The following is a 144,179-nucleotide window of genomic DNA, read 5'->3' as shown; positions in this document are numbered from 1 at the left end:
ATACGACCGGAATCTCGTTGGATTTTCTGCCAAGTCTGGAGACAAAAGTTTCTTTGTGGAAACTATTATAAGAATCTCGCATCGGAGTCTGCGCTAAATTTCGAGCTTCTCTAAAAGATCGCCAATCTTGGAGATTTTGCGTCCGGTTAAATTTGGCTTGTTTTCGGTTTTTTTTTTTTTTTTTTTTTTTTTGCAACAGTGTTCTGTGTACGAAGGAGGATCAGCTCCGTCGTTTGTTAATTAATTTGGTATAAATCTCTCAGTTGCTGCCGATCCTATTTCTTTGAATTGAAGCCACATCTGGTGTACGCTTACATTGTTAATTTAGAAGGAGTGGAGATTGTCTGCCAGGAAGGCGTCAAGTGAATTTTTATTTGCTTTTTTGAATAGGTAAATTTCTGTTTATTTTTGGAGGGTTTGGGGGTTACAGTATTCAATCTCGCTACGACAACTGGGTGATTCTCCCTTGTGATGGTCGAACAGAACGTTGACCACAAGAGAAGGTGCCCTTACGTGTCCATACATTTCAACACTGGGCAATCGGAATGTCCCACAAATCTCGCCATTGCGCCACTCGAGCGGTTGGCTCAACATCCGATCCTGATGACGTTCCTTATATACTCTGCCAGGCCCGGTAATAACACTAAACACAAACAACTCTAACGCAGTCTCGTGGCTGTTCTCACTGTCACAGAGAATTGTACCTCTATAATCATTTACACAGCCGCCGATGGTGTGTACCTGTACGAAGTTTCATTCATATTCGACCTTGTCTTCTGCTTGCTTAATTTTTTGTGGATCACTGTTTATCACGATAAGAAGAAATGTTACAACAGGAAAGGAAATCGGCTGCGTTCTTTTTTAGTGAATTGTTTTGTGATTCATCTCTAGGCGCTTCAGTCTGGAACCGCGCGACTGCTACGGTCGCAGGTTCGAATCCTGCCTCGGGCATGGATGTGTGTGATGTCCTTAGGTTAGTTAGGTTTAAGTAGTTCTAAGTTATAGGGGACTGATGACCTCAGATGTTAAGCACCATAGTGCTCAGAGCCATTTGACCCTTTTTCTTTGTGATTTATGTTATCGATTTAGGAGAACGAGAGACGAAGACCTGAATCTGGATGGCCGGTCAGAGGTATAAAAAGTCATCCTCCCAAACACGATTCGTCGATCACTTCAACCGCTGCTCACCACCACTCCACGACACAACACACCAGAGTCCATCGGGAATCCCATTTCCGCGCTCTACGAAATCGAGTATTCGCCTGAAGGAAATTCATACAGCTGTACCTTTAGTAACAATAAAACCGTAAAATCTCATGTCTAATCTCTAAATTTTCTAGGGAAATTTTCATGGCGTCCTCACAGATAACTAGAGCATAGTTCGGGACAACATATACACCTTATTTCATTAAAATCGAACATACGAAAAATGATATCGCAATTTAAAGTTTTATCTAAACCCATCTGCTCAGCATACTAGTTCGGATGTTTAATTATCATGGCATAATAAAGCAAAGAACTAATAGATGTGCTGTTAGTTTTTTTTCACTTGGTGTCAGATGCATTTTTGGATGTTTATATCAGTGACAGAATTAACCGCCACACTCTTATCTTTACGAGTACAAACTAACAGTGAATTTACTTGGCTATGATATACGGACTACCTTCTTTCGATAGGTTTTACGTATATATATTCCTCGCAAAAACTAATTTACTATGTTTTCTTTGTCATTTGTGTGCCTACTTAGTACATTTTGATTTCCTTTTGTGTGCGAATAAAAATGCCGAGGTAACGGTGGAGTCTTTTTCAATACACGAGAAAGGCAAAAGACTATAGAGTATGCAATCTTAAGAATCCAATGAAGATCGTGAGGGGAGACTCAAGGTGGCTCGAGAAAACCAGGCTTCAACCCGCTCTTTGGAAACTCATTCCGAAAATGAGGTGCGACGTAACTCTGACGGAGAGCTCACGCATTATCTTGCTCCTCAGAACCCTTCAATCACAGAGGCTTAAAGTTACAACTGTCCAGCATCGCATAATAGAAGCAGAAATTTTGCTGGATGTAGTGAAGGCGACACTTTTTACACCACGAATCATGGTTATTCCTAACAATTTACCATTACGCTTTAAATGTGTACAATTCCCGGTGAGCTTATGTCACGCCAGGACCATAAACAAACAACAAAGCCAGACGCTGTTGGTGTAGATCTCAGTGTCACTTCTTTTCACACGTCCAGCTCTAAGTGGCCGTCTTCCGTGTCAGTGAACCAAACAAGCTCTTCGCTCACGTCCCCAATCATAATACTTCCAACGTTGTGTACGACCAAGCTTAATACACTACTGGCCATTAAAATTTCTATACCACGAAGATGACGTTCTACAGACGCGAAATTTAACCGACAGGAAGAAGATGCTGTGATGTGCAAATGATTTGCTATTCAGAGCATTCACACAAGGTTGGCGCCGGTGGCGACACCTACAACGTGCTGACATGAGGAAAGTTTCCAACCGATTTCTCATACACTAACAGCAGTTGACCGGCGTTGCCTGGTGAAGCGTTGTTGTGATGCCTCGTGAAAGGAGGAGAAATGCGTACCATCACGTTTCCGACTTTGATAAAGGTCGGATTGCAGCCTATCGCGATTGCGGTTTACCGTATCGCGACATTGCTGCTCACGTTGGTCGAGATCCAATGACTGTTAGCAGAATATGGAATCGGTGGGTTCAGGAGGGTAATACGGAACGCCGTGCTGGATCCAAACGGCCTCGTATCACTGGCAGTCGAGATGACAGGCATCTTATCCGCATGGCTGTAACGGATCGTGCAGCCACGTCTCGATCATTGAATCAACAGATGGGGACATTTGCAAGACAACAACGATTGGCGCGAACAGTTCGACGACGTTTACAGCAGCACGGACTATCAGCTCGGAGACCATGGCTGCGGTTACCCTTGACGCTGCATCACAGACAGGAGCGCCTGCGATGGTGTACTCAACGACGAAACGGGCAAAACGTCATTTTTTCGGATGAATCCAGGTTCTGTTTACAGCATCAAGATGGTCGCATCCGTGTTTGGCGACATAGCGTTAAACGCACATGGAAAGCGTGTATTCGTCATCGCCATACTGGCGTATCGCCCGGCGTGGTGGTATGGGGTGCCATTGGTTACGCGCCTCGGTCATCTCTTGTTCGTATTGGCGGCACTTTGAACAGTGGACGTTACATTTCAGATGTGTTACGACCCGTGTCTCTACCCTCCATTCGATCCCTGTGAAACCCTACATTTCAGCAAGATAATGCACGACCGCGTGTTGCAGGTCCTGTACGGGCCTTTCTGGATACAGAAAATGTTCGACTGCTGCCATGGCCAGCACATTCTCCAGATCTCTCGCCAATTGAAAACGTTTGGTCAATGGTGGCCGAGCAACTGGCTCGTCACTACACGCCAAGCACTACTCTTGATGAACTGTGGTATCGTGTTGAGGCAGCATGGGCAGTTCTACCTGTACACGCCATCCAAGCTCTGTTTGACTCAATGCCCAGGCGTATCAAGGCCGTTATTACGGCCATAGGTGGTTGTTCTGGGTACTGATTTCTCAGGATCTATGCACCCAAATTGCGTGAAAATGTAATCACATGTCAGTTCTAGTATAATATATCTGTCCAATGAATACCCGTTTATCACCTGCATTTCTTCTTGGTATAGCAATTTTAATGGACAGTAGTGTAACTAAGAAATAAATTCCATCCGTGCGAAGTCTCTGGCACTGCTGTAAATAAATACCGCGGCAATGCTGAATAATGTACTGCTCGCTATCAACATCTTCCTCAAAATATTCGAGGACTCAAATTCCTTTCTAACTTCAAAAGAAAGCTAATGGTGTATCTCCTATCACAACAGCTATCTCTTCAGCAGCTCTCTCTCGCCAACCTGTCCTTTCCTATAGCACTTCCCTCCCCTTGTCTATAAAGTCTCTTTTGAAATTTTCTTCTTCTTAGCAGCCACTGTCACGGTCAATCTTCTCGTCTCCCACTTTTCGCAAAGCCAAACAAGGCTTCAAAAGTGCTAAACTAATGAGTGTCATTCTTAATGCCTCCATTATTTTATTATTATCATAACTGTTACTATTATTATTATTATTATTATTACCAGTTGTTATTTTTCGTTAATAATACAAATTATTATTATTGAGTTTGTTAGGTAATAACTAATCAATGTCATTCTTAATCCTTCCACTGTTTCATCATCATTATTAGTGTTACTGTTATTATCATTATTACTATCGAACCTGGTAATGCTTAGTGGAGCTAAATACGAGTATGTACGGCAGCTGGACGTACATCCTAATCTCTTCCTCCTCCCTCCCTTTGTGCATCTGTTCCTCCTTCTTCCTTTGTCTGTCTGTCACCTCCTTCACCCTCTCTCTAGCGTTCTCCTCCTTCCATTCTCCATGTTCATCTCCTCCTTTCTGTCCAATTTCTCTTCCACCATCTCTCTGACTTTGAAATTTTTTTGTGTTGCAAAGATACCTACGTTGGGAACTGATGTCGCTTAAACTGAATGGATAAATCAGTTGGTCTCATTGGTATACGTCTACATCTACATTTATACTCCGCAAGCCACTCAACGGTGTGTGGCGGAGGGCACTTTACGTGCCACTGTCATTACCTCCCTTTCCCGTTCCAGTCGCGTATGGTTCGCGGGAAGAACGACTGCCGGAAAGCCTCCCTGCGCGCTCGAATCTCTCTAATTTTACATTCGTGATCTCCTCGGGAGGTATAAGTAGGGGGAAGCAATATATTCGATACCTCGTCCAGAAACGCACCCTCTCGAAACCTGGACAGCAAGCTACACCGCGATGCAGAGCGCCTCTCTTGCAGAGTCTGCCACTCGAGTTTGCTAAACATCTCCGTAACGCTATCACGCTTACCAAATAACCCTGTGACGAAACGCGCCGCTCTTCTTTGGATCTTCTCTATCTCCTCTGTCAACCCGACCTGGTACGGAGCCCACACTGATGAGCAATACTCAAGTATAGGTCGAACGAGTGTTTTGTAAGCCACCTCTTCTGTCGTTGGACTACATTTTCTAACGACTCTCTCAATGAATCTCAACCTGGCACCCGCCTTACCAACAATTAATTTTATATGATCATTCCACTTCAATATATTTTACAGAAGTAACTGCTACCAGTGTTTCTTCCGCTATCATATAATCATACAATAAAGGATCCTTCTTTCTATGTATTCGCAATACATTACATTTGTCTATGTTAAGGGTCAGTTGCCACTCCCTGCACCAAGTGCCTATCCGCTATAGATCTTCCTGCATTTCGCTACTATTTTCTAATGCTGTAACTTCTCTGTACACTACAGCATCATCCGCGAAAAGCCGCATGGACCTTCCGACACTATCTACTGGGTCATTTATATATATTGTGAAAAGCAATGGTCCCATAACACTCCCCTGCGGCACGCCAGAGCTACTTAACGTCTGTAGACTTTTCTCCATTGAGAACAAGCTGTGTTCTGTTTGCTAAAAACTCTTCAATCCATCCACACAGCTGGTCTGATATTCCGTAGGCTCTTACTTTGTTAATCAGGCGACAGTCCGGAACTGTATCGAACGCCTTCCGGAAGTCGAGGAAAATGGCATCTACCTGAGAGCCTGTATTTAATATTTTCTGTGTCTCATGAACAAATAAAGCAAGTTGGGTCTCACACGATCGCTGTTTCCGGAATCCGTGTTGATTCCTACAGAGTAGATTCTGGGTTTCCAGAAATGACATGATTCGCGAGCAAGAAACATGTTCTAAAATCCTACAACAGATCGATGTCAGAGATATAGGCATATAGTTTTGCGCATCTGCTCGACGACCCTTCTTGAAAACTGGGACTACCTGTGCTCTTTTCCAATCATTTGGAACCTTCCGTTCCTCTAGAGACTTGCGGTACACGGCTGTTAGAAGGGAAGCAGTTCTTTGGCGTACTCTCTGTAAAATCGAATTGGTATCCCGTCAGGTCCAGTGGTCTTTCCTCTGTTGAGTGATTTCAGTTGCTTTTCTATTCCTTGGACCCTTATTTCGATGTCAGCCATTTTTTCGTTCGTGTGGTGATTTAGAGAAGGAACTGCAGTGCGGTCTTCCTCTGTGAAACAGCTTTGGAAAAAGGTGTTTAGTATTTCAGTATATCATAAGTCGATAATCCATAAGTACAACTTTGGTGTTTTCTGTTAAAACAGACCGCGAGGAATAAAGCTAACAGCACATTGTTGTGTAGACAGATTTTGTTTAAAATTATATATAAGGAGGAACAATATATATAGGAGAGACAATTTGTCTAATGCTTTAAATGCTGTCGTGTCGTAGTTAAATCTGACTTCGAGAAAGAAAAGTAAGCCGCACATTTTCACAACACAGCACAGCATTTTTTTCTCGCAGGCGGTTTTAACAGCAACCCTGTACGTTGTTGTTTAAAAAGATACATACATTATCGTTCGTGGAAATTGCAACACCAAGAAGGAAAAGCATAAATTCAATTAATTTAATACCACAGGTTAAGTACATGACAAGTAACAAATGATTACCGTTTCAAATCTGTACATGTCCTGTGAGCCCTGCTATCCAGTATGTTGTGTGACTAGGGTGACCAGACGTTCGGATTAATCCGGACATGTCCTTCTTTTTAGCTCTTTGTCCGGGGTCCGGGAGGATTTTTACAGTGTCCGGCTTTTTCGCTAATTTGAGCGGAATACAGTTAAATTTACAATTCCTCCCGTTCTATTGCTCTTTCCTTAAATACTTTAATTATTGGCACAGCCTTCGTGATAAACATGCACGAAGGCGGTGTTAGTAGGTGGCACCAGGATCGTCGATGTTATCGTCGATCGACCTATAAGCATATGCAAATATCGATTATTTAAAATTTTCGTTTCGTATCTTCTCTTTGTATTGGCTAGGCCGCGGTGGTCTAGCGGTTCTAGGCGCGCAGTCCGGAACCGCGCGACTGCTACGGTCGCAGGTTCGAATCCTGCCTCGGGCATGGATGTGTGTGATGTCCTTAGGTTAGTTAGGTTTAAGTAGTTCTAAGTTCTAGGGGACTGATGACCACAGATGTTAAGTCCCATAGTGCTCACAACAGAACCATATTGGCTAGGCTCCCTGTAGTGCACGTGTGATTTGTGAGTGTAATTTTTAACCGAGTGAGTTACGTAAAATATTTGGCTATACCTAAGCGAAAGTGTACATTTTCTGATGTCCTTTCCTGCAAATATCCGGGTTTCAAGAAAGGGAGAAATGAATTTGAAGCGGAATGTAAGATATGTGGAGCTGGAACGTACGTCTCAGTGGTCAATAAAGGTAAGAAATAACTCGACTATGATGGTTTTATTTCATTGTTTCATAGTGATTCAATTTATTTGTATTCGGAAGGTTAAAGTGCAGTTTACATGTCGTCAGCTGCTGCTTGAATGGTAGATGTTGGTAGCGGTGAGTCGAATTTGTAGACAATTCCGTGTTGTTGACATAACAAAACAATTGACGCCACACTGTCACCACAATCAATGTTTTTAATTTAAAATAAAAAAATTGCTCTGAGAATCACCACCTGCCTACCAGTAACAATAATTGTAATTATTAACTACTAGGTTAATCGGTAATTCCCAGCAGTCACGTGACTTGTCCAAAGCTGACGGGTGGTATCCTCGTATGCAGTTGACCCGTTTGATTTGTCCTCTTTTTCCTTCCTTTGTCCTCCTTTTTGAAGCTGTTTGTACTCCTTTTTAAACAATTGCATCTGGTCACCCTACGTGTGGCTACCATGCGCTGCAATTAGAGCTGCTATACGACGTGGCATTGAATCAATAAAGGTTCTGAATACGTTCCTGAGGGATTTCCCTCAACTCAGTTTATATCCGAGCCCACAAATCCGTGACACCAGTTACTGGACTGTGACGCACCAGGTGCCTACCAACCACATCCCAGACGCGTTCGATGGGCGACATGTCTGGCGAACATGCAGGCCAGGGAAGCACTGGTACCCGTCGCTCTTCGAAGAAGGCCTGCACATTCCTCGCGATATGTGGTCGGGCATTGTCCTGTTGAAATGTAGCCTGTGGAGATGCCTGAAGCAAGGGGAGTACCTCAGGCTCCACAACCTCCGTTAGGTACCGGTTGCTGTTCAAAGTGCTCGCAATGCGTACGAGGCGAGATCGGTTGTTGTAACGAATGGCGCCCCAAACCATCACATCTGGTGTGCCGCTCCACAATGCAGCCTTCCAGGTTGCGCTCACTACGGTACCGCCGGACATGTATGCAGCCAGCACTGTAGGACACGTTGAAGCGGGACTCATCCGAAAAGATTACATGTTGACACTCAGCAGCCCAGTGACGGTGTTCACGTTCCCATTGCAGTCGGAAGGGCTTGTGGTTTCTGGACAATGGAAGCCGACGTAGTGGCATGCGTGCAACCAGTCCAACCTGCAGCAGACGGTGACGAACCGTCGATGCAGGCAAGTTCACACCCGTCGTAGTGCTCCAGCGACGAGCTAACACTGTGGATGACGCTGTACGGTCCGTAATGGCTATGCGGACAAGATGGCGGTCATCCCGTGCTGTGGTCGTGTTCTGTGGTCCAGTTCCCGCTCGTCGCTGCGTACGACCTTCCACTATCCACTGCTTCCATACATGCATCACTGTCGTAGCGGCATGCCCTGTGCGAGCCGAAATGTCACGGTATGACAACTCCGTTTACCGGAGACCGATCATTCTGCCCCGTTAGAACTCGCTCACATGCCTATATGGCTCCCTTTGACGTCGACGAGGCATACTGCCACTCACAGTATTGTTTCCACGTTGTGTGGAAGCTCTGCACCGACTACACTAGGTGCTACACCGACCCTGCCGCACCGACACGAGAGGGCTCGGCTCGGCCTACGTGTATCCCATCTCTCTGCAAAATAAATCACGTATTGCTTGCACACCCGTCGCCACTTCCACCAAGTGTGGCGCTATTCGGGTAATTCCTTCTCGGTGTTTCACTTTTCACAAACGGCAGTGTATAACCTATGTGACTCTGAATGTTTATTAAAGTATTACGCAAAATTTTCACTTAAATCGAGCAAGGATTATTCGAGATTTTTGTTAACAACATTTGCTTATTACATAATGTATTGAGTTTCATGTACTATATGTATAAAAATATGTAGTCTAAGTCCACTGGAGTTTTTATTAGAGTAAAATTTCGAAGTAAACTGTTTTAAAGGGCAAACGTTGTTAGCAAAGATCTCGAAAAATTCTTGACCACTATAACATCCACGATATATATATATATATATATATATATATATATATATATATATATATATATATATATATATATATATATTACGAGTGGAATATGAACGTGTGGATAATATTCATTCAATTATGTAATTATTTCTTTAAAAAATGTTATGTAAAACAGAGACAATATTTGTCTCACATACTTTGTTGATCTATGTCATTCTTTTCTTTTGTTTTGTACCCTTTTGTCTTCTTCTTCTAATGTACATCGCCGACGCAAGACGCGAATCGATTTGAGGTCTGTTAAATGAAAAACATTTAATGTAAAATTATTGCTCTTTCATGTTCATTTACTGGTAAAAACAAATAGAGCCAAATGCGTTAAAACTATTTATGATTAATTATTGAAAATTCACTTCCTCTTTTAATTATAATTTTGTATTAATTGTTTTATCATAGCTGCAAGAAGCGCAGCCATTGTTAGTTGCGATTATATTGCAACTTCGTCTGTACTTATAGTTGAAAATAGCATGGGTTTGTGTTAAACTAGTTTGCAAATCAATTTGATAATTTTTGTTATTGGTGGCATCAATTTAAATGATTAACTATTTATTGGAAAAAGGAAAATCTTAATTAAAAAAGAAATCCTCTATCTTTTGTTGGCCGCCATCTTAACTTTTATTACAGCGGCAAATTTAAATTACTTGAAACTGCAAACAATATTCCGATGTGTAAGAAATAAATGTGCACCGGTGGTACTGAACTCTATTTATAAAAGAAAAAAAAATTAATCGAATCGGACTGCATTTTCTAAGAACAGTGCTGATGGTATTTATTGCTGAACAAGATTTCATTGCTGATGTATGAAGCCAAAATTAAACTACGGACGAATCACGGAGAAAAATATTTTTTGGTAGCATATGTCAGTGTCGTATGCGGGTGGTATTCTGTGGTTCCTCTTCATTATCAATTTGCTAAGAATAATTAAATCCATCGAAGACAAATAATTATAATAGCTCTGATGTACGATCAGTAATTTTAGTGATATGAACACAGCTTACAGTCAACATTATTACACTACGTCAGGTGGAATTCTTGTGCAATTTGAACAAAATAATTATCCGGGAGAATTTGTAGTTTGAATAATGCATTATACATGTGTATAATATTGTCAGTATCGTTTACAAAATCGCCGGCCGAAGTGGCCGTGCGGTTAAAGGCGCTGCAGTCTGGAACCGCAAGACCGCTACGGTCGCAGGTTCGAATCCTGCCTCGGGCATGGATGTTTGTGATGTCCTTAGGTTAGTTAGGTTTAACTAGTTCTAAGTTCTAGGGGACTAATGACCTCAGCAGTTGAGTCCCATAGTGCTCAGAGCCATTTCGTTTACAAAATCAAATCAATGCAACTGCTAAAAAAAAAAAAAGCCAACAACAGGGTGAATTCAAACCGCAGAATACCATAGAGTATCGTATCATCCATATTCATTGCACTTGTCCATGTTGATGATACACAAAAACCGCCACACCACTTTTCTTCAGAACTGAAATAAACCTGAAATTTACCACATGTCTCTGATGTTGTGCCACCAAATATTTGAAATCGACACACAGACACACACACACAGACATCCCCTATGTCGGTCCGACCATTTATTCGAGTATCAGATAAAAATTTGAAGTAAATCTGTCAAGGACTTTTCGAGATTTTTGGTAACAACTTTTAACTAAGACTCCTCTTTGTATAGTAGCATATATTGTTATTGGCAATTATTATTTTGATCAATAATGGAAATTGTTGTTATTGTCATATATTATTTTTCTGTACGTGCCGTTCCTGGTCAGATGTAAGACAGTGCCTTAAGGCGTGTGACTATGGCTAATGCGATCTGCCCACCTTAAGTGTCCGCGTCATCTGTGTCAAGACGCGCCACGGTAAGGCAGGCCGCAACACTGGATCCCACTGCGAGTTTCCATGGTGCTCCACAAGTCTTTGCACCGTTCCCTTTGCACCGTTCGTGTGCTTACCTGCAATGCTGCAAAGAAGATCATTTATTGATAGAAGGTCACGGGAAACACATTTTGAACATGTATGCACGCAAAGACACTTTGTGAGGGTCACCTGTTTTTAACACGTTTTTATTGGACAGCTTTCTTGTCCGTTTGTGTGTTCAGTACAAATTTCACAATTCATTTTAATCTTCCCTATGAAACTTTCAGCGTAGCTCAGAACTGGATAACAATGCAGTATTAACTCAATTTCGTGCCTGGTGTGTGGCGGAACGTGCTTTATTTTTCTATCTGTCTGCCTGTTCGGTACAAATTTTGCCATTTATTTCAGACTATCTTCCCAGTGAGTTTGAGACTTGAAACTTCCTACATAGTTTAGAACTGGATAACAATGGAATATTAACTCAATTTCTTGTCTGTGTGTGGTGGATAGTACTTTGTGTACCACTGCTATTTGTCTCTTCCTGTTCAGATCACCAATTATTGTGCAATGAGAGCCATAGGTGGTAAACTACCGCGTCTGCTCAAATCTCTCTAACTTTTACCTTTACGATCTATTCAAGAGATTTACGTAGGAGGAAACGATACAGTCGGTTGCTTGATTCTGGTGGATATAAACTGAAATAAACCTCATATTTACCACTTATTTCCGTTCTAACCTCATCAAACTGTATGAAATCGATTGAAAAATGTCACACACAAAACACTAAAAAGCAGAAAAATTATTATTTACATTTTTTAAAAATGTAACACGTTTTTAAAACAGACTAAAAAGCATAAAATAATTTCTCTTAGGCTCATACAGATTCCTAACCCAATATATAGTCCCGAAATTTTGTGTTTGTGAATTTGCAAGTGCCCCACGTTTTTTGTTATAAATGTTACAAGTATACTCACAGCCATTAAATATTCACGGGCAAAAATTTTCAGGACTGTCTCTATGGGATAGGAGTCTGTATAGAGCTAGGAGACATTATTTTATGCTTTTTAGTCAGTTTTAAAGAAGTGTTGTATTAAAAAGATTTTTATATGTATGCATGGTGTCTGTTCGTTCAGACATGTCTAAAAGAACAGACACCACTCAGTCATATACGAGGGTGGTTTGAAAAGTTCTCGGAACGGGACAGAAAAAAAGTGTTTACTGAGCCGTTGTAAAAATTGCTGTTTTGAAGAGCGCGCCACAGCGCGTAGTGTGAAGCAGTCGCCCCCCGTTTCTGGCGGTGGCGCCGCTGTGGCAATCGTAGCTTTGGTGTCTCCCTCTGGTGGGAAAGGGGAAAGGTTGCCTGTTCACGTGCATTTAAGGGGCGCTATGAGCTCGCCAGTGGGTCAGTCAGGGTCAGTCTCTCGTCCCCAGCTTGCTAGTCTGTCTCTCGTCCGCATTTGTTAGGCAGTTTGTGTCTGTCTGTCGTTAGCAGTGCTAGTATGTCTGTCGTTTGAATCAACCTTTAAAGCGGGCAAAATGAGAGTCTTTCCACTCCGCCAGTAAGAGAACTCAGCGAGTGGTCGCCCGGTCGGGGCTTAGTTCCTGCATCTGAGTCTGCGCGTTAGGCCGCCAATCTGCTCGAGTTTGCTCAGGCGGTTGGATCGATCGGTTGGTCGGTCGCGCACTGAGACGCAAGATGACTTGTCCGTTTTGAGCGTCGGCGCATGTGAGATCGCTACGTGAGTCCAGTGGGTCGCGGCGTATAACGAGGGGTAGTGACTTCGCGGTCGACACGAGAGCAACAGGAGTCAAACCACGACATCAGTCTGGCAGGTGCGAGCTGCGACGCCGTGAGACGGGAGATCGGCGCGCCTTCCTGCGTCCGTTGAAGCGGCTGGCAGCGGACGGTTCGGGAGAGCGATGTGGGGTTCAAAATGTTTCAAATGGCCTTGAGCACTATGGGACTTAACTTCTATGGTCATCAGTCCCCTAGAACTTAGAACTACTTAAACCTAACTAACCTAAGGACATCACACACATCCATGCCCGTGGCAAGATTCCAACCTGCGACCGTAGCGGTCGCGCGGTTCCAGACTGTAGCGCCTAGAACCGCTCGGCCACCCCGGCCGGCGCGATTTGGGGGTGCTGTCATGTTTGTCGGATTTGGTGTGTTAACGAATTTATTGCTTGGAGTGTAACGGCCTAGTACCTGAAATATGTTTTGATCTTTGGAAACTTTGATACGAGGTGCATTCAAGTTCTAAGGCCTCCGATGTTTTTTTCTAATTAAGTACTCACCCGAAATCGATGAATCTGGCGTTACTTCTCGACGTAATCGCCCTGCAGACGTACACATATTTCACAACGCTGACGCCATGATTCCATGGCAGCGGCGAAGGCTTCTTTAGGAGTCTGTTTTGACCACTGGAAAATAGCTGAGGCAATAGCAGCACGGCTGGTGAATGTGCGGCCACGGAGAGTGTCTTTCATTGTTGGAAAAAGCCAAGTCACTAGGAGCCAGGTCAGGTGAGTAGGGAGCATGAGGAATCACTTCAAAGTTGTTATCACGAAGAAACTATTGCGTAACGTTAGCTCGATGTGCGGGTGCGTTGTCTTGGTGAAACAGCACACGCGCAGCCCTTCCCGGACGTTTTTGTTGCAGTGCAGGAAGGAATTTGTTCTTCAAAACATTTTCGGAGGATGCACCTGTTACCGTAGTGCCCCTTGGAACGCAATGGGTAAGGATTACGCCCTCGCTGTCCCAGAACATGGACACCATCATTTTTTCAGCACTGGCGGTTACCCGAAATTTTTTTGGTGGCGGTGAATCTGTGTGCTTCCATTGAGCTGACTGGCGCTTTGTTTATGGATTGAAAAATGGCATCCACGTCTCATCCATTGTCACAACCGACGAAAAGAAAGTCCCATTCATGCTGTCATTGCGCGTCAACATTGCTTGGCAACATGCCACACGGGCAGCCATGTGGTCGTCCGTCAGCATTCGTGGCACCCACCTGGATGAGACTTTTCGCATTTTCAGGTCGTCATGCAGGATTGTGTGCGCAGAACCCACAGAAATGCCAACTCTGGAGGCGATCTGTTCAACAGTCATTCGGCGGTCCCCCAAAACAATTCTCTCCACTTTCTTGATCATGTCGTCAAACCGGCTTGTGCGAGCCCGAGGTTGTTTCAGTTTGTTGTCATACGATGTTCTGCCTTCATTAAACTGTCACACCCATGAACGCACTTTCGACACATCCATAACTCCATCACCACATGTCTCCTTCAACTGTCGATGAATTTCAATTGGTTTCACACCACGCAAATTCAGAAAACGAATGATTGCACGCTGTTCAAGTAAGGAAAACGTCGCAATTTTAAGTATTTAAAACAGTTCTCATTCTCGCCGCTGGCGGTAAAATTCCATCTGCCATATGGTGCTGCCATCTCTGAAACGTATTGACAATGAACGCGGCCTCATTTTAAAACAATGCGCATGTTTCTATCTCTTTCCAGTCCAGAGAAAAAAAATCGGAGGCCTTAGAACTTGAATGCACCTCGTATTATTGCCTATGATCTTGTGAGGCGGTATCTGTGTACTGTAGAGCTTCTTAACTATTGTAAAATTTTATATAAGACTGCATTTCATGGGCTTTTATTGAAATGATCATTTCAGTATATAAAGTTGCCACCCCTTCACCGTAAGACTTTTCTTAGAAGTTAAAATCAAGTTGCACCTTCGGTGGCAAGGATAATATTTTAATTGTTCAAAAAGATTTCGGGCTTGCAGCCGGTCGTCGTAAACTTCATTGCACGATATTTCGGCTGGTCAACTGTCAGCCATCTTCAGGTGATCCGAACAAGGACTGACGAAGACGTTCTCCGCTCCAAAAGTAGGACAAAACTTCGATTTTTGCCACTGCAACAACTTTTTGGGACTCCATTATCAAAGAATCAGTTGAAATACGCATTGCCGGAAATCTAATGAACCGTGACTGTGGTTACCAATTGAATAACGCATGGAATCCCGTCATCTTCGAAATTTGCTCGTGACGAAGACGGCAGCGGACTTCTATAGCTGCGGCCAGCGACAATAGCGACGGCAGCTGAGTCTTGCAGTTCCACCGGCGAGGGTGCTGCCGCTGGGCGGTGTGGCCCTTCTGTCTCCGCGACTGCAACGCATCCGCGGTAGTACTATCAGCGCACTATATAATCTGGAGCGGAGAACGTCTTCGTCTGTAACCAGTGGCTCCTGAAAATCAATCCTTCCAAGACCCAGGCAATCATCGTAAGTTGTACCACTCGCTCCTTCCGGCTCCTGGATTTCTCCCTTACTGTCTGCGCCCAACCTGTACGCCTCACCCCCACCCTCACCTACCTTGGCCTCACCATTGACCGTCACCTCACCTGGATCCCTCATCTCCGCTCCATCCAATCCGAAGCCCACAACCGCCTCCGACTCCTCAAACTCCTCTCTGGCTGGACATGGGGGTTCCACCCCTCTACCATCCTCCACACCTACAAATCCTTAATCCGTCCCATCCTCTGTTATGCCAGTCCCGCCTGTATCTCTGCCTCCCCCCCCCCCCCCCAAATTCTGCAGCCGGCCGCGGTGGTCTAGCGGTTCTAGGCGCGCAGTCCGGAACCGCGCGACTGCTACGGTCGCAGGTTCGAATCCTGCCTCGGGCATGGGTGTGTGTGATGTCCTTAGGTTAGTTAGGTTTAAGTAGTTCTAAGTTCTAGGGGACTGATGACCACAGATGTTAAGTCCCATAGTGCTCAGAGCCAGCCAAATTCTGCAAGTCCCTCCAGATCCTTGAGCGTCATGCACTCCTCCTCACCTTTCGTATATGCCTCCCGTCCCCCATGCGGATCCTCTATGACCTCATTCCTTTACCCCATCTGCTCCTATTCCTCGAACATTTCTGCATTCTCTATACCTCCCGCCGCCTTGATCCCCCTCACCCCCTGGTTGCTCCTCTCCTCTCCCATCCCCACCCCCTGCCATGTCTTCACTGTTGTGTCCCCCCTACCCTCCATCTCTACACTCTTCATCTCCTTTCCCAAGGTGGCTTCCATCAACTCCCCCTCCCGGATGATGCCCTCTCTCCCTCCATTTATCCCTCCTATCAACTCTGATCCTCACTCCCCCTCCTTTCCTCTGTCCTTTTCCTGGGCTCCCTCTCCCCCCCTTCCATCCTCTTTTTTCCCCACCTCCCCTCTCTCTGCCCCCTTCTCTCCCCCGAGTCCTTTTGCATTTCCCTCCTCTGCCTCTTCTCATTCCCTCTCGTGTCTGCCCTGCCCCTCCCCCCCCTTTATCTCTCCCTCCTTGGTTCCCCCCCTTTTCGTTTTTTCCTCTCCTCCCTCCTTGTTTTTCTCCCTCCTCCAGGTCGCCCCCCCCCCCCCCCCATCTGCCTTTGGGTCGGGAGTGTCATATTTGTGCTGCCATTTTCGTGCAGTGTTTTACAGTGAGTGTTTTTACAGTGAGTGTTCCGTCTTGTGTCTTTTGGGAAGTGTAGCGAACAGCCATCATAATGTCACTGGGTGTGACTTTTTTATCTCTTGCGAACAGAAACCAGACTGTCACCATGTTTTTTAATTGTGTGTCTACTATGTTACTTGTCTGATTCCTGTGTATTTTATCAACATTGCCAACCCCTTTTGCTTTCTGTTTTAACTTCCCGCATTTTTCCGCCATTTTACACTTTAAGTCACCGTTTTATCGCCTATTTTTCTTGTTTCTTTCTTCTTCCTTTTTTTAAAAAAAGTCTGTAGGCTGTGGAGCAGCGTACTAAGCTGCTGCCAGCCCGCCCCCTTCGGGGGGAATTGAAAATCAATAAAGAAAAAAAAAAAAGTCTTCGTCAGTCCTCGTTCAGCTCACCTGAAGATGGCTGGCAGTTGTCCAGCCGAAATATCGTGAAATGATGTTTACAACGATCGGGTGCAAACCCGAAATCTTTCTGAACAGTTGATTCGCCAGGAAAATTTCAAATTTCACAATACTTTAATTGTTAGTGTTTTGTACCATTTCCATCCCTCCTACGGGAGGTGCATAGTTTGCATGCTTGTGTAAATTGTTAAAACTCTTAGTTTAAAGTAATCTGGTGTGTTGCAAATTTGCACCAGTGTAGTCTTTCAGAGGCTGTTGTGAGCGGTCGTAGCTACAGCCGTGTCAAAAGGGAGCGGCAAGGTTCTCTGTCCGAAAGCTCATATAGTCAAAACTTGTTTCTTTCTGTCCCTGAATAAATTGTAACTCTGATATTTAGAGGGTGCTTTCTGACTATAATTTTAAATCTGTTTCTTTTAAAAAATGCTTTTAGGCACTATTAAAGTGAATAAAATTCCCATTTGTTAAAAGAAATTTGGTTAAGACTTCAACAGTTACTCCATGGCAACTACTTCTATGGTTACATAGTGTGATTAAGTGTGTTAATGTTCTTGATGATTCGCTAGTAAATAAAATAAATTCTTAAGAATATTCTTTGAAAATAAATCACGGTTCATTTAAATCACTGAAACTTTCTTTGTTTTTCAATGTAATCTCCCTTGTAGATTAATGCACTTGGTCCAGCAATGTTCCAGTGCCTTGATCCCATGTCGAAAATGAGTTTCCTCCAGGCCCGCAAAATAGTTGTCAACTCCAGCTATTAATTCTTCATTTGAAGTGAATTTTCGTCCACCAACAAAAATTTTCAGTTTTGGAGAGAGATAGAAGTCTGACGGAGCCATATCACGTGAATAAGGCGGGTGTGGCAACAATTCGTACCTTAGTTCGTGTAATTTTGCTATGGCGACGCCACATGTGTGCGGGCGCGCATTGTCTTTATGGAAGATGATTTTCTTCCTCGCTAAACCTTGCGTTTGTCGCTTATCTTTCGTTGCAATTTGTCCAGGGGGTTAGCATAGTACTCTCCAGCAATCGTTTGCCCAGTGGGGAGATAATCTAGAAACAGAATCCCCTTCGCAACCCAGAACATTGTTGGCATGACCTTTCCTGCCGAAGGAATTGTCTTTGCTTTCATTTGTGGCGGAGAATCAGAATGTTTCATTTGCTTTGACTGTTGTTTTGTCTCTGTGGTATAGTAGTGCACGGCAACGGCCTTGCCGCAGTGGATACACCGGTTCCCGTCAGATCACCGCAGTCGGCCGTGGCCGGCACTTGAATGGTTGACCGTCCAGGCCGCCATGCGCGGTTTCCATTTTTCGGGGTGCACTCAGCCTCGTTATGCCAACTGAGGAGTTTCTCGACCGAATAGTAGCGGCTCCGGTCAAAGAAAACCATCATAACGACCGGGAGTGCGGTGTGCTGACCACACGCCCCTCCTATCCGCATCCTCATCTGAGGATGACACGGCGGTCGGATGGTCCCGATGGGCCACTTGTGGTCTGAAGACGGAGTGCTATAGTAGTGCACCCAAGTTTCATCTCTGCTCACAAACTGGCGCAAAAACTCTTGTTCGTTTCTCCTAAAACAGGCGAAACATTGTTCCGATATGTCCTTCTCATGCGTTTTTGATGCAGCGTCAAGAGTCGCTGCACCCATCTTACAGATAACTTTTTCATTTCTAATTCTTCAGTTATAATGTGATATAGCCTTTCAGATGACATCCGGCAAGCGTGAGCCATTTCACAGACTTTGAATCGGCGATTCTCCATGTCCATTTTGTGCACTTTTGCAAAGATTTCTGGAGGAGTGACACATCTTGGGCGACCACTGCTCGGATCATCATCTAAGCTCTCCCGACCAAATTTAAATTGATTTCTCCGGTTGGCAGGAGCTGAGGAGCAGAATCCCCCAGTGTATTCTGGAAATCGTCATGCATGGCCTTTGCTTTCATTTCTTTCTTTACTAAGCACTTAATAACTGCTCGAATCTCGATTTTTTCCATCTTCGCAAGTCACTACATGATAACAACAACAGAGCCACGTCACCGCCACAGCTTTCTTCCAAGAGCACTGACGTGGAACGCGTTTGCAGGCAACAGTCCAATGAATATCACGTGAACAACTCGTTGCGCTAGCGCTGACCTCTCGTGGTGATTCCGAGAACTTTTCAAACCACCCTCGTAATTGATTCGCCTCGATGGACAATAAATCTACAATCGTCCGTTCTGATGCATTGTATCGTCTGGCCTCATGTGGGAATCTAAAATTAGCGAATGTGGAGGGCATGAACGGTGACTGCGCATAGGTGGCGCTGGTTGTTAACCTGAGTCTGCCGAGAGGCGTGTTGAAGACAGCCTGGCACCGCGCTAAACGTTTCGACCAGATAGCGCGGGGTTCAACGCAGCTACCCGGTAAGCAGAAGATCCCGAGTTCGAATCCCGGTTCAACCCACATTTTTCACTCGTCACCGCCAATTCCGCATTAAGTCCCAGTGCAGCTGATATCATCAGTCCTTGCCCTTTCCTCTCCTTTCGCATCCCTCCACGTTCAAGTTACATAAAAAGTTTTTTTATTTAAATAATTATCGTCACGATGCGCTCAATCGTACAGAAAATCACTTGACAGTTAGCAGAAGAACCGCGCTGACATGGGGATGTAAGTGCTAAAAACACAAAAAACAAAATTTTCATAAAATTGGAAAATTAAAATCGAATGGACCGCTCTTATTGTATTAGATTTGTGTTTTAGGAACCTGGCATTAAATTTTGATGAGGGAAAAATCTGCAAAATAGACCAAGTATTACGTTTCATGTTTTAACTCATATTAATTCGCACTGCATGAGAAACTAGCTGTCTGAATAGATTTATTTTCACCTTTTGCTTTGACCAAGATAATTATTTCAAACGCTTGTTCCTAAAAAAAAATGTAAAGAAATGCTGTTTCGTCCCATACTTCACCCCCTTAGGGGCGGAATTACGAAAAATACCTTCCTAAACGATGCATGCGGCAAACGATCAACACCGTCTCCAAATTACAAGTTTCTGTCTTTCGTGGTATGGGCTGGCCGATGATGAGTCAGTCAGTGAGCCAGTGAATCAGGACATTTCCTCAGGCTTGGTGGGACTGAATAATGGAACCAATCCCCCCCTCAACCTGTCATCTCGCTGTGAATGAAATGTCTTTTTGCCTTTCAACAAATGTTATTGACGGTATTCAGAATTTCTAAACAGAAAAGTGAAAGCGAAAACTTGAATCACACGACGGCTGCTTATAAACACGCGTAAAATGACTAACAGGGTGTCCGGGCTAGATGCATACAAAAACAAATCCTTATAACGAGAGAACTCGACATTTTGTGTCGCTGGGTAAATACGCAGTCGACAGCGACACTCCCAGATGTGATCGTCACCGTTTGATGAAGAGTGCTGAGACGCATGGCGCATGCGCGCCACTGGCAGGGCACATCTATCTCGACCCGCTATCGTGTGTCTGTGTGTGTGGGCGGGGGGGGGGGGGAAGGGTGATACCATATTTCTCCATAAGACAATCCCTGAGCGCTGGATCGGAGGGGGAGGAGGGTTACCATTGCATGGCCCCTCTGTCTCCCGATCTGACTCCACTGGGTTTCAGTGCATACAAGTTTATCAGGGACATTGTTTACAGATCAAGGTTCGAGGTCTGGTAGATTTGAGACAACGGATCTACGCCGCGATAGAGATCACAACACCCGTTATATAACCTTGTATGTATTGTATTGTATGTTAACCGGGGACCTAGAAACAACGGAGAGGCTCCGTCCCCGCCGCAGCCCCAGTGGTCCGCAGCCCCACGACGACTACCGCAGTCCACCCCTCCTCCGCCCCACACCGAACCCAGGGTTATTGTGCGGTTCGGCCCCCGGTGGACCCCCCCAGGCAATGTCTCGCACCAGATGAGTGTAGCCCCTATGTTTGCGTGGTAGAGTAATGGTGGTGTACGCTTACGTGGAGAACTTGTTTGCGCAGCAATCGCCGACATAGTGTAACTGAGGCGGAATAAGAGGAACCAGCCCGCATTCGCCTAGGCAGATGGCAAACCGCCTAAAAACCGTCCACAGACTGGCCGGTTCGCCGGACCTCGACACAAATCCGCCGGGCGGATTCGTGCCGGGGACCAGGCGCTCCTTACCGACTGGCAAGTTGTGCGTTAGACCGCACGGCCTATCGGGCGGGCTTATATTACCTTTAATTGTAACTAGCTGACCTGGGTAACTCTGTTCCGCCTTAACGTGTCATATGAACGATGTGTTTCAGATATTAGTTGCAGTTGCCCTGTATCGCGACGTGTAAGCACAATTTCGCGTGTTTCCAAGTGTTCACCAACAATCAGGATGGCAACTTCATCTATTGTTGGAGAGTTAAATGTGCATTCGTGTGTTCCAGATGGTCGTCTATCTGCTCTGATCACGACTTCGTAGTCATCATTTGGCATGCGTTCTACAGGTACTTGAAACTCTCCACTCTCCACTCTCCTCAATCATTCCCCACCAATTGCTATTCCAGTTGTTCCTCTCTCCTTTCTTGTTGTGATAATCACGTCACTCTTACTTATACTAAATTTCATCCCATATTCTTGTACTGTTCGCTCCCGTACGTCCAACTGCTCTTGTACTTCCTCATCCTTATTCCCCCAGATCATCAGATAATCTGCAAACACCATAGCTTTCATCTTCCTTTCACCAATTACTTGTGCTACTGTACTCATTATATCATCCATCACTACAATGAAGACTAATGGTGTAAGTACACATTCGTCACAATAGCGAAGAAAAATAAAATTGCCTCTAATGGTAGCCAACAATAAGTTAGAGGTCTGTTCAAGACTCGAACACGTCTGTTCTTGGACGGATGCCGTGACCTAGTGTGTCATCTACCCCTGCCGTTTGCTTTAGTTTCAGCGCTCCAAGGACGAACTACAGTCCAAAGAGTAAACGCATCTCTCTCGCAGGTGGAAAGTGGTAAATAGCCGTATTTCATAATGTATTGTTAATTGCAGTTCGTTTGGACTGGATAACAGATATGAAGTACAACTTGGTACAATAGTTCAGTTTAATAAGCTGCTTTATTAAACTGTCGTGCTTATGAACTGTGGTGAGAAGTGTATCAACAAGTTTGTGCTTGTTTCTACGGCGTTGGAAGAATGTAAGTGATAAACATTAATAGGTATTGAAGTATAAATAAATGCCTTTGTACACCTTTAACCCGGACACCTTGTGGTAAGTTATATGTACTGAAATGTTCATAATGCCTTTGTTTACTGAGCCGTGCATGCCTCGCCGTCCCACTATTTGGTATTTTACACCCTTTTTTAACGTATTTCCATCTTACCACGTTGATGTAAATTACTGGCGTTACTGAGTTACTGTTTCGCCTGACCGTCATCGGCGCTAGTAGCGCGTATCGATATATCCCCTCCGATAGTGTCTTTGCTCGGTTGCTATTACTTCCCCGTTGTCATCTGTCGTGGAGACCCCCCATCTCCGGAAAATCCAAGCCAAGGCACGCTCCTGACTCCGTCTCCTCAAGCTTCTCTCTGGCCGCACATGGGGTCTGGATCCCTCCACCATCCTCCACAGGAATAAGTCCCTCATCCGCCCTATCCTCTGCTACACCCACCCTGCCTGGCTCTCCGCCCCTCCTACCTTTTACAAATCCCTTCAAATCCTAGAACGCCATGCTCTCCGCCTCGCCTATCGCATCTATCTCACCGAGCGAGGTGGCGCAGTGGTTAGCACACTGGACTCGCATTCGGGAGGATGATGTTTCAATCCCGTCTCCAGCCATCCTGATTTAGGTTTTCCGTGATTTCCCTAAATCGTTTCAGGCAAATGCCAGGATGGTTCCTTTGAAAGGGCACGGGCGATTTCCTTCCCAATCCTTCCCTAACCCGAGCTTGCGCTCCGTCTCTAATGACCTCGTTGTCGACGGGACGTTAAACACTAACCACCACCAACACCACCACGCATCCGTCTCCCCTCCCCCATGCGGATCCTGTACGACCTTATTCTTTTCCCACACCTTCTCCTTCTCCTCGAACGGATACGGATGCTCTACACCTCCCGTAAACTTGATCCTCCTCACCCGCTTGTCTCTCCCATCCTCTCCCACCCCCATCCACTGCCGCGCCTGTATTACGTACTACAAGGTGCATTCAAGTTCTAAGGCCTCCGATTTTTTTTTCTCCGGATTGGAAAGAGATAGAAACATGCGCATTGTTTTAAAATGAGGCCACGATCATTGTCAATACGTTCCAGAGATGGCAGCACCGTACGGCAGATGGAATTTTACCGCCAGCGGCGAGAATGAGAACTGTTTTAAATACTTAAAATTGCGACGTTTTCCTTACTTGAACAGTGTGCAATCATTCGTTTTCTGAATTTGTGTGGTGTGAAACCAATTGAAATTCATCGACAGTTGAAGGAGACATGTGGTGATGGAGTTATGGATGTGTCAAAAGTGCGTTCGTGGGTGTGACAGTTTAATGAAGGCAGAACATCGTATGACAACAAACTGAAACAACCTCGGGCTCGCACAAGCCGGTCTGACGACATGATCAAGAAAGTGGAGAGAATTGTTTTGGGGGACCGCCGAATGACTGTTGAACAGATCGCCTCCAGAGTTGGCATTTCGGTGGGTTCTGTGCACACAATCCTGCATGACGACCTGAAAATGCGAAAAGTGTCATCCAGGTGGGTGCCACGCATGCTGACGGACGACCACACAGCTGCCCGTGTGGCATGTTGCCAAGCAATGTTGACGTGCAATAACAGCATGAATGGGACTTTCTTTTCGTCGGTTGTGACAATGGATGAGACGTGGATGCCATTTTTCAATCCAGAAACAAAGCGCCAGTCAGCTCAATGGAAGCACACAGATTCACCGCCACCAAAAAAATTTCGGGTAACCGCCAGTGCTGAAAAAATGATGGTGTCCATGTTCTGGGACAGCGAGGGCGTAATCCTTACCCATTGCGTTCCAAGGGGCACTACGGTAACAGGTGCATCCTACGAAAATGTTTTGAAGAACAAATTCCTTCCTGCACTGCAACAAAAACGTCCGGGAAGGACAGCGCGTGTGCTGTTTCACCGAGACAACGCACCCGCACATCGAGCTAACGTTACGCAACAGTTTCTTCGTGATAATAACTTTGAAGTGATTCCTCATGCTCCCTACTCACCTGACCTGACTCCTAGTGACTTTTGGCTTTTTCCAACAATGAAAGACACTCTCTGTGGCCACACATTCACCAGCCGTGCTGCTATTGCCTCAGCGATTTTCCAGAGGTCAAAACAGACTCCTAAAAAAGCCTTCGCCGCTGCCATGGAATCATGGCGTCAGCGTTGTGAAAAAAGTGTACGTCTGCAAGGCGATGACGTTGAGAAGTAACGCCAGTTTCATCGATTTCGGGTGAGTAGTTAATCAGAAAAAAAATTGGAGGCCTTAGAACTTGAATGCACCTCATACGTCCCACCTGCTCCCCATCTCTCCCCACTCTCCTTACCCTCTCCCAAGGTGGCTTCCACCAGCTCCCCCTCCCTGATGATGCCCTCATATCCTCCATCTACCCCTCCTATCAACTTTGATCCTCCTCTTCCACTCCCTGTGTTTTTGCCTTAGGGCACCCAGTCCCCCTTCTCCCCCTCCTCCCTTCCTTCCCCGCCTCCCCGGGCTTCCCCTACCCATCATACCTTCTTTCCTCCCCGCATCTCCTCTGCCAATGGCATCTCCACTCTCCCCTCCTTTTTCCCCTTTTGGAAGGTCCCCGGACTCGCACACGTCACGTGAACATTAGCACGCCGGAGATCATCGCCATCGGTTTTGTGTGTGTGCCGTCGTGTTTGTGCTTCAGTGTTTTCGCCGCCCACGCTCCTTCGTTCACGTGTGTCGTCTCAATCATCGGTGTTCGTGTACAGTTTCTCTGTTTTTCTTCGCGTGTGAACGGCTTCGTGTTTTTTAATTACTGTGTCTACTGTTTTTTGTCCACCGTTATGTTATGTTATTTCTGTGTCTTCATTGTTTTTCTCTCTTTGTACTGCCTGTGGCTGAAGAGCGGAGTAAAGTTGCCGCTGCCAGCCCACCTTGTGTAAGGTGTAAAATGACAATAAAGAAAAAAAAAAACTGTCGTGGAGTCCTGTCGGAACGTGCGAGGAGTTCACGGTGGCAGTTCGGGTCGTGAGTTGGGCCCTGGCAGTCAGTTGCAACGCGTCTGGAGCGCAGCCCGGGCCAGCCAGTCGCCGGCTTGCAGCAGCAGTGAGCCCTGCGTGGACATCGCCCGCCCGCCCGTTGCCGCCACGCATCACTTAAGCCGAGCCTGACTTTTGGTGGATTGTTGGTCGGTCGGTTGGTCCGAGGACATCTCCGTGCGGCGAAGTCGACTGGGCCGCTGGCGGTCTCTGCGCGGCGTCGGAGTCTTGTGTGGAGCTGTCCGATCGGTACGAGCATCGTCGCTCGCCGCCCAGGACGTGAAGGTTGAGCGGTTTTGAGCATTACGTTGTTGGTTCCGGCGTTGCTGTTGTGGAGGTTTTCCTGTGAGCAACAACGAGTGAAGTGTTCGAGATAGCCGCCGTTGGGTGGAACTGATCAAATTAATTCATCCATAGTCAAGTGCACCAGCGGAGTTTTCTGCCTTGTGACCGTTAGTGTTCTGGTTACCTGCCCTGGCTACTAACGTAATTTTTAGGCAGTGTCTTTTCCTCACCTGTTGTTGCTGCCCAACATGGTGTGTAGTTTTGTCAGCTGAGTTCACATACGCGTTTATTTGGGGATAGTGATACTTGTAATTTTTTTGGAGGGGGGGGGGCTTGAATTCTCGTTTACTTCGTCGCGGCAAGCAGGCGGTTGGTGGTCGGTCGGTTCGTGACTGTTCCTTGGTCGGGTTAGTGTAGTTGGACTCACCACCTGTCTCGCCTAAGTGAACGAGCGCAGACCGATCCATTAGAGACTCCTCAGTGCCGCTCTCTTAATTATCCTTTTGGCAGTGTCAATGTTGTTGTAATTTAACTGTATTTTATATTTTTAATTTGGCAAGGTTAGTTGTCGGCCTTCACCCCTGGAAACATGTTCTCAGAGTTTCCTTCAAGTTCAAACATTATTGTCTTCTGCTCTTGAAATGTTGTAATTTCCTCTGAAAGATTTTACAAGTTATTGTGGGTTTTCCACCGTTGCTGTTGCAAAAAGGAAATTTTTAATGTATTGTTTTACCGATTGTTGCAATATATATTTCCTTAATTTGCAGAATTTAACTTTGCGGCCTTCAGCCATCTTATTGTGTTTATCTCTTTCTGTGCACCTTGTGGGCCATCAGCCCTGTTAGCATCTTAAAACATTGTGGCCTTCTGCCTTCAGTAATCATCATAGTACATTTGGAATTTTGAACATTTAATCCGGCGGCCTTCAGCCGCTCCGCATGCTGATCTCATATATGTATATGATTTATCTTATTCGTAAATTTAACTGTGTGTCATGTCTTTTCAAAATTGAACTTATTCTAAAGCATCTTAGCGGGCGTTCCATATACCTCTAACCAAGACACCCTGTGATAAGTTATGTCAGAATCAACTTGAAGTGAGTGACTTACGTTTCATTAAACAAAGAAAGAGCTTCAGTTGGAAGCATTCGGCCAGATCGAATGTTTCTCATGGATCCTTCAGTGCTACCGAATCATGAATTCAGCAGAATTCTATGACAGCTCATACCTACTAATCCTTTCACTCCATTTACAATGATTAACCTGTATTACGCAAAGCACCCCAACTTAAAAAACTCAAAGAGATTTCTGTATTAAGTGGAAACACGTGAGTGGAAGAAATTCCAGCAAATTAGACGTGTTGAGCCTTTGATGGTCCATGAAAACTGCATTTTATTTAGCGCAGTTTAAATCATAGTTTGTAGCTCCGTTAGGAGGCAGCTTAGATGTATTCCTTAATGAAACTGATTTCCACTTATACACTCCTGGAAATGGAAAAAAGAACACATTGACACCGGTGTGTCAGACCCACCATACTTGCTCCGGACACTGCGAGAGGGCTGTACAAGCAATGATCACACGCACGGCACAGCGGACACACCAGGAACCGCGGTGTTGGCCGTCGAATGGCGCTAGCTGCGCAGCATTTGTGCACCGCCGCCGTCAGTGTCAGCCAGTTTGCCGTGGCATACGGAGCTCCATCGCAGTCTTTAACACTGGTAGCATGCCGCGACAGCGTGGACGTGAACCGTATGTGCAGTTGACGGACTTTGAGCGAGGGCGTATAGTGGGCATGCGGGAGGCCGGGTGGACGTACCGCCGAATTGCTCAACACGTGGGGCGTGAGGTCTCCACAGTACATCGATGTTGTCGCCAGTGGTCGGCGGAAGGTGCACGTACCCGTCGACCTGGGACCGGACCGCAGCGACGCACGGATGCACGCCAAGACCGTAGGATCCTACGCAGTGCCGTAGGGGACCGCACCGCCACTTCCCAGCAAATTAGGGACACTGTTGCTCCTGGGGCATCGGCGAGGACCATTCGCAACCGTCTCCATGAAGCTGGGCTACGGTCCCGCACACCGTTAGGCCGTCTTCCGCTCACGCCCCAACATCGTGCAGCCCGCCTCCAGTGGTGTCGCGACAGGCGTGAATGGAGGGACGAATGGAGACGTGTCGTCTTCAGCGATGAGAGTCGCTTCTGCCTTGGTGCCAATGATGGTCGTATGCGTGTTTGGCGCCGTGCAGGTGAGCGCCACAATCAGGACTGCATACGACCGAGGCACACAGGGCCAACACCCGGCATCATGGTGTGGGGAGCGATCTCCTACACTGGCCGTACACCACTGGTGATCGTCGAGGGGACACTGAATAGTGCACGGTACATCCAAACCGTCATCGAACCCATCGTTCTACCATTCCTAGACCGGCAAGGGAACTTGCTGTTCCAACAGGAGAATGCACGTCCGCATGTATCCCGTGCCACCCAACGTGCTCTAGAAGGTGTAAGTCAACTACCCTGGCCAGCAAGATCTCCGGATCTGTCCCCCATTGAGCATGTTTGGGACTGGATGAAGCGTCGTCTCACGCGGTCTGCACGTCCAGCACGAACGCTGGTCCAACTGAGGCGCCAGGTGGAAATGGCATGGCAAGCCGTTCCACAGGACTACATCCAGCATCTCTACGATCGTCTCCATGGGAGAATAGCAGCCTGCATTGCTGCGAAAGGTGGATATACACTGTACTAGTGCCGACATTGTGCATGCTCTGTTGCCTGTGTCTATGTGCCTGTGGTTCTGTCAGTGTGATCATGTGATGTATCTGACCCCAGGAATGTGTCAATAAAGTTTCCCCTTCCTGGGACAATGAATTCACGGTGTTCTTATTTCAATTTCCAGGAGTGCATATATCTGGGTGTCGCATAATCTCTTTATTACCTGACTGGCGGATTCATCGTATCCCAGCACAATTCGCGAAGGACAGAAGTTTTAAATACGGAAAGGGTGTTGATCTTACACTGTGGGTATCGTTTTTTTCGAAATTTCAGCCTGAAGGGAGTGAAATAGGGAATGAAAAGTTTTTGAAAATATGTCGCCGTTAAGGTAATTTTGGAGCTACATCTACGAAAATTAGTACTTGATTTTTCGGTCAGAATAAAAGAAATAAGTGTTTCTGCACTTTTGAGGAGAAGTAGGGGGCGAAAGTTTTAAAAAATAAATCATTATTAAAGAACTACTTGCGCATTTTTAAAGCTACAGCTATGAAAATTGGCATTTGATTTCACGGTTAGAAATTTAAAAAAATACGTGTGTTTGGAAAATTCGACCCTAGGAGGGTGAAATAGGGCCTGACTAATTAACTGACTCATCACCACCAATCCCAAACCTCGAACGATAGAAACTTGAAATTTGCAGAGGGTGCTGATCTTGTACTGTACACATCGCTTACTAGGGGATTGTTCGTAATTCCACCCCTAAAGGGACGAAGTAGGAGATTAAGGGATTTTTGAGAATATGTCGCTATTAAGATAGTTTGAAGCTAGAACTACGAAAATTGGTATTCTGTTTCTCGATCAGAAGAAAAAAAAATTGCTTCAGAGTTTCTGAAAATTCAACGGCTAAGGGGGTGAAAGCTTTTTTTTTTTAAAAAAAAATCATTATTAAAGTAGTAATAGAGATATACCAACGGAAATTGGTGTTTGACTTCTCGGTTAAAATTAAAAAAATATGTGTATCACTAAATATTTCATTACGGAACCGTTTTTTTTTTAATTCGACGCCTAAGAAGATGAAATTCGGCCTCTAAGAAGATATAAAAATCATGTAGAGTATTTCCATAGGAAGTGTAATGTTTTCCTATGTAAACACTCTACGTCATTTCCGTATCTTCTGCACAAATAATATCTGTGTAAGTTGAACGTAATTTTTATCCGTGTTTCTGACACTCATTTGTCGCCCATAGATGGTATAAGAAGCCGAAATCCGGTTCGTAAGCAAATAAATATAATTTTGCACAATATTAGAAGGTGTTTTTCTATTTAATGTTACTATTATGTCCCGCTAAGCAGCGAAGAAAAATTCAGTTAACGTTAATAGAAGACTTGATAGGAGGAACTTCGATGTGCGTATCTCAATTCCTTATTATATGAAAACTCTAGTAGACAATTATGCATGTCAAAAGGCTCATTATCGTGGTGATGATCCTGCAGGTTACTTATAAAAATAATTTAGAGAAACGACTAAACCACAGCTGAACTAGTTTCCTTTTCAGCGCTCGGAAGTTTAATGTACGTCATTCTCAGCTCCAGGAGGGGCTCACATTAAACCTACATCACTAAAACCTCATAAAATTTATAGTTGCAATTGGTACCAATTTGCAATTCTTACTAATCTGATACTGTTAGTGTAGGGTATAAAACAGGACAGTTTGTACTTATTTTGTATGTGATATACCATAAACTGTAAATTATGAGTTCCTTAGAATAAAATATGGAGTAGTAAAATTTACGATAGTGTGCAACAATGTAACATCCACCCTCTATAATATTCTAGGCTTAAGAGATGATGTAACTGTCATTTTGTTAATTATTTATTAAATAATCTTTAGAGAATGTATTACAAAACTACGTAAGAAAATATACCAGGAAAGCTTTGCTGTATATGAACCTATCTTTCTCGTGGTTTACACAAACAACGTCCCACTCAGGCCTCACATTCTGTATATTTAAGACGTAGTTTAGACAAAATGCTCGTTCTGATATCTGTTGTTTATTATGGAACGCAAACTACATACAGCTGACTATACATTACTGTGGTTCTCACTCTGAATAAATTATTCCTCAAAAGCCAGATGAAGAATGACTCTGGAGCTGTTCGTGGCACCTGTTGAGAGGCTGGCGCTGACAGGTTTTTATTAAGTTTGAGCCCAATTAGGTAGGAACATAATCGAAAAGTTTACATTTTAAATACATTTGTACTAACTAGAACATTACTGAATGGTGAAATCAGTGGTGGCTCTTAAAAAAATTCGAAATTATCTCACAAACGCGGGCCCATGTTTGCTAGAACGTTTTTACGAACACCTTCCTAACGTTTTGAGGACAACTTCTATTTATAGCGACACTGTATGCTTTCCGTGGGGTAATTACCCCTAGATTGGGAATCACTAGTGCAGCAGGAATGGCAGTTCGATATTGTACAAATGATAACACCGTGTGCCCGTTTGTGTCTAAAGAAGTGCATCCATCGACAGAAGAGATGCGTGAATTTCGCTACCAGACATCTAGAGGCGCCGTAGTTGATGGCAGTCTCCGCGCGACGCCGGCAGCGCTGCGGTCGGCTCCTGCTGCCGCGCATGCGCGCAGCACAGGGCTGTGGACCACGCCTGGGGGAGAAACGACGCTCAGTCTGCGACCAGTCGTGCGTCGGTGCGGTCGAAGGCGGAGCGCGCGCCACGCTCTGCGGAACGTCGCAGTCGCGTTTGCGATCGCACTGTTTGGCTTCAAACATTCGTATCTTTGCGATCAGTGAATAGTGATACTTAGCGTGAGACTGATTCGTGTGAAGGTCCAAGTCTCTTTTGGAGGAAGTGCTAACAGAAAAGGGAAGTCTTCTGGGATGTGCTGCAGTGGATAGAGCACGTAAACATTGATTGTTTGATAGCTGACAGGCTCTTCAGATGCTCTACTTTATCTCTACCAGATTCGATTTTCTTGCTCAGTACCTGCACGCCCAGCTCTGTTTCGATGGCGTACACCAATAATAAAAACGCAGGACGGATATGCATTGTAGCAGCATTGTTTGGAAAGTAAACAATGCACGAATGGAAGTTACTAATCGGAAGCTAAAGTGTTTTCATTCTTTCAGGTGTTTCTGAACAGTAAGAAATAACAAAAATATACCGTATTTTTTTCTGAATGTGAAGACATCGTAGTGTAACTTATCATGAAAGAAACAGCAATGTACGCTACCCACGATCGTGATAAGTATACCGCAAATGTAGTGTTGCTGTGATTACGGGTTAAGCGAGTCAAAATGATTTCTAGATCTTCCTGTTTCACTGAAAAGAGTTGTGGTTCCTACGTCTGGAGGAAGCTACCGTGTGGTGTGTGGCAAGGGTACGTTGCACAGTAGTGTCCTTTTTACGTCAGTCTTGCTCCTTTCATTGTTAGTTGTGGCACAATAGGAACTGTCATTTCGCTATTGTGCAGACCCGAACGCGATGACTTGCAAAGAGGTGTTTAGCTCATGAAGACTGAGAACACACAGTGACCAGACAGGCAGCATGTGGTGTGTATTTGGTTGTGGCTGACGGTATATAGACCAGTAGTGTCCTTTTCACCCCAAGTTTATTCCATTCTCTGATACTTTCATGAAAGGCCAAAAGTTTTGAATTGCAAAGAGAAGTTAAGAGCGTGACAGTGGGAAATACGGTGATTTGACAGGCAGTGTGTGTTGTGTGCAGTGGAGGGCGGTAGTGTCACTTCACCCCAATTTAATTAATCCACTGATGCTTCCCTGTGAGTCCTAAAAGTGTTCGCGTGTAAAGAGATGTTTGGGAGGTGACAATGTGGGACACACAGTGATCCGAGGAAGGCTCGTATACTGTCAGTAGTTGAGCTGGGAGCGTGCATCGTGCGTTCGTGACGGGAGTGAACTGTGAGTGTGAGAGGTCATGGAGGCGCCCTTCGAGCTGGCGGACGTGCTGGAGTACAACGGCACACTGTGGGTGAACGAGGAGGACCCGGTGCAGCTGGCCTGGGTGCAGGCGCTGCTCGGCCTGCTCTACGGCGCCATCTTCGTCGTGGGGGTGACGGGCAACCTGCTGGTGCTGGTGGTGGTGGCGCGCGCGCGGCCCGCCCACACGCTCACCAACCTGTTCATCGGCAACCTCGCGCTCAGCGACCTCATGCTGTGCCTGCTGTGCGTGCCCTTCACGCCGCTCTACACCTTCATGGGCCGCTGGGTCTTTGGCGCCTTCCTCTGCCGCGTAGTCGTGCTGGCACAGGTCAGTACCTCAATCGAACTGAGGACAATCCTGAAAGTCGCTCACTCACGTTGACAAATGAAATGCATATACTCAAGGCCTACACTCCTGCATCTACAGGGTGTTACAAAAAGGTACGGCCTAACTTTCAGGAAACATTCCTCACACACAAAGAAAGAAAATATGTTATGTGGACATCTGTCTGGAAACGCTTGCTTTCCATGTTAGAGCTCATTTTATTACTTCTCTTCAAATCACATTAATCATGGAATGGAAACACACAGCAAAAGAACGTACCAGCGTGACTTCAAACACGTTGTTACTGGAAATGTTCAAAATGTCCTCCGTTAGCGAGGATACATGCATCCACCCTCTGTCGCATAGAATCCCTGGTGCGCTGATGCAGCCCTGGAGAATGGCGTATTGTATCACAGCCGTCCACAATACGAGCACGAAGAGTCTCTACATTTGGTACCGGGGTTGCGTAGACAAGAGCTTTCAAATGCCCTCATAAATGAAAGTCAAGAGGGTTGAGCTCAGGAGAGCGTGGAGGCCATGGAATTGGTCCGCCTCTACCAATCCATCGGTCACCGAATCTGTGGTTGAGAAGCGTACGAACACTTCGACTGAAATGTGCAGGAGCTCCATCGTGCATGAACCACATGTTGTGTCGTACTTGTAAAGGCACATGTTCTAGCAGCACAGGTAGAGTATCCCGTATGAAATCATGATAACGTGCTCCATTGAGCGTAGGTGGAAGAACATGGGGCCCAATCCAGACATCACCAACAATGCCTGCCCAAACGTTCACAGAAAATCTGTGTTGATGACGTGATTGCACAATTGAGTGCGGATTCTCGTCAGCCAACACATGTTGATTGTGAAAATTTACAATTTGATCACGTTGGAATGAAGCCTCATCCGTAAAGAGAACATTTGCACTGAAATGAGGATTGACACATTGTTGGATGAACCATTCGCAGAAGTGTACCCGTGGAGGCCAATCAGCTGCTGATAGTGCCTGCACACGCTGTACGTGGTACGGAAACAACTGGTTCTCCCGTAGCACTCTCCATACAGTGACGTGGTCAACGTTAGCTTGTACAGCAGCAACTTCTCTGACGCTGACATTAGGGTTATCGTCAACTGCACGAAGAATTGCCTCGTCCATTGCAGGTGTCCTCGTTGTTCTAGGTCTTCCCCAGTCGCGAGACATAGGCTGGAATGTTCCGTGCTCCCTAAGACGCCGATCAATTGCTTCGAACGTCTTCCTGTTGGGACACCTTCGTTCTGGAAATCTGTCTCGATACAAACGTACCGCGCCACGGCTATTGCGCCGTGCTAATCCATACATCAAATGGGCATCTGCCAACTCCGCATTTGTAAACATTGCACTGACTGCAAAACCACGTTCGTGATGAACACTAACCTGTTGTTGCTACGTACTGATGTGCTTGATGCTAGTACTGTAGAGCAATGAGTCGCTTGTCAACACAAACACCGAAGTCAACATTACCTTCCTTCAATTGGGCCAACTGGCGGTGAATCGAGGAAGTACAGTACATACTGACGAAACTAAAATGAGCTCTAACATGGAAATTAAGCGTTTCCGGACACATGTCCACGTAACATGTTTTCTTTATTTGTGTGTGAGGAATGTTTCCTGAAAGTTTGGCCGTACCGTTTTGTAACACCCTGTATATCTGTGCTCTACGAACCCATGTGAAGTGCAAGATTCCAGTGGTTGAAATGGCTCTAAGCACTATGGGAAATAATATCTGAGGTCATCAGTCCTCCTACTTAAACCTAAACAACCTAAGGACATCACACACATCCATGTCCGACGCATGATTCGAACCTGCGGTTGCGGACTGAAGCGCCTAGAACCGCTCGACCACAGCAGCCGGCAAAGTGCAAGGCAGTATCTACCTCCCACTGAACCAGTTATTAGGTCTCTTCCCATTCCATTCACGTATGGAGCACAAGAAGAATTTATAAATGCCTACATGCCGGCTCCAGTTACACTACTCTTGCTTTGCGGTTCCTACAGGCGTGATGTGTAGGAGGTTGTAGTATGTCCTTGATTGCCGGCCGCTGTGGTCGAGCGGTTCTAGGCGCTTCAGTCCGGAACCGCGCTGCTGCTACGGTCGCAGGTTCGAATCCTGCCTCAGGCATGGATATGTGTGATGGCTTTAGGTTGGTTAGGTTTACACAGTTCTGATGACGTCAGATGTTAAGTCCCATAGTGCTTAGAGCCATTTCATCTATTTTTTATCCTTGATTCCTTTTTTTTAAATAGAGGTGGAGCCCCTCCACACACACACCGGTATAATGGCCAACTCAATAGGTCTACTGCCATCTCTGCAGAAGGGTTAGTTTTCACTAAAGTGAGGTGTCACAGGGTGTGGGTACTGCGCTGTTTACGTACGTCTGGTTAGGTTTAACCATTAATACGCGCTCATCTTGAGATAGATTGGCTCGAAGTCGAACAAAGGGTAGCGGTTTGAAGGGCAGAGGATAAAAAAGTGCAAGGCAAGAGCTAATAGTTAGGTCGGGTGGTAAGAGCAGTAGCGGATGTCTTGCTGCCTGCGATAGGTCGTGCAAGGGTAGGCTTTGTTAGTAGTGGGTATCATGCATGTCGATACCTTTGATGTTGTGCAGTGGTGTTGCTCGGAGGCTGTCGCTAGGTGCCGGTGTAGAGCTCTCGTTCAGCGTCAGCAACCTGCAACAGTTAGGTTTATTATCGTTTTTGTTTCCGATAGGTCATATGTCGGATGCACAGTGTAGAGTGTTGTTGGCGAATTGTTTGTACATCAGTGGGCTTGCTCGTCGGTGTCCCTGCTGTGGCCTGTTGGACGGCTCTAATAGCAGCTGGTAATTACCAACCAGTGTTGCTGATATGCAGGGGCTTGCCGACGTTTGTCGCTTGTTAGTGTATGTTAGTTAGTTTACCATAGGTGGCTATGCCCTAGCTAATAGTGTCTTTGGCCGCTTGTGCTTCCACCTATGGTTGTGATACCTTGATTCCTCGCTTATACTTTGATTAAAATAGGTTTACCATTGGTGTTTCAGCATGTCCAGTGGCAGGGACTCGGTGTTAGCTATTCCCAGTTCTCCCTTGGAGTCCATGCGCTTCCTGCGATGAATGTTCTACAGGCACAAGCAGCGTACTGTATAGCAGGGATGGCAGAGAATTTGGCATCTGGGCCATGCCCTCAGATGAGTGGCACAGTTCTCTACCTGGCTGCACACTGCCTCTACTGCCGTGATACACTGAGTGAGTATGCAGAAGCTGAAGAGGAGGAAATTGCGAAAGTGCTGCATTAAGTGGCAATGCAGTCACGCTGTATGAGGATTTTTATATTTATATGAAGATGGTATCTATTCTTTCGGACTTTCTATCTCTGGCACGCCTCCCGTGAGACCCACATTCGCAGCTTACTGTCCTGCACTATAATCATAGCGCCCCTGCCCATCATACTCATTACTCGCGACTTTACTGCCGTTCTCGTAAGAGTTCGAGCATTGTTTGTGCATTTGCACAGAAGAAGATGGTCAAATAGTCGGTGAGCCTTATGAAGATGGTATCTGTCCGAAAGAACAGATACCATATATATATATATATATATATATATATATATATATATATATATATATAGTTAAGGATCACCGGCCATTTGACCATCTTCTTCTGTGCAGATGCACGAACAGTGCCCGAACTCTTACGAGCATCGGCAGTAAAGCCGCGAGTAATGAGTATGATGGGCAGGGGCGCTATGAATATAGTGCAGGACAATAAACTGCGAATGTGGGTCTCACGGGAGGCGTGCCAGAGGTAAGTCCCTGCAGTCGCACTGTCCTCTGTGTCTCAGATGGATAGAGCATCTGCCATGTAAGCAGGAGATCCCGGGTTCGAGTCCCGGTCGGGGCACGCATTTTCAACTGTCCCCATTGACTTATATCAACGCCTGTATGCAGCCAGTGGTATTCATTTCATTGTAGCTTTTTATATTTCATGCTGCTCAAGAACAGATCACAAAAGAGAAACAAATTTTCAGCGTTATTTAGTTATTTTTAGCACGCTGAAGGCATAATATAATTTTTATCTGGTACAAATTAACAACATACAGACAGACACAGACAATTTCACAGATTTTTACACCCAGGTTGCCACATGATAGTGACTTAGTTTTATAATCGAAAAAAAAAAGTATTCACAGAACATATGAGGGGCATTGAAGAAGTAATGCAGCACATCTGCTTCCTGAATCCAGGTTGGATTTCTTTGGGATTCCAGTACATCATATTATTCCCTAATCTTCTGGCTACAAAACCAAGTTTTTTAACATAATCTCCGGTGATTGATTGACTCATAGATTCTTGGTAGAATATTTTATCTCTGTTCAATGTGACAGCATTATGCCACCTTATCGCGATGGGTTGTATGCCCATATGGTACCACTCTAATAGCCAACGTCATAACCAACGTCTTGCTGCATCAATAACCTTCCCATCATCCATGTACTGATTCCAATGGAATGCATTCTTTATTGGGCGAAACAGACGGAAGTCAGAAATGCGAGATCTGGACTGTATTGTGAATGAGAAAGAACAGTTAGATGAAGTTTTGTGAGCTCCTCTAGGGTGGCGCCGAACATGCTGTAGCTGTTTCTTCAGTTTCCTGAGGGTAACACAGCTGTGTGCAGCAAACCAAGACATGAGATATCAGATAGGTTTGCGTGACCCTGTTGCAATGATGGCAGACGCCTTGCTCAAAGGCTCAATGTGGTTTTGTTCACTGTAAAGTGTCTGTAGACATTCTGGAAGCGCCTATGAATATCTGTTTTTCCGCCGAAAGAAACTCAATCACAGCTCTCTGCTTGGAATGAACTACCATTACAAACGCCTTTTTTTAAGGCTACGGTGTGTATACTGCTGCCACCTCTCAAGACCTCATGAAACTATAGGGGTAGAAGTACGAATGTTCCACCACATTGCACAACAAATTCCACATTTTTTTCAACGGAAACTGGCCGAGAAAAAATGTGTTACACAACTGTTCGAACACCGCTCGTATGTTGATCGAAATATTTTATCACATTTGCAAGCTCAGTATGGAGGCATGGAAACTCATCTTGAGGAAAATAATGACGACCTCAAGGACTTTTTAAAGTAAAAGAACTTGCGTTTTAAAGAGGAATTACCCTGCAGATCAACCAGTTATATCCACACATGCAAAGTGGCGCTGTCAACTGAAACTGAGATCTCGAAGACAGATGTAAGATTTGCAGTGCGCTAAAAACATTTAGAAAGCTACCCTTGTAATACATTCAAGGCCATAATGACTTCTTCAAAACCCATGTTTCCTTTGATGCCAGTGAGTTTAGGGAATAGGACGGCGTTTTTGCCAGTATTTGGTCACATAATGCGATTTTCTTTTTTAATGCATTCCCATCAACTCAGAAATATTTGTTTTTCACCCTACAGTGTAGGCAGTGTGCAATCTATTCCAGTTTTGGTCCTTGCTCTCCTTTCTTCTTCAAAGATTCAACAATAGCGAGTTTTAAGTCTAAATATTGTTTCAGGTGTTTCCTTTGACTTAACCAACGTACTTTGGTGTATTATATAAAGTCCCCATAGTCTTCAAACAGTTCCATCGAAAACTGTTGCAACTTACAGTATAATAACCTGTACAACATCAGAAAATTTACTATTCATACCACAAATTCCAAAACGTTCTCCGTGCCTGCAAATTTAGTGCAGAGTGCTTCCTGATGTACAGAACAATGAAACTTATCTGTTGATCAGTGCAATCTTTTGCTCTTTCATCGTCAATTAAATCTTCGAATTCTTTCCACAGGTTGTTGCAATATAGTTCCATAGCAAATCTGAGGTACCTGTCTATTATACGACTGCATAATATTTATTGAGAATTCTCATCCTTCTTCCTGTCATTTTCATTCATTTTGAACGCTTGTAACGACTGATCACTACCTGCCTCTTTTTGGGCAAACAGCCACTGCACATCTGAACTTTGTTTATACCACGAACAAATAGCGAAGGATAAACATCTCTAACACAGCAATTCTGCTGCCAAACTGAGAAAGTCATGCTGACCAAAACATGATAGCTCACACTGTGCCAGGTACTCCCGAGAAGGACAGAGCGTAGCCTAGACAGGCTAAGCATCTATCTGCACGTGGCCTGCACATCGTGCTCGTGTGTGGTTTGGCACGCCATGGCAGACCCTGCCTAGAGCCTTGCTGCATGAGCATATGGCACGTTATGTATGAGCCAGCAAATCTGCTTCCTACCGCACACGTCTGTCAGTCACAAAATTAATCGAAGAGCGCTGGTTTCTGAAACTTTGTTAGTAGGTTTTCACTTGATAGTTAGTGCTTATATACAAGCATCTCCCAGTTCAGCTTTTGTGGCCGAGCGGTTCTAGGCGCTTCAGGTTGGAACCGCGCGACCGCTACGGTCGCAGGTTCGAATCCTGCCTCGGGCATGGACGTGTGTGAGGTCCATAGGTTGGTTAGGTTTAAGTAGTTCTAAGTTCTAAGGGACTGATGACCTCAGAAGTTAAGTCCCATAGTGCTCAGAGCCATTTGAACTATTTTTTTAGTTCACCTTTTATATCGCTGTGGCACTCTTCCGTGTCGCAAATAAACCGTGAACATTTGTGCTGCCCTTCTCCGTATTCACTCAATATCCTCTGTTAGTCCTACTTTGCACAGGTCCCAAACACTGGAGCTGAAGCGACAAATGAAAATTTGTACCAAGGCTGGGATTCAAAGCCGGGTTTCCTGCTCTCTAGGTAGACGTGCTAGACACTACACCACCCTGTCACAGTGGCTTTGCACAACTCCTCACACTGCCCTGGCATCCTTTCTCAATCCAGATTCCCATTCACACATCAGCCCATTTGGTATTTCCCCTAAACTGAACGGCACTGCAGAGGCTCTCCTGCTGTATTGGAATAGCACCTCAGCATCGAACGATACAGGGAATTCTGCCTGAAACCCAGGCATAGGTGCTTTAATCAAAGCAGCTGGAAAGCCTCTGCAATTCTGTTCGAGTTTAGGGGACTGCCAAGTGGACTGAGGCATTCATGGGAATTTGTATACAGGAGGAAGGCATGCTAGGATATTACTTGCAGTTGTGCAAAGCCACTGTGACAGGCTGGTGTAAAGCCTGGCACGGCTACCTAGTGAGCAGAAGACCCGTGTTTTCATTTGGTGCATCAGTCTGCATGTATACACCATAGAATGAAAGTCTGCCATCTCTGACTATCTGGGTTGATGTAACTACTACATTTCATATCCTCACAAGTTGTCATTCTGATGTATTTTTATGAGTTGAATGTTTGCTTTTGCCATTAGTTAATGGTGTAGCAATAAGATAGTTCAGGTTTTTCGTTTTGTGAAGTACACAGTTCACATTTTTGAAGACTTTAAGCAAGTTTCTAAACTTTTCACGGCTTTTAAATCTTATAAAGATCTGAATAAATATTTCAGCAGCTTTTTTCAACAGTACTTAATCATAGAGAACTAAACCATCTACGAAAAGCTTCCATTTTCTGTTAGTATTTTCTACCAGGTCATTCACATACAACATGAACAGAAAGGGTTCCAGCACACTTCCCTGAGGCACACGCTACTTCTAGTCACAAATTTCCCTTGATACCCCATATGATCTTGTTGTTGTTGTTGTGGTCTTCGGCCTGAAGACTGGTTCGATGGAGCTCTCAATGCTACTCTATCCTGTACAAGCTTCTTTATGTCCGAGTAACTACTGCAACCTACAACCTTCTGAATCTGCTTAGTGTAGTCATCTCTTAGCCTCCCTCTATGATTTTTGCCCTCAACGCTTCCCTCCAATACTAAGTTGATGATCCCCTGATGCCTCAGAACACGCCCTACCAACCGTTCTCGTCAAGTTGTGCCACAAATTCTTCTCTCCAATTCTAGTCAATACCTTCTCATTAGTTATGTGATCTACCCATCTAATCTTCAGCATTCTTCTGTAGCACCACATTTCGAAAGCTTCTATTCTCTTCTTGTCTAAACTATTTATCGTCCACGTTTCACTTCCATACATGGCTCCACTCCATACAAATACTTTCAGAAACGACTTCCTGACATTTAAATCTATACTCGATGTTAACAAACTTTTCTTCTTCAGAAACGCTTTCCTTGCCATTGCCAGTCTACATTTTATATCCTCTCTACTTCGACCATCATCAGTTAATTTGCTCCCCATATAGCCAAACTCCTTTACTACTTTAAGAGTCTCATTTCCTAATCTAACTCCCTCAGCATCACCCGACTTAATTCGACTACATTCCATTATCCTCGTTTTGCTTTTGTTGATGTTCATCTTATACCCTCCTTTCAAGACACTGTCCATTCCGTTCAACTGCTCTTCCAAGTCCTTTCCTGTCTCTGACAGAATTACAATGTCATCGGCGAACCTCAAAGTTTTTATTTCTTCTCCATGGATTTTAATACCTACTCCGAACTTTTCTTTTGTTTCCTTTACTGCTTGCTCAATATACAGATTGAATAACATCGGGGATAGGCTACAACCCTGTCTCACTCCCTTCTCAACCACTGCTTCCCTTTCATACCCCTCGACTCTTATAACTGCCATCTGGTTTTTGTACAAATTGTAAATAGCCTTTCGCTCCCTGTATTTTACCCCTGCCATCTTCAGAATTTGAAAGAGAGTATTCCAGTGAACATTGTCAAAAGCTTTCTCTAAGTTTACAAATGATAGAAACATAGGTTTGCCTTTCCTTAATCTATTTTCTGAGATAAGTCGTAGGGTCAGTATTGCCTCACGTGTTCCAACATTTCTACGGAATCCAAACTGATATTCCCCCAGGTCAGCTTCTATCAGTTTTTCCATTCGTCTGTAAAGAATTCGCGTTAGTATTTTGCAGCTGTGACTTATTAAACTGATAGTTCGGTAATTTTCACATCTGTCAACACTTGCTTTCTTTGGGATTGGAATTATTATATTCTTCTTGAAGTCTGAGGGTATTTCGCCTGTCTCATACATCTTGCTCACCAGATGGTAGAGTTTTATCAGGACTGGCTCTCCCAAGGCTGTCAGTAGTTCTAATGGAATGTTCTCTACTCCCGGGGCCTTGTTTCGACTCAGGTCTTTCAGTGCTCTGTCAAACTCTTCACGCAGTATCATATCTCCCATTTCGTCTACATCCTCTTCCGTTTCCATAATATTGTCCTCAAGTACATCGCCCTTGTATAGACCCTCTATATACTCCTTCCATCTTTCTGCTTTCCCTTCTTTGCTTAGAACTGGTTTTCCATCAAAGCTCTTGATATTCATGCAAGTGGTTCTCCTTTCTCCAAAGGTCTCTTTAATTTTCCTGTAGGCAGTATCTATCTTACCCCTAGTGAGATAAGCCTCTACATCCTTACATTTGTCCTCTAGCCATCCCTGCTTAGCCATTTTGCACTTCTTGTCGATATCATTTTTGAGACGTTTGTATTCCTTTTTGCCTGCTTTATTTACTGCATTTTTATATTTTCTCCTTTCATCAATTAAATTCATATGATCTTGTACTCGATAAAGTTTCATGTCAGGTGTGTATGAAGGAGGGCAGGGGAGGTCTGCGACATGATGGGCCACAAACCTTCCTCCCAAGGAACACTGTAGTAAAAGTGATTATATATTAGCGTAGCATATATCAGTGTCCAAATTTCTTTGTCCTCGCTTGACGAATAATGTATCAAAACTAAGTATCGGAAATGGCAAGAAATTCTAGGAATTACAGGCTATTCTTGAAGCAGGTTACTTTTCAGTTGCTTGTCTTTGGGCTAATCCACCTGAGAGCATCCAGCCAGTTCGTCTGGATAGAACACACCAGCGAGGAAGAGGTGCCCACTCACAGCCTGACTGTGCCTGGAGCCAACCACAAACCCCTTGTAAGGTTCATGACACCACAGGTAGAACTGACAAACCACAGAAAGTTGAATATGGCAAGGCAGAAAGGGAGCGAGCCTCCCCTAAGAAAAGTGCTTTTCCAGCAGGACATTGTTGAATCTGTTGTGTTATCAGGAACCACAGTGAATGGTCTGCTTGCAGCAGAACAAAGATCACATGTGCCTCTGGCTGGGCTACCACAGACACAACGACACTGCCAATTATGGCTACTCTGGTTTCATGAAATAGCCGACTGGACCATCGTGGAATGGTGCTCTGTTGCTGGCCGTGATGAGAGTAGGTTCTGTTTGTAAGCAAATGACGAGCATACATGTGTATGGTGTAAGCCTGGTAAGCTACCTATTGCAGAGCGCATTCGGCCACGACACGCAGGTTCTATTCCAGGCTTCTGGAGTGGAGATCCATCAGCTACAACCCATAGTTCAGTTTGGTATTACTGCAGAAAGATAAAGTACCAAAAGCAGTGCCCACTACACTGCACAAGGATGTTATCCCTGAGCTATGTGTTCTTCATGGTGTACAATAGCCCTGATCAGCAACATCACGTGATCTTTTGCCAATTGACTATATATGGGATATTATGAAGTAGAAACTTGCATGTACTCTTGAGTCGGGAATAGCCATTGCCTTATTGTAACAAAAGGCACATTATTCTTGAGACAGTCTATGGCAAGGTGCCGTATGGAATCTTTATGATCGTTTGGATGCGAAAATACGTGTATGCATTGCCACCAGAAGGGGCACACAGTGTATTGATGCAACTCTTTGGACACACATGTGTGTCTCATTTGGTCTGAATTTGCTATCATACACTCCTACAATGATGAACCATCTCTGAAATTACATCTCAGTAAAATGTCCTTTTCCATAAGGGTGTGTCTTTTTTTTTTTTTTTTTTTTGGGCTGTACATGACACTCATGATGTTGAGTTACCTAATATTGTTTTCTCAACTTTAATAACAATTCTTCACAGTGCCTTGCCTTGTGAGAAAGTTCTCTGGCTTCAGGTACTTAGTGCTACCCATGTGAAGCAAGGGGGGGGGGGGGGGGCTCGCTAGTTCGCTGCAGTTTCGACTTCTATTGCATTTACAAGTGGTTAAGGTGTCGAAAATACATAAGTTTCCAACACTAGTAAATTCAGTAAACAAGATCTGAGTTTAAATGGCTCTCGTCGGCATTCTTCACACTGACCAGTGGTATGTATCAGATACAAAAAAATCTCGTGAAGGAGGATTCGTGGTTTGTACATATGTCAGTAACGTACACTGTACTGGTTAAAAGCTTGCAGGAGCAGCTTCAATAATGAAGCAAAGTTGAAACTGCTGTGGAAATTATACTACATGGTGGAGTCCATGGCGAAAAAGTTCTCATTATTTTGTCAGCATGATAGTCTACGCAATACAAAATCTAAATCTGCACTAAATATTATTAACATTGCACTTAGTACTATGTTTGTGACCCCAGGTCAGCAGTCTTTGGCTATTCAAGTCAAGGATGTGCCATTTTTTTCAGTAGGCTTTTCTACATTCAGGGAGTTAGTCTTGCATGTGGCTGCACTGCAGATGGTTTGGGAAGTTGTCAGTAGCTCATGCCGGCCTCCCAGTAGTGGTAGCCCTAGCTAGCCTGGTGCTGATGCTGCGCTGCCATAAACCTGTCTCCAGTACCCACAAGCCATCCTCGTCAGTCAGTCTTCTATTGAAAACCATCTAAAATTCGCTACAGTATAGCCCGCACAGGATCGGTGGCTGATGTGCAGTGACCAGTTTTCGTCCGAAGGGCTGGGCGAGTTCATCCGTTTGTTTGGAATGGGAGGCCGATAGTGTCTGAAACCTTTCGGCCGGCCCTCCATGACAGAATCGAGGCGCACGCCTTCCAGACCTTCTCAAACGATTTTAAAGAAACTATTTGGTAAAAAAAAATTCATTTTTGCTTTACTTATAGCTTTACTTGTCACGTTCATGATCGAATTCTCATCATTTCATTAATGGCCATAGTTATTGTGATTTTTACATGGAAGTAAGGCACTGTGCGAAATTCGAAAAGGTTTGCAATGAAAACTAGAGGCCGGCCGGGGTGGCCAAGCGGTCTGGAACCGCGTGACCGCTATGGTCGCAGGTTCGAATCCTGCCTTGGGCATGGATGTGTGTGATGTCCTTAGGTTAGTTAGGTTTAAGTAGTTCTAAGTTGTGGGGGACTGATGACCTCAGAAGTTGAGTCCCATAGCGCTCAGAGCCATTTGAATATAGGTCATTGATCCTCACATCAGCCTACGTGATCAACACGTGCAATTAATGGCCACACCTCGTGATCAGACTAAGAGTCAAATTGCGTGACTCAGCTGGGTCACCCCTTTTTTCATGAGGCCCATAGTTCCGCCTCGTACATAACAATTGTAATAGGATGACCAGAGTGGGTGACGTGGTCGGGTTTGTAGGGCGTGGCTGGGTAGAAGAAGGGGGCTGTTTTTAGCAATCTTGCACTTTATTGTTGGTTCTTCCAATACATTTTCCGGTAGCTCAGCCCCACCGCTCGTGCCATGGTGGAGACGTGCTGATGCACGCATCCCGGGGAACGCGACACCGCGCTCGGTCAGCGTCTGCGCAGGCGGTAGGAGGTTAGCGGCGCGAGGCCCGGCCCAGCGCGCCTCCTGCAGACGCGGCAACACCCTCCACCGGCCGGTCCTCGGGGACAGCGTCACTGATGACGACGTGACAGCGACAGAACGCCCAATCGGCCGAACCGAATGCCGACGCCCACCTCTGATGCCCTAAAATAGTGTAGACCGCTACTGAATCCGCCAGTTACGCGGCTCCGTGTTTATTAGAAGGTTCTCGATGAGTTGGCTAGCGCAACGGCACCGCACGCGGCCCGCGGTTGCATAATTCTGCTAATGCTGCGTTCTGGCTGTTGATGGCTGCCGCGCACGTACACACATACCGACGCTCGTTGCAAAATTGTGTCACCTGCATAACGCGCCGGGCAGCCTTCGTCCGCCATCTACCTTGAGGCTCGCGCATCTCTCACAGAAACACACAAAATCACAATTTTGCACCATATTTCCTAAAAATAACCCCTTGTCCTCTACACAATATAAATGGCTCGAAGACTTCTTAAATAATAGAACTCAGTATGTTATTCTCAACGGCGAGTGTTCATCAGAGACGAGGGTATCATCAGGAGTGCCCCAGGGAAGTGTGGCAGTACCACTACTACCGCCAACATACCTCGCGCCTAAGAACCAGGAAGCTAAGATACGACAAATTAGGGCTCACAAGGAGGAGTACAGACAGTCGTTTTTCCCTCGCTCTATTTACGAGTGGAAGGGGAAATGACAAGTAGTGGTACAGGGTACCCTCCACCACGCACCGGTACGGTGGCTTGCGGAGTATGTATGTAGATTTAGATGTATGCGCCATTCGCCATCTCCCCGATGAAGCACAAAAAGTCATTCATCTGAAAGGCGAGCCGTCGCCACTCACAAGGGAACCTCCCCATCGCACCCCCCTCAGATTTAGTTATAAGTTGGCACAGTGGATAGGCCTTGAAAAACTGAACACAGATCAGTTGAGAAAACAGGAAGAAGTTGTGTGGAACTGTGAAAAAATAAGCAAAATATACAAACTGAGTAGTCCATGTGCAAGATACGCAACATCAAGGAAACTGAAAATGCAGGAGCGCTGTGGTCTCATGGTAACGTGAGCAGCTGCGGAACGAAAGGTCCTTGGTTCAAATCTTCCATCGAGTGAAAAGTTTAATTTTTTATTTTCAGTTTATGTGACAAACTCTTATGTTTTCATCACTTTTTTGGGAGTGATTATCACATCCACAAGAAAATCTAAATCGGGCAAGGTAGAAGAATCTTTTTACCCATTCGTCAAGTGTACCCACCTGGTCGACAACATATTCCTGTCATGTGACGCACATGCCGTCACCAGTGTCGTATAGAATATATCACATGTGTTTTCCTGTGGAGGAATCGGTTGACCTATGACCTTGCGATCAAATGTTTTCGGTTCCCATTGGAGAGGCACGTCCTTTCGTCTTACTAATCGCACGGTTTTGCGATGCGGTCGCAAAACACAGACACTAAACTTATTACAGTGAACAGAGACGTCAATGAACGAACGGACAGATAATAATTATGCAAAAATAAAGTAAGTAAAATTTTCACTCGAGTGAAGACTTGAACCAAGGACCTCTCGTTCTGCAGCTGCTCACGCTACCACGGGACCACGGCGCTACTGAGCTCATGTACTCCATGATGTTGCCTATGTGGCCCATGGACTACTCAGTTTGTATATTTTGCTTATTTTTTGACAGTTCCACACAACTTTTTCCTGTTTTCTCAATTGATCTGTGTTCAGTTTTTCAAGGCCTATCCACTGTGGCAACTTGTAACTAAATCTGAGGGGGGTGCGATGGGGAGGTTCCCTTGTCAGTAGTCGTGAATTTGTTGTATTAGCGTGCAAATTCCAGCGTTCGGCCCTGATAAACGGCGTTGAGCATGGGTGCGTGAACCAGGAACCTGCTGCAGAAGCGTATAGACAGCAGAGTTCGCTGAACTGTCTTTGAGGAGACACTGTTGGTAGCTCCTTGATTCATCTGAGTGGCCGGTTGCTCAACACTTGCACGTCTGTTCGTTCCTACACATCTTCGCAACCATCAATCAGCCCTGTCATCTATGGTGTGTCATGTACCACAGTTGCCTCGGTGGCAGTTTTGGATACTGGAATTTTGCCATGCACGGTATACGTTAACCACTGTGGCAGATGAACAGTTTACAAACTTAGCCGTCTCAGACATGCTTCCACTCTTGGCCTAAAAGCCAATAATCGTGTCTTTTTGGATGTCAGATAAATCGCTCTGTTTCCACATTGCGACAATGACTGCCCTGTTCTCCACATCCCCCAACATGCTTTCTTTCCCTCCACTGCTAGTGCTGTCACCTGCTGTCTGTGAGTGTTTACTGCACGTCGACGTCGAACACAGCCGGTGGCCATATTAATGTGACTTGACGTTGTATTGCTGTTACAATTATTGTTCAAATCCTATGCGTCTGTGGCGTATAAAATGTGGGGATAGTGGCAAGTGGTATTTAAAGGGGGAGGGGACGCCAAGATACACGGCGATGCTTCCCCCTTTCCCCTTCCCAGAACCGAACCCTGCGTTCATGCCTGTTCCACATACAATGCAAGCACTGCATCTGGCGTTGTACTGTAGTCAATACCAGAGAGGCAGGCTCTGATGGCAGAATCTGCTGCAACCAATTCATCGGATTCAGGGAGCTGGCATATCAGCGTTATCAGAACTAGACGAGTTCAGAGTAGCCGCGGAAAGAAGGCTGTGGTAACTATTGTGTCGTTTAGTATTTCTGACTGATGTGTCCATCTTGTCTGCCTGCATGTAAATTCAAAATGAAACCCTACAAAGTACTGGCCATGAACTGAGGCCCAAAAAACTGGTACACGTGCGTAATATCGTGTAAATCCCCTGAAAGCACACAGAATAGTCGCAACGTGACGTGGAATGGAGTCGATTAATCTCTCAAGTAGTGCTGGAGGGAACTGATACCATGAATCCTGCTGGGCTATTCATAAATCCGCAAGAGTACGAGGCGGTGGAGATCTCATCTCAAGAGCACGTTGCAAGGCATCCCAGATACGCACAATAATCTTCACGTATGGGGAGTTTGGTGGCCAGCGGAAGTGTTTGAACTCAGAAGAGTGTGGGGTGTCGCATTGTCCTACTGCAATTGCCCAAGTCCGTCGGAATGCACAATGAACATGAATCGATGCAGGTGATCAGACAGGATGCTTAAGTATGTGTCACCTGTCAGTGTCATGTCTAGACATATCAGGGGTCCCCTATCACTCCAACTGCACACATCCCACACGATTAAAGAGCCTCCACCAGCTTGAACAGTCCCCTTCTGACATACAGGGTCCATGGATTTATGAGGTTGTCTCCATACCCGTACGCTTCCATCTGCTCGATACAATTTGAAACGAGACTCTTCCGACAAGGCAACATGTTTCCAGTCATCAACAGCCCAATGTCGGTGTTGACGGGCCCAGGCGAGTCGTAAAGCTTAGTGTCGTGCAGTCTTCGACTCCGAAGGCCCATATCGATGATGTTTTGTTGAATGTTTCGCACACTGACACTTGTTGATGCCCGAGCGTCGAAATCTGCAGCAATTTGCGGAAGGGTTGCACTCCCCTCATGTCGAACGATTCTCTTCAGTCGTCGTTGGCCTCGTTCTTGTAGGATCTTTTCCGGCCGCAGCGATGTCGGAGATTTGATGTTTTTACCGGATTCCCGATATTCCGGTACACTCGTGAAATGGTCGTACGGGAAAATCCTGACTTCATAGCTATCTGGGAGATGCTGTGTCCCATCGCTTGTGCGCCGAGTGTAACACCACGTTCAAACTCACTTAAATCTTGCAAACCTGCCATTGTAGCAGCAGTAGCCGATTTAGCAACTGCGCCAGACGCTTGTCTTATATAGGCGTTGCCGACCGCAGCGCCGTATTGTGTCTGTTTACACGTCTCTGTATTTGAATACGCATGCCTATACCAGTTTCTTTGGCGCTTAAGTGTACAGTGATAGACCAACAAAAGTACTGTTGCTTACGTCAGCTAAGATAAAACCAATACGCCACCAGGCGAAGCCCGAGGTTTGGGCCGCAACCTCTGCAGCGATAAAAGCCTGCTTCGTCATTATTGGTTCTTTGCATCTGCATATACATGACTGCTCTGCAGTTCATTCTTAAGTGCCTGGCAGAGGGTTCCTCGAACCACTTTCTGACTATTTCTCTACCGCTCCACTCTCTAACAGCACATGGGAAAAATAAACACTTGAATCTGTCTACACGATCTTATTTACTTTATTATGATGATCAATTGTTCCTATGTACGTTGACGAGAATAAAATATTTGCACATTCGGGGCAGAAAGTTGGTTCAAATGTGTGTCAAATCTTATGGGACTTAACTGCTAAGGTCATCAGTCCCTAAGCTCACACACTACTTAACCTAAATTATCCTAAGGACAAACACCACCCATACCCGAGGGAGGACTCGAACCTCCGGCGGGACCAGCCACACTGTCCATGACTGCAGCGCCTAAGACTGCTCGGCTAATCCCGCGCGGCGCAGAATGTTGGTGTTTAAAATTTCCCAAAAAGATCTCGTCGCAATGAAACAGTCTTTGTTTTAATGATTACAATCGAAACTCGCTTATCATGCCGTCACACACTCTTCCATATTTCGCTGTAAGACAAAACCAGCTGCTCTTCGTTGAACTTTTTCGATGTTCTCCGTCAGTCCTATCTGGTACGGATCCCATGAAGCACAGCATTGACCTATCCATGCTTATTTCAGTGTCTTTCATTTGCGACTCAGGGTCGAGCATTTTTATAGTAGTACGGTCAGATGTGAATACACTTTTAAAAGAATAATTCTGTTTGCTCCATTCAGTTTCGACACGAGACTTAGGCATCAGAGATTGTAAGGAAGGTCTGTCAATGGATTTCTTCCTGATTTTCCACTGCGACATCGTCAAATATGAATACACTGTTTGGCTTTACTTTTTCAGGCGGTGGAATGCCACTGCTTTCCCGAAATGTCTGATATGATACTCCCTCCATGCCGTGAAAATCTCCTTGCTGAAACAGAGTTTTTGTAAAAATATAAATATGCTCGAAACGGATTTCTACGGGATGTGCTTGCAGCGTTACAACAAGATTAATTTTACCACAACCTGAACGTCCAATAATCAAAGGACTTGTGTTATCGGGAAGTAATGGCTCATTCGACTTGTTCTTCCCGTTTCCAGCGTCATCGTTGTAGAAACAGTCGCTTACTACAAGACAAGATCGCCGTTTAACAATCAGAGCAGTGTCTGAGTTAACAGGAGTTGACAAGGAAAGTGTCGAACAAGTTTACCGATTTTTTCAATGTTTGCATCAGTTTTTGCTGACAATGGTCTGCCAGTGCGAGTGTCATCACTGGTGTCTTCGCGGCCATCTTTAAATCGTTTAAACCACTCAATCACTTGTGTTCGCGATAAACAATCATCGCCGTACACTTGTTGTAACATTACAAACGTTTCACTTGCAGATTTTCCTAGTCTGAAACAAAATTTGATGTTAACACGCTGTTCTTTCTGTACACTAAACATTTTCCGACGCACAGACAAAACGTCAACTACTTAAAACAGACGCCACGGGCAGACTGAGTGCAGGAGGCAGATGAAACTCACAACATTTTCCGACGCAAAGACAAAACGTCAACTACTTAAAACAGACGCCACGGGCAGACTGAGTGCAGGAGGCAGATGAAACTCGAGCAGTAGGCGGAGCGAGAGTCATGTGACAGGCCACGCGACTTTCAGCCTTATTGCATTCGTTTTATTGTTTCACCAGTACTAGTCCGGTTTTTTTCTAGCCACACCTCGTAGCTCTGGGTATACAGGGTATTCGAAAATTCCCGTTAAAACCATCTAGAACCTTTAGAGGGGAGTGAGTACATACTATTTTGAATAGGAATTCATGTTCGCAAACACATCGTTTACGTGCTACAGCTGTTTGAAAACATGTTTGCTAGGTAAGTATGCAACAGGTTAGTCATGGTGGGGGGTCGTTACATCGCATCGGCTGACGTGATTTGACGTCTATTCTATCTATCTGAGGTGGTTCCCGTCTCATTCACGTGTCCGTGAGTGTTAGAGCGCTATGGTTGAGTCACGTTCGCAGAATACACCGACATGATCCTTCTGAATGGCGAAGCTCACGCTAATGGAAGAGCTGCTCGTCGCCTTTATCAGGATCGTTATCCACAACGTCTGACACCATCGCATACCGTTTTCGCCACAATTACGCAACGGCTTCGAGAAAGAGGTTCCTTCACCGTCCGCAGGCGTGACTGTGGCACTCCAAGGAGGCGCCGTACGCCCGAACTGGAAGAGGCCGTACCGCATTGTGTTGAAGAGAACCCGCCATAGCTGCACTTTGCATGTGTGTTGTCAGCATGAAGCACAGTACTAACATAGTCATCACATTTATGCTTTTTGCTGCACGTGTAGCACTTATCTGCATGTACCACTATGTCTGCACATTTTGTGGGAGTGAGGCTATGTTGTAGTTCACATGAACATGCAACACACTTACTTGTGATCTGATGTGCTTGCATGAGTGCCATTATGCAATTATGTAATTAGAATCCAACACCTCTGTGACTGCTGAAAACCTGGAACCCAAGGCGCCTGCTTCCCCCCCCCCCCCCCTCCGATGCCCACGCTCGGCAAGGAATGTGGTGATGCCACGATATCAGAACAAATTAATTTTTTCGAAGGATCTAATGGCGTCACAGGCATAACACTGTCTGAACGCCATGTGTTCAACTGACAAGACACTTGTGGTGAGCAAAGAAAAAATTGTTGCAAACATGTATCTGAGAGAAATGTGCTCACAACTTTCCGCATCAATAATGGAAGGGCGTGATAGTGGAGGACTGTAAAACTGTAGACAGGAGGCATATTTTTGACAAATAAGGGCTATGCATTACGTGATTATGTCCACCAAAGAACAGTGATGCATATGTCGGAACTGATTACCATTTTTAAAATACCTATTCAGTTTCCCACCAGGCAAGAAGCGTAAGCACTTGCAGTAGGTGTTCATTCATCTATAGTGGTTATTATGGTTTTGTATAACGTTATATTTAGGGTTTTTTTGTTAGTATTTTAGCGCTAGTGCAGGAGTTCACAGCAGAAGAAACAGGTCGTAGGTTTTTAAAATATCTGTGCACAGTTTTCTCTCGCTGTATTTGAGTTTTTTTTACCTGGTTCCGTGACTGTTGTAAACACTAAATCATTAGAAGATTTACAGCCTTCTAGCAGAACGGAGATCAGCAGCAGCAGCTTGTCACTTACACACAGTTAGTGATATTCCATCTTACTTCTGAGTAGACTGGTGTTTACAGGCGTACTCCAAGATTTTTGCGTAGATTTCAGTCCATATGTGTGTTCTTGACTTGCATTCCCTCCCCTTAGAGGAAACTAATATGTGATTGTAAGTTTTCCTGACGTATATGCTGCCTGAGAGTCGGTTGGGTGTGCAGCTGGATTGATTGTTCGTTGTGGAACGAATTTGCGACTGCGTAACATGCTGTCATCATCAGCTTACTCCTACTGACTGACATCCTGTACCACTAACTGCGATATATGTGCCATCCATTGACCCTATGTATGGACCGCACGATGTGGTGGCCTTGGTGGTGGGTAGTTCACGCTTGGGAATCGAGTGGCGGTCCTCAATCTTCGCTCGCCCTCGCCGTGCTCGGTGTTCCGTTTCCACCACGTCTGGAAAATTTTCAGTGCCATAGCCCACGCTTGAATAAGCTGAAATCCGTTATCCTTTTTAATGAGGTTCTCCTGTAACCAGTTTTCGATGTTAGTCTCAATACTGGGATGAGTTGTGCAGAATTTTTGTATCTTCGTATTTCATTTTGTGGTTGGTTTCAAGGCAATGTTCAGCAATTGCTGATTTTGTGGGCTGCGGGAGGTCAGTGTGCCGTTTGTGTTCCACGCATTTTCTCTAGTTGTGTGAATGGTTTGTCTGAGATATGAATTCTCTCACTAGCAGTGGTATCTAATACACCGCAGATTTCCGAAGTCTCAAGTCATCGTTTACTGTCTCTGAAAGAGATTTGGTCGTTGCCAGTGGGCAGTACAGACATTTGATACTTTGCCGTCGTGAAATTCTATCCATTTTTCGAGATACGTTGCCCGTGTATGCAATGTAGGCTATCTTTTACGGTTGGTCTTCATCAGGTGTTGACTGTGGTGTGGTCTTTTGCTTGAAGGTGCGTCGAATTTGGCGGTCGCTATAGCCGTTTTCCTGGACCACGTCGCTGACCGTTTTGGGCTTTTTTCGTCGGAGATCACACGAGTTCTGTGGACCACCGTGTTCAGTATTCCTTCCTTCTGTGACGACTGATGACAGCTAGAGGCGTGAAGGTACTGGTCCGTGTGGGTTTCCTTCCGACAGACGCCGTGTCCCAGTGTTTCGTTCAGTTTTCTCTCTACCAGAACATCCAGGAATGGCAGCTGACCATTTTGATCCACTTCCATGGTAAACCAAATTTGGTTGTGGATAGAATATTCAGATGTTGCAAGAAATTTGAAGCTCATCTTTCCCGTGAGGCCAAATTATGCTGTATTGTCAACGTACCTGTAAAAGACTAACGGTTATAATGGCGCTCAGTCTAGTGTCTTGTCCCTAAAGTCTACTGTGTACATATTGGACACTATAGGTGACCACTATAGGTGACAGAGGACTACCTATAAAGCCGGCCGCTGTGGCCGAGCGGTTATAGGCGCTTAAGTCTGGAACCGCGCGACCACTACGGTCGCAGGTTCGAATCCTGCCTCGGGCACGGATGTGTGTGATGTCCTTAGGTTAGTTGGGTTTAAGTAGTTCTGAGTTCTAGGGGACTGATGACCTCAGATGTTAAGTCCCATAGTGCTCAGACATTCGAACCATTTGAACTACCTATAAGCACGCCATGAGTCTATTCGAAGTAATGTCTGTCAAATGCATATCTTTGTGTGAGGCAATTTTTTCATGTAGCTTCCTGGTGCCAGAACCGCTATGTCACGAGACTAAATTTCGTGTTAGTACACAGTCAATAGTTTAAATCAGTTCTTTAGAGTTTACATATTTATTTCCTGCAGTATCTTTCGTGTAAACAGAGTTTCTAGTAACAATTAACTGTTGGTACATCCATTTTCAGAAGAGAAATATATTTCTGTTTTAGGAGTTTGCAATCTTATGCTATAGTGAGAACTTTGCAGAGCTGATTTAGTACTTGTTTATTCACCTCGTTTATATTTTACGCCAGTAGCGCGTCAGTTGGGTAATTTTCTCTTCTGCGGGAGGTCTGTTTGTACTTTCTCAGTTACTCCTGACTGCTTTGTTTGTATCATTTGAGATCGTAATTAGTTTTTTTACACAGTACGACATGGGTAGGGATTGTGTTTGCTGTGAGCGGACACAAGGAGAATCGGCTGTTGTCCGTAAACACCTGGTAGCTGCGTTGATCACTGTCGACAGGCATTTTGCTGCCGCTCAAAGCTGTGGAGATCTTGGGACGCCAGTGACAAGACCTGCGACACCGTTAGTGCGATTGGAATCCCTTGGTGACCTGGTTATCGCTGCGCCTTCAAATACGCAACATCAGCTACCCAGTGCTGAAAATACTTCTGAGCCAGCACGGTTTGCCTCTCCTGTTGGGCCAGCAGCCGATTTTCCTGCCCAGTCCGGACAAGTGCAGAGGGTGCGTATGCTAGTGTTTGAAAGCTCCAACATTCGGCGCGTAGTGGAGCCCCCAGGGTAACAGCAAGCAGGGCGGGAAAGAATGCAGTCTGCTCTCAGGTGTGTTAGCAAGAGTGACAGCAGACAAATTGATTATATGATAGCGGAACAAACACTGGTAGCAATTACTTCTGTAAAATATCTGGGAGTATGCGTGCGGAACGATTTGAAGTGGAATGGTCATATAAAATTAATTGTTGGTAAGGCGGGTACCAGGTTGAGATTCATTGGGAGAGTCCTTAGAAAACGTAGTCCATCAACAAAGGAGATGACTTACAAAACACTCGTTCAACCTATACTTGAGTATTGCTCATCAGTGTGGGATCCGTACCAGGTCTGGTTGACGGAGGAGATAGAGAAAACCAAAAGAAGAGCGGCGCGTTTCGTCACAGGATTATTTGGTATGCGTGATAGCGTTACGGAGATGGTTAGCAAAGTCAAGTGGCAGACTCTGCAAGAGAGGCGCTCTGCATCGCGGTGTAGCTTGCTGTCCAGGTTTCGAGAGGGTGCGTTTATGGATGAGGTATCGAATATATTGCTTCCCCCTACTTATACCTCCCGAGGAGATTACGAATGTAAAATTAGAGAGATTCGAGCGTGCACGGAGGCTTTCCGGCAGTCGTTCTTCCCGCGAACCATACGCGACTGGAACAGGAAAGGGAGGTAATGACAGTGGCACGTAAAGTGCCCTCCGCTACACACCGTTGGGTGGCTTGCGGAGTATAAATGTAGATATAGATGTAGATGTAGATGCAGAGTATGTTAGCAGTCAACATCAAATACTCATTGCTGAGGAGAAGATATGGAGGACGAATGGAAACAATTCAAAAGCAGCGTTCAATGAGCCTGGCAAAAGTGTGCTCCGAGCAAGGTTTTAAGTGGTCGGAACGACCTACTTTGGTTTAATAACCATGTTAGAAACCTGTTACATAAAGAGAGCTTAAACATGCATTCTAGAGAAGTCGAAATCCGAGAATAAGCTTAATTAGAACAATGAGAGATGCGTTCAATGACTTTGAAAGTAAAATATTGTCAACCATTCTGTCAAAACCCTAAGAAGTTTTGGTCTCGCGTAAAATTTGTAAGCAGTTCGAAATTCTCTGTTCATTGACTCAGTGACCACACAGGCACCTAAACGGAAAATGACACAGACAAAAGGTCGGAATACTGAATTCCGTCTTCCAAAATAGCTTCACTGCGGAAGATCATAATACGGTCTCTCCTTCCAACCATCGTACGAACGTCGAAATGGCGAATATTCGGGTAGCCGATCGAGGAACAGAGAAGCAACTACAGTTGTTTAGTAGTGTAAAGGCGTTAGGAGCAGATGATATACCTATAAGATTCTACGAAGATTATGCGAAAGAACTTGCTCCCCTTCTAGGAGTAACTTATCGTAGATCGTTGAGCAACGAAGGGTACTTATCGTTTGGAAGAAAGTAGAGGTCATTCTTGTTTTTAAGAAGAGTCATAGGACAGAGGCACATAATTATATTCCTATATCGACGACGTCAGTTTGTTGTAGAATTATGCTCAAGAATTTGACGTTTTTGGAGAGTTAAAATCTCCGCTATAAAAATCAACATGTGTTTGTAAAACAGAGATCATGTGAAACTCAGCTTGCTCTGCTCCTCGATGAGATCAATAACGCTGTAGACAACGGCGCTCAGGTTGATACCGTGTGGCTTGACTTCAGAAAGGTATTTCACACCGTCCCGTACCACCGTTTAGTGGAATAAATGCGAGATTACCGAGTATCGGACCAGATTTGTCATTGGATTCAAGACTTCCTTGCATTCAGAACTGAGTAAGTCGCTGTTAACGGAAAAAAAATCGTCAGATGTAAAGGTAATTTTCGGAGTCCCAAAGAAAGTGTGATACGACCAATATTGTTTACAGTGTACACTACTGATGCAGAAGATAAACGGGTATTCATTGGACAAATATATTATACTAGAACTGACATGTGATTACATTTTCACGCAATTTGGTTGCATAGATCCTGAGAAATCAGTACCCAGAACAACCACCTCTGGCCGTAATAACGGCCTGGGTACGCCTGGGCATTGAGTCAAACAGAGCTTGGATGGCGTGTACAGGTACAGATGCCCATGCAGCTTCAACACGATACCACAGTTCATCAAGAGTAGTGAGTAGTGACTGGCGTATAGTGCCGAGCCAGTTGATCGGCCACCATTGACCAAACGTTTTCAATTTGTGAGAGATCTGGAGAATGTGCTGGCCAGGGCAACAGTCGAACATTTTCTGTATCCGGAAAGGGTCGTACAGGACCTGCAACATGCGGTCGTGCATTATCCTGCTGAAATGTAGCGTTTCGCAGGGATCGAATGAAGGGTAGAGCCACGGGTCGTAACACATCTGAAATGTAACGTCCACTGTTCAAAGTGCCGTCAATGCGAACAAGAGGTGACCGAGCGGTGTAACCAATGGCACCCCATACCAACACGCCGGGTGATACGCCAGTATGGCGATGACGAATACACGCTTCCAATGTGCGTTCACCGCAATGTCGCCAAACACGGATGCGACCATCATGATGCTATAAACAGAACCTGGATTCATCCGAAAAAATTACGTTTCGCCATTCGTGCACCCTGGTTCGTCGCCGAGTACACCATCGCAGGCGCTCCTGTCTGTGATACAGCGTCAAGGGTAACCACAGCCATGGTCTCCGAGCTGATAGTTCATGCTGCTGCAAGTGTCGTCGAACTGTTAGTGCAGATGGTTGTTGTCTTGCAAACTTCTCCATCTGTTGACTCAGGGATCGAGACGTGACTGCACGATCCGTTACAGCCATGCTGATAAGATGCCTGTCATCTCGACTGCTAGTGATACGAGGCCGTTGGGATCCAGCACGGCGTTCCGTATTATTCTCCTGAACCCACCGATTCCATATTCTGCTAACAGTCATTGGATCTCGACCAACGCGAGCAGCAATGTCGCGATACGATAAACCGCAATCGCGATGGGCTACAATCCGACCTTTATCAAAGTCGGAAACGTGATGGTACGCATCTGTCCTCCTTACACGAGGCATCACAACAACGTTTCACCAGGCAACGCCGGTCAACGGCTGTTTGTGTATGAGAAATCGGTTGGAAACGTTCCTCATGTGAGCACGTTGTAGGTGTCGCCACCGGCGCCAACCTTGTGTGAATGCTCTGAAAAGCTAATCATATGCATATCACATCATCTTTTTCCTGTCGGTTAAATTTCGCGACTGTAGCACGTCATCTTCGTGGTGTGGCAATTTTAATGGTCAGAAGCGTACAAATTAAAATTTACAGGATGGATCTCGAACGCATGACCCTTTGCATGAGTCTAATACCATACCCACTTCACCACACTAATACTGAGTTTATTGTGTTGTTCTGCAACATTGCTCCCTTTTTAAGACAACAGATACCAGAAGAATGCTCAAGATTAGATGGGTTGACCCCGTAAGTAATGGGGAGGTACCGAATAGAATTCGGGAGAAGAAAAATTTGTGGCACAACCTGACCAGAGCAAGGGTTCGGTTGGCAGAACAAATTCTGAGGCATCAAGTGATCACCCATTTAGTACTGGGGGTCCAAGAAATGAAAACAGTAAGCAGATTAAGAAGGATGTAAGTTGCAGTAAGTATACGGAGGTGAGAAGGCTTGCACAGGATAGAGTAGCGTGAAGAGCTGCATCAAACCAGTCTTTGGAGTAAAGACCACAACAACAACAAAGAGAACAGTGTCCAAATGTTACCTCTTCCTAGTCCGGGAACATCGTTAATAACAGCAATTCGGTGTATTGGTTTCATTGTATTTATAAGTAAAATATGTTTGAAGCGACACAGAGTCTAGTACTCTCTACATCTGTAACGGAATACCAAGTCACTCCAACCATCCATCTGGCTGACATTTAGCGCCATCTATGAACTATTCAGTAGATAAGAGGGACAACACACTTATCATGATGTTTAACTAAAGAGAGAAAATAGTACAAAGATAAAAACATTTAAATCAGATCAATTCTAATAGTTGCATATAGAAGGTGCCTCCCTGTGTCTTATAAATAATTAAAAAAATACATATGTGTTTAAAGAACAAAACAACTGACTCACAAGGAGTGAACCTGGATATTTTCTCATATTTTCTATGTTTACTGGCAAATGTGAAATAAGTAGGACAGCAATGCAAAGAATTTTATTTATGGTTTATTTTGTGTAATTCCCATGCATATTCGAATTTCTTACTTTCCTTTAAGTGCTATACAAGTAGTTCATATAGAGGGCGCAATACGACCAATCGATGTGTTCCCCACACAACGTACCTTCTTTACTCAATAGTATACAGAGAACTATGGCTGACGCCCGAACAACAGGCTCTGAGCACTATGGGACTCAACTGCTGTGGTCATCAGTCCCCTAGAACTTAGAACTACTTAAACCTAACTAACCTAAGGACATCACACACATCCATGCCCGAGGCAGGATTCGAACCTGCGACCGTAGCAGTCGCACGGTTCCGGACTGCGCGCCTAGAACCGCGAGACCACCGCGGCCGGCCCCGAACAACAGGGAACTAACATGCATCGAGATTAGAAAATGTTGATATGTAAACTAAAATACAAGCCACAGCGGTTATGTTATGAGTTGTAACATTTTATTGCATTATCTGACCATGTACGTTTGTAGTTTTAGCCTTGATAATATCTAAGCACTAGCCGAAATCTGGATTTGCGTAATAAAACGTACAAAAGAAGGACGACTGATTGCTGCCCTCTATAATTAATAAATGTTAGAAACACTTCATAAAATTGCAGCTAAAACCGGATTACTAATATCATATGAGAAAATGGAGTACATTGAACTTAAACACAACAGAGGAAAATATATACAAACGCAACACGGAAAAATCACAGGAGTTGATAAGTTGGATACAATCAAATGCGTTGGATGGCACCAGAAGTAAGGAAAGATAGAAGAGAAGTAGCATACAAACTCGCCCAAAAGCAATATAATAATAGATCAGTATCATTCCAGGCAAAAATTAAATACTACGCAACAGTAATTAAACCATCAGCACTTTATGGATCGGAATGCATAACAATGAATAAAAACGGTGAACACGAGAAACTGGAAAAGAAAGAAGGGAGAATACTCAGAAACATTGTAGGACCACAAAAGAACAAAGATACCAATTGGACGAAGAGGAGAAATGAAGATCTGTACAGAAACAGAGAAACAATCACAAGCACAATAAGAAAGAGACTGAAGTCTTACGGTCATATTTTCAGAAGGAATGACAATAGGCTAACGAAGAAAATTTTTAATTTAATTTCCAAATTAAAAAAAAAGAAACACCACGGATGGCTGTAAGAGACAAGAAAGGACTTGACAAAAATTAGCATCGCGGAAGATACCATGCAGAACAGGGAAAGTTTCAGGACACTGATCAATACTGCGAAATTTCCTGTCCAACAACGGAATTCACAACCTAGGAGGGTGAAGTCAAATGAACAGAGGCAGGGCAGACCATCAGCCAACGCATGAAGAAGTTTAGGCAACGTAAAAAGAAAAAGGTTGTTCCTTTGTCTTATGTTCTAAGCAGTCTATAATTAGCCAAATTCGGAATTTAAAAAAGTAATCAGAATAATAATACTGTGTACAACACTACAGTAGCATTTCTGTAGTTACTGTTGTTTTGGGCTCTCAGCTACTCCAATCGTCTGTTTCAAAGCGAGTGTGAACCAATTTCTACTCTAATGTGGCAACTAAGTATCACTTGGAGATCATATTTTCATCAGATATTAAAGTTTGTTAGGTATACGTCACACTATTATCATCATCGATGTGTGGTAGAAACCACAAAGTGTGTGTGTAGTGGGTGGACTATGTAGGAACTTCCACCGCACAATGCCACGCTGTAATGCAATTGTTGATAACTTACATGACACCATTGACTTTTTAAAAAATGTACACTGACGGACAAAAATCGCAGCAGGAAGAACGAGATGTGCGACATAAAGGAAAGTTGGCTGGCGTATTTCTACACCTGAAAGATATCTCTTCAAATTTCGCACAGTCGCATAAGAGTTGCGCTAGTAGCATGAGCCGCGCGGGGTAGCCCCGCGGTCTTAGGCGTCTTGTCACGGTCCGCGCGGCTCCTCCCGTCGGAGGTTCAGTCCTCCCTCGGGCATGGGTGTGTGTGTTGTCCATAGCGTAAATTAGTTTAAGTTAGATTAAGTAGTGTGTAAGCTTAGGGACCGATGACCTAAGCAGTTTTGTCCTATAAGATCTACATCTACATCTACATCTACATACATACTCCGCAATCCACCATACGGTGCGTGGCGGAGGGTACCTCGTACCACAACTAGCATCTTCTCTGCCTGTTCCACTCCCAAACAGAACGAGGGAAATATGACTGCCTATATGCCTCTGTACGAGCCCTAATCTCTCTTATCTTATCTTTGTGGTCTTCCCGCGAAATATAAGTTGGCGTCAGTAAAATTGTACTGCAGTCAGTCTCAAATGCTGGTTCTCTAAATTTCCTCAATAGCGATTCACGAAAAGAACGCCTCCTTTCCTCCGAGACTCCCACCCGAGTTCCTGAAGCATTTCCGTAACACTCTCGTGATGATCAAACCTACCAGTAACAAATCTAGCAGCCCGCTTCTGAATTGCTTCTATGTTCTCCCTCAATTCGACCTGATAGGGATCCCAAACGCTCGAGTAGTATTCAAGAATAGGTCGTATTAGTGTTTTATAAGCGGTCTCCTTTACAGATGAACCACATTTTCCCAAAATTCTACTATTGAACCGAAGACGACTATCCGCCTTCCCCACTGCCATTACATGCTTGTCCCACTTCATATCGCTCTGCAATGTTACGCCCAAATATTTAATCGCCGTGACTGTGTCAAGCGCTACACTACTAATGGAGTATTCAAACATTACAGGATTCTTTTTCCTATTCATCTGCATTAATTTACATTTGTCTATATTTAGAGTTAGCAGCCATTCTTTACACCAATCACAAATCCTGTCCAAGTCATCTCGTATCCTCCTACAGTCACTCAACGACGACACCTTCCCGTACACCACAGCATCATCAGCAAACAGCCGCACATTGCTATCCACCCTACCCAAAAGATCATTTATGTAGATAGAAAACAACAGCGGACCTACCACACTTCCCTGGGGCACTCCAGATGATACCCTCACCTCCGATGAACACTCACCATCGAGTACAACGAACTGGGCATTACTTAAGAAGTAATCACAAATTTACAAACAATTTAGTAGCACGATGAGTTGACGTTAGTCAAGAATGCCTGTAAGGCGACGAAGATACCATTATCAACATAGTAAGTTTGAATGAGGTCGTTTAATAGGGGTACGAGAAGTAGGATGTTCCTTCTGCGATACCGCAGAAACGCTTTTCAGGAATGTAGCCACTGTACGTGACTGCAGGCAGCGGTGGTTACGAGAACGTACGGTGGCAAGAAGACCAGGCTCCGGACGGCCACGTGGCGTTACCGAGAGGAAAGACCGTCGTGTTCGGCTTACGGCTCTAGCGCATCGTACTGCGACTGCAGAAGCAATTTGAGCAGCATTTGGCGCCAGAGTGACACAATGAACTGTTACAAATCCGTTACTACAAGGACAGCTCCGAGCCAGTCGTCCTACAGCGTGGTTTCTGCTGACCCTGAGAGCTCATTGAAGGTCGGGAAGAAGGGTTGTTTATTTTTCTGATAAAAGTTCGTTCTGCCTCGGTGCCAGTGATGGCTGTGTGCTGGTTAGGAGGCCAGTTGACGGCCTGCAACCAACCTGTCTGCGGGCTAGGCATACTGAACCTACACCTGGAGTTATTGCCTGGGGTACGATTTCGTATGACGGCAGGAGCACCCTCATTAACAGAGGTAGACTGAACTGTAGTTCCTTCTCTAAACTGTCGCACAGATGACAAAATGCTAGATATCGAAATAGATGACACAGGGATAGAAAAAAAATTAAAATCGCTCAAAAGAGGAAAGGACGCTGGACCTGATGGGATACCAGTTCGATTTTACACAGAGTACGCGAAGGAACTTGCCCCCCTCCTTGCAGCGGTGTATCGTAGGTCTCTAGAAGAGCGTAGCGTTCCAAAGGATTTGAAAAGGACACAGGTCATCCCCGTTTTCAAGAAGGGCCGTCGAACAGATGTGCACAACTATAGACGTATATCTCTAACGTCGATCAGTTGTAGAATTTTGGAACACGTGTCAGCACGGGTTTCGAAAAAGACGATCGTGCGAAACCCACGACACTCAGAGGGCCATAGACACGGGTTCCCAGGTACATGCCGTGTTTCTTGACTTCCGCAAGGCGTTTGATACAGTTCCCCACAGTCGTTTAATGAACAAAGTAAGACCATATGGACTATCAGACCAGTTGTGTGATTATACTGAAGATTTCCTAGATAACAGAACGCAGCATGTCATTCTCAGTGGAGAGAAGTCTTCTGAAGTAAGAGTGATTTCAGGTGTGCCGCAGGGGAGTATCGTAGGACCGTTGATGTTCACAACATACATAAATGACCTTGTGGATAACATTGGAAGTTCACTGAGGCTTTTTGCGGATGATGCTGTGGTATATCGAGAGGTTGTAACAATGGAAAATTGTACTGAAATGCAGGAGGATCTGCAGCGAACTGACGCATGGTGCAGGCAATAGCAATTGAATCTCAATGTAGACAAGTGTAATGTGCTGCGAATACATAGAAAGAAAGATCCCTTATCATTTAGCTACAATATAGCAGGTCAGCAACTGGCAGCAGTTAATTCCATAAATTATCTGGGAATAGGCATTAGGAGTGATTTAAAATTGAATGATCATATAAAGTTGATCGTCGGTAAAGCAGATGCCAGACTGAGATTCATTGGAAGAATCCTAAGAAAATGCAATCCGAAAACAAAAGAAGTAGGCTACAGTACGCTTGTTCGTCCAGTGCTTGAATATCGCTCAGCAGTGTGGGATCCGTACCAGATAGGGTTGATAGAGGAGATAGAGGAGATCCAACGGAGAGCAGCGCGCTTCGTTACAGGATCATTTAGTAAGCATTACGGAGATGATAGATAAACTCCAGCGGAAGACTCTGCAAGAGAGACGCTTAGTAGCTCGGTACGGGTTTTTGTTGAAGTTTCGAGAATATACCTTCACCGAGGAGTCGAGCAGTATATTGCTCCCTCCTACGTATATCTCGACAAGAGACCATGAGGATAAACTCAGAGATATTAGAGCCCACACAGAGGCATACCGACAATCTTTCTTTCGACGAACAATACGAGACTGGAATAGGAGGGAGAACCGATAGAGCTACTCAAGGTACCCTCCACCACACACCGTCAGGTGGCTTGCGGAGTATGGATGTAGATGTAGATGTAGATGTGGATGGCTATCCCACGTACCCTGACTGCAAATTTGTACATCAGTCTGGTGATTCGACCTGTTGTGCTGCCATTCATGAACAGCATTCCAAGGCGTGTTTTCCAGCAACATAACGCTCACCCACATAACGTTGTTGTACCCAACACGCTCTACAGAGTATCGACATGTTCCCTTGGCCTGCTCGACCACCAGATCTGTCTTCAATGGAGCACGTACGGGACACTATGGGATGACAACTCTAGCGTCTTCCACAAACAGCAAAAAATGGTTCAAATGGCTCTGAGCACTATGGGACTTAACATTTGTGGTCATCAGTCCCCTAGAACTTATAACTACTTAAACCTAACTAACCTAAGGACATCACACACATCCATGCCCGAGGCAGGATTCGAACCTGCGACCGTAGCGGTCGCGCGGTTCCAGACTGTAGCGCCTAGAACCGCTCGGGCACCTCGGCCGGCGTGAACATTACACATTGCTTCATTAATAACAGGTACATAACATACAGACCAGTGGTTCGTAATCTAGTAGTTCTAAGTTCTAGGGGACTGATGACCTCAGAAGTTAAGTCCCATAGTGTTCAGAGCCATTTGAACCATTTTTGTAATGTTCACGCGAAATTAATAATACAGGGTGAAGATTAATAAAACCGACAAACTGCAGGGACGAATTCCTGACTAGAAATGGAGGAAGAAAGAAAGGTCCTATGAGCTTGTGTCTGGAACAGCAGCGTTGCCGCAGTAGATGGTACTGACGAGTGACAGTTTCTCTGATTACGTGACGTGTGTCCCTTGTGTGCTGCACGCTGTGCGATTGACGCAGGGTACTGCAAGCAGCAGAATGGTCCGGTATTCATGTCGGGGACATGCCGAGATTCTGTTCCTGTTCGGCCCAGCAGATGGAAACGGTCGAGAGTCAGCATGGCTACACCAAAACAAGTACCCTCACAGGCACCAACCACATCATGAAATGTTTCAAGCCCTTCTAGGGCGTTTCCATGATCATGGGCCCTTTCAGACAGACGAACGTGCAGGGAGGCGGCAGACTATGCGCACACTACGTTTGGAGGTCCAGATCCTACACGATATTGAAACCCTAGTACAAGCTCCAGGTAAGTGGCTCGCCAACATTGTGTAAGGCAAAGTACGATTACGAGTATCCTGTATGACATCCGCGTGCATTTCATCCCATGCAGGCCACTTAAAACATCTGTTGTGACGTGGATGTGATGCAGCTCTGTATTCCGGGACGATTTGCTGTCGTTGCACATACACCACCCATTTTCGGATACATGTTCGTAATAGGTTCTTTTTTCCTCCATTTTCAGTCAGGAATCCATCCCTGCAGTATGTCGGTTTGATTAATATTCACTCTGTATACTACACTTCATCAACGGGCTTCGCCATTTCCTATTGGCCCCTTTATACTTGTGCTGCGGGGCTGTGCAATACCAGTCAGCCAGAAAAAAACCTTTTGTTTCCATTACTATTTTCCAAACATTGTGCGTCACACCTTAGTGAAAGAAGAAGAACTTAATTTGTTTGAAAAAGAAGGCATTTATTTTGTTTTTATCTAAACTAAAAAAATTACGTACATTTCCAAATGTAGTTTTCCTCTCGACAGTTCGTGAAACGAATTCTTTCATGACTTCCATAAGATTAATTTTGCCAGGCCTGTCCTGATGAACATGTAGGAGGAATAGATGGGTGAGTCTCGACTGAATCATTGTTGATCCGAGGCAAGTTTCATGTCGTCTCAAGGCGCTGAATGACCTCTCAGAGGATGCTGAAGACACTAGAATTGTCAGAATCAGAATGATGAGGAGAATTACTTCCTCAAAAGTTCTTTAACCCTACCAGGTTCAGCAATAACTCTTCTTCCAATAGAGAATACATTACATAGTTGTATACCAGTCGTAATGGTTCGCAGCATTTCGAGCTGTGCATGAAGAGCTTGTCCAGGTTAAAGTGTGTTGTTTGTAGTCCAAGCAATTCTTCCAAACGTCGTGTAGATGGAGAATGTGTTTGGGAGGACGTAATAAGCATTTCTTCAAGATGGGATAGTCGCTTTAGATCCTTTCGGCTGAACCTTCGATCAATTTCATTCAGGAGGAGATCAAAAATTTCAAACAAATCTTTCCCAATTCTTTGGGAACCGACGGTGTTTCTGTGTGTTGCAATTTCGCTGGTATTTTTCTTCGCCTTGAGATACGACGGTTGTCCACAAAGTAAGTTCCGATCGGTCGCTAAATGAAACCACAGTGAAAATCAGAAACATTTTATTTGCAAGAGATAGCTACACTTTCCAGATACTTCTCTACATAGTCGCCGCTCCGACTTAAGACATTTGTAGTAGCGTTATACCAAATTTCCAACACCATCGTCATAAAAAGCGGCAGCCTGTGCTTTCCCATAATTCTCTACGCTGATCTATAGCGCGTAGCCTGCGCTCAAGTCTTGTCTTCGTATCCAGCGTTTCATGCGAACAGAGAAGATAGTCAGGACGAGCCAATTAGGGCTGTGTAGCGGGTGATCGAACACTTCCCATCGAAAAGGCTGCAGGAGCGTCTTCACTGCCCCTGCAGAGTGCAGCTGAGAATTGGTATGAAGAAGGAAGAGCGTGGCAGTTGTGTTAGGTGGGCTGCATTCATTAAGGCGAAGCCTCTCAGCGGGCCCTCCTACTTGGCGGGAGACATCGTTCTAGGCGCCTTTACTCGCTCACAGTGCGCTCACAACTGAAAAGCGCGCCTTGATGCGATCAACGGTCACACTAGAGACACTGTGCAAAGCTTCATCGGGTTTTCACTGTGGTGTCCATTTCGTGACCGATCGGAACTTACTTTCTGGAAAACCCTCGTACTTGGGTCTTTCATATTTAGGTTTTAGGATAATCTTTGGATTCGTCTCATCGACACCAGATGGTAGCACAACATCTGCATACATGTTTTTCCTTTTTGCGGATTTTAGACGTCTTTCACATTTACCAGTGCAATGGACAATGGATCACAACTTCCTGAAACTTCCTGTAGTGCCAGATCCAAGCAGTGATTGCTGCATTGGATGTGATAACTCTTTGGCTGGTCTTGAAGAATGATTTCCTTCAAGCCTTTGTTCCGACCAGACATATTAGCTGCACCATCGAAACAGTGGACGCGTAGAAACTCAATTTCTAGTGACAGTCTTAGAAGGATGCCTTTAATGGAAGTTGCCAGCGTCTGTGCCTTGCGAGGCCGACGGACTATATAAACCCGGAAAAAGGTCTTTTATTTCGAGCGTCTCTGGGTCAACACAAAGAGTGAGCTGCTACTGGCCAGCCACGTCCGTCGTTGAATCAGTCATTATTCCGTAAGATTGGGAACTTTTTATTTGCAGCATAATTTGTCGCTGGATCATGTGAGCCATAATTTCCAGTACGCCAACCAAGCGTCATGCGTTTCAGCCATATCTTCAGTTCTGGCACGTCATTCTTCCTCTCATCGAGAAGTGTCATGAGGTTCCCAGAGGCCGTTTCATGACCTCTCAATGCGTTTCCTGTTCGACCCAGGAACCTGAGTGAACATAAAACTATTAGTAAAGCAGTTCTAGCTTTATCCTGATCGGTCAGAAGATGTCGCGCGACTTGGGCAATCACAGGTGTGTTATTTCCACGTTGTTGAAGAACTGCGCGAGACTCTCTTTGGAAAAGACTCTTCTCGTGTATCTTGAACTTTTCCGTAGCTTTTTTTCCAGTTACAGAAACCTTCGTTAAGAAAAGCTCTCTTTCTGTGCTCTTCCATTGTTCACTAAGTTGACGAACCGAATGGCAGTCATAGTAGAAAACACTGTCATTCCTTTCTTCGTAATGCAGCTTCGGATAAGCCACAAACCATTCCGATTTACAAGATCTTAGATTTCTTCGTGGAAACTTATGCTTCTCTGACGGGTGAAATTTTGTTACAAAAATACGTGTGCTTGAAGTAGAGCCCATTGTATTTTAATGCGAGAATGGGATGTCTGAGAGCTTTGACAGTCCTATGCCACAGCTTTTATGTTCATCGCCTCTACCTGAAATCGTTAAGGATAAAAACATGCAACATGACGTATCTCGCAGACGTCACACTAACATAAAAATACACTCCTGGAAATGGAAAAAAGAACACATTGACACCGGTGTGTCAGACCCACCATACTTGCTCCGGACACTGCAAGAGGTCTGTACAAGCAATGATCACACGCACGGCACAGCGGACACACCAGGAACCGCAGTGTTGGCGGTCGAATGGCGCTAGCTGCGCAGCATTTGTGCACCGCCGCCGTCAGTGTCAGCCAGTTTGCCGTGGCATACGGAGCTCCATCGCAGTCTTTAACACTGGTAGCATGCCGCGAAAGCGTGGACGTGAACCGTATGTGCAGTTGACGGACTTTGAGCGAGGGCGTATAGTGGGCATGCGGGAGGCCGAGTGGACGTACCGCCGAATTGCTCAACACGTGGGGCGTGAGGTCTCCACAGTACATCGATGTTGTCGCCAGTGGTCGGCGGAAGGTGCACGTGCCTGTCGACCTGGGACCGGACCGCAGCGACGCACGGATGCACGCCAAGACCGTAGGATCCTACGCAGTGCCGTAGGGGACCGCACCGCCACTTCCCAGCAAATTAGGGACACTGTTGCTCCTGGGGTATCGGCGAGGACCATTCGCAACCGTCTCCATGAAGCTGGGCTACGGTCCCGCACACCGTTAGGCCGTCTTCCGCTCACGCCCCAACATCGTGCAGCCCGCCTCCAGTGGTGTCGCGACAGGCGTGAATGGAGGGACGAATGGAGACGTGTCGTCTTCAGCGATGAGAGTCGCTTCTGCCTTGGTGCCAATGATGGTCGTATGCGTGTTTGGCGCCGTGCAGGTGAGCGCCACAATCAGGACTGCATACGACCAAGGCACACAGGGCCAACACCCGGCATCATGGTGTGGGGAGCGATCTCCTACACTGGCCGTACACCACTGGTGATCGTCGAGGGGACACTGAATAGTGCACGGTACATCCAAACCGTCATCGAACCCATCGTTCTACCATTCCTAGACCGGCAAGGGAACCTGCTGTTCCAACAGGACAATGCACGTCCGCATGTATCCCGTGCCACCCAACGTGCTCTAGAAGGTGTAAGTCAACTAACCTGGCCTGCAAGATCTCCGGATCTGTCCCCCATTGAGCATGTTTGGGACTGGATGAAGCGTCGTCTCACGCGGTCTGCACGTCCAGCACGAACGCTGGTCCAACTGAGGCGCCAGGTGGAAATGGCATGGCAAGCCGTTCCACAGGACTACATCCAGCATCTCTACGATCGTCTCCATGGGAGAATAGCAGCCTGCATTGCTGCGAAAGGTGGATATACACTGTACTAGTGCCGACATTGTGCATGCTCTGTTGCCTGTGTCTATGTGCCTGTGGTTCTGTCAGTGTGATCATGTGATGTATCTGACCCCAGGAATGTGTCAATAAAGTTTCCCCTTCCTGGGACAATGAATTCACGGTGTTCTTATTTCAATTTCCAGGAGTGTAGCTTCCAATAAGCAAAGTATGTTAACGGTGAGCAAATAGTATGATAGCACAAGCATTGGAAGAAACACTTATCGTTCACCATAAAATGTTTCGTTTACCAGTATCAATGCTTGTGCTTTCCTGTAAGTATCTCAGTCTAATATTACTACTATCAGACTAAGGCTGGCGACTGTAATACAAACGATCTTTGATAGATGTCTGTGAGACTGTGCGATACAACACCTAAAATAATAGAATAGTAATAAACGTATATAAATATCGACCATGACCCATGGATCAATGTACACATAAAAAGAAAACGAAAATTCTGATACTGAATTAAAAAATGACGCTGTAACTCACTAATTGTATGAGTCGCGAGTAAGAGTAATCACTGTAAACATTATTGAACATCTCTATAGTAAATTACAAAAGAGGGTGCAAATCAGACCTTAAAGCAATATTGCAGTACAAAAGGAGGAACATTAACATGAAACACACAAACTTGCACAGTTCAGACCAAATCGATAGCGACTGATGATTTAAAAGTGGGAAACTCAAACAGTAAAAATATTTTCAGCTGTAAAGATAATGTGGTCTACCATATTTCTTTACTGATGAACTGCTGTGTAAACCACTGTGTTTTTGTGTTTATTTGGCATTGAACATCCAGTGATTTTAAATCAATTTAAGTAAATTGAACAATGTTTTTGACCCGTTGCATGTAACATTTTTGATGAAACTGATATGAAATACAGAGAACTCAAATCTCGTTTTCTGTGTACGAATGCTTTTCTCAATGGCTGTATAATAGGCAACAATGAAGCCGCTCTCGCATTATATTAAAACTTCTTGCCAAAAGCGACTATATATTTTTACTTGCTGCTGTTTTTGCGACAAGTTTTATTGTAAACATTGACCTGCATTATAGCACTGAGGTAAAAACAGCTAAGAATTTTTTACAGAGAACTACTCATCTCTTTGCATACTATTATTATTTGCTAAAAACCTTGTTTCAGTATTTTGAACTGCTTATGTGTAGTGACTTGTCACGCTGCACTCTGATGGCGTGCAGAAACTTATAACGTGTGGCTTATCACCAACACATAGAATACATTTACTCTTACTGAAGAGATACAGCCTACCTACCACAATGAAAATTACTTTGGTATGTTAGCTTCAGTTGAAACGCTGCAACATGTGGCTACTAACTGCACAAAACGTGAAACAGCCAATGAGGTCATCCTGCAAATTACGTTCAATGAATTATGGTGCTTCATTTATAAACATCGTAAAAACTGTGACTAATAACTGTCAAGCACGAATGTTCGGCTATAATATACCAATTTTTTAATGAAATGACACGATACACGTTGCATAGGCCGGCCGCGGTGGTCTAGCGGTTCTGGCGCTGCAGTCCGGAACCGCGGGACTGCTACGGTCGCAGGTTCGAATCCTGCCTCGGGCATGGGTGTGTGTGATGTCCTTAGGTTAGTTAGGTTTAAGTAGTTCTAAGTTCTAGGGGACTTATGACCTAAGATGTTGAGTCCCATAGTGCTCAGAGCCATTTGAACCATTTGAACGTTGCATAGCGAAAAGAAAAACCCCACGCAAAACCAAAGACAGTAATCTTAGTTTTTGTGAGCACATAATAAAACGTTTTCCGAACAAACTAATTTCAGGAAAGGATGTAGCTGTGCCTCATTTATATAAAACAGTGATCCATATGGCTGAAAATTCAGTTTCCTCTTCGGTTCTACAGGGCGAGAAAGAGTTTTCCAGAAACAGTCCGCAACAGCAACACCGCGTCTATGAGTCAGGGATAACGAATTGCGATAACGTGCCTGAATAATAAATCAGTGCTTACTAGACTTCAGGATAAAATTATCTACAATGTCTTAGTAAACTGAGGGCTATTTTTAGCATGAAAGACATTCTCTAAGTAAAATTTGCCACGACTGACTGAATGAATTTCTTAACTGGCTCTGAGCACTATGGGACTTAACATCTATGATCATCAGTCCCATGGAACTTAGAACTACTTAAACCTAACTAACCTAAGGACATCAAACAACACCCAGTCATCACGAGGCAGAGAAAAATCCCTGACCCCGCCGGGAATCGAACCCGGGAACCCGGGCGCGGGAAGAGAGAACGCTACCGCACGACCACGAGCTGCGGACGAATTTCTTAACTACTATCGCAGGGCTGACTATGAGAAATGTAGCCCCTAAACAAAGCAGCTATGATACATAAATGTGTGATATTTGTAACTAATCAAATTCATTAAGATGTTCATACTGAAATGTGAATGTAGTGCGTGTCGTGAACTATGAACTTTTAACAGCTCGTTACATAGTAATGTTTCGGAACATACGTCTCACAATGGACTTTCTCTTGGTGTGGCACAAAACCATGATCTGAGTACACTGCCATTATACCTAATTTCAGGACAAGCTGCAATGGGTTATGGAGGGATTCTCTTGCAATACTACACCTAGCTCAAACGCATGCGTCCAAATATTACTTTTCTTGCAAGTTACAAGAATTCCCCCTTAGTGCTCGGTACGATGTTGTATGTACGTAGTTTGCGCCTTTCTGTTGGAGTTTAACTTATATTGTTACATAGTGATTATCGACACCTTTGTCGATTGAACCTCTACTTGCTATGTTGTAGTGGTAGGGAATGCTTATTCATCAACCGTCGTTAGTTGTTTCTGGAACATTTCTTCGCTGTTTCTTGCTTGAATCCTTGGGGTTGACCTGTTTGCCATGATATGGATAGTTAGGCGAGTTCTGAGTACTCCAGTGTAGATACAGGCACAGTTTGTCGCTTTTGCGTTGAGATTTGGCGCTCCCTTTAACTCAAAAGCATTTCCATTGTATCGGAAATAAGTGACATCTTTTTACAAATACTTCTTTCGGGTGCGCCATAGCTCCCCCTCCCTCCCTTCCCATATAAGTCTCACTGAGAAGTGTTGAAATATAATTATCTTTACGTTCTTCAATGAACTATTGAGAACAATCAATATTGAGCTATGAGAGTTATGACAAATAAATGACATAAAATAATTACAAACATTTCACCACAAGGTTTCATTCATATGACGTCGAAATTTGAAATCAAATATGTGTATAAAAAATTGGAAGAAATTCAATGGCTAAACTGTACACGTTTTACGTTCGTTACGAGACCACTTACATCCCTCATGTCTTCCATGATGGCGATGGCATCTTTGAGCAGGATAACCCCCTGTGCTACAATAGTTTGGGGAGCAAAATAGTGAACTCATGTTGATTTCTTGGCCACCAAATTCACCTGGCTTGAACGTGACACAGCTCACCTGTGACTATTGGGAGCCAACTCAGCGCCTACTAACACTGGTTGGAATTCATGGGAAATGCGTGACCAGTGTGTAGACATCTGAGACAGCTGACGCCTACCAATCACATGATAAAGATCCTATTTCTTCTGGGATTGCATTACACGTGAGATGCCTAGTCCCTTTCACCAACCTGAGTGAAATGCGTAGAGTTCTAATGGTCTGGCCAACTCGCAGACTTCTACAGATGTCTCCTGTGCATAGAGCAGCACTACGGTCGTAGATCCGTTGCCCTGTGGCTGTAACAAACTGTTAAAGAGGAACTGACGTTATGTAATTAAGTAGTTCGTTCACTTCTTTTTCAGGGATGCCACTTGTATTTATTTTAGCAGAACACAAAAAACTCTACTATCTGGTGGGCAAGATGTATGAGACAGGCAAAATTCCCTCAGACTTCAAGAAGAATATAATTATTCCAATCCCAAAGAGAGCAGGTGTTGACAGATGTGAAAATTACCGAACTATCAGTTTAATAAGTCACAGTTGCAAAATACTAACTCGAATTCTTTACAGACGAATGGAAAAACTGGTAGAAGCCGACCTCGGGGAAGATCAGTTTGGATTCCGTAGAAATACTGGAACACGTGAGGCAATACTGACTCTACGACTTATCTTAGAAGAAAGATTAAGGAAAGGCAAACCTACGTTTCTAGCATCTGTAGACTTAGAGAAAGCTTTTGACAATGTTGACTGGAATACTCTCTTTCAAATTCTGAAGGTGGCAGGGGTAAAATACAGGGAGCGAAAGGCTATTTACAATTTGTACAGAAAGCAGATGGCAGTTATAAGAGTCGAGGGGCATGAAAGGGAAGCAGTGGTTGGGAAGGGAGTGAGATAGGGTTGTAGCTTCTCCCCGACGATATTCAATCTCTATATTGAGCAAGCAGTAAAGGAAACAAGAGAAAAATTCAGAGTAGGTATTAAAATCCATGGAGAAGAAATAAAAACTTTGAGGTTCGCCGGTGATATTGTAATTCTGTCAGAGACAGCAAAGGACTTGGAAGAGCAGTTGAACGGAATGGACAGTGTCTTGAAAGGAGGGTATAAGATGAAAATCAACAAAAGCAAAACAAGGATAGTGGAATGTAGTCGAATTAAGTCGGGTGATGCTGAGGGAGTTAGATTAGGAAATGAGACGCTTAAAGTAGTAAAGGAGTTTTGCTATTTGGGGAGCACAATAACTGATGATGGTCGAAGTAGAGAGGATATAAAATGTAGACTGGCAATGGCAAGGAAAGCGTTTCTGAAGAAGAGAAATTTGTTAACATCGAGTATAGATTTAAGTGTCAGAAAGTTGTTTCTGAAAGTATTTGTATGGAGTGTAGCCATGTATGGAAGTGAAACATGGACGATAAATAGGTTAGACAAGAAGAGAATAGAAGCTTTCGAAATGTGGTGCTACAGAAGAATGCTGAAGATTAGATGGGTAGATCACATAACTAATGAGGAGGTATTGAATAGAACTGGGGAGAAGAGGAGTTTGTGCACAACTTGACCAGAAGAAGGGTTCGGTTGGTAGTACATGTTCTGAGGCATCAAGGGATCACCAATTTAGTACTGGAGGGCAGCGTGGAGGGTAAAAATCGTAGAGGGAGACCAAGAGATGACTACACTAAGCACATTCAGATTGATCTAGGCTGCAGTAAGTACTGGGAGATGAAGAAGCTTGCACAGGATAGAGTAGCATGGAGAGCTGCATCAAATCAGTCTCAGGACTGAAGACCACAACAACAACAACAACAAAAAACTGAAAGTTACAAACAGCAGTAACTGCTTTTAAGAAATCACACGTTATGAAGATATTTACAAACTTTACCTTGTTTGTTGCTGTGGTATTCAGTCCAAAGACTGGTTTGATGAAGCTCTCAGTGCCACTCTATCCTGTGCAAGCCTTTTTATCTCCGAGTAACTACTGCAAAATACATCCTTCTGAATCTGTTTAGTATACATCTCTTGGCCTCCCTCTGCGATTTTCACCCTCCACGCATCCCTTCAATACTACGTTGGTGATCCCTTGATGCCTCAGAACACGTCCTACCAAACCGATGACTTCTTCTAGTCAAGTTGTGTCACAAATTCCTCTTCTCCCAAATTCTATTCAGTACGCTATCATTAGTTACATCGTCTGCCCATCTAATCCTCAACATTCTTCTATAGCACCACATTTCTAAAGCTTCTATTCTCTTCTTCTCTAAACTATTTATCGTCCATGTTCCACTTCCATACATCGTTACACTCTATACAAATACTTTCAGAAAGGACTTCCTAACACTTAAATCTATACTAGATGTTAATAAATTTCTCTTATTCAGAAACGCTTAGCTTGCCATAGCCAGTCTACATTTTATATCCTCTCTATCTCGACCAACATCAGTTATTTTGCTCCCCAAATAGCAAAACTCATCTACAACTTTAAGTGTCTCATTTCCTAATCTAATTCCCTCAGCATCATTGGTGGTTCGATGAACCCTCTGCCAGGCACTGAAATGTGATTTGCAGAGTATCCATGTAGATGTAGACCTCATTTAATTCAGCTAAATTCCGTTATCCTCGTTTGCTTTTGTTTATGTTCATCTTATATCCTCCTTTCAAGACACCGTCCATTCCGTTCAAGTGCTCTTCCAAGCCCTTTGCTGTCTCTAATAGGATTACAATGTCATCGGCAAACCTCATAGTTTTTATTTCATCTCCCTGGATTTTAATTCCTGTTCCAAATTTTTCTTTTCTTTCCTTTACTGCTTCCTCAGTATACATATTCAATAACATCGGGGATAGGCTACAACACTGTCTCACTCCCTTCCCAACCACGGCTTCCCTTTCGTGAACCTCGACTCTTATAAGTGCCATCTGGTTCCTGTACAAATTGTAAATAGCCTTTCGCTCCCCTGTATTTTATCCTTGCCACCTTCAGAATTTGAAAGAGAATATTCTGATCAACATTGTCAAAAGCTTTCTTTAAGTCTACAGATCCTATAAACGTAGATTTACCTGTCCTTAACCTTTCTTCTAAGATTAGTCGTCAGTATGGCCTCACGTGTTCCTACATTTCTACGGAATCCAAACTGATCTTCCTCTAGCGGCGCTTCTAGCAGTTTTTCCTTTCGTCTGTAAAGAATTTGTGTCAATATTTTGCAACCGTGACTTATTAAACAGATAGTTCGGTAGTTTTCACATTTGTCAACACCTGATTTCCTTGGGATTGGAATTATTACGCTACTGGCCATTAAAATTGCTGCACCAAGAAGAAATGCAGATGATAAACGGGTATTCATTGGACAGATATATTATACTAGAACTGACATGTGATTACATTTTCAGGCAATTTAGGTGCATAGGTCCAGATAAATCAGCGTCCAACGTGCGTTCACCGCGATGTCACGAAACACGGATACGACAATCATGATGCTGTACAGAACCTGGATTCATCCGAAAAGCCGGCCGAAGTGGCCGTGCGGTTAAAGGCGCTGCAGTCTGGAACCGCAAGACCGCTACGGTCGCAGGTTCGAATCCTGCCTCGGGCATGGATGTTTGTGATGTCCTTAGGTTAGTTAGGTTTAACTAGTTCTAAGTTCTAGGGGACTAATGACCTCAGCAGTTGAGTCCCATAGTGCTCAGAGCCATTTGAACCAATCATCCGAAAAAATGACGTTTTGCCATTCGTGCACCCAGGTTCGTCGTTGAGTATACCATCGCAGGCGCTCCTGTCTGTGATGCAGCGTCAAGGGTAAACGCAACCATGGTCTCCGAGCTGATAGTCCATGCTGCTGCAAACGTCGTCGAACTGTTCGTGCAGATGGTTGTTGTCTTGCGAACGTCCCCGTCTGTTAACTCAGGGATCGAGACGTGGCTGCACGATCCGTTACAGCCATGCGGATAAGATGCCTGTCATCTCGACTGTTAGTGATACGAGGCCGTTGGGATCCAGCACGGCGTTTCGTATTACCCTCCTGAACACAACGATTCCATATTCTGCTAACAGTCATTGAATCTCGACCAACGCGAGCAGCAATGTCGCGATACGATAAACCGCAATCGCGATAGGCTACAATCCGACAAGTCGGAAACGTGATGGTACGCATTTCTCCTCTTTACACGAGGCATCACATCAGCGTTTCACCAGGCAACCCCGGTCACACTGCTGTTTGTGTATGAGAAATCGGTTGTAAACTTTCCTCATGTCAGCACGTTGTAGATGTCGCCACCGCGCCAACCTTGTGTGAATGCTCTGAAAAGCTAATCATTTGCATATCACAGCATCTTCTTCCTGTCGTTTAAATTTCGCGTCTGTAGCACGTCATCTTCATGGTGTAGCAATTTTAATGGCCAGTAGTGTATATTCTTCTTGAAGTCTGGGGGTATTTCGCCTGTCACATACATCTTGGTCACCAGATGGTAGAGTTTTGTCAGGGCTGGCGCTCCCAAGGCTATGAGTAGTTCTAATGGAATGTTGTCTCTTCCCGGGGCCTTGTTGCGACTTAGGTCTTTCAGTGCTCTGTCAAACTCTTCACGCAGTATCATATCTTCCATTTCATCTTCATCTACGTCCTCTCCCATTTCCATAATATTGTGCTCAAGTACATCGCCCTTATATAGACCCTATATGTACTCTTTCCACCTTTCTCTTCTATGCTTAGGACTGGGCTCTTGATATTCATACAAGTGGTTCTCTATGCTCCAAAGTTCTCTTTAATTTTCCTGTAGGCGGCATCTATCTTACCCCTAGTGATATATGCTTCCACATCCTTACATTTGTCCTCTAGCGATTCCCGCTTAGCCATTTTGAAATTTCTGTCGATCGCATTTTTTGAGAAGTTTGTATTCCTTTTCGCCTGCATCATTAACGGCATGTTTATACTTTCTTCTTTCATTGATAAAATTCAGTATCTCATGTGTTATCCAAGAGTTTCTACTAGCCCTCGTCTTTTTACCTACTTGATCCTCTGCTGCCTTCACTATTTCATCTCTCAAAGCACCTATTCTTCTTCTACTGTATTCGTTTCCCCTGTTCTTGCCAAGCGTTCCCTAATGCTCCCTGTGAAACCTTGTATAATCTCTGATTCTTTCAGTTTATCCAGGACCCATCTCCTTAAATTTCTACATTTTTGCAGTTTCTTCAGTTTTAACCAACAAATAGTTCATAACCAATAAATAGTGGCCTGAGTCTACATCTGCCCCTGGAAATGGCTTACAATTTAAAACCTGGTTCCTAAATTTCTGTATTACCATTATGTAATCAGTCTGAATCCTTGCGGTGTCTCCAAGTCTCTTCCGTGTATACAACCTTCTTTCATGATTCTTAAACCAAGTGTTAGCTATGATTAAGTTATCCTCTGAGCAAAAATCTACCAGGCGGCTTCTTCTTTCATTCCTCACCCCCAGTCCATATTCACCTACTAATTTTCCTTCTATTTCTTTTCCTACTACCGAATTACAGTCTCCCGTGACTATTAAATTTTCGTCCCCCTTAACTATCTGAATAATTTCTTTTACCTCATCATACATTTCTTCAATACCTTTATCATCTGCGGAGCTACTTGCCATATAAACTTGGACTACTGCGGTAGGCGTGCTCTTCGGGTCTATAAGGCTACAAGGCTAAGGCGTTCGCTACGCTGTTCGTAGTAACTTGTCCGCGTTTCTATTTTTTTTATTTCTTATTAAACCTACTCGTGCATTACCCCTATTTGATTTATATTTATAACCCTGCATTCACCTGACCAGAAGTCCCGTTCCTCCAGCCAACCAACGTCACTAATTCCCACTATGTGTAGTTTTAAACTGTCCATTTTCCTTTTTAAATTTTCTAGCCTAGCTGCCTTATTAACGGTTTTGACATTCCATGCTCCGATCCGTAGAAATCCAGTTTTGTTTCTCCTGATAACGACATCCTCCTGAGTAGTCCCCGCGGAGATCCGAATGAGGGGACTACTTTACCTCCGGAATATTTTAGCCAAGAGGACGCTATCATCATTCAACCATACAATAAAGCTGCATGGCCTCGGGAAAAATGACGGCTGTAGTTCCCCCTTGCTGTCAGCCGTTCGCAGTACCAGCACAACGATGCTGTTTTGGTTGAAGTTACACGGCCAGTTCAGTCAATCATCCAGACTGTTGTCCCTGGAGCTACTGAAAAGACTGCTACCCCTTTTCAGGAACAACCCGTTTCTCTGTCCTCTCAACAGATACCCCTCCATCGTGGTTGCACCTACGGTTCGGCTATATGCGGCAAGGTCCACGGTTCGGGGGGGGGGACTTTATGTTACGACACCAATAATTGATTACGTTTTCCGGATTCTTAAAATTTTCAAGTTCGTTAGACCTGCGCAAAATTAAGATTCGACCAGTTGCTCCAGACAACACGTCTCTGCCCGATGAATTTACATAAAACTGAAACATAACTATTCTCGCGAAACAGGAAGTCTGTCCATCATGACTCCCCCTTCCAATCTGATAAGGCAGTGCCCCTACTTCACTTGGGAGCCTGTTCTAGGCGAAGCTCCGAAGACACCCTAGGAGCTTCATTTGTCTTTTCGTTTAGCTTTTGCTGTTAGTTATGAACGTAATTCTGACCTTAGAAGCAAGTAGGCGATAGCTTGCTATTTAGAGATACTTACTCCAGAATTTTAAGTAAGTTTCATGCACCGTCATTACAATATTAAAAAAAGGAAGTTAGCATTTTGGCGCGCAGCCTCTGAACATGCAAGCAAATCACATTGATAGACTACAATTCTGGCTGTGCTTTCCACGAGAAAGGTACCATCTGCTACTAGGCCTCACCCCACTGACTGCGTCACATGCATAGTGCAACAGACTTTTCTGCTCTGAGAACAGAATCTTGGGGCTGGATGTGATGGCTACGAAAGCCAGAAATATCACTTGGTAGGTCCATGCCGTGGAGAAGACCTGCTGTATTGCGTTCCGAAAGTGTACCGATCGCTACCGAGCACGTGGCCATAATGTGTTTGCTCATGAGCGTATACCGCTTGTGCCCCACAATTACGGAAACTTAGGCCCAAAAAATTGTTCAAATGGCTCTGAGCACTATGGGACTTAACCGCTGAGGTCATCAGTCCCCCAGAACTTAGAACTACTTAAACCCAACTAACCTAAGGACATCACACACATCCATGCCCGAGGCAGGATTCGAACCTGCGATCGTAGCGGTCACGCCGTTCCAGAGTGAAGCGCTTAGAACCGCTCGGTCACACCGGCCGGCAGCATTATGGTCAGGGAATATTTTAGTGGCATTTCCTGGGGTGATCTCGTCATTCTGGAGGTCACAATAGATAACGTCCGGCAACTTAGGCCTAGCTGCGCGCTCTGTGGTGTGATCAGTTATTACGCCAAGCTCAGTTTGTGAAGAGCGTAAAGCGACGTGAAAGCTTTAAGAGCGAGAGCCAGCAGGCCTCGGCGAAGTGGAGGTGAACACGTGAGTTATAACGGGGCTCAATGCACATATTGGACAATCCTCCGTCGTCCACGTATTATGTTTGTTACACACAACCTGCGCATGCGATGTATTGCAAATCGTTTCCTGCAGACAACCTTGTAGATGGGGCACCCACAGCTATGAGTAGTCATCTTGGGTATTAATATACCGCTTCAGTTGAATTTCGTCCTTTATTTCTAAATCACTAACGGTTTCGTGGCTCTAAAAGCCACCTTCAGCTCTTATGTTTTAGTTATATGTTCATCCGAAGATGTGGTTTTTATTGCCACGAGACCGGTAGTGATCTAGAAATAAAAAGACTAAATACAGCCTAAGCGGTATATTAATACCCACGATGATAAATTGTATAGTTTCGTGAAGTAAGCGCTACACATTTATTATTTTTCATTTCGTATCTTTGTCAGCGATTAGGGGCTCACTTTAGGAAAAATACCTCTCTGTTACTGATTCGTTTTCACTTATCACCGGAGAAAACAAATGGTTCAAATGGCTCTAAGCACTATGGGACTTTAACATCTGAGGTCATCAGTCCCCTAGACGTAAAACTACTTAAACCTAAGGACAACACACATGCCGGCCGTTGTGGCCGAGCGGCTCTAGGCACTTCAGTCTGGAATCGCGCGACCGCTGCGGTCGCAGGTTCGAATCCTGCCTCGGGCATGGGTGTGTGTGATGTCCTTAGGTTAGTTAGGTTTAATTAGTTCTAAGTTCTAGGGGACTGATGACCTCAGATGTTAGGTCCCATAGTGCTCAGAGCCATTTGAACCATTTCACAACACACACATTCATGCCCGAGGGAGGATTCGAACCTGCGGCCGTAGCAGCCGCGTGGTTCCGGACTGTTGCGTCTAGAACCGCTCGGCAACAGCGGCCGGCCAGAGAAAACAGAAATAAACGAAAGTGAAAGACGTTACAAACTTGTAGACCTGACTCAAGACAAATAGCGAGTACGTATTTGCAACAGATCGAGTTTTTCCGATATTTGCGTTGTCTTAATTATTTAAAGAATCAACATTCAACTGCAGATGCTTTGATGCAGTAAAACCAGTAGCCAGCTCCGCAGCTAAAGACGGGGAGGTAGCCTAAACTGGGGTCCAAAATTAAAGCAACAAACCGAAATTTCCCCGTCCTGTGTCTGATTCACGTTATAATCATACAAACTGTCAACAAGATGTCCGTACGATCGTGTTCTGCACAGAAGATGACATTCTGGTCAATTGATAAATACACGAGCGATGACGTCAGGGCACCTATCAAACGGGTGTTCGTCGGGTAGTCCCACATCCACATCGCTGTGTACGCAGTCACTGGCGGTGCAGTATGGCACAAAGAAGATGCCTACCAGACTCTCTGCGGTGAGGGGCCGTAGACAGAAAGGACAGTCGCAAACTGACGTGGTCCGATGGCTTCTGTTGTTTCTCGGATGTGGTGACAGTTGACAGAGAACGAAACTGTATCCTGGAGACCAGGACAGTGCCGACCACGCGTAGCTTCAGAAGAGAGGACCGTTATTTGCCTGTAAGGGCACGAGAGTACCGCCTTAGTGCTGCACGGCAACTGGCATACGAGCTCACAGCATCCACTGGACGTTTCATATCGAGGCAAACGGTGTACAGAAGGCTTCAACAGTGGCCTTTATTGTCAGAGACTTGTTGTGTGACTGCCTCTGACGCGTCTTCACAAAAGGGAACGTCTAGAGTGGAGTCATCAAAATGCCACCTGGACGGTCGAACAGTGGACCAATGTTGTTTTCACAGACGAGTCCCGATTTAGTCTGGAGAGTGATTCTCGATGGATTCGCATCTGGAGGGAACGTGGAACACGATTTCTGGACCCAAACCTTGTGGAAAGAGACCGATATCAAGGAGGATCCCTAACATTGTGAGCAGGGATTATCTTTACCGCTCGAGCGTGTCTTCATGAAATTGTACTAGTGAATCGACAAGGTTTAACTGCTGTCAGGTATCGTGACAGGATCTTGGGACCTCATCTGCGGTTGTAGCGAGGTGCTGTGGGCCTAGACTTCGTACTGATGGACATTAATGTTCGACCTCATAGAACAAGGGTGGTTGATATTTTCTTGGAAACAGAAGATACTGCACGCATGGCGTGGCCTGATCGCGCTCCCGATTTCAATCGATGCACTAGGGAAACGGCTTGCATCACGTCAGCATCCACCAATCACTCTCCAAGACTTATGAGCTGGTCTGCAGGACGAATGGGCGTTATTGCCTCAACGTGAAACTGATTACATCATTGCCAGCGTGCCCTGTCGTTTGTCAGACCTATATTGCTGCCAGAGGTGGTCACTGAGTACTTTAACAATTGTCAGAATGTTGTGCAAATCCGTTAAGCTGGAAAAATCGAAGAATATTTTTTGTCTACCGTTATGCATGTTGCAGTTGTTTACGTTCTGTATTCTTTACGTTGTTTCAATTTTACTGTCATCTGTTTGTACTGTTTTGTGGCACAATAAATGCAACCTTGTAAAATTTCCGTTTTTTGCTTTAATTTTGGAAACCAGTGTACATAATACTGAAAATTTGGCCCGACGCTGGAGAACTGCGGTGAATGTCGATTTGTTTGTGTTGACTGCAACCGTCTTGTGAGCACAGTCGCTGGTGGCTAGGTAGGAAAATGTTGTGTTTACTATCTCCAGCCTGACCTACAGTGCGCGACTTTCTGGCCACTTCCCACACGAAACATACGTGCCAACCTTCAATTATTAAGAAAAGGCTTCCTCAGGCGGCAATAATAAATTAACCCGATGCCCATACGGGAGTAGTAACAACAGTGATCTTCAGAGGTTCTTTTTACAGATAACTCAATGCTTGTGACTGACCATGAGCCAGAAGGTATTTTGACTAACATGACTTTTGACCAAAGACCAGGTCCGCCCCCAGTAGCTGAGTAGTCAGCGCGACAGACTGTCAATCATAAGGGCCCGGGTTCGATTCCCGGCTGGGTCGGAGATTTTCTCTGCTAAGGGACTGGGTGTTGTGTTGTCCTAATCATCATCATTTCATCCCCATCGACGCGCAAGTCGCCAAAGTGGCGTCAAATCGAAAGACTTGCACTAGGCGAGCGGTCTACCCGACGGGAGGCCCTCGTTACACGCCATTATTTATTTATACCAAAGACCAGAATTAAACATACATTAATAGGGCGTAGTTTTCGCAGGCGTGCCTCACACTGGAACAGTTCTTCTGGTTTGGAATATTTATTTATAATTGTCTAACAACTGGATTCGCAACAACAGGGAAACATGAGTTGCACTTCAAAGTAAGAATAACTGCTTTTACCCTCAAATTCACAACTATAAAAATAATTTTCGAATGTCTGTACTTCACTTTCAGTATGTGCGACTGACTTTTCTGGCATTCCTGTAACAAATCTATATGAGGTAATTAATGATTTAATCTGATTGTATTAATTAGCTCATTATTAATTAAAATACAGCCACTTACTTGCATTAAATTTTCTGTATCGATGTAACCTGATACATGCATTGTCTGCACTAAGTTAACCACTCTGTTGCGTGATGTAACCAAATTATGTAGTACGATTTATGCACATTGAAACGCAACTGTCCTGGGAACTCGGCTTATGGCAATATTGGCTGGGAAATCCCCGCCCCTCCCCTTTCCCTCTCCCTTTGGCATCGTTCGGCCGCCTATTTGGGGCCACTTCGGTGACCTGCGCGTTGGTGATGATCAAATGATGCTGAGGATAAGAACTGCGTGTTCTCCTGTTTTCCTTTAAAGCTAGCATTATTCTGTTGTCAACACAAAACTGTCAAATGGCTCAAATGGCTCTGAGCACTATGCGACTTAACTTCTGAGGTCATCAGTCGACTAGAACTTAGAACTAATTAAACCTAACTAAACTAAGGACATCACACACATCCATGCCCAAGGTAGGATTCGAACCTGCGACCGTAGCGGTCGCTCGGTTCCAGACTGTAGCGCCTAGAACCGCACGGCCACTACGGCCGGCCAAAACTGTCAACTGGACATGTGTGTTGAATTCATTCACTCACAGATATCCACATGAGCAAATGTATTTAGTTTCGTCATATTTTGCTGCTTCTGTATTCTTGGAGATGTGGTTCGTCTATGCAAACAAATAGAAAGTTGTTTGTTTCGTAGCACACACGTTTGTCTTCTTTTTACTTGTGCAATATCTTCAGTCGCCTGTAATACATGTTTGTCAGGCGTATACAATAATTGCGCTAAATAATGTTTCCAGATAAGTTCCTATATTACGGTTTTTTGTTATTCTCTTGTTAGGTAGCTTGTCTGGTATCAAATATATGGGAATACTATGATTAAAATTATGGTATTGTGAGAACTGCCGTGTGTGTAATCGAAATCTAACTGAAATATTACGAACTTAAGATATTCCAGCCTGCAGTAGTCCCTGTTATCAACTTTATGTAAGCAATCGATCTATTACGCATGATGGATAACAAATAATTGGACTTATATGCATGCATCGTGGCTTTCACGGTCTAATAGTCGACATCATCGAGTGCCAAACGTCATTTCTAGCTGTCTCCGCGGACAAGAAAATGCAATCCGCTAGTCTCTCACCCCCATCCGCAAGTCTTTTATCCGTGTTTCTGGCTATTAAATTTTTATAAACCTCTTCAGCCTGTTATCCACTTGTGTGTCCGCAGCTCGTCGCAGCCTGTAGATCAGTGGGTGCCGGGTTGGATTCAAAAATGGTTCAAATGGCTCTGAGCACTATGGGACTCAACTGCTGAGGTCATCAGTCCCCTAGAACTTAGAACTAGTTAAACCTAACTAACCTAAGGACATCACAAACATCCATGCCCGAGGCAGGATTCGAACCTGCGACCGTAGCGGTCTTGCGGTTCCAGACTGCAGCGCCTTTAACCACACGGCCACTTCGGCCGGCCCGGGTTGGATTGTCGGAGATTTTATCCGCTGGTGGACTCTGTGTTATCTTATTCTCATGATCATTTGATCATCACCGACGCGCAGGTCACCGAAGTGGCTTCAAATAAGCGGCCGAACGACGCCAGAGGGAGAGTGGAGGAGGGGGGATCTCCAAGCCAATTTTGTCATATGTCGAGTTTCCAGAGGCATGAATTTCTTAACACGTCCATGCCCCCACCGCTATCCTCACATGCAAGTCAGCGTTTCCACACGTTATTTAAGCGACTTTCAAAATGACGACAAGTGAAATTATTTATGTGAGAGTTGCGCATATCTCCCTAACGTCCCAACGGAAAGAGCTCATAGAGTCGTTGACGAAGAAAACACGAACCCACAATGTATGGTATGGAAACCGGGATTCCATAAGAATCGTTTGGAAACATGCTGTAAGTTAATAAGGTAGGTATCTGCCTTCTGACTGCATAGGTCATACGGCATTCTTATGGTAATATCACACATCAGAGTGATTTTCGACAGAGTAAAATCAGTTTTGAAATCTTTTTGAACCGTATTCTGCCTTTGTACAAAAATCTAACACACGTATGCGAGATGTCGTGCCAGCTCGCATTAAGCTGCAAATAAGACTGAAGTACGTATCTGGCAACTGGAGACACTGCAATACACGTATCGCATTCCGAAGAGCACTGTTCCTAATTTTTATGTTATCCACAGTACATTGAAGGTACATCGGAAAGTAAGATCTTTGTGTCAACAGTTCAGCTTTGTTTTTATCTTTCAGAGTTATTCAAGGGTTTGATAGGTCGCAGGCCCTGTAAATATACGTGTTTTCTAGTACTTTGCTTAATTCTCTAACCGAACTTCACACTTCTGTGCACAACACTCATTACTCAATGATAGCGCCAGTTCGATCGCTGGCGTGTTTTTTAAGTAAGTAACGTTTTTAAATAAAAATAAAACAAGTAGACTTTTCTTAGCAATTTTTTTACATGAAAGCCTGTACTACAATCTAATTTTCTACATAATGACCATCAATATTTACACATTTATCGTTGTGTACAACCAGCTTTGAATATCACTTACTAGCGACGGGATGATATGGAAATGGATGAGAGCTTTTAAAGATGGCCGTACGAAAGTGCATGATGAGAAACAAAGCGGGCGCCATTAACTCAGTACTGACGATCTGGTGCAGAAAGGTAACGAAAAAATGAGGGAGAACAGACGCTTTACGATTTCGACGTTATGTGATGGGTTTCCTCAGGTGCCAAGAAGAGTACTTTATGCAGTTGTCACAGAACGTTTAAATCATCGAAAGTTATGTTCAAGCGGGCAGATTTCTACGAGGATAGCTTTCGGAGCTGGCTGTACAGTATGCTAAGTGCCTTAATATTCGTTTGAATTATGTAGAAAAGTTGATTAAAGTACAGGATTTCATGTAAAAATAAAATTGCTAAGAATAATCGACTTATTTTTATTTCAAGCCGGTGCACTCTTACAATAGCACGCCTCATATTTACATACGATTTTAATGAGCATCAATAGTAGTTTTAAATCTCTAAGGCTGCAAATAAATTTTCATTTCACCATAATATTTACACTCAGTGATTAAAGCAAAAAAATTGTTAGTATTACACTGAAATAAAAAATACCTTTACAGTGTTGATTGGTGGGCACTAATATGAACCTCAACAAAGTTCACTCTCTCACTCACCAAACTATGTAATAATTTCGTATCTTCGAACGACTACGTGCTATACTTATGCAAATAAGTGGTTTGAAGGGGATCGTGAATGCTAGAATGACAGGTCGCACTGTATTATAACATTTTTTTCACTTTAGAATGTATTGGTTGAAGACAAAGCCCATTATTTTGACATGGCGCTTACTTTTCACGTACATAAACAACGGATTCTAGATGTGTGCTGTCGAACGAACCAGAGTAGATTGAGAGCAGACCCACCTAACGGCAGTGCTAAAACTTGTAGGCATGGTGGGAAAGGCGACATCGTGCGAGAAAGTTAAACCCCTTTTAATTTTTTTAACTTAAAAAAAGCTGGCATGACAGTGTACAAGTACGGTGCTTCCACATGTGAGCTGACTAAACGCTAGTGGTGGTGGGGTAATGCACGTTTAAGTAGTTCATTCCTGTGGGAACCCGGCTATACTGTCAATTCATTTCATCCACCTCCGTAGCTGAGTGAGTCTGACTGTGGCGTTTGGAGCCGGGGTTCAAAAATGGTTCACATGGCTCTGAGCACTATGGGACTTAACTTCTGAGGTCATCAGTCCCCTAGAACTTAGAACTACTCAAACCTAAGGATATCACACACATCCATGCCCGAGGCAGGATTCGAACCTGCGACCGTAGCGGTCGCGCGGTTCCAGACTGCAGCGCCTAGAACCGCTCGGCCACCCCGGCTGGCAGCCGGGGTTCAGTTCCCGGTGCTACAAGGGGTTTTTCCTCGGTGGGAGGACTGAACCAGGTTCTTGTCAGTCCCATGATGTTAACCGGACTGCAGCCTGAACGAAAAGAAGACAATGGCCGTGGCCTGCAGAGTGCTGTCCCCACCCCTCACACACCGCGTTCGAACGACGTCATATGTCATGAGATGGCGTGGCGGATGATCGGTATCGCGTGGCCCTCTGGGGTTGATCACGGAGTTTAAAACTGTGATATTATTGATGTATTTTGTAAGTTACAACTACGTGTCGTAATTAGAGAAACGGGATAGTTGAAACTAGCCGAGGAAAATTTCAGAAACATTGTGAAGTTAAATGAAGGTGTACTACAAGTTGTCGTTACATCTTGCACACTGTTACACGTTATCCATGGAATGTACGTTACACCATTATCATCCCACGGTGATACACTTCTCGATTTACGAGGTGGTCACAATCAAACTTTCCCAACTTGGGAGGGCCACCACGGAAACCAGCGATCGTAGGACGATTAAACTTTGTGGGAACATATGTTCAAAAATGGTTCAAATGGCTCTGAGCACTATGTGACTTAACATCTGAGATCATCAGTCTCCTAGACTTAGAACTACTTAAACGTAACTAACCTAAGGACATCACACACATCCATGTCCGAGGCAGGATTCGAACCTGCGACCGTAGCAGCAGCGCACTTTCGGACTGAAGCGCCTAGAACCGCTCGGCCACAACGGCCGGAACGTATGTAAGGACATGCGAAAGAGGAGTAACTAATACACCATTTAAAAAAAGCACATGTTAATTGCCACATGAAAGTGTAACATTTGTCAATCGCGCACTGTGTTTACGTTCCATGTTACAAACGTTGTCCATGTGACAACCATCTGCATCCACGACAGCCTGGAACCGCACTAGAGATAAGATTTTACATTTCTGCTCAGTACTTTTTTAACGGTGGATTATGAAATGTTCAGCTGTCGTGATACAGTTCGTGCACTGCTTGAAGCTCGCACATTTCGTCCAGCATTCTCAGCAATGACAACAGTAACTTCATCGACAATTTGTGGCGAAATGGGCCGTCAGCTTCCCCCAGGAGTAATTTTCAAAACGCCAGTTAATTCGAACTGCCGAATCATGTTCTTCAACCCCGCTGCGGAAAGAGAACCTCTCCGTATTCCTTTAATGCGTCGACAGTCAAGAAGAGCAGCAGAACTACTGCTTTTGTTTTGATAAAACAGTTTTACGAGTGAACTAGTCACTTTGTCCACGCCCATGTTGACTGTAATACACACCGATGCTTGTGTTTCGACCCTGTGTCGCCGTAAAAGTACCGGCGCCTACATTACATTACATTTATCGTTTCCCATGCATCCCTTGGAGAGGAGTCTCCGGGATGTGGAGAGGGTGTCATAGGCTTTGCTTTTTTTTTTACTCAGGTACATGGATATTGTACAATTCTAATGCAGACAGAGTTATGAGCTATAATATTTGTGAAGATATTCATCGAGATGGAGTAGAAGGAGTGGACCAACAGGAAGTTCTTTAATTCACTCTGAAACCGATCTTTATCACTAACAAGACCTTTGATATGCTGTGGTAAGTTATTGAATATATGAGTACCCATGTATTTGACTCCTTTTTCTACTAATGTTAAGCTTTTATAGTCCTTATGCAGATTGTTTTTGGTTCTGGTAATATAATCATGTTTTGCACTATTTTGTATAAAAAGAGACACATTGGAAATGACAAAGGACATTAATGAGTATATGTACTGAGAAGTAGTATTTAGAATACCAAGTTTCATAAAGAGGTCTCTGCATGATGATCTAGGACTGACACCAGATATAATTCTAATGACTCGTTTCTGAATTTCGAAAATGTTCCTTTTGTGAGAGGAGTTTCCCCAAAGATGATTCCATAACTCAATAGTGAATGGAAGTAGGCCGAATAAAGTAAGTTCTTCATTTTTAAATCATCTGTTTCTGCTACAATGCGTACTGCAAATGTAGCTGAACTAGGGCGTTTCATTAAGTCTAGAGAATGAGTTTCCAATTTAGGTTGTGGTTTATTTGTAGCCCTAAAAATTTGACACTGTCTGCAGCTTTAATTGTTTGAATGCATTATGCTTATAGAGGCATGTATCCTTTGTGAGGTACTAAACTGTATGTACTGGCTCTTGTCAAAATTCGGTGACAATCCATTTGCTGTGAATCACCCTAACGGTAAGTGATGACACTAACACTACTGACAGCGTTAAACCTGAGGCGCAAAGTCTGAACATCATTCCCACTCAAACAACAAAGAAACATCGCCTGAACAGGTCTTTAAGGTTCAACGGTACCGACCGGCCGCCGTCTCATCTTCAGCCCGTAAGCGTCACCGGCTGCGGATACGGAGGGGCATGTGGTCAGCACACCGCTCTCCCGGCCGTTGTCAGTTTTCTTGACCGGTGCCACTAATTCTCTATCAAGAGCTCCTCAACTGGCCACCCAAGAGCCAACTGCACCACCCTTGCCACCGGCACTCGGAAGACCAGGACAATGACCCATCCGAGTGCTAGCCAAGCCCGACAGCGCTTAACTTTAGTGATCTCACGGTACCAGTGTTACCACTGCGACATGGTCGTTGGCGCATTACTCTTACCCACGCGGTAAATACACTACTGGCCATTAAAATTGCTACACCAAGAAGAAATGCAGATGATAAACGGGTATTCATTAGACAAACATATTATACTAGAACTGACATGTGATTACATTTTCACGCAATTTGGGTGCATTGATCCTGAGAAATCAGTACCCAGAACAACCACCTCTGGCCGTAATAACGGCCTTGATACGCCTGGGCATTGAATCAAACAGAGCTTGGATGGCGTGTACAGGTACAGCTGCCCATGCAGCTTCAACACGATACCACAGTTCATCAATAGTAGTGACTGGCGTATTGTGACGAGCCAGTTGCTCGGTCACCATTGACGACGTTTTCAGTTGGTGAGAGATCTGGAGAATGTGCTGGGCAGGGCAGCAGTCGAACATTTTCTGTATCCAGAAAGGCCCGTACAGGACCTGCAACATGTGGTCGTGCATTATCCTGCTGAAATATAGGGTTTCGCAGGGATCGAATGAAGGGTGGTGCCATAGGTCGTAACACATCTGAAATGTAACGTCCACTGTTCAAAGTGCCGTCAATGCGAACAAGAGGTGACCGAGACGTGTAACCAACGGCACCCCATACCATCACACCGGGTGATACGCGAGTAAGGTGATGACGAATACACGCTTCCAATGTGCGTTCACCGCGATGTTACCAAACACGGATGCGACCATCATGATGCTGTAAACAGAACCTGGATTCATCCGAAAAAATGACGGTTTGCCATTCGTGCACCCACGTTCGTCGTTGAGTACACCATCGCAGGCGCTCCTGTCTGTGATGCAGCGTCAAGGGTAACCGCAGCCGTGGTCTCCGAGCTTATAGTCCGTGCTGCTGCAAACGTTGTCGAACTGTTCGTGCAGATGGTTGTTGTCTTACAAACGTCCCCATCTGTTGACTCAGGGTTCGAGACGTGGCTGCACGATCCGTTACAGCCATGCGGATAAGGTGCCTGTCATCTCGACTGCTAGTGATACGAGGCCGTTGGGGTCCAGCACGGCGTTCCGTATTACCCTCCTGAACCCACCGATTCCATATTCTTCAAACAGTCATTGGATCTCGACCAACACGAGCAGGAATGTCGCGATACGATAAACCACATTCGCGATAGGCTACAATCCGACTTTTATCAAAGTCGGAAACGTGATGGTACGCATTTCTCCTCCTTACACGAGGCATCGCAACAACGTTTCACCAGAAATCGGTTGGAAACTTTCCCCATGTGTGCACGTTGCGAACCTTGTGTGAATGCTCTGAAAAGCTAATCATTTACATATCACAGCATCTTCTTCCTATCGGCTAAATTTCGCGTCTATAGCACGTCATCTACGTGTGTAGCAATTTTAATGGCCAGTAGTGTAGTTTTCCGTGTAACTGGTTCAAGTAGCGAAAGTTTAATTACAACCACGCCGTAATAAGATTGCACATGGTGGCTAAGGCGGTGGTAAGGCTAACGGACTTGTATTCTGAACGGTGACCATTCAAATCCAGCCATGTTATGCGAACCTGACTGACATTTTCTTTACTAATTTGTGTCTAATTTTATTCTGAGAAGCTCAGTAATATATGTAAATACCGTAAATGTAAATTTGATTCAAGAAGTACTTGAAGTGAAATGAAGCGCAGCTGGACAGCAAGAAACTCTTTAGAGCGCAATCCCCGCAACGATAGTAGTTGTGAATCTTTGAGTACGGACTATTAAAAAAAAATTATTTATTAAAAAAAAGAGTACTGTTAATCTGTATCTTGTGGAAAGAGGGCGAGTTGCTAGGCCGTCGCTCAGAACGTATTGTTACATTTAATGAAAATTTCTGTTTCAGTGATAAAATCGAGTAAAGTATATGTAATAGTTGCCAAACATTTATGTATACAAATTGTCTGGAAGTGAAGAACAGACCAGGAGGTGAACTTCATTGTCGTCGCCGGCTACCAATCGACAGAATTGTAAGTGTACAAAGTTCACTAAAATAGAGGAAAGGAAATGCATTCTCTATAGTTTTCATTCAATACGTAACAACCTGTCATAATTTATTAATTTCAGTAATTGGATTATGTTCTAGTACAATAGTATGGTGCATAACTCCACTGACCAATTTTGATGTAACAGGACGTGTAGATTGAAGGAAGTTTGTGTGCCAAGGAATCGCCTTTTCTCACGAAAAGCAGATTGCTGTTTGATCTTATTTACTTACAACAGTGGTCCCTTAGGTATGAAAAGCTACGAAAACATGGGCTCAAAGCTATCCGCAAAACGGCCAAGTAACCAACAGAGTCATATTTTAAACCTTAAAGAACAATAACTTCCTCCAAATTATAATATGTCACCAACTGGTGCAGAAGCCTATCATTCAAGGCGGCAGCAACCAAAATTCAGGTACCAGTTACGACTTAAAGTAAAAATCTCAATCAAAAATCAATTTGAAACATTCTGGAAAAATAAATTTCTCTCTCTCCAAACATTTATATAAATATTCATATTATTAAGATAAAAGTCATTTTATAGGCTTTCACTGATTTCCATACGCTGCTTACAACCCTACCACTACTACTGTAATTTAGTATGCTTTCACTTAAATAACAAAAATCCTGTCTCTATATTGCCGCGTATAACCCCCTTACTATATAAAGTACACTATAGGAGAATAGTCCTATTAATAAGAAAACTTAATCAATAAAATTACCCTTTTTACAGGATTTGACCGTGTGTTGTGTCTAATGGAAAAGTAAATCTATTCATTCTTTTCCTAAGATCTTACCCAGCGGTTCGAAAGAAACGCGGTATGAATAATATTATATTGAAGCAAGGACAACCCACTTCCAAGTTCATGTAGTGGTTTAAAATGTATGCTGTCGGCCGCAAGCCTATCCAGGCAGTGAAATAGTGAAGTATTGGATAAGCGGAAATATGAATTTTGCCTATTTTCTTGCTACTGTTTAAGTTGCTTCTTCAAATAAATGTTAATCCACGAAAACAATGTTGGACTACACCCTTATACAGGCTTTTGAAAGGAGAAAAAGACAAGTAGATAACTTCAAGGACGCTAAAAAAATTTCTCCAGGGGGGACCGTTAGAAAGCACTTTCCATAATCAACAAACTTAAATGCTAAAATACTTGGATACTAAAGCGCGCACTTTTTATACTGAACATTTCATTTCAAGAAAAACTCTTTATTACTGGAATTTACTTTCAAAAGCTATTATTCTTTGAACTAACTCAGTTTAGTCATTTAACAGATTCTAGTAGCTCGGCTAAACTCTGATTTAATTTTAAGTAAGCAAACTTTTACGACAACACTTTGCAATAGTTAAGAAAACTTTCTCATTATTTACACAAAGCCGGCCGCTGCGGCCGAGCGGTTCTAGGCGCTTCAGTCCGGAACGGTGCTGCTGCTACAGTCGCAGGTTCGAATCCTGCCTCGGGCATGGATGTGTGTGATGTCCTTAGGTTAGTTGGGTTTAAGTAGTTCTAAGTCCCAGTGCTTATGGACATTGGAACCAATTACACAAAAACAACTTAAATGGTGTCTCTTTGTATTAACTTGGCACATCATAAATCTATAAAACAGGATATTCAGATTAATCAAACACCAGGAAGGATGCCTATAAAGGTATATGATTAAGATGAAATAACAGGGTGAACCAATTTCTTTACAGTTCAAAAATGATTATTAAAACAGAATTTAAATTAATTGACGCTGTACAAAAGCAAAAATAAAAAAAATTAAGGACGAAAAAGGACTTCTGCTGAGCGTGGGCTTCACAAACATTCGCAAATACCTTTAGATGCCCGGTTTTCATTTGCTGTTCACGTAATCGCTGTCATCGATCTCATGTAGAGTCGTAATATCGACGGTGCCGGAGACTAATTATTACTGCGGGTATCGGTAGTTGCGTCCTGGGATATCTGCCTCGACGAAGGCTTTTATCCTCAAAGCAATGATTACCGAGCATATATCTCCATCACCACATACCTCTAACCATTGCGTACAAAACATCATTTTGGACCTCAATGTGTGTGTTTGTGGGAGAGAGAGAGAGAGAGAGAGAGAGAGAGAGAGAGAGAGAGAGAGAGATCTAGATAGTTCCATCTCGTTTGTAAGGTTTTAGAGCCTAAAGCTCTGTACGGCATTCAAGCAACTTCACATGCTATATGTCACCACAACAACGCTCGGCAACATTTATCAAAAAATGTGGACGCATTGTTGGGGAAACGACGGCTTCTTTGGCGGCTGAGCAACAGCATGTTGAGCGCAGATAATGTGTTACGGCAAAATAAATAATATAAAAATAAAATAAAAAATACTACGCGTTTATGTAATCTTGCTGTCGTGTTATTTGTTGAAATAATACACATTTATCTACAAGTGTAATCCGTGAACCGGCGAGAGGCGAGCAGCGGAAAATAAATGGCTTATCGCCAGGTCTTCCCTGTCTGCGCGTCCGACAGACAAATCACCCATCGATCACGTAGAAAACTACGTACGTCACGTACAAAAACCCATCTTTGACCAGTTTTAAAGGAACGTTCCTCATGCTGGTAGCCTTTCCTATCCTTGAAACAGAGAGAGAGAAAAAAAGGATAAGATTCAAAGAAAAATCTCCGTGTTGTTTTACTCAGGGAGAGTGTTTCTAATACAATGAGTAACGTTAATATTTAGCCACTATGAGATTTTTACTTTGTAGTCTCATAACTTCATTCTTAACAAAACACTCAGAAAACATAACCAAGTGCTGTATTAAGTTTTATATATTGTGAATATTAGGATAATCTTTACTAACGTCAGTTACAAAAGTTGTTTAGTAATACGATTTAGATAAAACTAGGTCCTATTTTTACGTTACTTTAATGTTCGCACACTTTCCAGAGCTAATTACTTGAAGAGAAATTTTTATGAAAAATTTGTGTTTCAATATCTTGTCAGGTAGCCGTTCTGTTGCATCACTTCTTTCAAACGTTGGGGCGTACTACTAATGACCTTTTTTAAATAGTCAGTACATGGGCCCACTCAATCTTCTTCTAACGAATGCTTCGAAGTTTCTTTTAGGATAGTGGTGTTTTTCTAATACGTCGCTCTAGTTGTCCCCACACATTCTCAGTAGGGTGGAGATAAGGTGATTGGGGTCGTGGTTGTAAGACTTTCGGGCAATTGTACAACAAATATCCCTGCAAAATGCGAGCCTTATGTTTCGGGTCATTGTTCTAGTAAAACGTGAACGTGTATAGTATCCCCATTTTTTCAGCAAATTGCATTTTAATACGTTCATATAGACAAATTTGCCCGTAATACCGTCGATGAACACTAATTCGCTCCGTCCAAATGTGGATATGCAGCCCCAGACAATAACACTGCCAGCTCCATACTTTACAATCGACTTAATATATGTGACAGTAAACTCTTCACTCTTCTTCTGCCGACGCCAACCTTAGTCCATTCGACATAAAAATGTTAAATTTACTTTCGTCGGTGAAATGACTCGTTCACGATGCCTCCTAATACAGTCATCACCTTAGTCCAATCTCTTCTTTCGGTTCCGTTCATTCACATACGGTTCCTTTCTAGCCACTCTTCCACTATAGTCACTATCTTTCAATGCTCTGCAAATCGTTTGAGGACGTTCCTTTTTTCTGGTCTCGTTTAGCAGCTCACTTCCTAATATGGGTCTACTGAATGTAGGATAATATTTTTATTATTTTTGGTATTAAATTCGACTTGTCACGTGCATCCAGCTTCTTCGGTTAGCCCTTTTAAGGTAAAGAGTCTATACGGTCCTCGTTTTAGAATCGTCTGACGATATCTGTCACCGTACTCTTAACCCTGTACAATTACCACTGTTGAGCGTAGCACCGATTTGTCTATATGATTCACCTTTCAAAATGGTTCAGATGGCTCTGAGCACTATGGGTCTTAACATCTGAGGTCATCAGTCCCCTAGAACAGAACTACTTAAACCAAACTAACCTAAGGACATCACACACATCCATTCCCGAGGCAGGATTCGAACCTGAGACCGTAGCGGTCGCGCGGTTCCAGACTGAAGCGCCTAGAACCGCACGTCCACAACGGCCGGCGATTCACCTTTCGCTTAGTGAAAAATGATAAGCTGTCGTTACATCAAAACCGGTATTATTTTTGCGTGGCATTGTACCGTTTGGACAGTCGACCGCCCTCGAAAACAAACACTGACTCCTAACTCAGAGTATTCAACTTGCCGTGAAGGATCAAATTAAGTGCTACATTGCCAACTCCGAATATCGAACAGTGTTTCATTTAAATCGGATTGTTTAACAACTGTTATAGGCTTTTTAAGAAAAGTCCATGCATTTATTTACTGGACATCGACCTTAATATAATACTTCATTATTTTTTGTTTTTTGTTCGTCAAGAATAAAGTTACCCCCCGTCTGAGGTTCGAGTGGTCTCTCTATCATGGGTGTAAGTTAGTTTAAGTTAGATTAAGTAGTGTGTAAGCTTAGTGACCGATGACCTAAGCAATTTGGTCGAATAAGACCTTACCACTAATTTAAATTTAAAAAATAAAGTTATGATGCTACAGAGCAAAAATGTGATGGGGGCCGAATGTTACCTTTACTCACTGTAAGTTTACGGAACCAACGGCAGTGTAATACGCTACAAGAAGCTTGTTGGCTTCCCGGAGAGCGTACTGTTCAAAGATATACAGGGTGTTACAAAAAGGTACGGCCAAACTTTCAGGAAACATTCCTCACACACAGATAAAGAAAAGATGTTATGTGGACGTCCGGAAACGCTTAATTTCCATGTTAGAATTCATTTTAGTTTCGTCAGTATGTACTGTATTTCGCTACATGGAGCACGTTATCATGATTTCAAACGGGATACTCTACCTGTGCTGCTAGAACATGTGCCTTTACAAGTACGATACAACATGTGGTTCATGCACGATGGAGCTCCTGCACATTTCAGTCGAAGTGTTCGTACGCTTCTCAACAACAGATTCGGTGACCGATGGATTGGTAGAGGCGGACCAATTCCATGGCCTCCACGCTCTCCTGACCTCAACCCTCTTGACTTTCATTTATGGGGGCATTTGAAAGCTCTTGTCTACGCAACCCCGGTACCAAATGTAGAGACTCTTCGTGCTCGTATTGTGGACGGCTGTGATACAATACGCCATTCTCCAGGGCTGCATTATCGCATCAGGGATTCCATGCGACGGAGGGTGGATGCATGTATCCTCGCTAATGGAGGACATTTTGAACATTTCGTGTAACAAAGTGTTTGAAGTCACGCTGGTACGTTCTGTTGCTGTGTGTTTCCATTCCAAGATTAATGTGATTTGAAGAGAAGTAATAAAATGAGCTCTAACATGGAAAGTAAGCGTTTCCGGACACATGTCCACATAACATATTTTCTTTCTTTGTGTGTGAGGAATGTTTCCTGAAAGTTTGTGTTGTGTCTAGACAAGACAGCCTAGACACAATGAGAGGAAGCAGAAAGGCACGCGCTTAAACTCACGCAGGCTGGCGTGAGGTCTGAAACAGGATACGTAATGAATGCTATAAAGAAAAGTACGTAGCTTCTGGAATACTTAACTTTAATCCACATTTGTAGAACATCGCTCTTGATGATACATTAATAGAATCTCAATATCAATTGAATACGGCGCCTTGCTAGGTCGTAGCAAATGTAGCTGAAGGCTAGGCTAACTATCGTCTCGGCAATTGAGAGCGTAATTGTCAGTGATCCCCTTCTGGCAAAGTCGGCTGTACAACTGGGGCGAGTGCTAGTACGTCTCTCTAGACCTGCCGTGTGGTGGCGCTCGGTCTGCTATCACTGACAGTGGCGACACGCGGGTCCGACGTATACTAATGGACCGCGGCCGATTTAAAGGCTACCACCTAGCAAGTGTGGTGTCTGACGATGACACCACATTTTGGCCGTACCTTTTTGTAACACCCTGTAGACGGTCCACTCACATAAATGTGACCAACGCCTATGTGCGACGTCAACGTGTAATAACCACTTACAGAATACACGCGGCAGCACTAGCAGTGGAGGGCTTATAAAGCGTGTTGGGGGGACCCGGAAAAACAGCGGAGTTGTCAAAATGCAGAAAGGGGGAGATTTATCTGAAGTCCATAAGGGCATGATCATTGTCGTTCGGGTCAAGCGTGGAAACATTCCCGAAACGGCTATGTTCGTAAACTGTCTGGGTGTCGCCTCGGTGAAAGAATACCGTGCATGGCAAAATGGCGGTATCCGAAATCGGCGCGGAGTCAACTGTGGTGCATCACAGGCCACATAGATGGGTGAGCGACGGCTGCGGAGATGTGTACGGCCTAGTAGACATGCAACTATCGAGCACCTGACCGCGCAGATGAACCACGGGGCCACCAGCGGTGTCTCGTGGACGACCGTTAAGCGAACGTTGCAGGGTATGTACTTCCGCGCCTGGTTCATGTACCCATGCTGAGCAAGGGTGCCCATACCGGGAGCAAGGGGGGGGGGGGGAGGGGCGGCTCCCACTACCTCTCAGGGAAAGGAAAAAAAAAATAGTGTAGCCACGTAATTTTCTTCCAGGAAAATTATTACAAAGTTGGTATTATGCAGGTTTTTAACAGAGTTGGAACTGAACACTTTTATAGCAACTTACAAGTCACCATTCTTGTTCCAAGATTTTAAGAATCCTCCACAGCCCCATTTCTCGCCACCACCCCCTGCAAACTATAGTATGGGCGCCCTTGAGGCTGACTGCTGTTCATTGGCGATCAAGGCTGCAATTGGTATGCCATTACCGCAACTACACGTCCATTAAGTGGCGAGAGGTGTACGGTGTGATACGTCTGAAAGAAAACACCCTGCAACAGACACTAGTAAGTCAACACAACTATACATCAGAGATTCACTCTGTATACTGCTGGCTATAAAAATTGAAACAGCGTAGAGCTATGCAATAAATGTCAAATTAAAATGAAGTGAAACAGTAAGCACTAACGCTTTCTACATTCTGCTGGTAAGCAGAGATTACGGAGCGGGTTTCCCACACAGAAAGCGTATTTGAATGTTGACTGCTCCTGAGAATATCGAACTATGCCTCGTTTGTGCCACGTCTGCCACCATAAGTCGGAAGTCGACACTATGGCCTCTCGATACAGTGGTCTGGTTTATCGATCTGCGATGTTGCTGCTCTCTTTGGTCATGATACAACGACTGTCGCGGAAACACTGAATGATAAGTTTCAGGAGGGCACAGTCAATTACAATCAGCATCTTTAAGGCCGCACGCGACTAGCGCCTGAGAGGATAGAGATATTCTTCGCTCAACTGCACAGGATCGCACAGCGTGTCAGCTACTTTGAGCCAGGAAATGGGCTTGTCTGCAGCAAGACAAGTATCCACGACAGCTGGGGCACCACGGACTGTCAGTACGACTATTGTTGCGGCTGCCCTTTGACATAGGAGCAGGGGCAGTGTTGCACCCAGTGACAAGAGTGGACAGACAGAGGAGTGACGCCACATTGTCTCCTAGGGCGAACCCCCATTCTGCTTGCAGCATCACATGTATGGGGGCTACGATAATAACAAACCTATCCCGTTTGCGTTCGTCATCGTCATACGGACCCATAACCCAGTGCAGGTGCGTATAGGGTACCAATGGGTACACAACAGATCACGTTTGGTTTGCATAGACAGTAATTTGGACACTAGACATTTCATTCCTGACTTAGAAGTCTCTGTGGCGTTATCTGTAAACCAGATAACACAGGGCTGTATGTTGCATGTTGCCTGTACCGTCTTGGCCTGGCTCCATATACGTAGAACGGTGTTCGACTCTTACCCTGGTCATTACGTTCTCCGGACCTCGCACCTCCAGGCTGACGAGAAACTGACACACCGCCTCTCATCAGCTACTACGATTGACGAACTGTCTCTCAGAGCTGAAACAGCACGAATGACTTGCTTGTACCTCTCTTCCAAGCTCAGTTCCACTCCATACCAAGCCACAATAAAGCGACTGTTGCTGCAAGATGTGGCGGCTCTGTGCGCTAAATTTCGCACCCAGTATATGCCCAAATCCCGTAGAGATTCAATCCCTCCTAGTATAGTGAATAAATACAACAAAAAAATTTCTTTATTAATTATTACTATCCGTCCTGATATCATAACTTTAATGGCGAGCACTGTATTATTTATTTTAACTTACATATCGTCCAACCACCACAAGGGTGAAATAAGAGAAACTGGTCCTATACAAAAGGAGAAACTTTTTTCGCGTGGAAGCATTGACAAATAGCATAAGAAATGAAACTTCCTGGCAGATTAAAACTGTGTGCCCGACCGAGACTCGAACTCGGGACCTTTGCCTTTCGCGGGCAACTGCTCTACCAACTGAGCTACCGAAGCACGACTCACGCCCGGTACTCACAGCTTTACTTCTGCCAGTATCTCGTCTCCCACCTTCCAAACTTTACAGAAGCGCTTCTGCGAACCTTGCAGAACTAGCACTCCTGAAAGAAAGGATATAGCGGAGACATGGCTTAGCCACAGCCTGGGGGATGTTTCCAGAATGAGATTTTCACTCTGCAGCGGAGTGTGCGCTGATATGAAACTTCCTGGCAGATTAAAACTGTGTGCCCGACCGAGACTCGAACTCGGGACCTTTGCCTTTCGCGGGCAACTGCTCTACCAACTGAGCTACCGAAGCACGACTCACGCCCGGTACTCACAGCTGTGAGTTAGCAAATGAAAGATTTTGATAGAGAACAACCAATGTATTTACCTCAATAGTCATAATATATATAGTAGTTCATGACAAATTTCAAAACTCCGCCATCTCTCTCCCCACATCCACCACTGCTGGCGGCTCACCTCCAACTGCGCAACGCTACGCGCTGTTCACATCCAGCTGCCGCTGCCCAACACTACAATGGCAGACAACAATGCAAACCAGCCACAGACTGCACACAGCACAGCCAGTGATTCTCACACAGACCGCTACGTAACGTTGCCAATAAGAAAACATAAACAGCCTACTTACAAACATACTGTTTCCTGCAATACTGTTATGTACCACACCTATTCCCTGAAGTTAGCTGGTGGTTAGAACAATTTTTGAAATACTTTTTAACACGAAACGAAGTGTGGATGTCTTGCGTAAATGGAATCGTTGTTTACAAAGCCAGTCTGCAATTCAGACCGAAACCCTTAGTAAAGTAATTAGAAAACGGTGTAAATTTCGGAGCAAAATGAAACTTCACAAATAGTTTCAATCCTTTACGAATCTTTTTCTCGCTGACAACCACCACAAAGTGATGAAAGAGAAAAAGTTTCTCGCTTAGCATATTTTCGCTATGTGTACAGTAAAGCTCAGCATAAGGCATGACGTTTTAATTTATTACTTCTTACTATTAATTCTATTCACAATTCATTTTGCAGATAATATCCACATATACCGCTGAACGTACACGCAAAATTATATCATTATACGACATGGAGATATTATAAACATTGAAGTCCGCAGCTCGTGGTCTAGTGGCTAGCGTTGCTGCCTCTGGATCACGGGGTCCCGGATTCGATTCCCGGCCGGGGTGGGGAATTTTCTCTTCTCGGGGACCTCTTGCTTAAAACGGAGCGCGAATTAGCCGGACTGTGCTCACTCAGTATTCGATAGTGAGAACACTTATCGACATCCAACAAACTTTAGACACAATTTCAAACTTTTCCTCGTTTCGAGTCTAACCTCAAATACTCAACACATCAGGTCCTCTGTAAAATAATCAGACGTTTGAAGCTGTTTTATACACGTGAGTTCGAGTCCTGGTTAATCAGTTACAACTGCCCCTATTATGATTAATGAGCCTGCAGAACATACATCAATTACAGAAAGTTTTGATTTTTCCGTAACAGCATTACAGTATGTTCATGAAGTTTTGAAAAGTTTTGTAATTTACACTGATAATGATATTATTGTCAGAAATAGGACGAATAATACGTACGCTGATATTGTTCTAATTTTAATTATAATGTATAGTTTTCTTACGTATAATATTTGGAGCAAACAGTGTTCGTTCAGTATCTTCTTCATTATGAAAACATCTTTCACACGTTGGAATAATGTATTCTAAGCACAAAAATTTACTATACATACGGCACTGATGTCTGGTGTTCCTATCTTTGGATCAAAGACATACCATGCACCTGCTTTCCGATTATTTTATTTTAGAGGCAGTTTCACTCGAATTTGTGTTAAATTTCCTTTTCTGCCTGAGACGAAGATCTCTTGGCAATCTACCTGATGACTTTTGCTTTGCGTTGGATACAAATTTCTACCACCTTAAGTCTTTAGGAATTCGCTTCTCTTCATATTAGGTCCAGTGTACATTGGCTGCAGCAAAATTCGGGTTTGACAAATACCAGCGACGAAAAATACATCTCTCTTCCTCCACAAACGAAGCCAAACTGACATTAGCTACAGTAACGTCATCTACAGATAATAATAATTAAAAACATAGCTGCCGAAATGTTCAAGTACAAATTATGTGCAATCTCATGACAAGGTTGAGAACTACATCCACTGCTGCGTGTGAAACTCCAACACAATAATGAAGAGTTAAACATATTCCTACAGCACTCTGAGCCTTTTTATCCCATTAAAATAACAAGAGTAGTAAACTACGATCAAGGGTGGATAACACTTTGGCTAAAAGTATCTTGTGCTAAGAAGAGAGAGATGTACCTAATTCGGAAGACAAGCTGTAGTCAAGAACTGAAACTCCAATACCAGTAATACTGTAAATAACTCCAAATAAAATACTCCAACAGTGAGACAGAAAATTCTGGAAAGTTATGAAACAAGCTACAAACATAAATAGCGACCTAAATAAAGCTGAAACAACGGAAAGTAGCTCTGGTAGAAATGGTAACACTTTCAAATTATTAGTTTCTTAGAGTAGCAGCAAGCGTTGAACCCGCTGATATACAATCAAATACAGATGCATTAGATTTGATTGTGCAGACGCTACGAAAACAACTTGTTTTCTCCTTCAAAAATACAACCCGTCAGGAGAGTACAAAATTCGTGTAACTAAAAGTTGTATATCTGATGACAATGATGGGATCTCTAGCAGAAAATTAAAAATTTCGTGTTGAATTCATAGACTTCCCCTTATCTTGTATTTGTAATCAATCAGAGTGCATTCCATGACAGACAGATAAGCTGAAGCAAAGCAAACCACCTCTAGTTACGTAACTATTTCAGTCTTTATAGTCTTTTAAAAAATGTTAAATAAAGTGGTCTATGACAGAATACTCATTTATCTGGGCACAAATTGTCAACTGCCTCTCAGTTTAGTTTCAGAAAAAAGGGTTATCCCCGGAGAAAGCAATGCAATAGCTTACAAATGTAGTCATGTAGTCCAGGCAGAGTTACGCAAGAAAAAGTACCCTGTTGGTGTTTTTCGTTATCTTGGCGAAACTTGTGATTGTGTGGATCACAGAATTTTACTTCACAAACTAAAGAGTAAGGCCTGCATCATAGCATACCTGTTGCATGGATGGAGCTTAACTTTATAATAGAAATCAGAGGGTCAGACAGTCACAAACATTAAACTGAGCTCAAAATGGGGTAGCGTAATAACGTGTGTGAGATCTAACAAGGATCTGCTTTGGGTCCACTCTTGTTTCTAGCGTACACAAATGATCTTCCAACTTCAAAGGACGGCTCAAAAACTGTTATGGCAGCTGTTGACACAAGCATAATAATCAAAAGTCCAAACTCAACTTTGCTAGACACAGTTCATATAACAGCTCAGCAGTCCTACAAGTGCTTCTTAGAAGTTTAAGTCTCAATCTCACAAAGATTAGTGTTATGCGGTACCAAACAAGCTAAAAAAACTTATTTATAGCGTCATAAATAGACATTAAACCTCATACACATAGTGCACTGTAATGTGTAAAATTCCTTGCGTTCTAGTTGAATAACCAGTTAACGTGGAGTCAACACATGATAAACTAAACACGAAGCTCAGATAAGCTTGTTTTATTTTTAGAAGTATCACTCAATGCGTTTATCTGAAGACAAATTTGTTGGTTTATTCTGCATATTTTTATTATTCGTTGTGTTATGGAATTGTCTTCTGGGGCAAAAATAAAATAGTACAAGAATAAATAATGTTTAATCTGCAGAAGCAGGCAGTAGAAACATTGTGCATCTTGCAAAAGAGTTTTTAAGAATCTTGGAATTCTTGCACTCACTTCCCCATACGTTCACTACTTAATGGTTTTTAGTCCAGCCAATAAAAATCAATTTTAGCTGAACTGTCATCTACATAATCAAAATGTAAGGCACAAAAGTAATTTTCATGTAGACTTTGCCTCCCTGTCTACGACTCAGAGAGAAACTATCAACTCTGATGGAAAGACATTCAAGAAGCTACCAAGTACTAGAACGCAAGAAATTGAGAATCTTGGCCAGTTAAGAAGAAAATTAATGACGTAGGCTACCTCAAATTAGCCTCTCGTTCTGCAAATTATCTGAATATCTAGATTCAAAGATCGAAAATTTCTGTTAGCAACATAGCAAGTAGCAGCGTTCGTTTTGAAGATACATGGCAATTTATAATGTACTGTAGACAGAGCTCTATATTTACAGATGCGGATAACCATTTTCTTTGAAAAATAGCAATATAACCTAGGGAATATTAAGTTAACAATAGGAAATGAACAGCAGCTACTCAGTATAACTAAAATGGCAACAAATTTTTCCAAAGTACTTAATTAAAATTAGCAGGCAGTAGCAAGAATATCGTATCGCTAGTTTACTGGTTGATACGGTATACAGTCTATTATTTGCTTACCTTATGCCAACGTATATCGCGGCTCGTTACACATCGCTGAAGATCTGAGGGCTTGTATAGTAATAATAATAATAAAATTTGGATTGTTGTAACTACTTATTACAAATGAATGAAATCAATCACGCTCTTTCTGTTCCTACAAGCGAATAATTTGCCGCTCCACTTTCTATTGCCTTCGTGTTTCGGTGACATCTGACTGTTGTATCATTTCTCAAGCGAGCTCTCTGGCTACAGAACAGAGTACGATAAGATCATCTATGGAGTGAGCATACAGTTGCACAGAACAGAATTTTTATCGACAACATTTATACACTGCCTCCAATGTCACGTGACCGTACTACAGCGTTAAGGACTCTCCAGAGACGCCATGCAAATACTGAACGTAGCTGCAACACTATTTACGGCAGGTCTCCTTTAAAAGTGTCGTGAATTTTGTATTCATATGTATCTTAACAATTTGCTTTCGACATCTGCAACGAACTTGGCTAAAACCTTAAACCTTTGAAGAGAAGAAGGGACTTTCGCTTATTTGCGACGAATGGAACATCTCAGATGTTGCACTTGATCATATTGCCGAGTCTGTTTTGATAAATGGCGCTTCGGTGACATTGAGAAATATGTTCTTACTACACCAGAGTGAAAGTGTCCCAAAAAATTCGAATTTGGAGCTATAACCTGCGGAAAATTAGCGATTAATTTCTTTTTGAAATATTTTTATGAACAAAATTCTTCCATTTCTATTTTCTGGTACAATCTTTTCAATTTTTGTTCATCCTGGCACACTAAAATAAGAGTCGTGCTTAATCGTTCACCACATCATATGATCTTCATGACTACTTTAAAACAAGCGAAATGGTTTGGAGAAGTGAATAACACGAATAAAATCACTTAGACTGTGTCGTAAAGTCATCAAGTGATCGAACGCATTTGCAAAGCATAGCAAAGTATCTGTATGGTGTGAAAAGTGGCAGCTGACTCTGAATAATGAAACATATGAAGTCATCCACATGAATACTAAAAGGAACCCAATGTTTTACGTTGCACGATAAATCACGTAAATGTGAATAACACTTAAGTACTTTATGGATTATAGTTACGAATAACTTAAGTTGTAATGAAGACAGATAATGTTGTGCGCAAAGCGAACCAAGGAAGGAGTGAAAACTGCGTTTGACGTACTGTCGACCTCGATGTCATTAGTGACGGAGCACAAGATCGGATGGTGTCAAGGATAGGGAAAGAAATCGACCGTGCCTTTCAAAGGAACAATCGTGCGTTTCCCTGGAGCGATCTAGGGAAATCACAGAAAACCTACGGTCGCAGGTTCGAATCCTGCCTCGGGCATGGATGTGTGTGATGTCCTTAGGTTAGTTAGGTTTAAGTAGTTCTAAGTTTAGGGGACTGATGATCTCAGCTGTTAAGTCCCATAGTGCTTATAGCCATTTGAACCATTTTTGAACAGAAAACCTAAATTTGGATGACCAGACGTGGGTTTGAACCGTCGTCCTCCCGAATGCGAGTCCAGTTCTCTAACCACTGCGCCACATCGCTCGGTGACAGCGAATCAAAGACTGCGATTAGTTGGCAGAACCATGGAGGTGTAATAATGGAAGATGACGATGCAGACTGTACGTTGTTTTGAAGCCAGCGTTGCCATGTTAGATGCTCCGCAACATTAGCAGACGATTACTTCTTGTTCTTAATTTCCGACGTGCACACACAGCAGTTGTTTTGTATAGAAAATGTTACAATGCTTAATAAGGCATATTCAGACATTTTTCTGGTCTTAAGAGTATATTTGATCCAGTAATACAACGCATTTTGCAACGTTAATGAAATTTCCTTTTTGTTACACGTTTCGAATAACCAAGAAGAGATTTTTGTCGTATGAAAAGGCTGCTTTCGTAGTCCGGTTTTTTCTTAAACACGGACTAAAGTAATTGACGTTCTGTCTACGATCTGTTCTCGAAAATGCTCAGAACATATTTAGTTATGTTTTAGTCGGTTTCCAGTCTTTCCTTCTCACAGCATTCACCCAGCGATAGTTTCGAGTTGGACTGATAGGAAATGTAAAGTTAAATGGCAGTAAATGTACAGTAAAATTACAGCGGAACCAAAATTCATCGCCCGCATCTCGTGGTCGTGCGGTAGCGTTCTCGCTTCCCACGCCCGGGTTCCCGGGTTCGATTCCCGGCGGGGTCAGGGATTTTCTCTGCCTCGTGATGGCTGGGTGTTGTGTGCTGTCCTTAGGTTAGTTAGGTTTAAGTAGTTCTAAGTTCTAGGGGACTTATGACCACAGCAGTTGAGTCCCATAGTGCTCAGAGCCATTTGAACCAAAATTCATCCAAATAAACGAATATATCGCTTGAACGGTCCACTTGCGAATAAAATGTGATTCCGTAACACTTGAGACCATAATCAGAATGATTAGTACTTCTGTAAATGACCCAGGACGGCTGCTGTGATTAAAACATTTCCATCAGAACCTAATGTTTGTGGCAACTAATATGACGGAACTCGGCTCCCAGTTTGTGACATAATTACAGCTCCCCTTATTGTACCTTCATGGACAGACCAGTTAGAAGCTGCAACAGATCCTCTAAAGATACTGCCTACACTACGCTTGTCCGTCCCCTTCTGGAGTATTGCTGCGCGATATGGGATCCGCATCAGCTAGGATCGAGGGTGATATCGAAAAAGTTCAAAGAAGGGCAGCTCGTTTCGTATTACTGCAAAACAGAGAGAGTGTCACGAATATGGTACTCGATGTAGAGTGGAAATCAATAAAACAAAGGCATTTTTCGTCGTGGCAGGAGCTTTTCACGATATTTCAATCACTAGCTTTCTCTTCCGAACGCGAAAATATTTTGTTGGCGCTCACATAACTAGCGAGAAATGATCATTGTAATAAAATAAGACAAACCAGAGCTCGTATGATAAAATTCAAGTGTTCCTTTTCCTCAGGCGATGTTCGAGAGTGGAACATGGTTCGATGAACCCCTCCGCCAGGCCCTTAATTATGAACTGTAGATTGTGTTGTATTGTGTGTTAACCGGGGACCTAGGAACGACGGAGAGGCTCCGTCCCCGCCGCAGCCGCAGTGGTCCACAACCCCACGACAACTACCGTAGTCCACTTCACTCCTCCGCCGCCCCACACCGAACCTAGGATTATTGTGCGGTTCAGCCCCCAGTGGACCCCCCAAGGAACGTCTCACAACAGACGAGTGTAACCCCTATGTTTGCGTGGGAGAGTAATGGTGGTGTACGCGTATCTGGAGAACTTGTTTGCGCAGCAATTTCCGACATAGTGTAACTGAGGAGGAATAAGGTGAACCAGCCCGCATTCGCCGAGGCAGATGGAAAACCGCCTAAAAACTTCTACAGATTGGCCGGCTCACCGGACCTCGACACAAGTCCGCCGGGCGGATTCGTGTCTGTGACCAGGTGCTCCTTCCCGCCCGGAAAGCCGTGCATTAGACCGCACGGCCAACCGGCCGGGCTGCACGTAGATAGTCATGTAGGTATAGATGTACGAGGTCTGTTCAAAAAATTCCGATAATTTTCCACAAAATTTTTCTAAGCTTACGTTTTACTTATTGTGCGTAGTCTCCTTCGAAATATTCTCCTCCATCGCTCCCAACGCCGTTTTCTCTTCCGGAAGCAGTCCTGGCACGCCTCTTGCTGGATCGCGCGAAGCGCCGTCTGCGAATTTTCCTCGTCTGTCGTTGCAAGGTTTTGAACTTTGGAAATAAAAAAAAAGTTCGCAGGGGTCAGGTCTGGAGAGTACGGAGGATGAGGCAGCTCAGGGATTTTGCTTTATGTGAAGTAGTCACACACCTACAGGTTTCAGGCCGTTAGCTTCTGACAATATTTCGTGACATGATCCAACTGAAACACCTGCAATCTCTCAGTCAGTCAGTCTTCGAGTGACACGCACAATTTCGCTTACGTTCCTCACATGAGCGCCGTCGGTAGGCGTCGAAGGACGTCCTGAATGAGGGTTGTCTTTAACTTCCGTCCGGCCATTCTTAAACCGTGCAAACCGAGTACGGCTAAAGCACTCGTCACCGTAGGCTTCCTGTATCATTTGGTGTCTATACGTTTTCTTGAGTTTATTATTATTATTACACGATTAATCAATACAAACATTAATTAATAACACCATCTTGTTGATATAATTGCGTAGGTTTCCGCGGCCAGAGTCAGTCGACATAAAAGTTTCTGGGTATGGTACCGCGTCATAATGTAAAAAAAGAAAAAAGAGGCTACTTCTGCTGGAGAAAAAAACAAAGTTTCGGCCACGGTTGCAGCGGCCTGCCTTCTTCTGGGTCTAATGGTCTAGTTTATATATATATATATATATATATATATATATATATATATATATATATATATATATTTTATGACGCGGTACCATACCCAGAAAACTTTTATGTCAACATGTTGTTGTATTCCTGTTATCCTCCACCAAGCCTCTTTATGCAGCGCATCTTCCTTGTCGATGCTGCGATGTTCCATTACTCCATTTATGTGGTCTGTCCAAGAACGTCTGCCGATGGTTTCCATTCATAAACCTTCTTTGGCCACCGATGATCTGGCATTTTCATCATATGACCGTACCATTTTGATGATTTTCTTTCAATTTTATCTATCACTGTATCATTTTCCTTCATTCTAGCTCTTACTTCCTCGTTAGTTTTTCTTTCGATTCTTGATATTCTGGCACTCCTACGCAAATAATCCATTTCCACAGCTATTATTCTTTTGAGATCCGCATTTAAGATCCATACTTGTGATACATAGCATAGCACTGATTCAACCACTATCTTACCTATACTTTTCTTATTGCTGTTGGAAATATTCTTATCCCACCAAAAAGAATTCATACACCCTAACACTTTTCTGCTTTGCTGTATTCCATATTTTACTTATGTATGGCCCAATCCATTTTTATCGATATGTGCCTCGAGATATTTAAATTTCTCTACCTGTCTCATAACTGCTTTGTCATTGATGTGCACGTCAAATTTAGCATCACAAGATACTCTGGTTTTGTTAGACTCATTTGTAGTCCCCATCTGTTGTTTTCCTGATATAAATAAACGTCGTATCGTGAATTCTAGCTTATAATCATCTTCTTGAGTTCCACGCAAAATTTAATGCAGACACTTTGCTCCTCTAACTCTGCCATCTCGGAATTCACAAACTGTGCGACACAATTTTCTACTCAATATAGCACTGAACAATAACTAACAGACGTACAACAATGAAACTTCCGGCAGTTACACATTCAACACAGACGTGTGCAGGGCTGCCAACCGCATTTCACTCCAACACACGATTGGCGCGAAACTACGAATGTTCCGGAATTTTTGAACAGACCTCGTAGATACAAATCTCACCTGCCGGTTAACACTTTTTGAAATGTGTGTACATTGAACAGTTTGACTTACAGCGCACTATCAGATTTATCTAACAATTGTCTCGTCAGTAAACAGCTATACAGTCATATGGATGATGGCTCTGAGCACTATGGGACTTAAATCTGAGGTCATCAGTCCCCTAGAACTTAGAACTACTTAAACTTAACTAACTTAAGGACATTACACAAATCCATGCCCGAGGCAGGATTCGAACCTGCGAACATAGCGGTCGCGCGGTTCCAGACTGAAGCGCCTAGAACCGTTCGGTCACACCGGCCGGCTACAGTCATATAAATTAACCCTACAGTATTAACTATTTATAGACTGTGTGTCAATACATTTCGTATGCCGCCTAACCGTGATTAGACCTTCGTTGTGCTTGGCTACGAATATTTGTTTCCCCCATAAGGCGTATGTGGATTTCCATCTATAGTAACAACAGTGATTCACGACTGCTGCTACTGATAAATAAATGTGTAAAAACAGGGCAAGCGTTTTTGTCTTGGTGCAATGTAAGTAAACAGCGTTATACGGAAGTCACGTGACAATCGCAGTTTAATGTTGCCGACATGTGTAGTCCACTATGCTCACTACATAGATATTCCTACTAAGTGACAGCGGAAGAAGAGATCGATAAATAGCGAGTAAAAGTGCGAAGGTCTAAACTGCAGAACTGCACGGAAGAGACTGGTATCAACTAGGCTTCCATTTTGTAAACGTTGTATTTTTTCTATTTTCACTCAAAGGATGAAACAAATATGACAGAATATGCATTTTTTCTTTGATATTAAAGACGTGAACTTCAAAACTAACGTGTAACATACCGGTATATGCACTTATGCTAAAATGTGTCTTTTAATTGTCACTACGAAAGTGATCCAGCAGTTCACAGTTAATAAACGTAAACACGGTCCCTAGTAAGCTGTAACGTGATTTTTATTTAATTGTGCGATTAGGTAATTTCGGCTACTTGTCACCCTGCAGCACTTGTAAGACCAACATGGAAAAGCACTACATTGTCTGCATGCGTCCACGTATAACTAAAGCTGTTAAGTCCCATAGTGCTCAGAGCCATTTGAACGTATAACTAACACTTTACACACCTCACATTAAAATAAAATATTACTACGCAAATTTCTTCTACGGGCACATTAAGCATCTGGAGGCTGTGGATCCCAACAAATACAAAATTTTAACTCCACACCTCACATTAAGATAAAATATTACTATGCAAATTTCTTCTACGGGCATATTAAACATCTGGAAGCTGTGGATCCCAACAAATACAAAATTTTAACTCCACACTTAGGTTCAAAATGGCTCTGAGCACTATGGGACTTAACATCTATGGTCATCAGTCCCCTAGAACTTATAACTACTTAAACCTAACTAACCTAAGAACATCACACAACACCCAGTCATCACGAGGCAGAGAAAATCTCTGACCCCGCCGGGAATCGAACCCGGGAACCCGGGCGTGGGAAGCGAGAACGCTACCGCACGACCACTCCACACTTAGGTTTAAGCTTCTAAGTTTGTCCAGTGGCGTGTGTGGCAGCTACGTACTTTCGGCATCCGCTTTCCGAGAAGGTTATAAAGCCCTTCGTGGGCTCTAGCGTTTCTTGGAAATGTAAAGAAGAGACTTCCAAGTCCCAGTGAATGTGTGGCGGTGAAACTCCGCCCCCACTGTGCCTTTTCAAGAAGCGACCTGCGACCAGAAAACTGCCTTGCCGTTCCTTTTTTTGCCCTTTGCGCCAGGTGCCGCCTTCTCGTTCACAAACCGCCTTTCACGCCCTTAGGACAGACTCCCACTCAGCACACCGCAGCTACACTCGCGCTGCCCCTTAGCTGACAACATTTTGCTGTAAACAGACAATTGCGCTGCTGAGCCAATTGAAGGAAAATTAGGAATTCAACAGTGTAAAATGATTCAAATGGCTCTGAGCACTATGGGACTTAACTTCTGAGGTCATCAGTCAGTGTAAATTCGGAACTACAGTTGCCTCTGTACGGCTTCAACTGCATTCCGACGAACTTTCATTGTGATGTCAGCGCAACAGAAATGTAAATTCGTGGGAGATAATAGCGCATTTTTAATTGAAATTCGCAAAGTTGTTGTGGAACATATACGAAACTCATACAAAATGTATGCTGATTTGGTTAAAGTATACGGGGTGTCGTTAGCGCTCTATGTTGTTAACGTTCCTTGCGACCGATCGGGGGAAGTTATGATGGCGAAAGAGCTGATTTGTATTGCCAGTGACGTAACTATGTTTTCGTTCGATCGTGGGAAAATATTGAGTACTAACGTAACAACCACTTTAATCCTTCGTTACTCTGGTACACTAGTTTAACGTTGTCAGCGTGGTTGTGTTTCCGTAATACCTGTAGTTGTTTTTATGTGGAAACAAAAGAAAACGTGTTTCGTTCGAAATATTGGCGAACACAAAAGTGAATCTTGACAACATACGTCAATTGCCAAACGGTTTGCTTTTTCATAACAGCATTAGTTTCTTAATGTTCGGAAAAGTTTTTTTTAAATTTTTCAATCACAATGCTTACGTTGTCAGAAACAAGAGAAACAATAAGTACATTTATATTGTCATATTTTAGTTGTGATGTATAGTTTGCTTACACGTAATACTTGGGGCAGTGTTCACTTAGTGCTTTCTTTAGCCTTGAAACACCTTCCACACTCTTGAACAAACTGTCGTAAGCACAAAAATTTACTGCATGTTGTGGTATCCCATTGGCTGCCTCCAAACTGACAACGAGACGCAATGGCGACATCTGCTGCTTACCGAGCATAAGCGCGACTAGTGGACGGCACTCTGTAGAATTTAGCCGCAGATTATGTTGTGAATTAATAGAGTTGTGTGGCTCTGCAGCGGCAGACGCACTGGCCTTAACGTCTGCTTGTTATGACAACGTTGCGGCTGACCACAACTCACACAGGCAGAGGTTATCACTACAGTGCAACGCCGATCTCCAGACCTAGGCCTTCAGCAGGTTCTTCTTCATTTGCACACAGTTATCTGGTACCAGTATACGTTTTGCTGAAGACAGCTTTCTTCATCTACGGCGATCTACTTCTGATACTTGCCTTGCTTCGTCCATTCTTTGTAATCTCACTTCCAAGATAAGAGAACATTTCCATTTCTTTGGTTATTGTGGCGCTACAGATTCTAGTGTCGAACAAATCATTACTAGAATTGCAACTGTTCTTCATTTACTACACAACTGCCCATTAAAATTGCTACACCAAGAAGAATTGGACAAATATATTATACTAGAACTGACATGTGATTACATTTTCACGCAATTTGGGTGCATAGATCCTGAGAAATCACTACCCAGAACAACCACCTCTGGCCGTAATCACGGCCTTGATACGCCTGGGCATTGAGTCAAACAGAGCTTGGATGGCGTGTACAGGTACAGCTGCCCATGCAGCTTCAACACGATACCACAGTTCATCAAGAGTAGTGACTGGCGTATTGTGACGAGCCAGTTGCTAGGCCACCATTGACCAGACGTTTTCAATTGGTGAGAGATCTGGAGAATGTGCTGGCCAGGGCAGCAGTCGAACATTTTCTGTATCCAGAAAGGTCCGTACAGGACCTGCAACAAGCGATCGTGCATTATCCTGCTGAAATGTAGGGTTTCGCAGGGATCGAATGAAGGGTAGAGCCACGGGTCGTAACATATCCGAAATGTAACGTCCACTGTTGAAAGTGCCGTCAATGCGGTTAAATTTCGCGTCTGTTGCACGTCATCTTCGTGGTGTAGCAATTTTAATGGCCAGTAGTATACTTCATTGCTTTGTTTTTTCTTAAGCCATGCTATTGGGTTAAGTATGTTGTCTATTTCTTTAATTAAATCTTCACTGTTGACCGTATGTACAGTTAGAGGGGTATGGACAGGACTAAAAAAAAAAAAAAAGTGTAAGTTCAAAATCTGACATTTGTGTGGAGAATGAATAATAACATCCAAAGTGAAATTAATGAGAAAACTTCCAAAACCATTCGAGATAAAACCTGGGGTTAGACAAGGTAATGGATTATCGCCTTTGTTGTTCAGTGTAGTTCTAGATAGAGTCATGGAAGATTGGGAAAAGAAACCTGAAGAAGAAAATTGCTGGAAACCAATTTCATTACGAACCAAAAAAATAAGCTACTAATCCCCTACATAGACTTTGCGGACGATCTCGCAATAATGACAGATTCTTGTGAGATGGCTATAAAACATATAGAAACTCTAAAAAAATGTGCAAAGAAAGTCGGCCTGCAGATATTGTTTGAAAATACAGTGTTTAAAACAACAAATTTAGAAATTTTCCAATTACAAACCAAATATGGAGAAATTAACATAGCATCACACTTTAAATACCTAGGAGAAATTATCTCTGAAAATATGCACAACAAGAAAGAATACAAAAATTTCGTAAAGGTATAGGATTAGTGAAAAAACTGTATGATAAAAAATGCTTATCCTCATATGCCAAAATTAGACATTACAAAACAGTAATTAAACCGTCAATGTTATACGCCAGCGAAACCTTGGCACTAAACAGGAAAAATGATATAGAAAATCTAAAGAAAGAAGGAAGAAAAATAATTAGAAAAATTTTGGGACCAAGATAGACCGAGAATGGATATAGACTACAGGAAACGTTCAAAATTGAAGAATAGTCTAATACAGAGACGGATATGAGGAAAAGACGCCTGAAATTCTATGGCTAGATAACGAGGCTTCCTGAACACAGACTAACAGAAAGAATAGTAAAATACGTAGATTCCCTCGCTAATGGAGGAGAATGGATCCAAAATGTTAACAAAGACTTGGAATTAGCCAATATCACCAAAGAAGAAATAGACGTAAGGAACAATTTTAGAATAAAAGTAGAAAAATGGGAGGTTAAATCTGAGACAAAAGCCCGAAGAACCGGAACAAAATGGAGCGATGAAAGAAGAGCTAAATTCTCGCAAACAATGAGAAACTGATGGGCAAATAAAAAGAACCAGAAGAACAAGAAGAACGGGAAATGAACTATCTTTACTTAGCGTCTTGCACTCTGGGAGCTTTTCGAGTAATAATAATAATAATAATAACATATCCCTGTTTGAACATATCTGATTTGTTTCCAAAAATTGAGGATTATGCTGTTTCCCGAATCGACGCTTTATTAAGACCGTTCTAAGCGCCACTTCAGAAAACTGACCGGTTCTAATTACCAATAAGAAAGTTTTTACAACCTGATTGTTGGGAAGAAGAAAACAACAAGCGACTGCTGATACTACTGTTTACGAGGGCTATTTCGTTTTTCAAGGCCTGAACGGTCACAAAATTAAACCACAGTGAAAATCCGATGACGTTTTGCGCAGATGTGTTGCGCAGTAGCTCTGATACGCCTGTCGATCGCGTCACGTCGCACTTTCAAGTTCTGAGCACACAGACAACGAAAGAGGTGCAGAGCAGCGTAGAGAGTTGGCAGAAAGCACAGGCGGCTGCCCTCTGTGATGTCGATGTTGGATTGGTTGGTTGGTTTGGGGAAGGAGACCAGACAGCGAGGTCATCGGTCTCATCGGATTAGGGAAGGACGGGGAAGGAAGTCGGCCGTGCCCTTTGAAAGGAACCATCCCGGCATTTGCCTGGAGCGATTTAGGGAAATCACGGAAAACCTAAATCAGGATGGCCGGACGCGGGATTGAACCGTCGTCCTCCCGAATGCGAGTCCAGTGTCTAACCACTGCGCCACCTCGCTCGGTTCGATGTTGGACAAATGTCTAAGTCGAAGTAGCTAATTCGTAGAGAAGTAGGTGGAAGGTATAAAATGTTACAAATAAAACATTTTAGATTATCACTGTGGTTTCTATTCCGCGACAGATCGGACCTTGAAAAACAAAATAGCCGTCGTATTTACATAAACAGCGCCGTTACCGGTTTAATCTCCCCCTCCTTGCTAATTCCATCTATTGTCCGCATTAGTCTTTTATGAAGATTTGAGAGGAGCGAAGACTAGAATAAGCTTTCTAGGTTACTTAGTTTGTCACGCAAAGTTGGCTCCAATTCTTCTTGTCTAGGAGTCTAATTCTCGAAACTCAAAATGTCACATTTTAGGTCCTTGCGGTTGGATTGATCTAAAATTTTAAGATCGTTGTTACAGATTTTTTGTTTTTACGTAATTACATTTTCTCACATGTTAGTATACCGTAGAGTCTTTTGATTTTTCACATTAACAAAGCCGAGAGCACATTGTTCGCACAAAATACAAAAATGCGTCCGATCACATCAGAGGCATGCTTTCGACTCTCACACTCTGCGAAAATAACTATATTCCAAAGGGTTTACATTTTTTCTTAACAAATGAATTTCTACTAGTTTCTGTTATATTAATACTTTCGATTATTATTTCATAAATTAATCCAGAAATAACCATAGTAACAAGTACAGCATTGCGTAATTAATAAATAAATTTTAAGTGTGCCAGTAGTTCGTAATTTCAAATGTTTCTATAAAAAATAATTTTTACCCTACATTCAGATCTAGTACTTATCGATTATAACATCGAGACTAAAACATTTTATTTTAGTAATTCATTTTCATAAATTTTAGCTTGAAGTATAATATACTGTGTATAAAATTATATGCAAGTTTCAGAAAAGCAATTGAGATGATACTGACCTGTCCAAAATTAAAAAAAATAATATTGGTATCGGCAACTACTGTTAAAGAAAAGTAATTCTGGAGGAGGATGTCCCGTTACATCGGTTTTTGAACCGACTGATTCATCTTCAGGTTGTTGTTCACGTTTATATTACAGTGAACAGCTGTCTGATGATGAACGTGTCTGTCTTTGTAAATAAATAACATTATTAAAATTGGATGGTTGTTGTTTTAGTCTTTGCAAGACTCATATTTCGTACTGAACCACGGACTCTAAAATGTGAGTTTCCGACAAAATATCAAGAAGGAAGTTTGTGTTCCAAGTGCCATTAATATTGATGTAATACGTTTTAATTGTGGTGATATACATACAAAAACACAGCATTAGTTTTTTTTGACTCGTAGTATAGCAGTCAACAAAATTCACTTCTCATGTGTTTTAAATTTTAGATCCCCAGAGGGAAGCACAGCTTGACACAAAAACCAAGCGCCATCTACAGGGGATAGATAAAATAATGAGAACACCTGTACTTACTTGGAAATGGTTTATTAATAAGGAGTTCGACCCCTATTTGCCCGCAATACAGCTGCGATTCTTCTTGGAATACTGGCATATAATGATTGTATAGTCGAATGTTATGCCACTCTTCGATCAGAACCTCTTGTAACTCCTATAGTGACGGCGGAGGCGGAAATCTGCTCCGGAGTCTGCGTTCCAAAACCGACCACAACGGCTCGCTAATGTTAGAAGTCCGGGGACTGTGCTGGCCAGGGAAGTCACTGCAGTTCAGTTGCATGCTCCTCATACCACGACTGTACTGTCCTGGCTGTGTAAATAGGTGCATTATCGTCCTGAAATGTGACATCATTATTCGGGAACAACATTTGAATCATGGAGTGCACCAGATCATCTAAAATTTTCACATAATCGTTGGCTGTAAGACGGCCTTTGAAAGTAATAATGGGACCAACAGAATACCATGATATGGCTGCCCACACCATCACACTTGCACTTCCGTGCTTAACCGTTGGAATCAAGCAATCAGGATTGTAGGCTTCTCCAGTCGTAAACCCTGCCCGATGTTGGAAATAACGGAAACGTTGACTCATCGGACCATATGACGTGATCAACCGTACAAGATTTTTATTCCTGACGCCATGTTTTACGCTTCTTTGCGTTGATTGTCGTCACTATTGGTTTCGGTATAGCAGCTCGTCCTTAAATATTCGCTTTATGGAGTTGTCGATAGATACGGGGTCTCGAAGGTGACTATTGACCTCTGCAGTCACTTTAGCCGCCGTAGTATTGTGTTGTTTTGACACAATTCGTGTTAGTGTACGACGATCTCTATCATTTAGTTTTGATTTGCGCCCACTATTACATTTCAGCGATGATGTCTTTCCATATTTTGTGTAGGTTGTCACTACAGTTGCTCTTGAAGCATTTAATAAGTTGTCTGTCTCGATTACTGATGCTCCAGCTAATCGGGCCCTCACAATCTGCCATCTTTGGAACTCTGACGGGTTTTTCACTGCACGTCGACCTCGGGCTCTGAATGCAAATACAAAGAGTGCACTACTCGTAAACAATCTGCACTGACGCCAAGTCCTTACTGGACACGCACAGTTCAGCGCGACATGTGCCTTACCTGGCTTGTTGACCGTTAAAGACAACCAGCCCATTACTACCACGGTTCGCATTATTTTGCCTATCCCCTGCACTAACTCATATTTGGAAGACTCTCGCCGGCCAGTGTGGTCGAGCGGTTCTAGGCGCTTCAGTCTGGAACCGCGCGACCGCTACGGTTGTGTGTGATGTCCTTAGGTTAGTTAGGTTTAAGTAGATCTACACTACTGGCCATTAAAATTGCTACACCACGAAATGACGCGCTACAGGCGCGAAATTTAACCGACAGGAAGAAGATATGCAAATGATTAGCTATTCACAGCATTCACACAAGGTTGGCGCCGGTGGCTGACATGAGCAAAGTTTCCAACCAATTTCTCATACACAAACAGCAGTTAACCGGCGTTACCTGGTGAAACGTTGTTGTGATGCCTCGTGTAAGGAGGACAAATGCGTACTATCACGTTTCCGACTTTGATAAAGGTCGGATTGTAGCCTATCGCGATTGCGGTTTATCGTATCGCGACATTGCTGCTCGCGTTGATCGAGATCCAATGACAACTAGCAGAATATGGAATCGGTGGGTTCAGGAGGGTAATACGGAACCCCGTGCTGGATCCCAGCGGCCTCGTATCACTAGCAGTCGAGATGACAGGCATCTTATCTGCTTGGCTGTAACGGATAGTGCAGCCATTTCTCGATCCCTGAGTCAACAAATGGGGACGTTAGCAAGACAACAACCATCTGCACGAACATTTCGGCGACGTTAGCAGCAGCATGGACTATCAGCTCGGAGACCATGGCTGCGGTTACCCTAGACGCTGCATCACAGACAGGAGCGCCTGCTATGGTGTACTCGACGATGAACCTGGGTGCACGAATGACAAGTAATTTTTTCGGATGAATTCAGGTTCTGTTTACAGCATCATGATGGTCGCATCCGTGTTTGGCGACAATGCGGTGAACGCATATTGGAAGAGTGTATTCGTCATCGTCATACTAGCGTATCACCCGGCGTGATGGATGGCGTGCCGTTGGATACACGTCTCGGTCATCTCTTGTTTGCATTGACGGCACTTTGAACAGTGGACGTTACATTTCAGATGTGTTACGACCCGTGGCGCTACACTTCATTCGATCCCTCCAAAACCCTACGTTTCAGCAGGATAATGCACAATCGCATGTTGCAGGTCCTGTACGGGCCTTTCTGGATACAGAAAATGTTCGACTACTGACCTGGCCAGCACATTCTCCAGATCTCTCGCCAATTGAAAACGTCTGGTCAGTTGTGGCCGAGCAACTGGCTCGTCACAATACGCCAGTCACTACTCTTGGTGAACTGTGGTATCGTGTTGAAGCTGCATGGGCAGCTGTACCTGTACACGCCATCCAAGCTCTGTTTGACTCAATGCCCAGCCGTATCAAGGCCGTTCGTTATTACGGCCCAAATTGCGTGAAAATGTAATCACATGTCAGTTCTAGTATGAAATATTTGTCCAATGAATACCCGTTTATCATCTGCATTTCTTCTTAGTGTAGCAATTTTAATGGCCAGTAGTGTACGTTTTAGCGGACTGGTGTCCTCAGATGTTAAGTCCCATAGTGCTCAGTGATATCTAAACCATTTGAAGACTCTCCATTTTTTGGCACCTGAATCAAGTCTAGGGACATGCAACGGACCACCGTAGGATACCATAGCGCTGAAATAGAGTTTTGTGAACAACTATACATAGAACGTTCCTATTAAGTTTGAGGACAAAAATCAGCGCAGATGCGGATATGCCCGCATCTCGTGGTCGTGCGGTAGCGTTCTCGCTTCCCACGCCCGGGTTCCCGGATTCGATTCCCGGCGGGGTCAGGGATTTTCTCTGCCTCGTGATGGCTGGGTGTTGTGTGATGTCCTTAGGTTAGTTAGGTTTAAGTATTTCTAAGTTCTAGGGGACTGATGACCTAAGATGTTAAGTCCCATAGTGCTCAGAGCCATTTGAACCAATTTTTGATGCGGATATGCGACAGTACACCTGCGGGGATTCACAGTAGTTAAAAATTAAATAGTGTCAAGACTATGATTTTCGCCTATGTCTGCATTAAAAGCGACCGACAAGAATGTTTATTGTTGTTTAAGTCATTATTATTACCCATTAGCTACGGAATCCCGCAACGTTGGCTTGAATGCGCCTTATCCTGGAGACGGTAAATACACTCCTGGAAATGGAAAAAAGAACACATTGACACCGGTGTGTCAGACCCACCATACTTGCTCCGGACACTGCGAGAGGGCTGTACAAGCAATGATCACACGCACGGCACAGCGGACACACCAGGAACCGCGGTGTTGGGCGTCCAATGGCACTAGCTGCGCAGCATTTGTGCCCCGCCGCCGTCAGTGTCAGCCAGTTTGCCGTGGCATACGGAGCTCCATCGCAGTCTTTAACACTGGTAGCATGCCGCGACAGCGTGGACGTGAACCTTATGTGCAGCTGACGGACTTTGAGCGAGGGCGTATAGTGGGCATGCGGGAGGCCGGGTGGACGTACCGCCGAATTGCTCAACACGTGGGGCGTGAGGTCTCCACAGTACATCGATGTTGTCGCCAGTGGTCGGCGGAAGGTGCACGTGCCCGTCGACCTGGGACCGGACCGCAGCGACGCACGGATGCACGCCAAGACCGTAGGATCCTACGCAGTGCCGTAGGGGACCGCACCGCCACTTCCCAGCAAATTAGGGACACTGTTGCTCCTGGGGTATCGGCGAGGACCATTCGCAACCGTCTCCATGAAGCTGGGCTACGGTCCCGCACACCGTTAGGCCGTCTTCCGCTCACGCCCCAACATCGTGCAGCCCGCCTCCAGTGGTGTGGCGACAGGCGTGAATGGAGGGACGAATGGAGACGTGTCGTCTTCAGCGATGAGAGTCGCTTCTGCCTTGGTGCCAATGATGGTCGTATGCGTGTTTGGCGCCGTGCAGGTGAGCGCCACAATCAGGACTGCATACGACCGAGGCACACAGGGCCAACACCCGGCATCATGGTGTGGGGAGCGATCTCCTACACTGGCCGTACACCACTGGTGATCGTCGAGGGGACACTGAATAGTGCACGGTACATCCAAACCGTCATCGAACCCATCGTTCTATCATTCCTAGACCGGCAAGGGAACTTGCTGTTCCAACAGGACAATGCACGTCCGCATGTATCCCGTGCCACCCAACGTGCTCTAGAAGGTGTAAGTCAACTATCCTGGCCAGCAAGATCCCCGGATCTGTCCCCCTTTGAGCATGTTTGGGACTGGATGAAGCGTCGTCTCACGCGGTCTGCACGTCCAGCACGAACGCTGGTCCAACTGAGGCGCCAGGTGGAAATGGCATGGCAAGCCGTTCCACAGGACTACATCCAGCATCGCTACGGTCGTCTCCATGGGAGAATAGCAGCCTGCATTGCTGCGAAAGGTGGATATACACTGTACTAGTGCCGACATTGTGCATGCTCTGTGGCCTGTGTCTATGTGCCTGTGGTTCTGTCAGTGTGATCATGTGATGTATCTGACCCCAGGAATGAGTCAATAAAGTTTCCCCTTCCTGGGACAATGAATTCACGGTGTTCTTATTTCAATTTCCAGGAGTGTATGTTGTTCACATCTGAATAACTGAAGATAGCGGCGTAGCGATCTTTCTGCATTTTCACAATATGATACGTCCGTCCTGTTTTTATCCCACCAGCAGCTGCCTTACGGCTGAACCAGACCTGTTTCGGCTACATGGTCAGCTGTCACTTAGCATCTTACGAAAGCTGCCACAGGCGGATGCGTAGGTTGTTCTAGCACATGTGTCATTGGAAAGATTATTCGCTTTAGTGATGCAATGAACACGTTCCTTAAAAATATTCACAATTACACAATTTAAAACTCATTACATTCATACTGTGGCGAAACAAGCGCTGTATTGTTTGAGAGACACAGAGGAGAGCGAGTGTGCCGGGACTTACCCCAGTTCACTGCTAGTAGCGCCACGTTATCATAAGCGTCTGTCCGTAGTACATGAGCATTCAAATGGTTCAAACGGCTCTGAGCTCTATGGGACTTAATATCTGTGGTCATCAGTCCCCTAGAACTTAGAACTACTTAAACCTAACTAACCTAAGGACATCACACACATCCATGCCCGAGGCAGGATTCGAACCTGCGACCGTAGCAGTCGCGCGGTTCCGGACTGAGCGCCTGGATACATGAGCATTACCCCTTATTTTAAGAATGAAATTAAAAGTTAAAATTGCTTTTCCTAATTTTGTAAGCATGTGTTTTAGCATATTAATGTTTAAATGGTCAAATCTGAGATTAATCGGATAAGTATCTTTCTCTAAATACATGGCATTAAGAAAAAAATAAGTGGTGCTAAATAATAAAGCTATAATGTGCAGATGCAAGTCAAAATTAACTGGTATAAGTGTCAACGTGATTAAAGCAATACTTTGGTCAGAATCCACCTTTTTAAGAAAAATTGAAGGTGCTAAATATTAGACTTAGAAATACGAAAATTTGTATGACGCTTCAGTTTAGCATAAAAACAGGAACTACGTGACCCCCATTAAGCTACCTCCAATGGTTTTCGAATAATTTACTGAAAACTAAATTTGGAACAAAAACGTCCTTATTTGTAGTAAATTATGTATCTGTTATATTAATGCTAGAAAGTTCTGATTACAACACGTAATGAGACCTATTAAATAATAGCGCTATGACAAGTTTCAAGACCTGGATGTAAATAAAAACAAATGTAAGTTCACTTAAACTCATAGTTCAGAGCTCATGTTCTACTGTCAGTTCCGTTCAAAAAATTCTGGACTGGAAAGTTTAAATGCAGGCGAGCTAAAACTTTTTCCATGATTTTAGCCGTTCATACAAAAATTACGAAGATTCTAAATTGATTCGTGGTATTGTTATAAAATATTATGTGTCCGAGGAAGCGGCCATTTAGAGACTACTACTGGTGGCATAAGGCGGATGACAACAGGCGTTTCCTTGGCCGCCCGCTGCGCCTGTATACAGGGTGTTACAAAAAGGTACGGCCAAACTTTCAGGAAACATTCCTCACACACAAAGAAAGTAAAGATGTTATGTGGACATGCGTCCGGAAACGCTTAATTTCCATGTTAGAGCTCATTTTAGTTTCGTCAGTATGTACTGTACTTCCTCGATTCACCGCCAGTTGGCCCAATTGAAGGAAAGTAATGATGACTTCGGTGTTTGTGTTGACATGCGACTCATTGCTCCACAGTACTAGCATCAAGCACATCAGTACGTAGCATCAACAGGTTAGTATTCATCACGAACGTGGTTTTGCAGTCAGTGCAATGTTTACAAATGCGGAGTTGGCAGATGCCTATTTGATGTATGGATTAGCACGGGGCAATAGCCGTGGCGCGGTACGTTTGTATCGAGACAGATTTCCAGAACGAAGGTGTCCCGACAGGAAGACGTTCGAAGCAATTGATCGGCGTCTTAGGGAGCACGGAACATTCCAGCCTATGACTCGCGACTGGGGAAGACCGAGAACGACGAGGACACCTGCAATGGACGAGGCAATTCTTAGTGCAGTTGACGATAACCCTAATGTCAGCGTCAGAGAAGTTGCTGCTGTACAAGGTAACGTTGACCACGTCACTGTATGGAGAGTGCTACGGGAGAACAAGTTGTTTCCGTACCATGTACAGCGTGTGCAGGCACTGTCAGCAGCTGTTTGGCCTCCACGGGTACACTTCTGCGAATGGTTCATCCATCAATGTGTCAATCCCTATTTCAGTGCAAATGTTCTCTTTACGGATGAGGCTTCATTCCAACGTGATCAAATTGTAAATTTTCACCATCAACATGTGTGGGCTGACGAGAATCCGCTGCTACATCGCAACTAAACTCATGTTATTAAAGTGTAGTAATTATACTTTACTGGAAGGAGGTTTGCGCAGATTGTAGTAATAGATCTACACACAACTTTCGTAAGCTTTACTGCGTTGCAACCACTTGTAAACAAAGACACAAATAAATGACAGACATTGGCTGCGAGCGGGAATTCATTGAAATCGATTGGCGTGCTAGGGTAGTCCACGCAGTTGCAATGACTACTGTGTTCGCATTATTAGTGGTCAAAGCATCTGCCTAGTAAGCAAGAGGTTTGGGTTCGAAACCCAGTCTGACACTAATGTTCAATTCTCCTAACCGATTTCAATCAATTCCCGCTCACAGCTAATGTTTGTAATTCTTTTGGGTCTAATTAGTAATAACACATGGATCAAAATTGTGCCTGTCCTTCGAGACATGTCCGAAAGAAATGACGCGACATATACTTCTAAAAAAACACTATAAATCAAAGAATACGAAATCAGTGGCAGTGATGCAATTCCACAGACCGCTACGGTCGCAGGTTCGAATCCTGCCTCGGCCATGGATGTGTGTGATGTCCTTAGGTTAGTTAGGTTTAAGTAGTTCTACGTTCTAGGGGACTGATGACCTCAGATGTTAAGTCCCATAGTGCTCAGAGCTATTTTTTTGAGGAAAAGGCCGCAGGAGAAAATAAAAGTCATGGGGTAATAATATGCACATATGCAGATGGTGGTAGTATCGCGTATACAGGGCATGAAAGGGCAGTGCATTCGCAGATGTGTCATTCGTAATCAAGTGAATCATGTGAAAAGTTTTTTGAGCAGATTATGGCTGCATGGACGGGAATTAACAGACTTTGAACGCGTAATGTTAGAGTTGGACACATGAGACAGTCCATTTCGGAAATTGTTAGGGAATTGAATGTTCCAAGATTCAGAGTGTCAAGAGTGTGCCGAGAATACCAAATTTCGGGCATTAGTGCTCATCACGGCAGCGCAGTGGCCGACGATCTTCACTTAATGACCCACAGCAGCAGCGTTTTCGTAGAGTTGTCAGTGCTAACAGACAAGAAACATGATCTATCCTTACTGGGGGACCACAGATATATACACTCCTGGAAATTGAAATAAGAACACCGTGAATTCATTGTCCCAGGAAGGGGAAACTTTATTGACACATTCCTGGGGTCAGATACATCACATGATCACACTGACAGAACCACAGGCACATAGACACAGGCAACAGAGCATGCACAATGTCGGCACTAGTACAGTGTATATCCACCTTTCGCAGCAATGCAGGCTGCTATTCTCCCATGGAGACGATCGTAGAGATGCTGGATGTAGTCCTGTGGAACGGCTTGCCATGCCATTTCCACCTGGCGCCTCAGTTGGACCAGCGTTCGTGCTGGACGTGCAGACCGCGTGAGACGACGCTTCATCCAGTCCCAAACATGCTCAATGGGGGACAGATCCGGAGATCTTGCTGGCCGGGGTAGTTGACTTACACCTTCTAGAGCACGTTGGGTGGCACGGGATACATGCGGACGTGCATTGTCCTGTTGGAACAGCAAGTTCCCTTGCCGGTCTAGGAATGGTAGAACGATGGGTTCGATGACGGTTTGGATGTACCGTGCACTATTCAGTGTCCCCTCGACGATCATCAGTGGTGTACGGCCAGTGTAGGAGATCGCTCCCCACACCATGATGCCGGGTGTTGGCCCTGTGTGCTTCGGTCGTATGCAGTCCTGATTGTGGCGCTCACCTGCACGGCGCCAAACACGCATACGACCATCATTGGCACCAAGGCAGAAGCGGCTCTCATCGCTGAAGACGACACGTCTCCATTCGTCCCTCCATTCACGCCTGTCGCGACACCACTGGAGGCGGGCTGCACGATGTTGGGGCGTGAGCGGAAGACGGCCTAACGGTGTGTGGGAACGTAGCCCAGCTTCATGGAGACGGTTGCGAATGGTCCTCGCCGATACCCCAGGAGCAACAGTGTCCCTAATTTGCTGGGAAGTGGCGGTGCGGTCCCCTACGGCACTGCGTAGGATCCTACGGTCTTGGCGTGCATCCGTGCGTCGCTGCGGTCCGGTCCCAGGTCGACGGGCACGTGCACCTTCCGCCGACCACTGGCGACAACATCGATGTCCTGTGGAGACCTCACGCCCCACGTGTTGAGCAATTCGGCGGTACGTCCACCCGGCCTCCCGCATGCCCACTATACGCCCTCGCTCAAAGTCCGTCAACTGCACATACGGTTCACGTCCACGCTGTCGCGGCATGCTACCAGTGTTAAAGACTGCGATGGAGCTCCGTATGCCACGGCAAACTGGCTGACACTGACGGCGGCGGTGCACAAATGCTGCGCAGCTAGCGCCATTCGACGGCCAACACCGCGGTTCCTAGTGTGTCCGCTGTGCCGTGCGTGTGATCATTGCTTGTACAGCCCTCTCGCAGTGTCCGGAGCAAGTATGGTGGGTCTGACACACCGGTGTCAATGTGTTCTTTTTTCCATTTTCAGGAGTGTAGATTTTTTGAGAGAAATTTCCACCATTTGACTTAATTGTTCATATATTTTACACAATCATGTTTTCATCATTATAGCCTTTTCAAGTACATCTTGAAATGTTAAAATATGTCAGAGTGGTCTGTGACATGTCATCATCAAAAAAACATATTTGTGGTCTTATAGACCAATTGTTGCAATACAGTTGTTATCGAAGATACATAAAGGGCCCACATTGTGTACAGTGAAAATGCATTGACACAAAGTATGGCGTATTTAACAGCAAACATGTTTCTGTGACCCGCACTCATCACTTCTGCTCATCAATGGTGACTGGTGAGCATATTGGTAAATAACAACAGTTATTCGTAACAGCTGTGTATGGAGTGGCAATACTATAACTCCTCAGTTGCTCTTGCAATCTCGCGTAATCGCTCTCCATTCTACATCTACATCTACATGGATATTCTGAAAATCACATTTAAGTGCCTGGCAGAGGGTTCGTTGAACCACCTTCACAATTCTCTATTATTCCAAACTCGTATAACACGGGAAAAGAATGAACACCTATATCTTTCCGTACGAGCTCTGATATCTGTTTTTTATCGTTGTGATCGTTCCTCCCTATGTAGGTCGCTGTCAGCAAAATATTTTCGCATTCAGAGGAGAGAGTTGGTGATTGGAATTTCGTGAGAAGATTCTGTCGCAACGAAAAACGCCTTTCTTTTAATGATTTCCAGCCCAAATCCTGCATAATTTCTGTGACATTCTCTCCCATATTTCGCGATAATACGAAACGTGCTGCCCTTCTTTGAACTTTTTCGATGTACTCCGTCAGTTCTATCTGGTAAGGATCCCATACCACGCATCAGTATTCTAAGAGAGGACGAACAAGTGTAGTGTGAGCACTCTCCTTAGTAGGTCTGTTACATCTTCTAAGTGCCCTGCCAATAAAACGCAATTCTACACTAGTATAGGCCACTTGCACCCAACGTAAGACTCAAGTGACTAGTTTTTGGTTAAATGGACAGTGGCGAAAGACTGGTCAGTGGAGTCTCCAAATATACCAAAGCAGTGAGTTCAGAGATGAAATGTAGGCAAAAAAAAAAAAAAAAAAAAAAAAAAGAGAAATTTGTGGTAAGGTTCAGAATGGTTCAAATGGCTCTGAGCACTATGGGACTTAACATCTGAGGTCATCAGTCCCCTAGAACTTAGAACTACTTAATCCTAACTAACCGAAGGACATCACACACATTCTTGCCAGAGGCAGGATTCGAACCTGCGACCGTAGTGGTCACGCGGTTCCAGACTGAAGTGCCTAGAACCCTCGGCCACCACGGCTGGCTGTGGTAAGGTATTATGGGACCAAACTGCTGAGGTCATCGGTACCTAAGCTTACACACTACTTAATCTAACTTAAACTGACTTATGGTAAGGACAACACACACATCCATGCCTGAGGGAGGACTCGAATCTCCGACGGGGGGAGCCACGCAGACCGTGACAATGTGCCTCAGACCGCTCAGCTACCCTGCACAGTAACATTGTAGGTGACACTCATTAGTTTAAAATGAGAAACAGACGTCATTTCTGATCTATAACAGACATGACAGCGAGCTGACTGTAATCTTGCCAGAATAAATTTGGTGCCCACTGTGTGGTTTTTCTTTTTTTGAGTCATCAGCCTTCTGACTGGTTTGATGCGGTCCATCACGAATTCCTCTCCTGAGCCAACTTCTTCATCTCAGATGAGCACTTGCAATGTATGTCTTCAGTTATTTGCAGGATGTATTCCAATCTCTGTCTTCCTCTACAGTTTTTATCCTCTACAGCTCCCTGTAGTACCATGGAAGTAATTCCTCGATGTCTTAACAGATGTCCATATCACCCTATTCCTTCTCCTTATCAGTGTTTTCGACACATTCCTTCCTCTCCAATTCTGCGCAGAGCCTTCTCACTCCTTACCTTATCAGTCCTCCTCATTTTCAACAGTCGTCTGTAGCAGCACATCTCAAATGCTTAGATTCTCTTGTGTTCCAGTTTTCTCACAGTCCATGTTTCACTAGCATACATTGCTGTGCTACAAAAGTACATTCTCAGAAATTTCATCCTCAAATTAAGGCCTATGTTTGATACTAGTATTCTCTTGGACAGGAATGTCTTTTAATGTCTTCCTTGCTCCATCTGTTTAATTATTTTGCTCCATAGGTAGCATAATTCGTTAACTTCATCTACTTCATGACTATCAATCCTGATGTTAAGTTTCTCGCCGTTCTCATTTCTGCTACTTCTCATTAGTTTCTTCTTCGATTTATTCTCAAGTCCATATTCTGTACTCATTAGACTGTTCATTCCATTCAGCAGATCATTTAGTTTTTCTTCACTTTGACTCAGGATAACAATGTCATCAGCGAATTGCATTATTGACATCCTTTCACCTTGAATTTCAGTTCCTCTGCTGAAGCTTTGTTTTGTTTCCATCATTGCTTCTTCGGTGTAGAGATTGAACAGTAGGGTCGAAAGACTACATCTGTGTCTTAGCGCCTCGTTCTTGGTCTGTGTGCGGCCCAAAATGCTTCCAGTCCTTCTTGTGCTTCTGGGTGTGGTGGATGTTACTGTGATGTCAAGTGCTGATGTGGAGCAGGGAGGAGAGTGGTTGTTGTGACAGCGCGCGCATGTGCCTGTTATGTGTGTGCGTGTGTGTGCAGGGCACCAGCGTGTACGTGTCGTCGCTGTCGCTGGCGGTGGTGGCTGCGGACCGGTACGTGGCGGTGACGCAGCCGCTGCGCGCGCGGCCGCGCGGCTCCTGCTGCCTGCTCTCCGTGGCGGCGGTGTGGCTGTGCGCGTGCGCGGGCGCGCTCCCGTACGCGCTGCACGTGCAGCACCGGCCGGCCGACGGCGCCTGCGAGGAACACTGGCCGTCGGCGCGCGCGCGCGCCACCTTCGGCGCCGCCACCTTCTGCGCGCAGCTGGCCGTGCCGCTCGCCGTCGCCGCCTTCTGCTACGGCCGCGTCTGGCTGCGGCTGCGCGCGCGAGAGCGCGACCGGCGCGCAGCCAGCGCCGCCAGCCCGCCCGTCGCGGTGCGCGAGGCGGCGCGCGCGCGCGCGCGCCGCACTCTGCGCCTGCTGGTGGCCGTCGTGGCGGTGTTCGCCGCCTGCTGGCTGCCGCTGGCGCTGCTCAACCTGGCCGCCGACCTGAGCGCGCGCGCCACGCGCTGGCGCTTCTTCCACCTCGGCTTCTTCGTGGCGCACGTTCTCGCCACCAGCTCGGCCTGCTACAACCCATTCCTTTACGCCTGGCTCAACGACAACTTCCGGCGCGAGTTCCGCCGCCTGCTGCCCTGCTGCTGCGGGGGCGGGGTCGCGGGCGGCGCCCACGCCGATGACGTCGTCGCCGGCGCCTGCGAGCCCGGCCAGTCGGCGCAGACGCTGCTGCCAGAGTCCGACGTCGGCGTCGTCGCGGTCCCAGTCGTTTCCTACTGCGCCTCTGGCGAAGTCGTCCACTTCTCGACTGTCGAGAACCTGCTGGACCTCTCTCCCTCCATCTAGGTCAGTCTCCATAACTGACATTCCTTGTAGATCTAGTATTCTTCATATATCGAAAATTTCGTGATCTACATAATGAAAAACTGCACAATTTACTCCTCATGGATCCGGTAAAAATATCGTGTGACTGGGGCCTCCCGTCAGGTAGACCGTTCGCCAGGTACAAGTCTTTCGATTTGACGCACTTCGGCGACTTGCGCGTCTATGGGGATGAAATGACGATGATTAGGACAATACAACACCCAGTCCCTGATCGGAAAAAATCTTCGACCTAGCCGGGAATCGAACCCGGGCCCTTAGGATTGACATTCTGTCACACTGACCACTTTTTTTTTCCTTAGGGCCTCCCATCTCCCCTTCTAGCCCTTCCATTCGCTCTCCTTCATGCACCTTCTTTGGCTGCCACGGATGGACATAGATCTGGTATTCTTCATATACTGAAATCTTCAGAATCTAAAGAAGGAAAAACTGCACCTGTCATTAATTTTTTAATGCTTAGCACAAAGTGTTTCGAGAATCGATTCTCATTTCCAAATGTATTTTTTTACATAAATGTTTTTGTGACATTCTCATATCTGATTTTCTGCCTGTCTCGCGTTGTAGTTGTCTTTATGAGGCTATAGTGCAACTGGGAAGTAGGACAAAATGGAATTTTCCTATGTGCTGTGTTTGAGATGGTATTTTTGTTTTTCTGATCACAAATATTGTGCCTCCATCATTACACAGAATAGCACACACAAGCAAAGCATCATTTACACTGTTTGTTTCTGCCATCAAAACAAGCTACAGAGATATCACAACGTTATGGTTTCACAAAAATTTGCCCGCAGTCAAAGGTGTTTAATGATGCAGCTCGAAATTATTGTACAACACAAAAAGTAAGTTGAAAAAAGATTCAGTGATAAACTACATAGCAGATCAGTAATTTTTTTTAAAACGTTTTCCCTATATATGGTCACAGTACTAAGTTTCATAAATATGTACATTTTCTTAGTGAGTCAGAGAGAGAGAGAGAGCGCACGAGAGACAGAGAGAGAGAGTGTAATGATGGCAAAATAAATTTTATAATCAACACCTTCGTATATACAATATAATCCACATAAAGAGTAACACCGCTGACTGCACACAAAGTCTTTGCGAAACCATAATGTCGTAATACCTCTGTAGCATGTATTGATTACAAAAAAAACCAGTATAAATGATTTTCTTGTCTGTCATATTCTTCATAATGGAGGAGCCACAATCTTGGAAGCACAGGCATGCATTTCCTGTGCTCCGTAGTTCTGATGTTACTTTCAGTTACCATTTACACATGTTCCACTGGACGACGGCACAAAGTACGAACTAAATCGGTGTTTTGGTTGATCCTCTAGCGACATACGACGTTTGGTACTGAGCTGAGTGTCTGACATCTGGAGCTTTGGATGTAAGAAAAACCCTCGTGTGACCTATTCTTGACTTCACGAGTCTGTCTATGTTTAACGGAAGAAATAGAGAAGATCCAAAAAAGAGCACCGATTTTAGTGACTGGATCGTTTAGTAAGTGCGAGGTCGTTACAGAGATGCTCATCTGACTCCAGTGGCAGGCGCTCCAGGAGAGGCGTCATTTAACACGGAGAGCTTTAGTGTTAGAATTCCGTGTCCGTCTAAAGAGGAACGGGTAAACGTATTTGGCTCCATTCCAGACACATCATGATACAGTCCCGACAGTAAACTTGAACTCGCCCGAAACCTTGCTGTCACTCATCCAGCCCTTGTACCATTCGCCTGTACAGCAGAAGACCGAGGAAATTATAATTATAGACGAAATACCATATCACATAACCTCTCAAGGCTTGGGTATCATAGTTACCGATGTATATGGGTTGTGCGTTGTTAGCCGTTTCACTAGACCAAGACGAAAAAAATGTAGGCAATTCTAACTGGAGAGAACCAGTGTCATTAGAAACATAACACTTAAATCATAACAGAAAAAAATTAATTAAATGAAATGACACCGTTTCAAACACTTCACTGGTCTCGTACACATATTACTTTATTTATATAGACTAAAGCTGTGAGTGAAAATTAGCACTAAGGCCGGGAATCGAACTGCGGTCTTCTACTTACTAGGCAGGTGCGCTAGCCACTAAGCTACATTGACACGGCTTTTCACACAATTGCGCCGATTACCCTCGCACACCTCCCTCCTCGATCCAAATTCTCTCTGCCGCCGCATTTGATTCCCGGTCTTGGTACAAATTTTCACTCGCTGCTTCAGTGATCAAAAAGTCAGTATAATTTTGAAAACTTAATAAACCTCGGAATAATGTAGATAGAGAGGTAAAAATTAACACATGTGCTTGGAATGACATGGGGTTTCATTAGAACAAAAAAAAGTTCACAAAATGTCCGGTAGATGGTGCTGGACAGCAAAACGTCAGTGACTCTGGATGACAATCGTGTATAAAAGCAGCTGTAATGAGAAAGAGAATCAGACGCGCCAGCAATCGCAGCATGTTGACGTTACCAGAAAAGGCGCTTTTAATTAAGCTGTATTATCAGAATGGGGAATGTGCTAGTTCAGCGTTACGATCTTATCGCCATAAGAAGGCGAATCGAACGGGTAAAGGTCCGTTGACAAATGCAGCAGTAGCGAGAATGATTTCGAACTTCGAAGCCCCGGGTTGTTTAGACGATAGACCCTTAGTGGCCAACCGAGCACAAGGCGTAATGCTGCTGAGACAGTTCAGGAAGAAATGGAGACTGTAGCGGGTTCGTCTATGCACGGGGAAGTCAGCGGTCGTGCAATCGCACGTCGCACCGGCATTCCATACACTACTGTTTGGTTGGCACTTAGGCGTACCCTCCGATGCTATCCGTACAAAATCCATCGGCATCATGAACTGTTACCTGGCGATTTAGTGAAGCGGAGGGCATTTGCGGTGTGGGCGTTTCAAAATATGGCGGAAGATGACAATTGGTTGAGTAACGTGTTGTGGACAGACGAAGCTCATTTCACGCTCCGAGAGTCTGTCAACGCCCACAACTGCAGAATTTGGGCTACCGAAAATCCTAGAACTGTCGTGGAAACTCCATTGCATGACGAGAAAGTCACGGTACCTACCGTTATCAGGCATTTTTTCTTCGAGGAAATCCGTGATTCTGGTTTTGTAACTGCTACCGTGACGGATGAAAGGTACGCCGATATGTTACAGAATCGCATCATCCCCAGCTTGGCTGATAAACACCTGCTGGACCGTACGATGTTTACGCAGGATGGTGCTCCGCCCCATATCGCTAGAAGCGTGAAAGATCTCTTGCGCGCGTCTTTTGGTGATGATCGTGTGCTCAGCCGCCAGTTTCGTCATGCTTGGCCTCCCATGTCCCCAGACCTCAGTCCGTGCGATTATTGGCTTTGGGGTTACCTGAAGTCGCAAGTGTATCGTGATCGACCGACGTCTCTAGGGATGCTGAAAGACAACATCCGACGCCAGTGCCTCACCATAACTCCGGACATGCTTTACAGTGCTGTTCACAACATTATTCCGCGACTACAACTACTGTTTAGGAATGATGGAGGACATATTAAGCATTTCCTGTAAAGAACATCATCTTTGCTTTGTTATGCTAATTATTGCTATTCTGATCAGGTGAAGCGCGATCTGTCGGACATTTTTTGAACTTTTGTATTTTTTTTTGTTCTAGTAAAACCCCATGTCATTCCAAGCATGTGTGTCAATTTGTACCTCTCTATCTACATTATCCGTGATTTATTCAGTTTTCAAATTTATACTGACTTTTTGATCACCCGGTAGATAAAATCACATCTGCACAAGAAAACTGAAGTCTATGAAACTGTGTCATTTCATTTGTATAAGTAGCTGCTCCAGTGTTCATGCTGGATCCCTCATTTTCGTTCGGTGCTGAGGTGCTGTTTCAGAACGTGGGGAGCCTCGGTAATTCCGTTCGTGTCTAAGGAGGAATTTAAAGTAAACCGCGGCGGCAGTGAGAATATGGAAGGAGAATCTGTACAGCTGTGCGAGCTGTTGTGCCAAGCTGGCTTAGCGGCTAGCGCAGCTGCCCTGTAAGTAGGAGACCCGAGTTCGATTCCCAGCCTTGGTATAAATTTTCAATCACCGTGTCACTCTATAGACATAAAATGATAATTTTTAGTGCTGTGCTGAAGAAGGTGTAAAGTGTAAAGCTCGACGCTGAAGGGTCCAGCTTGTTCTTCACACGGACTTATGCAGCTTAGGGAGTATGGTGAAAACGGAAAATTATTGGGCACTTGTCTGTCCGATTAGTTCTACATTCTTTCAAATGTGGGTATGCACTGTCTGATGAAAATTATCTGGACACCTAGCAGTGGACGTTAATAAGTAATGGCATGATCTCTGCTGGGAATGCTTTTAATGAGGTGTCTGAATGTCTGTGAAGGAATGGCAGCCCATTTTTACTCAAGAGCCTAAACCAGAGAGGGTAATGATGCTGGACGCTTGGGTCTGGAGCGAAGTCGGCGTTCTGCCTCTAACGAAAGATGGTCTGTTGGGTTCAGGACGGGAATCTATGCAGGCTGGTCCTTTTCAGAAATGTTATTGTCCACAAACCGTTGCATCACGGATACTGCTTGATGACGTTGTTCCTTGGCATGCTGATACAGCCATCATCTCAGAAGTGTTATTCTACTGTGCACAGTACATAAGTGTGGTCATATCCTTCTGCATTTAGTATTTGCTTAAGCGCAGTATGGGGACCACATCTTAACCACGCGAAACACCTCCATACCGTAACACCATCTCCCCCGACCTTCGCTGTTGGCTCAGCCCATGGTGGCTTGTAACGTTCTCCGGGCATTCGACAAACCTAAGCCCTTCAGTCGGATTGTCACAGGCTATAGCGTGATTCACCACTCCAACTCACCCTTTTCCAGTCATCCAGTGTACAGTGTGGTCGCCCTTTACGCCACCTCAAATGTCGCTTAGCACTGTCTTCAGAAATGTGTGGCTTAGGAGGAGCTGCTTCACCATTGTAGCCCATCCTTTTTAACTCCCTACGTACAGTCACTGTGCTAGCTGGCCTGCTGGTAGTAATCTGTAACTCATGAATGATTCCTTCCACTGTTTTCATGCGATTTTTCTCAACCATCCTACGCACTACTAAATGTCCCCGTTCATCAGTACATCTGGTCTACCAGGTCTTGGTTTTGTTGTCGTTGTTCCTCCACGTTCCCACTCCACAGTGACTTCACCAACAGCGGATTTGGGTAGCTTTGGAATGGTTGAAATGTCCGTGGTGGATTTGTTACCCAGAAGACTTCCAGTGAGTAGTCCACGTTCCACGTCACTGAGCTCTCCTGAAGGACTCACTCTACTGTTGCTTCTCTACTGACAACACAACACTCGTCGCCTCATTATATACTGGTGGGTCAACACTCGTGACATCTAGTGGTCAATTCCGCATTACACAGGGGTGTCAGGATACTTTGGATCAGGTAGTGTAGGTAGAAATGTACGAGTCTATAACAGCGTCCTTATATCACCATACAACCTTACGTGCGATGAAATATTGCTACATTTTGCGTTTCGTCGAGCCCACGGCATTACCTTTCACTGCAACGTAACCAGCCGTTTGTGTTTGCACCATTGCGCTTCAAATGGTTCAAATGGCTCTAAGCACTATGAGACTTAACATCTGAGGTCATAAGTCCATTAGAACTTAGAATTACTTAAACCTAACTAACCTAAGGACATCACACACATCCATGCCCGAGGCAGGATTCGAACCTGCGACCGTAGCGGTCGCGCTGTTCCAGACTGAAGCGCTTAGAACCGCTCGGTCACACGTGCCGGCACCAGTGTGCTATTTGGTGAACGTGTAACTGGAAACCGTTGCCATTCATATTGTTTAAATTTGTCATCGACAACGGTATTAACTGAGAAAATTGTTAGGTAGAAGCTAATATTATCGTGTTACCGGGGTAACTTCACAAACTTTCGTGTAAACAGCTTTGTTTTCCTGTATTATTGCAGCTCAGGGTCATGTTCGTCCTCTTTGAGGAGTCCAGAGTGTTTCTGTGCCATCCGTTCTTATTACCAGCTCCGATTAACTCAGGTGACATTATCTGCGATACGAGACATGTGATTCCCTTCCTGAGTACGTAAGAGGATGCTGAAGCGATGCACAAGCTCGGAAACCCGGCAAGTGTCTGCGGACGCTACGTCACGATGCAAATTGCGGTTACGTAATCTGCCCTCAGCTTATTGTCTTGCGGAGGGCATCCGTTCCAGACTGAGGAAGTCAGTACGCTAGACAACTGTGGAGAAATTCACCTTAATGCCCTTTACCAGCAAACAACGAAGCAGGTAACTCGGCAGAGCAGAAAAGAGTTGTTCTCAATGAGTCTTCTGGACGTGGGCGAAACACTTTGCGCGGAGTCGTTAACTTATTATAAATAGTTAAGCTGTTTGCTTATTTTGTTGAATAATCTCATACTCATTAGGGAACTTTGGATACGAACTTTTTCATTAGTATGAAAAATATTACTTCTTTGCAGCCGTTCCTGTTGCATAAAAGGAGTCATATCTTAGCAATAGAATCACGAGGGTCATATTAGCAAATGATACAAAAGGAATGAAACTAGTTCCAGAATGGGGAAACATCTAATATCGTGTTCTACAAGAATCTGGCGCTCGGTCCTCTCTTCTCTCAAAGTATATAAATGATTTACTATTGCCTTCGGAGGACTCTTCAAAAGCTGTCATGTTTGCTGAAACAGATATATGTCGATAAAGGGCCCAAACACATCCATACCAGATACAGCCAGTAGAACAGTACATGAGGCTTGCAACTGGTTCACAAAGAACAGCTTGAGCAGATGCAGAGATCGATGGGCACACAATAGATGAAACTGTGTGAAACTTACAGCCAACCAGAAGAACATAAAACTAGTGTAGCATCAGAAAGTGAATAAACTGATCAAAAACGTCAGTTCTGTCTGCTTTACACTTAGAAATCTCTTTATATCGTTTCCCATAATGGTGCAAAGTTTTGCTCTGGGTTGAAGATAGACATTGAGTACAAAATTGGAAACCCTAGAATTCAATACCAGATTAAAAGAGTATCTTATTAGCCACTCCTCCTACAGTTTATCAGAATATTTGGACTCAGTATTATGAAATGATTCTCTTCGAAAGAACAGGAAGTAAAGATTAAACGCTGTGTTAATGACAACCCAACCTCAATAAGCAGTTCCTACAATAGATTTTCTGCCACAAGGTAAAAGTGACACATAGTATAATGAGGAACGTACAGGTCTGTGCCTGAGCTTGGAAGGACTAGAAGATTTATCGTCGATGGCTGCACGTTGATTGGCCCCATGGTCCTTCCCAAAAATTTCGGTATCTGTTACTAGTGGCAGCAATGCGGATCCTAGTGCTGGCTATGCAAGTCGACCTCCGCCCTGGAATTGGCCTGGGATGATCTTGAGAGGGGTTGACATTCACAGAGTGCTGGGTATGAAGGATGATGTCCATAGGAAGTCAAGGAGGGGGCTGCTGATGAACTAGGCCCAGATCAGGCGGCTCTAGGTTTATCATGGCCCACCCAACGGAAGACCCCACCCAGTCAAGCCACGGACTTAGCACCTGCAGTGGTGTAACCTTCCAACCTCATATGGTAGATGGGGACTGTCACCTGCTGGAGCTGCCTGATTGGAAAGTAGGAGCCTCTGTGTCGAGGCTGACTGCTATTGCTGGCGCTACTGTCAATGCCTGCTTAGGCACATCCTGCTGATTTCAGGGTCTTGTCAAACATAGGGGTGCCTACTGGGAACGCAGGATAGTGTTTGGAGCCAAGTGAGACTGGGGAGTTGTAACCTCCCCGTCACTTACCGACCTTAATGACAGTGAAAAATTAAACCACGTGCACCTAATGGAAATTTGGGAAAAGCAATCGTCACAGAAGTTAATTTGTCGGTAAAGAGGGAGAAAAGGGTTACATCTAAATGAAAGGAAAAATGCAAATGAAATTGGTGGAAATTAATTTTGAGAAAAGGGTAAAATTAATAAAGAAAGTAAATGTGCGGTCGTTACATTAACAATTAACTGGCGTTAATTAGACATTTGAGATTTGGGGAAAATTACGGTTGCCAGTCCTATGGACAACTGCTATAATAATTGAAGATGAAAGATTAATACACATATAATTAGTACTAAAAGCGTGGCAACTGAAGGTTGACACGTGTTGTGTGAAAACTGAATGTTAGTCAGAATTAATAAATTTCGCTACACTCTGACTTAATTTAGCAAAAGAATTAATAAAACGGGAAAATTGAAAGTTAATTTAGTGACTGATATTTATAGTGAACTTTGTTTCTGAAGCACTACGAAATTCAATAAAATAAGGTTAGTCTTGGGCTACCTCAACAATCATTTCTAAAGCTGCTTGAATCTACGCAATTTAGAAATAAGAGATTTAACTTTGAACTTGAATTAAATGATTCTGAACAATTAGCAATAGTAAAATTTAGTACGTACCAAGCTGAGCTGCAGTCACAGGTAAGCTAAAATATGGTAACAAAATTCGCACTCTTAATTTGTGCTTGTGTAATCTAAATATTGTAGCCAGCTATGAATACTTTAACTGAACTTTGAAATTAAAGCAGTGAAATGGAATGATATTACTTTAATGCTGGTGTTTGAATTTCAACGACACTCGGGTTCATTCCGGAAAAGGAAGGGACCCTGCTTGGCAATGCAATTGGGACAATGAGCAACAAAGGTTCATGCTACGTTGCTGTAATTTTGTGAGGCAAATTGAACAGTTTGAAAAGCTGAGGTCTGCCATACAGTTCTAAAACTTTACGTGCTTCCAGTCTTCCTTGTTGGTTGATTGAAGGTTTGAAGTCATCTGTCGAGAAGGTGGCGACAGTGACTCATTGTCGGCCGTCCCTGTTGGAGAAGCTGGATGTTGGCGCGCCTTCTTCTCGACATGGTCACCAGGCGAAACGGGCTCTTGATGTGCGCCAGCTAATGCTTCCCGTCCGCGACACCGTGTCAGAAACTATCATAGCAAGTCGAGCGCAATTACATGCTGCCAAACCCCGAAAGCGCGGCAGCTCGCGGGAGCGTCACACAACACACCTGCTCCACCGCCCTACTCTAGCCAGACTCTGCTCTGCCCGCGCTCCACGCGGCAGAGTTAACACTACCAAAGATCCTAAACAGTTTGGTTCTCCACACGACCTATCGATGTAGTCGTTCGATAGCATAGTTTTCCCTAGGCAAGACCCAGCGTAAAAATAGAAATAGTATTTACAAAACAAACCAATTATACATCGACACAAAAGCATAAATATATAATTTATAGTACAATAGATGGAAATAGGAGGATATGCATTTCCGGCGTTACAGTGTCTATGATAACAAAAACCATGGCGTGGGACAGAGGTTATGTGAATGCTAGTCCGGCCACTTCTGTATTCGATAAATGTGGTTCTCAGGGCGACACCGTTGGCTACCTGTAAACATCACGAGTTACATGCGGTGGTCCAGCGTCTTGCTAAGCAATGCAGGTACCTGACTTGGTTGTGCGATGCGTTGGCACTTTACGCTCAAACTACTGTTCTTTGAGGTGTGTACTGAATTGTGCTCCATGGCGCTATAGTGGCTGAAGTGGGGAAGACTCCATCGTTGATGTCTATGTAAGACTTTCACCTAACTTTTACCAGCAACAATGTAAACCTACAGCTATGGATCGTGAGAATGGGTGAACTGCAATGCATTTTCCGTCTGAACCTTGTAATGCATCTGTGGCTGCCAATAATAAAAATATCACCTAATGTACGGCTATCATAACGCCGTTTGAAATAAAATGCAACCACACTATTTTTTCTCAGTTCTTCATTGTCTATAGGGTAATTACATCAGCTACAGGCAGAATAATAAATAAAATACTAGCACGCAATTTCCTGGAAGTGTACAATAAGTAAATGCTATGATGGTGACAACAAATTATTATAAATTACTCTAGTCGAGAAAAACTATTTGCGATAGAATACCTGAGTTTATTTGTAAGTATCACAACGTTAGCTACTGTTACATACTGTAAACCATAATTGTCAGTTTGGTCCCACTAGTAAAAACCAGCGCCAAGCGTGCTTAAAAAAATTTAAACGTCTGTAGACTGACTCACGAGTCCACATACATCGTAAAGTTTGTAAATCGTCTGCGCCGATACTCAAAATAAGTCCCAGTTTAAATATCCACGAAAAATTACAAATCCGACCTGTTTGCTAAACCATCAATAAATAAAAGCCCTGATTGACCCATCAGCCACAAAATAAACACAGATCCCGATTAACACAGAAGCCGCTAGTAAATACATGTTCCGACAATTTCTCATGCCACAAATACGTACAAGTCCAGATTGTGTCTGTCAGACAGGTAATTCAAACATATAGTCAGCTTACACAAGAGGAAAATGTTACAAGTTCTCACAAATATTTGCATAATGAAGGGGTATAAAAATCTAATAAATCAAGAAATCAAATAATACAGATCCATACTTTTCAGAGATGACAGCTATGCTATCATCTGAGTATCGTATGTTATAATCACCTGAACCGCTTAAAAGTTGTTAATTCAGAGGTTCATTGTGAAAATGTTCATTCACTGTGAAATATTAACTCCTGTAGTTTTAAAGATATTGGAAACATTGTTGTGTCATTGAATGTGCCTCATTTATCAGAGATCGCTGATGTATTCAGATTTGCTTTAATACTTGACTGTCAGTTATTGTAGATTCTTATGAAGCTACAAAAAGCCATCTTTCAGCTTGTCTGACATCCCCCATTTCTTGAAGCATCGTCTTCACAAAGGCCATGCGAGCAACAGCCTACCAAATTTCCAGCTTTGTTATCTTCCCATTTCTGGCAAAGCTGCTCATCTTTGTACCTGGACTCGCCTGTACCGGTTGCCTAGCCGAACCTCCTGCAGCGCGCTCTGAGCCCTGGGCCTGGTACCGTTCAGCGGTGCAACAATTTCATTCCTACGCCGTACCAATACTGGATGACCGAATCACTCACCTACACATGCGCAGCGTTACAATGCGCAGCAACGATCGTTGAGCACACACTGCTAGCAGCCCCTTGTCTCACCCGGGCGGTCAGTCGCTCAACAGTTGCTCGTCTACTCGCCCGTACACATCTCCGCAGCTGTTGTTCACCCCTGTCACCTATGGCCTGTGGTGCTACCCAGCTGCATCGGCAGCAGTTTTCGATAGCGCCATACACACTATACCTTAACCATGGCAGAACGCGAACAGTTTACAAACTTAACCATTTCGGAAATGTTTCCGCCCTAGGCACGTCCTTTTGGACGTCCGATAATTCGCTCTGTTTCCACATTACAACAACGACTGCACTGTTTTCCGCGATCCCCCGACACGCTTTGTATACCCTCCACTGCTAGTGCTGCCACTTGCTGCCTGTGAGTGGCTGTTGCACATTGAAGGCTGGTGGTCACATTAACGTGACAGGATCGTATAATACGATGGGCACTCAATAAGTAAAGCAACTTTTTTTTTCGTCATCCAGTTGCGGTTGAAAAATGAAAGAACTTGTTGTGGGGCATCGTGACCCTCTGCAGTCCCTGTAGTTTCATGAAGTTCCGGTAGGTGGCATCTGTAGGAGAGGTGTTGATAGTAAAATGTTTCGAGCTATTATGCCGTGGTCGAATGGATTTCGCATTCATAACCAACTTTTCGTTCCCATATGCACAGGACATTTTCAACGAGGGTAGTAGCTTTTTCGAGTGTCCGATTCTCACCCTGGTTCTCTACTGACTGCATAAAAATTCCGTTTAGGCGTACTCCCGCACAATGGCGTGACGTCACACGTTGTCGATCGTCGTCCGCTGTTGCTGTCACCCCATTGTGGGAGCCTGGTACACATATTCTTCAAATGTCATCCAGTTTCAATTTTAGGCCCAGAAGCGCGTGAAATTGAATTTAATTCTTTTTTGGCCATTTTTAGAAGCAACTGCCCTTAAACAGTTAAATTATTTAGTTCATTCCATTTCTAAGTATCTAATCTAACTAAAACTAAACTAAACTCCACCCGAACAGGCCATGAAGGCCCAACGGTACCGACCGGCCGCCGTGTCTTCCTCAGTCCACAGACGTCACTGGGTGCGGATATCGAGGAGCATGCGGTCAGCACTCCGCTCTCCTGGCCGTATATCAGTTTCCGAGACCGGAGCTGCTACTTCTCAATCAAGTAGCTCCTCAACTTGCCTCACAAGGGCTGAGTGCACCCCACTTGCCACCCATCTAAGTGCTAGCCCAGCCCGACAGCGCTTAACTTCGGTGATCTGACGGGAACCGGTGTTACCACTGCGGCAAGGCCGTTGGCAAGTAACTAATCTATCTAAGTAATTTCTTTCCATATCTATCTTAACTTTTCGAGTTAGTATCGGACATCTCTTAACTGTTCATTAATATTACATTAAAACTAAATTAACTCATGAAGACGTTATTTGATAGCAGAAATCGCGTTGCATTAGTTCAGTCTCTTCCACTTAGAAATGACGCTTGTCGAACGCTGAAACTGCTGGTAAATGCCGAATCAAAGGCTACACGATGTTAATGTCTTCCGTTAATTGCTATGATCATTCTTTCCAGATGATTTTCTTGACGTCACCTATTTCAAATAGTATAAGCGGAGCAAGGAGGACATCAAAAGTAGACGAGCGCTGGCAAAAAGGGCATTCCTGGCAAGTATCAAACATCGGCCGTAATTTGAGGAAGGAAGTTGCGAAAATGTACGCGTGGAGCACAGCATTGTATGGTAGTGAAACATGGACTGTGGGAAAACCGGAACAGAATAGAATCGAAGTGTTTGAGATGTGGTGCAACAGACGAATGTTGAAAATTAGGTGGGCTGATAAGGTGAGGAATGAGAAGGTTCTGCGCCGAACTGGAGAGGAAAGGAGTATGTGG

At 44.3% G+C, this 144,179-nt stretch overlaps 1 protein-coding gene and 2 non-coding genes across 3 annotated transcripts; 1 reads left to right on the top strand and 2 right to left on the bottom strand.

The window, feature by feature from the left end:
• Window positions 1–32,278: 32,278 nt before the first annotated feature.
• LOC126229631 (prolactin-releasing peptide receptor-like) lies at window positions 32,279–131,036 on the top strand (the record flags this gene model as incomplete). Its single annotated transcript, XM_049942372.1, has 2 exons — window positions 32,279–32,611; window positions 130,365–131,036. Coding segments are annotated over exons 1-2 (1,005 nt in total), but the record flags the coding sequence as incomplete, so codon positions are not given.
• Window positions 101,030–101,104, bottom strand: Trnas-cga (transfer RNA serine (anticodon CGA)). Its single transcript has one exon. It is a non-coding gene; the product is annotated as a tRNA-Ser (tRNA).
• On the bottom strand, window positions 101,331–101,405 carry Trnas-cga (transfer RNA serine (anticodon CGA)). The gene has a single exon. It is a non-coding gene; the product is annotated as a tRNA-Ser (tRNA).
• Window positions 131,037–144,179: the final 13,143 nt, after the last annotated feature.

This window comes from Schistocerca nitens, unplaced genomic scaffold, assembly GCF_023898315.1.
Source record: "Schistocerca nitens isolate TAMUIC-IGC-003100 unplaced genomic scaffold, iqSchNite1.1 HiC_scaffold_376, whole genome shotgun sequence".
Taxonomy (NCBI): Eukaryota; Metazoa; Arthropoda; class Insecta; order Orthoptera; family Acrididae; genus Schistocerca; species Schistocerca nitens.
Note: the sequence above shows the minus strand (reverse complement) of the source record. Positions and strands in the feature narration are given on the sequence as shown.